At 44.5% G+C, this 144,179-nt stretch overlaps 1 protein-coding gene across 4 annotated transcripts; it reads left to right on the forward strand.

The window, feature by feature from the left end:
* Positions 1–21,975: 21,975 nt before the first annotated feature.
* LOC121552195 (leucine-rich repeat transmembrane protein FLRT2) lies at positions 21,976–63,276 on the forward strand. Of its 4 annotated transcripts, none has more exons than XM_041864922.2 (2): positions 21,976–22,342; positions 57,055–63,276. In XM_041864922.2, exon 2 carries the CDS (start codon positions 57,554–57,556, stop codon positions 59,573–59,575), a length of 2,022 nt encoding a protein of 673 aa, XP_041720856.1. In that variant the 5' UTR covers positions 21,976–22,342; positions 57,055–57,553; the 3' UTR covers positions 59,576–63,276. The 4 variants fall into 4 exon arrangements, with proteins under 4 accessions (XP_041720856.1, XP_041720855.1, XP_041720854.1 ...); XM_041864921.2 differs by lacking the exon at positions 21,976–22,342 and adding an exon at positions 54,434–54,512; XM_041864920.2 differs by lacking the exon at positions 21,976–22,342 and adding an exon at positions 54,531–55,018.
* The last annotated feature ends 80,903 nt before the right edge of the window (positions 63,277–144,179 follow it).

A 144,179-nucleotide genomic window follows, 5' to 3' on the forward strand; every position in this document is an offset into this window, starting at 1 on the left:
GGAAAAGTCCAGAAAAATGTGTAATGGCTTTAGAAGCTTCTGATAGGCTAATTGACGTCAATTGGAGGTGTACCTATGGATGTATTTCAAGGCCTACCTTCAAACTCAGTGCCTCTTTGCTTGACATCATGGGAAAATCAAAAGAAATGAGCCAAGACCTCAGAAAATAAATTGTAGACCTCCACAAGTCTGGTTCATCCTTGGGAGCAATTTCCAAATGCCTGAAGGTATCAAGTTCATCTGTACAAACAATAGTACGCAAGTATAAACACCATGGGACCACGCAGCCATCATACCACTCAGGAAGGAGACGCGTTCTGTCCTATATATCGACATAACCTGAAAGGCCGCTCAGCAAGGAAGAAGCCACTGCTCCAAAACCGCCATTAGAAAGCCAGACTATGGTTTGCAATGGCACATGGGGACAAAGATTGTACTTTTTGGAGAAATGTCCTCTGGTCTGATGAAACAAAAATAGAACTGTTTGTCCATAATGACCATCGTTATCTTTAGAGGAAAAAGGGGGTGCTTGCAAGCCGAAGAACACCATCCCAACCGTGAAGCACGGGGGTGGCAGCATCATGCTGTGGGGGTTCTTTGCTGCAGGAGGGACTGGTGCATTTCACAAAATAGATGGCATCATGAGGAAGGAAAATTATGTGGATATATTGAAGCAACATCTCAAGACATCAGTTAAAGCTTGGTCGCAAATGGTTCTTCCAAATGGACAATGACCCCAAGCATACTTCCAAAGTTGTGGCAAAATGGCTTAAGGACAACAAAGTCAAGGTATTGGAGTGGCCATCACAAAGCCCTGACCTCAATCCTATAGAAAATGTGGGGGTAGAACTGAAAAAGCGTGTGCGAGCAAGTAGGCCTACAAACCTGACTCAGTTACACAAGCTCTGTCAGGAGAAATCGGACAAAATACACCCAACTTATTGTAGGAAGCTTGTGGAAGGCAACCTGAAATGTTTGACCCAAGTTAAACAATTTGAAGCCAATGCTACCAAATACTAACTGAATGTATGTAAACTTCTGACCCACTGGGAATGTGATGAAAAAAATAAAAGCTGAAATAAATCATTCTCTCTACTATTATTCTGACATTTCAAATTTTTAAAATAATGTGGTGATCCTAACTGACCTAAGACAGGGAATTTTTACTAGGATTACAAGTCAGGAATTTTGGAAAAACTGAGATTAAATGTATTTGTCTAAGGTGTTTGTAAACTTCCGACTTCAACTGTATATATATACATATATATATATATATATATATATATATATATATATATATATATATATATATATATATATGTGAGGGAAAAAAGTATTTGATCCCCTGCTGATTTTGTACGTTTGCCCACTGACAAAGACATGATCAGTCTATAATTTTAATGGTAGGTTTATTTGAACAGTGAGAGACAGAATAAAAACAAAAAAATCCAGAAAAACGCATGTAAAAAATGTTATAAATTGATTTGCATTTTAATGATGGAAATAAGTATTTGACCCCTCTGCAAAACATGACTTAGTACTTGGTGGCAAAACCCTTGTTGGCAATCACAGAAGTCAGACGTTTCTTGTAGTTGGCCACCAGGTTTGCACACATCTCAGGAGGGATTTTGTCCCACTCCTCTTTGCAGATCTTCTCCAAGTCATTAAGGTTTCGAGGCTGACGTTTGGCATCTCGAACCTTCAGCTCCCTCCACAGTTTTTCTATGGGATTAAGGTCTGGAGACTGGCTAAGCCACTCCAGGACCTTAATGTGCTTCTTCTTGAGCCACTCCTTTGTTGCCTTGGCCGTGTGTTTTGGGTCATTGTCATGCTGGAACACCCATTCATGACCCATTTTCAATGCCCTGGCTGAGGGAAGGAGGTTCTCACCCAAGATTTGACGGTACATGGCCCCGTCCATCGTCCCTTTGATGCGGTGAAGTTGTCCTGTCCCCTTAGCAGAAAAACACCCCCAAAGCATAATGTTTCCACCTCCATGTTTGATGGTGGGGATGGTGTTCTTGGGGTCATAGGCAGCATTCCTCCTCCTCCAAACACGGCGAGTTGAGTTGATGCTAAAGACCTCGATTTTGGTCTCATCTGACCACAACACTTTCACCCAGTTCTCCTCTGAATCGTTCAGATGTTCATTGGCAAACTTCAGATGGCCCTGTATATGTGCTTTCTTGAGCAGGGGGACCTTGGGGGCGCCGCAGGATTTCAGTCCTTTACGGCGTAGTGTGTTACCAATTGTTTTCTTGGTGACTATGGTCCAAACTGCCTTGAGATCATTGACAAGATCCTCCCGTGTAGTTCTGGGCTGATTCCTCACCGTTCTCATGATCATTGCAACTCCACGAGGTGAGATCTTGCATGGAGCCCCAGGCCAAGGGAGATTGACAGTTCTTTTGTATTTCTTCCATTTGTGAATAATCGCACCAACTGTTGTCACCTTCTCACCAAGCTACTTGGCGATGGTCTTGTAGCCCATTCCAGCCTTGTGTAGGTCTACAATCTTGTCCCTGACATCCTTGGAGAGCTCTTTGGTATTGGCCATGGTGGAGAGTTTGGGATCTGATTGATTGATTGCTTCTGTGGACAGGTGTATTTTATACAGGTAACAAACTGATTAGGAGCACTCCCTTTAAGAGTGTGCTCCTAATCTCAGATCGTTACCTATATAAAAGACAACTGGGAGCCAGAAATCTTTATGATTGAGAGGTGGTCAAATACTTATTTCCCTCATTAAAATGCAAATCAATTTATAAAATGTTTGACATGCGTTTTTCTGGATTTTGTTGTTGTTATTCTGTCTCTCACTGTTCAAATAAACCTACCATTAAAATGATAGACTGATCATTTATTTGTCAGTGGGCAAACTTACAAAATCAGCAGGGGATCAAATACTTTTTTCCCTCACTGTATATATATATATATATATATACAGTTCCTTTGGAAAGTATTCAGACCCCTTTACTTTTTCCTCACTTTGTGATGTTACAGCCTTATTCTAAAATGTATTAAATAACAACATTTCTTCAGCAAAACACACACTACCCCATAATGACAAAGCAAAAACAGGTTTTTAGAAATGTTTAAAAATGTATAACAAATAAAATAATTAAATAACTTTTTTACAGAAGTATTTGCTATGGGACTCGAAATTGAGCTCAGGTTCATCCTGTTTCCATTGATCATCCTTGAGATGTTTCTACAACTTGATTGGAGTAAACCTGTGGTAAATCCAATTGATTGGACATGATTTGGAAAGGCACACACCTGTCTATATAGGGTCCCACAGTTGACAGCGCATGTCAGAGCAAACACCAAGCCATGAGGTCGAAGGAATTGTCCGTAGAGCTCCGAGACAGGGTTGTGTTAAGGCACAGATCTGGGGAAGAGTACCAAAATATTTCTGCAGCATTGAAGGTCCCCAAGAACACAGTGGCTTCCATCATTCTTAAATGGAAGAAGTTTGGAACCACCAAGACTCTTCCTAGAACTGGCCGCCCGGCCAAGCTGAGCAATCGGGGGAGAAGGGTCTTGGTCAGGGAGGTGACCAAGAACCTGATGGTCATTCTGAGAGAGCTCTAGAGTTCCTCTGTGGAGATGGGAGAACCCTCCAGAAGGACAACCATCTCTGCAGCACTCCACCAATCAGGCATTTATGGTAGAGTGGCCAGACGGAAGCCACTCCTCAGTAAAAGGCACATGACAGTCCGCTTGGAGTTTGCCAAAGGGCACCTAAAGACTCTCAGACCATGAGAAACAAGATTCTCTAGTATGATGAAACCAAGATTGAACTCTTTGGCCTCAATGCCAAAAGTCACGTCTAGAGGAAACATGGCACCATCCTTACGGTGAAGCATGGTGGTGGCAGCATCATGCTGTGGGGATTTTTTTCAGCGGCAGGGACTGGGAGACTAGTCAGGATCGAGTCAAAGATGAACAGAGCAAAGTACAGAGAGATCCTTGATGAAAGCCTGCTCCATAGCGCTCAGGACCTCAGACTGGAGCGAAGGTTCATCTTCCAATGGGACAACGACCCTAAGCACACAGCCAAGACAGTGCAGGAGTGGCTTCGGGACAAGTCTCTGAATGTCCTTGACTGGCCCAGCCAGAGCCCGGACTTGAACTCGATCCAACATCTCTGGAGAGAGCTGAAAATAACAGTGCAACAACGCTCCCCATCCTACCTGACAGGGCTTGAGAAGATTTGCAGAGAAGAATGGGAGAAACTCCCCAAATACAGGTGTGGCAAACTTGTATCGTCATATCCAAGAAGATTCGAGAATGTAATCTCTGCCAAAGGTGCTTCAACGAAGTACTGAGTAAAGGGTCTGAATAGTTATGTAAATGTGATATAATTTTTTTTATTTTTAATAAATCAGCAGAAATGTCTAAAAACCTGTTTTTGCTTCGTCATTATGGGGTATTTTGTGAAAATTGATTGGGGGTGAAAAAACTATTTAATCAATTTTAGAATAAGGCTGTAACATAACAAAATGTATAAAAAGTCAAGGGTTCTGAATACTTTCCGAAGGCACAGTATATACAGTACTTTATTTTTTACTATTTTCTACATTGTAGAATAATAGTGAAGACATTTACAATTATGAAATAACACATATGGAATCATGTAGTAACCAAAAAAGTGTTAAACAAATCAAAATATATTTTCAAATAGCCACCCTTTGCCTTGATGACAGCTTTGCACACTAATTAAAATAATTGGCAACATCAAATACACTATTTTAGGCCCTGTTAGAGGGATAATTCCGTCACTCTCTCTGTTCATCTCCAGGCCGACGGCCCTCTCTTCAAGAACAGTGTGTGCTAACTAGCTGTACTCTTCAATTATGTATCACTGCGGAGGAAGAAGCCATGTGATAGAAACTGTTGTTTTAGCAAAAGGACTCACAGAGGGTATGTTACTCAACAGTATACAAAGAGAGGTTCATACTATAGCTCGCATTTACCTCTTCATCCAGTGAGGGATTAGTCTCTCTCTCTCTCTCTCTCTCTCTCTCTCTCTCTCTCTCTCTCTCTCTCTCTCTCTCTCTCTCGCTCACTCTCGCTCACTCTCTCGCTCACTCTCTGTCTCTCTGCATGCAATTTGTTCTCAGTGTGGCGGATCAGAGCTTTTTAAATTGTTTATCCAAGTGCAAAAGCACAAATATTTTATATAATTTGAGCAGATACATGATAAGCCAATGAAGCATGACTCATATTACAGTGTGCAAAAATGAAACCCAAGATAAAAGCCTGGAGAAAGCAAACCCAAGCTTGACAAAACCAAAATAAGCAGCTTTTGGAACCCTAATGTACCCCTTCGATAAACAAAATGATCGATCATTACCTAGGACTCATTTTACATTTCTTTAACCCCCAAACTAATTTCCTGTTGATCTCGCTGAAGATGCACATTGTTTAGGGCAATGTTTTGAATTCATATTTAATCAGATGGTTATAGAACAAAATGTCTTACTACTGTAGTCATTGGTGATACACAAAAATTGAGATATTATGTTCATATGAATGTGACTCACTGTGTGTGTGTGTGTGCGTGTGTGTGTGTGTGTGTGTGTGTGTGTGTGTGTGTGTGTGAGAATGTGCAGACAGGAAAACCTGTTCTAATGCTCCCCAGACTAGTGGTGCTATGACTGAGGCAGGCAGGGGAGAGGGAGTATAGACTTGTCATACCTGAAATAGAACTGATATATTTGTCTCCTTCCTTAAATCCCAAACCAACATCCAGACGAAGTATAATATAAACTGAAATACATGTTCAAATCAAAAGTTACCCCCCCCCTCTCAGTCTGCTCTCAGTCTGCTCTCTAGATATAAATCATACAGGAAAAGAACATACGGGTAGAAAGATTTCGCATACTGCTGACAACATGCACACCTGAGCGATATACTTAATCTACTCACCTGAAAATCAATCAAAGTGTATCAAATAATCCCAAACGCAACTTGAACTCTCAACATTTTTCCCTCGTTGGACGCTCGCCAATCTCTGCGAACACAAATTCATGTTATAGTCGTAAATCCTAATAAATGGACATCTTTAATTTGCACAGTACTTCCACAGACATTCATATCTAAGAAACCATAACCTTTGGGATGCAAAACAGCCTATCTGTCAAAGTAAATCCAGATGTAATTACAGTAGAGATGTGTTCAAAGAGATGTCTTTGTTGTACTTCAAAAGTTTACGCAATCAGAATGACATGTCTGACTGTAAGTCGCTTTGGATAAAAGCGTCTGCTAAATGGCATTTATTATTATTATTATTATTATTTTGTTCAAGAGGTGAACTCGCCTCAGGCCGTTTTTCCCAACAGCGAAACAACGAAACACAGTCAGCATGCCGCAGTATGAAACATGATACAATAGCCACTAAAGTTATCATGAAAACACACATACAGTATGTAGGATCTTAATTTGATCACCCTGTTTTCCTGCAATGCAGAACATTCTAATCTTGTAGTGTATTTGTGGTTTAAAAAGGCTTCTGAAGCTTGTAATTTCCACAAAAATGTATATTACATTACAAAAGGAGCGCAAGGGAATCTCCATGGTTCTAAACACCATGAAGAATAGTGAGTGATCTTTTTGGACACATTGATAATTGGGTTCAATCCTCTAACACTGTGTAACCAGAGTCCCTTTATAGCTTCTTGTCCTTCATGTCCTTGGCTTTGAGAACAATGGACAAATGACATTAAATGACTTCACAGAATAGCCAACCTGACACCATTGATTGGCTTATTATATGGCAACACCCTCTAACATGGGGTTGATGAGACCAAAACAGATCCCTGTTGCCATAGGGCAGGCCATGTGTGTAAACTGTAATGGAAGACCTGGGTTCAAATACTGTTTGAAATGATTTCAAATGCTTAGCTGTGCTTGATTGAGCTTGCCTGTTTCAATGGCACCAATACAAACGCTTCCATCTGGCACTCCAGGCAGGCAAAAGCAAACACTCAAATGATTTGAAAGATTTCAAATAGTATTTACACCCAGGTCTGGTAGTATGCAGCCATGGTCCCCCAGCTGCCCATGCAGTCATCCTTGCCCTGCCTTTCCTCCAGCCGCCATCACAGCAGCTGAGGGTCCATTTTAAGAGTGATGCATTCAACAGCTGGTGCTGCCGAGCCCTGGTGGAGGTGGATGAGGAGAAGAGGGGGAGGAGAAGGGGAACTGTCTTTGGAAACACAGGACATGGCACATGTCTGACTGTAGGCAAGCAGCCAAATTGGAAAACAATGTTGAGGAAGGAACATGTACACTCTCTCTCTCTCTCTCTCTCTCTCTCTCTCTCTCTCTCTCTCTCTCTCTCTCTCTCTCTCTCTCTCTCTCTCTCTCTCTCTCTCTCTCTCTCTCTCTCTCTCTCTCTCTCTCTCTCTCTCTCTCTCTCTCTCTCTCTCTCTCTCTCTCTTTTCACATACAGTACATGAATACATGCCTGCCATCATTCACCCTTCGTATAGTATAGGATCCGGGAGGCCCTGAGAATAGTTGCATGCAATAGCCATGTGCTGCATGTTTTGGAAGACTGAGAAAGAAGTTGGCCGGCGTTCACAGCGTACTGTTGTTGCTGGCCAGGTGTGGACATGCTGAGACAATGCACCACTTGTGGTTTTGATACATGAACTGCTCTAAAAACAAGGAATATGAAATACCTGTGGTTTTTTTCATTTCTGGTCTGGGCCCGGTTTAACAATGCAGTTGTAATGCTTACTTACAAGCCCTTAACCAACAATGCAGTTTTAAGAAAATGTTACGTAAAAAATAGATAAGTAAAAAATAAAAATAGAAAATAATTAAAGAGCAGCAGTAAAATAAATGCAAATAGTCCGGGTAGCCATGATTAGCTGTTCAGGAGTCTTATGGCTTGGGGTTAGAAGCTGTTAAGAAGCCTTTTGGACCTAGACTTGGCGCTCCGGTACCGCTTGCCGTGCGGTAGAAGAGAGAACAGTCTATGACTAGGGTGGCTGGAGTCTTTGACAATTTTTAGGGCCTTCCTCTGACACCGCCTGGTATAGAGGTCCTGGATGGCAGGAAGCTTGGCCCCAGTGATGTACTGGGCCGTAAGCACTACCCTCTGTATTGCCTTGCGGTCGGAGGCCGAGCAGTTGCCATACCATGCGGTGATGCAACCAGTCAGGATGCTCTCGATGGTGCAGCTGTATAACTTTTTGAGGATCTGAGGACCCATGCCAAATCTTTTCAATTTGAAGCTCTCAACCTACAGAGAGCGTGATCACATAGTCATCCGGAACAGCTGATGCTCTCATGCATGCTTCAGTGTTGCTTGCCTCGAAGCGAGCATATAATTTATTTAGCTTGTCTGGTAGGCTTGTGTCACTGGGCAGCTCGCGTCTGTGCTTCCCTTTGAAGTCTGTAATAGTTTGCAAGCCCTGCCACATCCGACGAGCATCGGAGCCGGTGTAGTACGATTCCATTTTAGTCCTGTATTGACTGTTTGCCTGTTTGATGGTTCGTCGGAGGCAATAGCGGGATTTCTTATAATCGCGCTCCTTGAAAGCGGCAGCTCGACCCTTTAGCTCAGTGTGGATGTTGCCTGTAATCTATGGCTTCTGGTTGGGGTATGTACGTACTGTCACTGTGGGGACGACGTCATCGATGCACTTATTGATGAAGCCAGTGACTGATTTAATGCAGTCATCTCGATTTGAAGCATGTTTTTATTCTTGGCTTATTTGTAACAATTGTAAAGACATTGGCAACTTTGTATTTGTAGTCAACTTCGTTTTAAATTATTGGCGGTAACAGAGAGACAGATAAACATCTTGATTCTATGTTTAGCGGATATCTTCTGTGTATAAAGTCACACGCAAGGGCAAAAAACCATCTAACAACGCACTTAGCTGTTCTGCGAGTGGTCTGAGGCAGTCTGGAAATAACGAGCGTTTTCAAGTGCAACTTTACTAATGATGGTTTTGGGAAACAGCTCAGAGATTTAACGATGTTCCTACGAAGTTTCTAACAATGAGCTTAGCCTTAAGATGCTTTTGGAAAACTGGGCCCAGCTGTGTTTACATAGGATTAGCCACGGTGGTGTCAAGTAGCTGAAAAATCTGCCTGTTTCTGTCTGTTTCTAGTGTTTATGGACACAGAACAAAGGAAATGGGAGAGAGAGAGAGAGAGAGAGAGAGAGAGAGAGAGAGAGAGAGAGAGAGAGAGAGAGAGAGAGAGAGAGAGAGAGAGAGAGAGAGAGAGAGAGAGAGAGAGAGAATTAGAGCGAGCATACTTAAGTTCATACATGACACCAGATGGAGAGAGAGAGATTTTGTATTTCTGGATGACCTTAAAACGATGTCAAACCTCTCACTTCAGATCAGCAGCTGTATACAAGGTGCCCAACATCAACAAGTGAGGTAGTAGATACTGTGTAAGTTATAAAGTGGGTGCATGCATCATGAAGGTGTGGCTCCAGAAAATATTTGTCAAATGGAAGTAAATCACTCAGAGTGCCTCTGAACAAGGACAGGAACCGTGGGGACAACCCCTGTATCACAGACAGAGAGAGACAGAGAGGAGAGAGAGAGAGACAGAGACAGAGAGAGAGAGAGAGAGAGAGAGAGAGAGAGAGAGAGAGAGAGAGAGAGAGAGAGAGAGAGAGAGAGAGAGAGAGAGAGAGAGAGAGAGAGAGAGAGAGAGATTCATATTTCAATGTTTTCCTTCCCTCTCTCTCACTTTCTCTCTCTCTGGTCTGCAGACTACAGCCATCTCAAAACCGTATGTATTAAATCTAACGCAGCCACTCGAATATCATTTCCGATTTCCCATAGTAATAGTGTGTAGAGTAGCCCTCAGATTAAATTGCAAATACATGTTTATTTAACTGGTTACTGTCAGGGCAGGGATGTAGTACTGTTCATATCACACATATCTCTTGTGTGTGTTTGTGTGTTTCTATTGTAAGCGTGCTCCGTGCATGTGTGTGTGGGTGTCTCCATGCATGTGTTTGTCTTGTAAGCATGTGTGTGTCTGTGGCCTGGGATTCCTATGTTCCAAAACCAGTGGATGAGCCCTCCAAGACCAGACTTAATCACTCCACTGTATTGCTTTAAAGGGGTAATCTGCGGTTGCTACATCAATTCTTTGACTTATAAATTAATGATATGCACCCATTGATTCTTGAAGAACATAACTTATAAATGCCAAAATATAAGCTTGTTTTACTCAAATTTTTGTAAACAAAGTCAATGTAACCAAACACTATATAGCCTCAAAACATGGTTACAACTATAATTTTACAGTGCCATGAAAAAGTATTTCAGATTTTCAAATTTTTTTCATATCTTTTATATTGAATGTTTAACAAAACCAAATATTAGATCAAGGGAAACTGAGTGATCAAATAACACAACAATTACATACTTATTTAATTTATTTCATAAATAAAGTTATGCAACACCCAAGCCCCTGTGTGAAAAAGTAATTACCCCCTTACACTCAATAACTGGTTGTGCCATCTTTAGCTGCAATGACTCCTACCAAACACTTCCTGTAGTTGTTGATCAGTCTCTCACGTCGCTGTGGAGGAATTTTTGCCCACTCTTCCATGCAGAACTGCTTTAACTCAGCGACATTTGTGGGTTTTCAAGCATGAACTGTTCGTTTCAAGTCCTGCCACAACATCTGAATTGGGATTAGGTCTGGACTTTGACTAGGCCATTCCAAAATGTCAAATTTGTTGCTTTTTAGCCATTTTCATGTAGACTTGATTGTGTGTTTTGGATCATTGTCTTGCTGCATGACCCAGCTGAGCTTCAGCTTGAGCTCAGACAGATGGCCTGACATTCTCCTGTAGAATTCTGTGATACAGAGCAGAATTCATGGTTTCTTCTATTAAGGCAAGTCGTCCAGGTCCTAAGGCAGCAAAGCATCCCCAAACCATCACACTATCACCACCATGCTTGGCTGTTGGTATAAGGTTCTTACTGTGTTTGGTTTGAACCAGGCATAATGGGACCCATGTCATCCAAAAAGTTATACTTTTGAATCATCTGTCCATAGAACATTCTTCCAAGAGTCTCGATGATCATCCAGGTGCTTCCAGGTGCTTTTTGGCAAACTTGAGTCCCATTATGTCTGGCGAAAAAAAAACACTGCATTCCACAGTAAGAACATTTCTCCCCCAGCTTTTTGCCAAAACAGGGATGGGGAGTAACCTTTGTTATTGTTTAAACTGCTGATTGCCGCTTTAAAGGGGCTTATTCACTCATATGCTCCATATATTAGACTCCCTGCTGATTGGAAGAAAAGGGTAAAAGATTGAGCTCAGGGAACGAGAGCCAAGTCAGCGCTTACTCACTCACTCAAGAAATCATGGAACTCATTTAATCAATGTGTAAGATCAAATTCTGGAATGAGCTCGACTGCAACTGCTTTAAGTTATTTTCTGCTGTATCCCAAAACAAGAAACGAATATGCTCCACTTTAATAATACCTTGCATTGATTACCCATATGTTTCTCCAGTAAGTTAATTTTTTCAAATGGAGATGGATTTTTCTTCTTTTATATGTCTGGTTTATTGTGTGTTTCTATGGGGGGTAAAAGAGCAGCGCTGTCACATCCCTTTTGTGAGACAGGCACGCATGCACACACACACACATGAACACACATGAATACATACACACTCCCACCCCGCCACAGACACGCGTGCGCACACACACACACACACACACACACAGATACACAACCTCCCGCTGCCCCGGGTGCATCTATGAATATTTTAGTGAGTCAAATGGATATCATATCTGACTGAGTGGACCTGGCACAGGCAGCAACACCACAGGTGGGGCATAAGCAATAACCTGTACACACTGGCCAGGCCATGCTGCAGGGTTCAAAGAGTTTATTTTTTATTTGGAATACTTTGAGCATTTGCCTGAGCTTGGGCTGGAGTGATAGATGGGCAGGGTTTGGAATTTTTCAGACAATTCCATTGGTTCCATTGCGCCAGACAAGCTCAATCAAGTACTTAAATACTATTTGAACCCAGGTCTGCTGTCCATGTTAACATAACACAATGGCTATGTATCAGATGATTCTCTAGCCTCGCTCACACGGAGGAACACATCTAGAACAGGAACAGCCCTAAACCCTTTACAGTATAGGCAGTTTCACACAAACCATGCATGAAAGATTGTACTTTTTTCACTGTCATTTTTATGAAAGAGAATGCACAAAGAGGGAATGTGATACTTTATTGTATAATAGCTCCTTAATTCTAGGCAAGGATTAAAGGGGGAACACTACACTTTGTAAACTGTAGACCAGACCTTAAACTCGAGGTCGTACAAAAGCACAGCATCAATTATTTGGATATGAGAGGCACGTTATCCTTGGATGAGGACGCTGAATCTGTTTGAGGTTCTTAACTACAGTGACAAAACAGAGTGAGTAACGCAGCACTATTCATACTTCTATGACATCCTCATCTCCCTTCGCATGAAAATAACATCTTATCTTAGAGAATTCACAATGTTTCATCACACTGGCACGCACACACACAAACACACAAAGACACTGCAGAGAGAAAACTAATATGAGTGACATTCCAGACGCATACAGTATATGCCTTGCGTTTCCACTGAATTTCCGGGGAGCATGTACTGTCTGTCTGCCGTTAGTGTAATAACCCATAAAAACCTCTCACCACTGCTGGTAAAGACATTTCTAAAGTAAATACGGCTCTGGGTGACACCGCAATGTGTGTGTAGTAGGACCGTTGTCACCATGGCACCGCCTGTCATCGTACTGTAGTCATCCACAGTGTCGCCATGGCACCGCAGTTTATTCTAATCTCTTCTGCAGCTTCGACACAGCTCCAAAACGGTGTGGCGCGGCGAACGATGAGTCAGTGTGCTACTGTTGGCCTGATGTAGACCCCATGTGGAGGAAATGTATGGACCCAGTTTTAGATTGCTACTTTATGTGTTTGTATACTGTATGTGTCCATAGCCACGGGAAGTAGGGGTGCTGCAGCCCTAAAAAATCTAGAAAAATCTAGAAAATAAAACGATAAAATTTACCCCCGCAAAATATCCACAAAAGTAGTGCACTGGGCCTTTACAACTCCTGTATTAGCGACCGATATAGCCGTCTGCAGCACGGGAAAAACATTTTCTCTCACAAAAGTAGTGCACTGTGTCTTTACTACTCCTGTATTCAGGGCTGGTCCTGGCAATTCTGATAAAAAAATAATGCCACCCCGAAAAACTAGAATAGTTCCAGTAAGCAAAATTATGTTGAAAAGACGTCTAAAATATGTATTTCCCAGACATTAAAGTTGGTTTCTAATTAGGTTCTGACTGCTGGTCCGGACAGAACCAAAAAAAGACTTCCAAAAGACTGGCGTCAGTCTGTGCGTGCTTACTGGGGTGTAGCCTACCGTCGGCCGGTAATGGAATTTTATGAATGTCCATCCATATTAGGCCCACCGTTTGTAAAACAGGCTGTTGCTTTGGCTTTATTAGTCCTGATTCCTGTGACTAATCAATTTGGCTATTTAAGCTCTGAATATCAGCTACCCAACTTTATCAGGAGTTATTGAGAACCTATTTGCAATGTGTTTACACAGCGGAAAATGCAGAAGTATTTTCTTTTTCGCTATGATCACCTCGTCAAAAATCTACGGATACGATACTAACTTGAAACCACTGATCATGACAATTTAGCCCATGGGGTTAAACTCTTGGACAGCAGTTGTGAGTAGCCTGATTATCCATTCCATATTGTCAATTTTACATTGGCCTGTCCTGTTTTTAGGATATGTTGTTTGTTAACATGCCAGCACATTTTGTATTTGATTGGGCGCCATTTATGTTAGGCCTTTTGATCAGAGAAACCTGCATGATATAAAAAGTGTCTGACTGTCTCATTACATTGTCATACATTTTATCTCCAGCCTGTAGGGTACAGAAAAGCATACAGTGGGGAAAAAAAGTATTTAGTCAGCCACCAATTGTGCAAGTTCTCCCACTTAAAAAGATGAGAGAGGCCTGTAATTTTCATCATAGGTACACGTCAACTATGACAGACAAATTGAGAAAAAAATATCCAGAAAATCACATTGTAGGATTTTTAATGAATTTATTTGCAAATTATGGTGGAAAATAAGTATTTGGTCACCTACAAACAAGCAACATTTCTGGCTCTCACAGACCTGTAACTCCTTCTTTAAGAAGCACCTCTGTCCTCCACTCGTTACCTGTATTAATGGCACCTGTTTGTACTTGTTATCAGTATAAAAGACACCTGTCCACAACCTCAAATAGTCACTCTCCAAACTCCACTATGGCCAAGACCAAAGAGCTGTCAAAGGACACCAGAAACAAAATTGTAGACCTGCACCAGGCTGGGAAGACTGAATCTGCAATAGGTAAGCAGCTTGGTTTGAAGAAATCAACTGTGGGAGCAATTATTAGGAAATGGAAGACATACAAGACCACTGATAATCTCCCTCGATCTGGGGCTCCACGCAAGATCTCACCCCGTGGGGTCAAAATGATCACAAGAACGGTGAGCAAAAATCCCAGAACCACACGGGGGGACCTAGTGAATGACCTGCAGAGAGCTGGGACCAAAGTAACAAAGCCTACCATCAGTAACACACTACGCCGCCAGGGACTCAAATCCTGCAGTGCTAGACGTGTCCCCCTGCTTAAGCCAGTACATGTCCAGGCCCGTCTGAAGCTTGCTAGAGTGCATTTGGATGATCCAGAAGAGGATTGGGAGTATGGCATATGGTCAGATGAAACCAAAATAGAACTTTTTGGTAAAAACTCAACTCGTTGTGTTTGGAGGACAAAGAATGCTGAGTTGCATCCAAAGAACACCATACCTACTGTGAAGCATGGGGGTGGAAACATCATGCTTTGGGGCTGTTTTTCTGCAAAGGGACCAGGACGACTGATCCGTGTAAAGGAAAGAATGAATGGGGCCATGTATCGTGAGATTTTGAGTGAAAACCTCCTTCCATCAGCAAGGGCATTGAAGATGAAACGTGGCTGGGTCTTTCAGCATGACAATGATCCCAAACACACCGCCCGGGCAACGAAGGAGTGGCTTCGTAAGAAGCATTTCAAGGTCCTGGAGTGGCCTAGCCAGTCTCCAGATCTCAACCCCATAGAAAATCTTTGGAGGGGAGTTGAAAGTCCGTGTTGCCCAGCGACAGCCCCAAAACATCACTGCTCTAGAGGAGATCTGCATGGAGGAATGGGCCAAAATACCAGCAACAGTGTGTGAAAACCTTGTGAAGACTTACAGAAAACGTTTGACCTGTGTCATTGCCAACAAAGGGTATATAACAAAGTATTGAGAAACTTTTGTTATTGACCAAATACTTATTTTCCACCATAATTTGCAAATAAATTCATTAAAAATCCTACAATGTGATTTTCTGGATATTTCTTTCTCATTTTGTCTGTCATAGTTGACGTGTACCTATGATGAAAATTACAGGCCTCTCTCATCTTTTTAAGTCGGAGAACTTGCACAATTGGTGGCTGACTAAATACTTTTTTCCCCCACTGTACATACTCTTTCTACCACATACTATATCTGCTACATGATTTATGTTAGTAAATTTTTTTGACAGAACGTTGGTGTAGTGTGGCAGCGATGCGTCTCTCCAACAGCATATTGGAGAGGCGCTCTGGGAATGGACAAGCGAAATATTTTGCGCCCCTGCCTTTGAAAAAGTGGGCACTGCTTATCAAAGGGCGGCATCAGCGCTCACCTAAAAAGCCCATATGCCACTGGTTGAGAGAAATTGTCATTCTTTTTGGGCAGAATTATGTGAGGTTTTATGTGTTGTTGGAGGTGCGTCTTGGTCAGTTTAGCTCAGAAAATGCCGCCATCATCAATTTGACGCCATAGGTGGCCAACTAATCCTGCCTAATGAGCGGGCCGGCCTTGCCTGTATTAGCGGACCAATATAGACCTCTGCAGCGCGGGAAACATTTTGTTCTTCACAAAAGTAGTTCACTGGGCCTTTATTACTCCTGTATTAGGGGACCCCCCCACATTCCCAGCACCCCCACCTCCAAACATCTTCCTGCGGTTATGTGTGTGTGTGCGTGTGTGTGTGTGTGTGTGTGTTTGTGTGTGTGTGTGTGTGTTTGCGTGTGTGTGTGTGTGTGTGTGTGTGTTTGCATGCGTGTGTGTGTATTTGGACTAAGGTGGAGGGTAGTGTTAAATTGATGAGGGATAGGGTTAGGCATGGGGGTTGCGTGCTGACTGGAGAATCAGGAGTGTTTTCTTTTTCAGTAGCGTGCCACGAACAAGTTTATGTTGTATCCATGCCATATGCTTCGTCCAGGAAACAGCCTTTATTAATACCGTTAAGAGCACGTCAAATAGTGACTTATGGGCCAATGGGAGCGAATGTGAAGGTACATTGTCCAGGCAGATCGCTCAAGAATGGCTTCGAAATTCGACGTCTATCCATGCTGAGCCACTGGGGGCAACAGTGAGCGCTATTACCATCAAGTAGGCTTGGGCTTTGCTAGGGCTTTGTGGATGGGGGTGGCGGATGAGCCAGAAGGTTGTGTGTTTGATCCCAGTGGGAGACACTCTTTTTATTTTTATTTTTACCCTATCCCAAACCTTCACGCTTACCTTAAGCATTCGGAATGAGTGCCTAAACATCATGTTTTAAACCTATCCAAAACCTTAACCCTTAACCTTCTAAATTTGACATTTGGAGCAACTTAGAAATTTGACATTTGGAGTAACGTGGATGAACGTCTAATTCTGCTGTGAGACTGTGAGAGGTTGTTGACATTGTTGGTGACGTTTAACAAATAAAAAGAACAAGACGGAAAGAAAAACATTCTCAGGGGGCCCCGTTGGCTTTCGTACGAAGACAATGTGCCTCCATGGCCTGTCAGGAGAGGAGCGAGATGGCGGTGGGCCACTTTGGGGTTTGTATGAAGACCAAATGCCTCCTCAGCATGTCAGGAGAGGATTGAGATGGCGGCCATGTTAGCGGCCATATGTCCAGGTGTTGTCTTTTAATTGGCATTTCCGCAAGCTATAAAGAATTTCAGTTGCTCTCGCTTGTAAAGTGCTTTCATGCTGTCTCCAAAATGATGTAATTAGCCAGGCGTCCTGGGCAGGGTAGCAGCGGCCTCGACCCTGCTTGCGTTGGTAGAGAGGTGCACACACAAGCATCCACATGCGTGCACACACACACACTCTCTTCACTTAAAGGTGGTGGGCCAGTGTCGGGGGTTTCCAGGAATATGTTTTAATTTAAGACTCAAAACACCATAAAGAGAGGTAGTAGTTTTCACAATAAACGTACACTTTAATTTCGTTTTGAGCCCTTCCACTGCAGTTTCAGCTGGTGGCTTGTGTTTGTAATGTATAAGAGAGCTGGGGGAGGGCAGTGTATAAAACAAACGTTTGATAATATTAGGTTATGGAATTTCCTTTAATGTGTGCAGTGGGGTTTGTTTCTAGTTGTTGGACAGAGATAGGGAATGTGTTTGTTTACCCAACATCAAACCTTTGCTGCTTCCTATAAACCAAGACAAAATGCTTTTGTGTTCATCCCAGTTTAAACCCTTGGAAAAAATTATAATTTAAACACCTTTAATGTAAGCAATGTCTTTAACAAGAATCAGGCCCACAACATGTTTACGACTTCTGCCATGTCTAATCTTAGTTAGTTTGAAAGCTCCCTCTCTCTCACCCTTCTAATCGAGATTCAGGAAGGAGAATGGTCTCCAATTACTTATATGCTAAAGACCTGAGTGTAAATATACAGGGATGTTATTATTTGGGGGGGGGGGAGAGAGAACATTTAAAACTTATTTTCCTGTTCATGTAGTGTGGACGCCTAGGGGACATGATCAGAGCCAAGTGTTAGTAAGCTGGGCATGTCGGGACGTGTAACACTGACCTAACTCATTTGGCTGAGACAGATCAGGTGATTCACCAGAGGATTAAAGTCAACCTCAAGTGCAAGTTCAACCTGTCAGGCTGTGACAAGGAATTAACATAGAATATAAACTACACTAGATTATCACATAGGTACTGTAGGTACACAAATGGGAGCCATTAGAAACTGACTCAAAACTAAGTTGACACTCAAACTAAGGTTTTTAGCATAGGACATAAACTATATTTGATAAACATACAGTTAACATATGGCAGCAATTAAACAAACATAGATTGAAAAGTAAGACAAAACTGTAAGTGAAAGAGAAGGATTTTATAACTTTTTAATATTTTTCATACCTGGCACTGTTTTTAAATATTAGACCTCCCCTGTGCCTGTCAGAATTCCAGCAGCAGCAGCATTGCCAAATAACACAAAAACAAGCTGTTCGCTATCACTGTGTTCCCATAGGATCGGACCCACCAGGGTGTGCCCATCCCACACCAACTTACACTCATCTGCACAAACATACACACACACACACACACACACCGCACGGCACACACACACACACTTCCATCCTGTAATGAGGAGGGAGTTTACAGTCCCAAAAGGTCTCAGAAAGGAGGCTATCAGTGCGAGCGATTAGCCAGTCCCGCTCTTGAATCAGCCACAAAGGGAAAAGGGATCAAGATTCCTGAGATGTGGGATGTGGGGCCTGCAGTGTTCATTCACACACTTCCTCTCCCTAATACAGACCACACGTTCCCAGAGGCCCTGAAGCAGCGCTGATCTGGCAGTTCGAAGCTACAACAGCAACAGCAGGTAAGGAGAGTAAACAATTGCCCTGAAAAAGAAACTGCTCCAACTCCGTATTACCAGCCCAGTGAGTTATGTTTGTGTTGGAACTGGTATGGGATGATGAGTTAGTTAATTTCTGTTTTTTCAGACACCAGTTTGTGTCTTTCCTAATTGGCACGTTTTTGTATGGAGTTAGCCTGAGGAAAAAATAACTGTAACACCAACAATCTCACACCTCTGATCTCTCTCCTCAGGTGGAACAGAGGAACATAACAGAAATATAGAAATCATCCAGTCAGATAGGAGAGGCCCCAGTTCCAACAAAGCAGGCGCCTGTCATTTCCCCCCTCGAGCATTAGACTGTAAAACACACACATCGGCTGCTGTCTCTGTTCAAACCAACTAAAAACATTTTTACAGAGCAAAACATCCAGCCTGTGCAGTTACTGAGCGAGGGATAAATCGGCAGTGGGTTGTCGCCCGTGAAGGGAGTGCTAAATGCACTTGCTAAATGCTCTCTGTCCTCATGTTCATAGCCTCCAGCTCTCAATCCACCTGGGCGCTCCTCTAGCCCTGCAGCATGTCTGACCCCTAACCCCTATAAGGAACTGTCATTATTTATAATGAGGGATACTGGGAGAAAAACAGATCTCTCTGAAATGAAAATGGTTGGCCCTCCCTTCAGTAAAATATATTTTTACCCAACCCTCCATGAACGCTTAAAAAAAAAGTGAGCCTCCCCTATACCCAAAATAATAATTAAAACATAAAGTGGATAGCCGATAACATGCCTACCGTTTATCCTCACTCTTAGGACAGACCAGAGCCTTCGGTATGCAGTTTTAGAAACTGTTTTTCTTCCTGTCAGCATTACATGGCAACGTAGCAATTTTGATAGCGCACTGGGCTGCGGGCCAGAAGGTTGTGGGTTTCCAGACCGCTGCGGACAAGAGTAGGGGTGGAAAGATCTCCTTTATAATAAAAGCAAGCATGAATCTATTATCGTATTTGAGGGTCCGAGAAAAAAATATATACAGCTCTGGAAAAAATTAAGAAATCACTGCAAATGTTTCTTAAATCAGCATCTCTACATGTATTACAGCCATTCCATTCCAGTGTCTGTTGAATTCCAACACAGGCACACCTCATTCTACTGAATTAGATTCTGATTAAGTGATCACCTGAACCAAATCTTATTTAACGAGGAAAAGTATAAAAACCATTGCTGTGGTCATCACTGTCCTCTTGCAATAGGACCAGCTGGATGGCAAAAACAGTGCTAATAGTACCTCAAAAGTAATATTAATTTAAAAAAATAACTATTGACCATGCCAAAAGAGTTGAAAAGGAAAGTTTTGAGTGAGGAAAATAAGGGTTCAATTCTGGCTTTACTGGCAGAGGGATACAGTGAGCGTCAGGTTGCTTCCATCCTTAGAATTACAAAGATGGCGGTTCATAAGAACAAGGTCAAGCAGCAGACATTGGGGACAACAAAGCTACAGACCGGCAGAGGGCGAAAATGACTCTCTACTGACCGGGATGACTGCCAACTCATTTGAATGTCACTCAACAAACGTAGGATGACATCAAGTGACCTACAAAAAGAATGGCAAACGGCATCTGGGGTGAAGTGCACGGCAAGGACGGTTCAAAACAGGCTCTTAGGGGCAGGGCTGAAGTCGTGCAAAGCTAGAAAAAAGCCATTCATCAATGAGAAGCAAAGAAGAGCCAGGCTGAGGTTTGCAAAAGACCATAAGGATTGGACCGTAGAGGACTGGAGTAAGGTCATCTTCTCTGATGAGTCCAATTTTCAGCTTTGCCCAACACCTGGTCATCTAATTGTTAGACGGAGACCTGGAGAGGCCTACAAGCCACAGTGTCTCGCACCCACTGTGAAATTTGGTGGAGGATCGGTGATGATCTGGGGGTGCTTCAGCAAGGCTGGAATCGAGCAGATTTATCTTTGTGATGGACGCATGAATCAAGCCACGTACAAGGTTGTCCTAGATGAAAACTTGCTTCCTTTTGCTCTGACATTGTTCCCCAACTCTGAGGATTGGTTTTTCCAGCAGGACAATGTGCCATGCCACACAGCCAGGTCAATCAAGGTGTGGATGGAGGACCACCAGATCAAGACCCTGTCATGGCCAGCCCTATCTCCAGACCTGAACCCCAATGAAAACTTCTGGAATGTGATCAAGAGAAAGATGGATGGTCACAAGCCATCAAACAAAGCCAAGCTGCTTGAATTTCTGCGCCAGGAGTGGCATAAAGTCACCCAACATCAATGTGAAAGACTGGTGGAGAGCATGCCAAGACGCATGAAAGCTGTGATTGAAAATGAAGGTTATTCCAGCAAATATTGATTTCTGAACTCTTCCTAAGTTAAAACATTAGTATTGTGTTGTTTAAAAATGAACATTAACTTATTTTCTTTGCATTATTCGAGGTCTGACAACACTGCATCTTTTTTGTTATTTTGACCAGTTGTCATTTTCTGCAAAGAAATGCTGTAAATGACAATTTTTTATTTGGAATTTGGAAGAAATGTTGTCAGTAGTTTATAAAATAAAACAAAAAAGTTATTTTTACCCAAACACATACCTATAAATAGTAAAACCAGAGAAACGGTTAATTTTGCAGTGGTCTCTTAATTTTTTCCACAGCTGTATATCATGCAATTCTACCTAATTTTACATGAGCAGGTTGACGTTTATTGGGATGAGTCTTGTCCTGGAGGCAGAACTGAGCGATTTCCGCTTGTTGGGCCAGCTGTATGGCTATAGGCTTTGTATCAATTGATTGAGACCATGGTGCTTCTGATATTGCGCATCTAGCAGAGAATCAGGGATGAGGGGCAGAATTGGACAACATTGAAATTTCATCGATTACAAATTACATGACCGTCTCCTGGACTAGATTTAAAAAAATACTAAACCCTTCCCCTGACTGAAATTGGTTTAACATGGCGCTCCCCCATTTTTCTCCGGGTCCCAGTTCAGGAAATGTCGAACTCTTGTTCTCAGCAATTCTCCTGGAACTCCCCTCCATCATTCCCCGATAACTCCCCCAGGTGCCCTCTGGTGTCCTCTGACCTCTCCATCGCCTCTGCCTCTCTGTGAGCCTGCTCTCACATTCCTCCAAGATACCCCAGCCCTGAAACACGAGACCACGGTGAGCTCATCGCCACTCTCAGGAGTTAGAGGAGTTAAACAACATAAGAAAAAAAGACACCCATTGTTGGACGGGCTGGAACTGGTTGTGTGTGTGTTTGTGTGTGTTGGTGTGTGAAGGTTCAGGCTGCTCAGGGGTTAAGTTACATACACTCCTCACACAAGAGGAGGAAGCGAAATGACTGCCGGCGTCCTGCTCTCTCTCTCTCTCTCGCTCTCTCAGCTCTTTCTCGCCACTCTGACTGGTGCCTGTAGTTTCCTGCCGACACACGTCTGCCGCTTGCTACCCGCTGCCCGACAGACGCTGCGCTCTTTAAAGATAACGAGCCCCTCACTACCCTGCCGTCCGGGAGCTGTCCTGGGATGCGTGTGTAACTCCGGGAGGTCGCCGCTCTCTCTCTGACCCTGCTCTGACCACCAGCTGCCTCAAGAACGGTAAGAGCCCCTCTTCTAATGAGTGTCTGACAACATGTAAGAGAAAGTAACAGCAGAGAGAGAGTGAGAGAGAGCGTGAGAGAGAGAGACTAACAACACCCCAAAGCCCTTAAAGCAAAGCTCCTAACTCAGATTCCCTGGATCTGTGATTCTGAGATAGCTAGGAGAGCAGCGAAGACACACTTAATCGGTGCAATCATAATTAAACCAATCAGTGCGTCTGCATAAAGAGGTAGAGTTTGAGCGAAGGTAGAACGTACTCCGTAGTGGGAGCCACTGGATCTGAATGCAAGGAAGCTATTTCTAAAGTTTAAATGGTGCTGTTAGATAGTCTATGCATTATTAAGGCATTGGCCATTGTCCATTTTTTCCCCCCCAGTTCACTGACTGTTGTGCACTTTGAGCTATGTATTTTTGGCCAATGACACTTGTTTGACTTGTTTGTGAAGTGCTTGCAATGATAATTCCCCTGTGAAAACGTTTCAGAAGGATTGTGATGCATTCAGACAGAGCAAAGCTACGGTTAATGAGAGTGACTTATTGTATTTTTATAGCCTGATAAAGTTGGGTATTATTCAGGGTAGCTGATAGACAGGCTCTTATGAGTAGGCTGGACATCTTGAAGGTAAGGGTACATCTTAAAAGCTGGTACACACTTTTGATATCTTGTTTAAATAATTTGTAATCACTTTCCCAAAGATTTTATGAAATATTTGGGAGGCGTAGCAATAATTTACTTCTACTTATCAGTGATAGGTGTTATTAATTTAATGGGCTTTTATCTGTTGCATTTAACATGGTCTGACTGCTGTATTCTCTTACGTTAAAATCGAAATGATCAAGAAAAACATTTAGACGCATTAGCCCAACCGTGGAAGAACTCTGGTTGTGAATTCATTAAAGATCAGCTGCTTTTCAAAAAATGATCAAAATGTGTTGTGCTTTGATTTTAGACACCTTCTTTTCACACCACATTTGCACTGGGGTTCTCTACAGTACTTTGTTTTATCTCTATGTCAGTTTTAATTTCAGTGAAAAAGCAGGAACTCATAGGGACCTTGCCAAAACTACAGTTTGATTATTGAAAAAATCATTATTAAAAAAAGTATAATTATGATAGATGTTTTAAATATTGCCAATTATATTTTCCCTACCTTCAGTTAACACATTTCTCATAAACCAGAACACTATTCATATACTATTTAATCATGATGTAACTATGACATTAGAACAACATATTGCTACTTGCTACATGATATGAGCGACAGGTTTGGTAACAGGTTTGATATCACTACAAAGAACAGTTACAGGTCTCCAGTTAGGATATCTCATACCAACCCTCGCTTTAGGTGCCTCGGTAGTGCACGACCTAAATCCCCATTAGTGTCTTGAGTCAGATGACCGTCGGGAAACTCGGTCATGAATCAGGCATTGTCTAGAGCAGCAACTTGGCCTGAGGGCCCAGCCCAGATATGCAGGGAGGGAGAGAGAGAGCAAGGCCAGGGAGAGCAGAGCATACATGGCAAACTGAGAGCCAGGCATAAAGGAAGAGCCATTCCTGAGTTATAACATACTGCCTTCAACCCTCACCCTCTTCTGGGCATCAGAAAAAGATGGAGAGAGAAATGGCCTCCCACAGATGAAAGAAAAATATAACCAAATACCAGCGGGTAATGTCATTAGTGCTAAAGGAATGGATAATGTGTAATTGACCTAAAATGTATATATGTGGAAAAATATACTGTACTGGAATTTGTGAGCTAACTTTTAATTGGAACTTGATGACAGATCAATGTAAATAAAATAAAAGTGTTCTGTGTCTGAATGATTGAAAAGTAGGATGCTAAAATAGTGCATCATCATAGTACAATATATTAAATAATTTGATTATTTACATTTTCACCATCAGCCATATTTCTTTAGTTCCCACTGGGCACAGATGTCAATTCAACATCTAGTTTTGATTTACATTTGATTAAGTTGTCAACTAATGTGAATTCAATGTGAAATCAACAAAAAATATCACCATGTGATTGGATTTAGGTTCGAAGTTGGGTGAAAAAAATACAAAACTCCCCTATGTTGATGACTTTCTTCAAATCCAGTCGGTTTTCCACATTGATTCAAAATCATTACATTGCATTTGTTGGTTGAAATGACAGGGAAACGACATTGATTCCACCAGTTTTTGCCCACTGGGTTATTTCGGAATTGAGCCCAATCCCACATTCAAAAATATGAATTTTGTTTATTTAGATGTCAATTATTTTTTAAATTAATAGGAATTATAAAACTTTTTTAATGTACTATAAAAAATAAAGATGAAGCTAGAAAAACACAAAAACAATATTTTATCTGATTATTCTAACCCACTTTCAGATGAATCACTGACATTTTTTTTGCCTGCTAGTGATAACTGCGCTGCGTGTGTCCTCTCTTGGCTAGAGCATGGATATCCAGAGAGCAAAGTAGTTTGTGACTGACTGAATTCTGAGAGTCATTTTATGGGCTGTGAGCAGCAAGGCTGGACAGGCCATTGTTGTTTGTTTTGGAACGTTCAGAAGGCAGCCAAGAGAGCACTCCGGAGCTCCGAGCTGCCAGAAGCCAAGGCTTCCCGCACAGTCTCTCTCTCTCTCTCGTTCTCTTTCTTTCACTCTTCTCTCTCTCTCTCTCTCTCTCTCTCTCTCTCTCTCTCTCTCTCTCTCTCTCTCTCTCTCTCTCTCTCTCTCTCTCTCTCTCTCTCTCTCACAGTCTCTCTATTTTCTCCTCTGTCCAGCCACCGTCACAGTGGACTCATTTAACAGGCATCACGTCTCTGACCACTGACCACCGACTCCCCCTTCATGCCTTAGTGCCTCTTCCACTCTCTATCAGACACTAAACCATCAGTCAGTACTCATGTTGCTGTTGCAACATCTATTCCATTCCATATCATTCATCACGGATATAGTCTGAATTCATTGCGGTTTAGTCAACAAATATATTAGCACACATCCAAGATAAACTTTGTGGACTTTGTGCAAGCCTATACGTTTGGTTGTTCGCTTGCCCGAGGCTTGTAATGGAAAGGCCTGGACATGCTCATCCAAGCTTTGCTACCTGCCCTCCTCTGGTTTCAGTCTATCGGCTGCGTTCAGATTGCAATAGCAGGCTCAGTTCACGACCTGGCCGTGACAGTGCTGCCTGGCAGGCAGATCGCTTATCCCCATGGCCCGTGATGTGGGGGTGGAATGTGTGTGTGTGTGTATGTATTGCTTTTGCGGTAGCCCAACAGAGGGCTGTAGGCCTGGGCAGATGTGTGATCACCTCCTTTTCTCAGCCAGAGGGAGAAAGTACTGACCCCTCTCCCTGCTCGTCTTCCAGCAGCCAGTAATACCAGACAAGCCACTCACATTTTCACATGACCCACAGACCTGGCCTGGAGCAAGGCAAGGCTAAGCTATCATATCCTACCACACACCTCCTTTTTGACTGGCATGAAAAATTGACAGTCCTCCAGCTAAACATCTGAGAGAAAGCTTTTGACTCACCACCTTATCTCAGGCTTAAAAATCAGGTCCACAAAACGTGTTGACTGGCTGGCCTCATTCATATTCTGTCACTGTGAAAAACAGAGCTGTTCAAACTTAATGAGTTAGATGTGTTTTTGCTCCGAGAACGGAGAGAAAGGGCATGTGTTTGAATAATCCACATCAAACGAGGCGCTATGTCAGGGGAGGGTTACGCATATATTTTCCTAGTTATTCCCATCCAACACTAGTAAGCAGGGCAGGAGCAGCGATGAGAGGAAGAGGTATTGTTTTGTTCAAGCAGTAGGAGAGGTAGCCAGGACCAGGATGTTGTTTTCCTGCATAGGGCTGCTAGGGTATATGGAGGATATTAGGCTCTGTTATTTTTCTCTCTCAGCCTGACACTGCAGCCCTAGTGAAACATGACTCAGGATGAATGGGTCTTTTAGACCAGTGTCTGTCTTCCCACACATTGTACTGGGATTTTTAATACGTCTGTCACCTCATAAAGAGCAAGAGTGAACACATTCCGAAACGCACACCCACGCGCACATTCACACATGCGCGCACACACACACACACGCAGAGCTATCAGATACCACACGTTGACCCAGCTCTGCATCTCTCCCAATACTTTATCCTTTTTTGGTGGTTCCTATTCCCATAATGTTATCCCTGATAGAAGAGAAGAAGAATAAAAAACGTCATTCTGTCTGAATACAGATAAACAAGAAATTGACTGACTGTAGTTATCTATATTCCTAAAGTAGGCTACCATCCCGAATTGGCTAGTTGGACTCAATGAAACAAAATGCGGCCACTAGTGGGCCCGCAACCTTTTTTTAGGAACTGAGTCGGCGTCTAACTGAGAGTTAGAAAAGTGGAATACACAAGGTGCAATTTAGAAAATGTGTGGTGCATCAGCAGTTTTCCATTTGTTATGTCAGTCACTCAGTTAGCCAATGTCAGCAGTGCTCTGCCTATACGCAGAGGAGGTCCAGATGCAGAGGAGGCCCCCAATACGCAGATGGGGCCTATACGCAGAAGGGGCCTATACACAGAAGGGGCCCCCGAGGTGATCTCCCAATCCAAATCGCTCTTAGGGCCCCACACGGGCTAGAGGCGGCACTGGTTTAGACCCAGAAGAGCCCAAGTTACCCTTAGGGTCCATATTCAGAGCCCTCTTGTTTTGATTCTGTCTGAATCACTGCAGGTTGGACCTTCTTATTAGATTCCGTCTACGTTTCCACTTGCGGTGCAGACAAGCCTCTGACAGCCTTTATCCAGTTACGTCTGGGCCCAACAGCGCTGGGGCTCACTTTTATTCTCCCATTATGAGGCAGAGGGCTCCTAATGCATATCGCTAATGCCACCTGGAGTTAGAGCAAACAGGGCTGACTGCCACACAGCAGGGCTCCAACGCCACAGCAACTCAAACAAACTGCAGCCAACCAATCAGAAGGAGTGTCTCAGCCTTGGGCTGACCAGGGTCATTTTAGCCAGTGAGGGTTATAGAGACATATTTAATGGGCTTACTTGACTCCCATCTCTCTTGGAGGGTACTGCAGATCAGGGCTGTCATTTGCTGGAATGTTCTTGTTGCTGGGAGGGTTTTTTACTGTACCGTGTGATGAAGCAGTTAGACTACATGTCATGTCAAGGTTTATCTGTCCCTGTGTGTGTGTGTGTGTGTGTGTGTGTGTGTGTGTGTGTGTGTGTGTGTGTGTGTGTGTGTGTGTGTGTGTGTGTGTGTGTGTGTGTATGTCTGTGTGTGTATTCAGTCAAACAGCCCAGAGACCTGTAGTTCTGAAAGCTGTATCGTGTCCGTTTATTTAGCTCGTCCGAGGTGGGATCGGATGGCCTTCCCAGAATCCCCCAGTGACCCCGGTGTTTCTCTTTGAGGGTGCCTCGCCATCCCCACATGATATGGGATTCAATTTCAAACCCCTCAGCATATTGCCCATCAATTGCTTTCTACTGCAATCTATTATGGCAAATTAAAAGATTCCATGAGTCCGTTTGTGTTGGCACTAAAACAACGGCGGTCAGTTACATCTCCTTTACACTCAGCGTAGCTAGAAGAGTCACCCTTTAGTTTCTGCTGAGCTCTAGCTGTTGCAACATCAAGCCCCTAAAAAAAGCTGTCTGTTGCCACTTTTTCATAACAATATCAAAGAAGAGAAGATGGCTGTGGGCCCATTGGTTGACCCGGTCCCGTGGGGCATATAGGCTTACCGGCTCAGAATATGCACCGAGCAGCATCAAAGCCCAGAGTGCTAAGGCTGATAGCTTATGGTGACATTGCACTGTGGGACTGAGGCAGTCTCGGCCACCATTACATGTATCCCCTGGATCAGCCAGTTATAATCAATTTTCCACCCAAGATGTCTCCCTGCCTCCCACATGTTGTTGAAGCATATGGCCCATTGAAGCGAGAGGAAAGACAGACACACAGACAGACACTAGTCTACAGGAAAAGTGCACTAAACTAAAAAAAACGATACATAAAGGCAACAAATTGAAGCAGTTCTTACTAAGAGCATTTCTAGCAAAACCAGTGAATTCCCACTGGATTAAAACTTAAAGCTCTCATCTTATTGTGTAAAGCCACATCATTATCTACTAAACTCTTCCCTCATCTCCACACAACCACATAGACTATTTTCAGAACATAGTACTGTATCAATTCAAGATTTCTTATCGGTCAACATGACATTCCTGGGCATATCTGTTTTGTCCCGCGCTATTTCAAATGCACTCATGAGTGGAATTTGTTTTGCTTCAGTTGACTATCACAAGGTAAATGTCAAGGAAAGAATGCCTTTAAAACACTCTCATCCTGGGCATGGTACATCATTGAAAAGAAATGCATCTTTGAGTGTGTGTGCATCTCTGTAATATGGCTTGTGTTTGTGGCACGCCAACGTCTGTGTGTGTGTGTGTGCATGCTGATGTGCCTACGTGTGCACGTGTGTGTGTGTGCAGGCATGCCAGTGTGCGGGTGTGTCTTGAATGACATCTATATGTAAAAGCCCATTACCCACACAGGGGAATATGTCTGTATATGGAGACAATAGGGGTCAAATGTTCTCCTTTTACACAGAGAAAATGCTTACTTAGGGAGAGGAGATGAAGTGTTGGCCTTGAGAAGCTAGTCACCCAGTGTCTTCTGTCTATCTAAGCTACTATCCCAAACCTGTCACTGGAACCAGATTAGAAACTGATGAACCTCCACTGAAAAATTATGAAGCTTGAAACTCCCATTGAATAAACGTATGAGCCAAGCTTCATCATAAGGTATTTTTAAGTGATATTCTTCAAGAATCAATGGGTATATATCATTCGTTTAAATGATCAAAAACGCTGTAAATATTACAGAATGTGCCTTTGACCTGCCCCCTTTGTCTTTTTTTTTCTATAGAAACAACAGTATCTCTAGAATTGTAAAAGTATTTGCATGGTAGGAAAGTTTTACTTTAGATATACAGTAGCTGCCTGTACGTTCATTTGCTTGATTAATAAACAAAAAAAGGATTTAAGTAATCTAGACAGCCAGACTACACAGAGAGACTTCAGAATCCAAATTAGACTGAAACTCCACATAGTATATAAAACAAATATAGTTGAAATGTCCCTTATAACTAAGGAAATATAGCAGGAAAATAAAGCATATACACAAAACTATCTAGCCCCTAACTAAGGACAAAAGTGTTATTTTTTTAATTTTTGAACTAGGAACAAGAAACAACATTTTTCTCACATTACTTTCTCAAGAAAATGATTATGAAGTTTTGAGGTTATTCAGCACCACAGGACAAACATACCACTAATTACTCCATCAATTAAAACCATTAACATTTCTAAGACCATTAGCATTTTTGACACTACACATTTAAGTGCTCATTACTCATGCATTACGTTAGCATGAACAAATGTAGACTGGAGTATACATGGTAGTGTGTTTTTCTTCTCTGATGCATCCACCATCAACACCACCACTGTTTTCTCTGCAGATGTTCATGGCTAAAAAAAGCTATATCAACAACCTGACCATTCTCCTGCTGTCACAACGGAAATCTAAGCTTGAGGGTTTTGGCCGAGTACGCCACGTATTTTTCAGTTACAAACTCGCATTAACTCTCTCCATCTGCTAACACTCGTAGAGTACAGCAAGCAGCTCGGTTTTCCTTCCAGTCTTCAGTATACTACTATAGCCTGGTGGAGGGTAGGGAGAGTTATGTGGCTGTTAATGGGTTGTGCTGAGTTAGAGCTCCAGAGCTAGGGGCCTTGGGCAGAGAGGCCTTGGGCCCTGTTCCGTTGGAAGGCTATCAGAGTGCACAGCCATTAGAAATCCCTCATTTTCACTTCACTGTGTAAAAGCCGGAGTGGCCTCCGTCTCAATAAGCCCAGCAGAAAGGATCACCTCCATTGGAGGAAATTGGCTGCGGGTAAAGAGGGAGAGTTTGAGGGTGAAGTTATTTCATCAAATCCCCTAATAACCACAGAAAGGAGCCCTGTTGAAATGTATATTTTCATTCATCAGGTCCTATGCTATGGCACTATTCTACAGGCCTACTGTGTATTTTTGCCTGAAGCCATACTTTATTATGAAAATATATGAAAATTACTGTAAATGGCTGAATGACAGCTGTATCAAACTAAATGTAATTGTTGTGTTGTTTCAAAAGCTGATTGTCTAATTACAGGGAAATTATCTGAAACAACACTTTTACTAATCCAATGGCTTTTTAGTTTTTTTACAACTTCTTTATCTGGTAAGAAAGACATAATGCAACGGAGTTGTCATAACTGCGATAATACTATTATCAGATGAAACCAGAGAAAACAGATGGAAACACTGTTGATTGATCTCAGTTAAAATGAATTCCCTTTCACCTGATACAGTATAACGCCTCCTTCGCTTTGGCCAGTCATCAATGAGTCATTATTAAAATAAATCAAATTAAATTAACCAATCCAGTAGATGCTTTTATTGTCTTCCCGAGGGCGTTTTTCGCAAAAGAATGTGTTCTCAATCAACATGCCTTGAGACACTGATCAGCTCGAGACACAGAAGGTCAGTTGTGTGCTTTAACCCCTAATAGACCAAATAACTATTTGTGAAAGGGAACCTTATCCTAGATATATCAACTTCTAGATGTAGGATGACTGTATTATGTTAGCTTCAACAGAGCCAATACTGTAGGCTCTCATTGTTGAGTTAAACTGAACAAGTGAGGCAGTTGGCCTTTGTTCTACTTGGGGGGGAGAGAGGAGAGAGGGGAGGGAGGGAGGTGACAGGTGAGGGAGGGAGGGAGGGAGGGGGGTAGATGTTTGGCTACACAGAGCAGGAAAAACCGCTGCTGCGTTGACAAGAGTTAAAGGGTATAATTGCTGTCTGGGAAAGGGAAGTGTGAGAGAGGGAGAGCAAGAAGTTACCTGACACTCTGTGTGTGTGTGTGTGTGTGTGTGTGTGTGTGTGTGTGTGTGTGTGTGTGTGTGTGTGTGTGTGTGTGTGTGTGTGTGTGTGTGTGTGTGTGTGTGTGTGTGTGTGTGTGTGTGTGTGTGTCTGTGTGTGTCTGTGTGTGTATGTGTGTGTGTGTGTCTGTGTGTGTGTGTGTGTGTGTGTGTGTGTGTGTGTGTGTGTGCCTGACACTAGTCTGTTTGTAATTAAATCCTGTCAGAGGACTGTTCATTTTGACGGTGGGCCGGGTAGGTCGGAGCGCGTTGAGAGATTAGCAGGCTCAACTGGGCACGCTCAGTGGCGGTACTGTTTGCTCTACCTCACCCTGACTTGTACCCAGTGTGGAAGCCAAGAAAAACTCCGACAAGAGAAGTGACAGGTCTCTCCTCCTCCCTATCACCATCGTGATCACTCTCGCTCTCTCTTTCCTCTCTGTCTCTCTCTCCGCCTCGCTCTTCTTGGCATAGTTCAGCTTGTCTATCTATGAGGGGCTCGGATTCCTCTCGGTAGGAATAATAACAATGACTTTATGCTTGTGTTACTGAAGTGCCGTGATGAACACTTGGGCGGTGAAAGCACTCCTTTCTCTGATACCTGCAGGCAGTGGTGGGTGTGTGTGTCTGTGTGTCGGTTTGTGTGTGCATGCATGTGTGTGTGTGTGTGTGTGTCTCTGCACTCGTCAGTGTGTGTGTGTGTGTGTGTGTATGCGTGCATGTGAATGAGTGATTACCTGTGTGCACGCATGTGTGTATGCGTGCCTGCGTTTGCGAGCTAATGACCCATACACAAACTGACACAATTCAGTTGGCTGTATGTCCTTTTCACGTAATCTCGTTCCGCTACTCGTTCCCGGATGAGCATAGGGTTTCGTAACGCAAGATGGAAGAGAGCCTGTCTCTCATCAGAGATAGCATTTACTTGTCATTCAAGACAGGAGAAACATTGTTTCAGGTGATAATAAAACATGTTTAATTTAGGTACTTTTTCCTCAACTTCTTTATCTTAGTTTCTAGCAAGTCAAGCTAGCTTACACACAGCAGCTAACGATAGCTAGCTAACTAAAAGCTAGGCTAGGTTGAAGATAGTGTAGATACACCTCATAAACAAATGTCATTACCATCACAACAAACTTTTTAGTATTAAAACTGGAGGCTACATTCATATGATATAATTGGCTTAACATCCAATGTTGTATTACTCGTAAAATAGTACTCATCTAGCGTACCTCATTCTGTGGTTTGGTAACTTCCTGTTCTATTGATGGACTCTGGCCGGACTGAAGAGTTCAAAGTACGCGCCATCCGCTTTGCAATGAAGCCTCGGAAGCAAGGGGGCGCTGCGATGCCACTCCGTTGCGGATTGTCCCCATGGAAATGAATGACATCCGGCTCAAAGCAACGGACTGCAAATTTGGGATGTGAATGGGCCGTTACGTTCTTGCATGCGTGTGTGTGTGTGTGCATGTACAGACAGCATAAAGGGCTCCATTTATAGTTGAACTGGACCAAAGCCAGCGTTCGAGTCCTGAGGCGAGTTTTCTAACACAACCCCTGTGCAACACGACAGTTACCGTTCCCCCACATAGTCCAGACATGCACAGATAGGGAGAGAGGAATGCACATGTGATAACACTCTCCTTCTAAAAGATACATTTAAGAGGACATTGAGCAATGTTTGATCCTACATCTCTTTGGCAAACAGTCTCCTCCACAGAATATCTCTAAAACACTTCCATGTGCACTTCTAGAGCATTCTCCTTTCTGACTACCAATCCCAGACATTCCAAGACTTTTCACCTCAAAGACACTGGACACCCAGGAGAAAATGGATACTCATGAGAAATACCTGCTCACTCTAGTTGCCATAACAGTTTTAAATAACACAGGGAATTTTTTACATGCCTCACACGTATTGACTATTGTTTTGATTTTCTCAGGGAAACGGAGCCAAGGTTGTTTCATTACAGTCATAATCTCACTCTGAAGAGATATCTGTGTGTTAAGGGGACTTCCGATGCTTTAACGACAGTTGTTGGGCAGGACACACCTCAATGTCAAATAAAAGTGTCAGAACTAAGATTGTGAAGAGAACAAAGGGGTTCACTGTTTGTGTGAATGCCACTTTACCGTTTCGCGGACGCAAACCTGCCAACATGCGGTTTAAATGAGTTTGTTTCACTCTTTTTTTCCAGTTTGTTTTACTCATGCCTGCTAATAATGTGAATGTGGTACAGCAAAACTGTGGCATACACAATGAAATTACACGCACTGCTTTCACAGCACAGCGATCACGCTAAAGCCACCCTGAACCACCACATTAATCACAACAACGGCCTCAACAAGTAGCTCGGCATGACAAATGTGTGTGGGCAGTGTGTGCACACGCACAGCAGGGAGGACATGGCGCTTAGTGTATGTATTACACACATCAAGATTATGTTTAATCAGACCCAGGCTTGCTTGTTGTATGTGGAGAAACATTGCACAGAACACATGGGCTGAATGGCACATCAATCCAACAAAATCTGATTCTGTTCTCGTGTTCTAAGAACATGTTATTTTTTCTTCTGATAGATGACAACATGTGTACACAGTACTAGAAGTCAATACACCATGCAGAACAAGGATGCTAGAGAAGGGGTTAGCCTGCTGCAACTAAATATAACACAACAAAGTCTCCGCTCCTTTTGATTTACAACAGCATGAATTTCTTAGCATCGTATTCCTAGATATAGGATTCAATAGGGAAATCAATTCAAGGCAAAAACTAGAAACATAATTTAGAAAGTAAAAATGCCTTGACAAATATTTAAAATGTACATGTGCAATATGCAGAAATCGCTCCGCCATTTCCTGGTTGCTAAAATTCTAATAGTTCGCCTAATTTCAGTTTGTGACAAAACAAGCAGACAGTGTGTAGAGAATCATTGTACAATCTAAATTGCAGTGAAATATATTTCCATAATCAAAAAAATAGTATTTTCAGGTGTTTGAAGCTGGTGTACAAAACAAAAAGTAAAAGACACAAAACGAAACTTAAGAACGGGAAGCATAGAAATAGCGCTCATAGAACACATCTACCACTTAGATTTGCTTTCAATGAGAATTACAGATATATAACTCAAAGTTCTATGTGAATTTGGTCTGGTTGCCCAAAAAGTTACATATTGCAGCTTAAAGCTAGTCTATTGTTTGGAAGTTTTTAGTTCTCAAAGAAAATATGTGACAAAGCTAAAGAATTCAGTCTCGCTTCAGACATACGGAAAATCTAACTAATGGAACTGTCCCCATGGGCAAAACCACATAATATTCATATCAAACCCAATACATCTACCACATGAATTTCTAACCATGCAATCAGGGCCTTTGGCAAGCAATGAATAGTGTTGATCAGCCAGATGATAAAGAGAACCAACAGTGCACTGGAACTTTGTATTAAAGCAATTTTATTATTAGTTATAAGACCGTTGATATCAGACCTTAGTTATATGAATATTATCCTATTGCAAATCTCTGCAATCTAATCTAGGAGCAACAAATCAAACCCATGACTGGAATTAAAAAGAGAGAGAGTTTAAACTTCCAAAGAGTTGACTGTCCGTATCATTGACAAGACTACATTGAGTATCTGAAAGGAAAATCACTACATTGTTACAGCATAGTTGCTTTGTGTTTACCTTAACCCTACACAACTGTATCAACATACTAATAGTATTATTGTTGCAGCCAGTGCATTGCAAAGTTCCTTGTGTTGCTTAGTCTTCAATCATCTATTTCAGTTCATTGAAGTCCATTAGACCATTAGCTCTATTAACCCTTAATGATGACCAGTCATCCAGCCGTCTTCCACTTCCTCAGTAAAGTGTTATTTTGGGCAGTGGCCCTAATAAATAACTAATGAAACTAAAACTATGATCACTCAATTTATCTTAATGCAATGGGACAGGTGCGCCACTGATTTTTACTTACCTGGAACAATGTAATTCATCTGGAGTTTCGCATTATGAATGGAGAGAGAGAGAGTGGACCTGAGGATCCGAGGAATAAAAAATGAAAAATTCTGAAATGTAAAGTGGGACTCCATACAGTTTTTCATTTCTGTTATTTTTTTGAATGGCCTGAGAGTCACAGCTGACTGACTCCCGGAAGAATAGAGCGAGGTGATTCTGGCCCTCTCCCTGCAAATCTGAGAGGAGAGATATTAGCCATATGTGATGAATTTACAGCGCTATGCTTCAATTCATCTGCGCAGGGTGGCAGGCGCCAGGTTTGGGCCCTGTGCCACCTGCGAGAGAGGGATGAGAGAAAGGGAGAAGGGGAGAAGGGGGGTAGAGAGAAAGGGAGTGAGAGATGAGAAAGGGGAGATGAGAGAAAGGGAGAAGGGGAGAAGGGGGGTAGAGAGAAAGAGAGTTATCTTCTGGGGCACCGCAGCCCTGTGCAGGATGAGGGATGAAAGGTGATCCTTTTAATTGATAGATCTTACATAATCACTCACACAAACCCCATTCCCTCCTTCTCTCCCTACTCCTCTTCGGTTCCTCTCCATCTCTCAGTCTATCTCTTACTCACTCTCTCTCCCACTCTGCCCTCTTCCTCTCCCTCTTTCCCTCTGGAAAGTGTACACTAATACAAAAATATAATAACAGAAGGTCACACTTTATTTGGATAGTCCAGATTTCCATCTGTAGATGATCTACAGATGGTCATACTATCAACAAACTATCTGTTGATAAGCAGCTGCTTGCTAAGATTACAGTTAGGGTTATGTTTTTAGAATAAGGTTTAGGGTAAGGGTTAAGGTTAGGGTTAAGGCTAGGGAAGGGTTAATTTTAGGGTTAGGATACGGGTTAAGGTTAGGGTTAGAGCTAGGGTTAGTAGATAGTTAGTTGAAATGTTACTGATTGTCTGTAGATAGTCTGTAGAGCATCTACAGATAGACTATCCCCAAAAAGTGTTACCTCACATAAACCTGAAAGAGGGCAGCACATGTTCTAAAGGCACTGTGTGATTCACCAGCCTAGTCCCAACAGCAAACTGGGTAGTGTAGTGGTTCTAATCTTCTGATGTTAGAGATCCATAGGAGACCGCCTGAGGATGTTTGCGGGACTATTTTCAAATGGGATGACTCACTGTGGCAGTAAGTGAAAGCTAAGGGGTACAAAATGGTAAATGCGAAAACCACAGTGACCAGATGGAAGTACAGATTGTTATGTGAGGGCTATTGCCTTAGCAAAAGCTATATTGGGTAAACATTTTCTCTGTAATCTTTTTCAGTAGGGAGTTGGGAGAAGACGGTAAAGGTCTCGTGAACAAAGGATCAGACATTACATATCATTAACTCATATAGGAAAGACCAGCTATTAAATAAGTACTAGGGAGGTAAACGTGTAGAATAAATAACAATCCTAATTTCACAAATACTGTGGATTAAGTTTGTGTTGTATCAAAATCCTACGTTATGAGATTTTTAAAAGTATTCTCATCAAAAGAAAATATGTAATCTGCAATTAACCTTTCACTGCAGTGGGCTAAATCAGGGTCACACAGAGTGTTTCTTGGTAGTCTTAAACAAATCTACTTTGAAACCAAAGTATACACCTCACACACAACATTACGGGTTAAAAAAAAAGAAGACACCTGTACCATGTCAGATACAGAGTTATAATGTATTCAATTTTCAGTTTGCATCCCAATATTACACTTTATATGCATCATAGAAGACTGAAATATAACAAAAGCGTTTGACATACAAACACTGGACTTATTATTTATGAAATTATGAAAAATCTTAATAATATTCCACCCATGAGGGCATTAGGTCATTTGACTACAGGAGAGGGCTACCCAAAGTCCTGTCTTGTTGGAGGGAAGATGTAGATTGAGAAGAACAAGGCAGAGCTAACAAAGCCCCAAAAAGTAGCCCCATACTGTATCCTGGGAAATGTACTTTATCTTCTCAATCAGTCTTAGAACAGTTACAACCCTACACAAGCGAATTAGCACATGAAGTGTCCCCTGTAGCTCAGTTGGTAGAGCATGGCACTTGCAACGCTAGGGTTGTGGGTTTGTTTCCCACAGGGGGCCAGTATGAAAATGTATGCACTCACTAACTGTAAGTCTGCTAAATGACTAAAATGTAAAAAAATTAAAAACAGGGTCACTAATCCACTGTTATTGGGTCATGCTGTGTGGAAAACCCAAGACACAGAAGAATATAACTATAATTAGGATGCGCATGCATGCACACACACACACACACACTCCATGCTACAGACATCCTCTGGGGATACTCTGGGGAGATAAGCAAGCAATGAATTTGGCCACACAAATTAAATCACTAGTTTAATTGATGTCGCAGGGTCTTTCTCCACCCTCCCCTTATTAGGAGTCAATGCAATAATTAATCAACTCATCAGGAGAATGCAAGCACATTGAAATGTAAATATGGAAAACAGACCTGGGTTCAAATACATGTGTATTTAAATATTTGTCATTGAAATACTTACATTCTGTGTATTTGAGTATTTTCAAACGATGTGGAACCGAATCAATACTTTTTATTTGAAGTATTTGAAAGCATTTCCAAATGATTTCTTATAAATAGCCTAATATTTGAAGCTATTTTCAAATAGTTGTTTCCAAATACATGGGAGTATTTAAATATTTGAATATTTGTATATACTTTTAAATACTTTCCAAGTGTAGTTTCAAATATATTACAATATTCAAGTAGTTGTATTTTTTAAAATTTATATCCAAATACTTACTTTGAAATGTATGTGAAGTGAAAGTAATTTAAATTATTGAAATAGTATTTGAACACAGGTCTGATGGAGAACTTTATTAATATAGAGGTAAACTCTGGGTTGGGAATTAGTGCATTAATCTTTGGACAGGGAAGGTAATCCAAAAATAAACACTATTTGTCAAAGAGCCATCATATTTTCTGACTATAGCCTATCTTATTTGACCATGCCAGGGCGACTGGCTTTTTGGGTCCAGCGTTTCTTTATTGTCAGGTCACAAAGCAGGGAGATTGTTCAAGATTGACGTCGAAATTGGACGTCTATCCATGCCCTTCCAGAGGACATCTGGAAAGGCCTTCAAAACCGGCCACTAGGGGCAACAGTGAGTGCTATTCCCATCAAGTAGGCTTGGGTTTTGCTAGGGCGCTGTGGACAGGGATGGTGGATAGTTGTAATCCCATGACTCAGGATCAGGACCCTAATCCCATGACTCAGGATCAGAATGTTGCGTGTTCGATCCCAGTCGTGGACACTGTTTTTTTGTGTGTTTTTTTTACCCTATCCCAAACATTAGCCCTTACCTTAACCATTCAGAACGAGCGCCTAAACTTAACCCTTTACTTAAAAAGTTGACGTTTGGAGAAATGAAACGATACAAAGCAGCAGAAGTCAACCCAGGGTGTCAAAAACACTTTGAGATTTGACATTTGGAGAACGTGGCTGAATATCTAATTCTGAGACTGTGAGAGCTTGTTGCACAAAGACTGGAAAAACTCCTGGCCCTGAGAGCTGAGCCATACGATGTCAGCAGATCTTTCAGGCTGTAGTAGCCAGCCATGTGTCCATCATGCAGACATACTGAGTGAGGTGAGGTCTGGACAACAGCAGGCAGGCAGATCTGATCTGGTGACAGGGAGAGACTCAGAGAGAGAGAGCTATAGCCTGGGAGGTAGGCGCTAGCTCACATCCACATCCAGGCTATGAACAGCCAGACTAAGACTTCCTCTCCGCTCAGCTCAGGATGGAAAATTCACACCAGATGTGACTTCAAACAGAAAGAAAGCCGAAGGGATTGGAGGTGGGATAAGGCCCATCCTTCGCGTGACCCAAAGACCTGTTCCTGGCATCGCTCTTTCTCTCTCTTCATCTCTCTCTTCATCTTTCTTTCTATATCACTCTCTCTGTCTATCTGTCTTTTCTCTATCTCTAGAGACTATCTCTTTCTCTCCCTACGGCTCTGTTTAACTCTCTCTCTCTCTCACCCTCTCTCTTTTTGTCTGTCTGTCCGTCTATCTGTCTGTCTGTCTGTCTGTCTGTCTGTCTGTCTGTCTGTCTGTCTACCCCCTCTCTCCCTCCCTCTCTGCCCTCTCTCTTCCCTTTCTCTGTAGTAGGCTACTACAGGGACCAGCTTGTTATCAGCCAGTCTGTTTTTACAGTGTGACATTATCACAGGGAAGACTTCAGTGAGGGTCTATAGCTACCATTTATATTCCCCCATAATTCACATCATGTCCATGTGAGAGCTGAGCTCCTGATGAATTGCCTACCAGGCTGATTGAGCACTGGCTCCTCCTTCCTCCGCCCAACAGTTTGACAAGCAGGTTTATTATTTTAAAAGGAACTGTAAGCTTTACAAGTTTCTCTTTATTTCATTTAATGGAGCGCCTATATAACACCTGCAGTACATAGACGGAAACACAGTCAGCCATTGATATGGTGGTGACGCAGTAGCATGCACAAATGTTGTTGGTTTGACTTTTACAGTTGATTTTTGAAAATGGGGCTTTTCTTTGTTGGGAGTTGTGCCGTAAAAAAATTATAATGGTAGATTTATAATTGACATGCAAAAAAATGATTAAGGAAAAATGTAATTGATGTATGTATTGATCAACTGTAAGCTTAGACGCGTCAGTGCTGAGATTATACAGTGTGGTCAACATGACCCACAACTCAGTTAGGCTCTATTATATTACATTCTATCACTGAGAGATGGACGATGGTATTGAAGACATTTCCAGATAAAAGTTTGTAAAAATAAAGGAGGAGACCTGAGGGGGATTAACTTTTGTCACAGAGTTTGTTTTTCTGCCTATTATGGTAAATGTCATCCATGTGCTGCATTGTTTGTCTTAAGTCTGGCGCAGTGGTCTAAGGCACTGCATCGCAGTGCTAGCTGTGCCACTAGAGATCCTGGTTCGAATCCAGGCTCTGCTGTAGCCGGCCGCAACCGGGAGACCAATGGGGCGGCGCACAATTGGCCCAGCGTCGTCCAGGGTAGGGGAGGGAATGGCAGGCAGGGAGGTAGCTCAGTTGATAGAGCATGGCGTTTGCAACGCCAGGGTTGTGGGTTCGTTTCCCACGGGGGACCAGTATGAAAATAATAATGTATGCACTAACTGTAAGTCGCTCTGGATAAGAGCGTCAGCTAAATGACGTAAATGTAAATGTAAGTCTTCTGCATTTCAAATGGAACAGAAACCTTCAGTCGAATATCAGGAAGTTTGGGGTTAGGTTCTGTAGACATGCAACTTGATATTAGTACCAGTGTAAGGGTCATGGTCGGGTACACAGAGTGACGGGAAATGAATGTATCAAAGTTAAACAGAAGTGAAACATAATATCAGCAGGTTCAGCTAATCACTGATGATTAGCCTATAAAGAACAATAAAATGATGTGTGTGTGGGTTCACTGGACCTCCTCCATCTGTCTTCAGTAACAAAAAGCTGCCAAGAGGAATGGAAATACTTTAGGTTTAGGAGTTCTTCAGAATAGACATGTTTTACTTGTTTTCCCCCTGTGAAGGATACTTGTCTTGCATTGGAAATTGAAATTACGATCTGTCAAGAATTCAACTTTGAAAGTAATAATGATTGGACCACCACACTGCTATCAAACCCACACAAACTAATCAGGCCTATTTATATAATGAATATGAATTTGGAGGGCAGAAATTCTTAAATATTAAAGCATTAGACCTCTCACTAAAGGCTTCAGTCACACAAAAGCTATACTTAAATCCAAACTGGTTCTCTAGCAGATTAGCAAGAATGTCTCACCCCGTGTTCAAGAATGGCCTTTTTTCCTTTATTCAGATTACAACCTCTCACTTTCAGTTATTTGAAAATGAAATAATCTCCAAAATATCTCTATTTTTAGAAAGTTGGCTACAATTTCAGTTTATTCCACCAGAAAAGACAGAGCAAACATTACAATAAATATTATGGTTAAAGTCTAATATACTAATTGATAAAAAAAAATTGTATAATCTTTGTAAATTATATCATAAATAGGACTGGAGTTATGTTGCACATGCAGCTAACAAAAATATATTGAAATGTCTGTATCCAAAATTACAACATTGCTGCAAAAATGGAAGGGCAAGTGTAAGGGGGAAAAAGTCTGTCGGCTCTGTATCAAAGACCAAAATTGGTTAAAGAAAATTGTGATAAATAAAAAGGTTTGCCAGTTTAATTTAAGGACCAAAAATGAGTTTTAAAAACCCTTGAATGAGTAGGTGTTTCCAAACTTTTGAATGGTACTGTATATACAGTTGAAGTCAGAAGTTTACATACACCTTAGCCAAATACATTTAAACTCAGTTTTTCACAATTCCTGACATTTAATCCTAGTAAAAAGTCCCTGTCCTAGATGAGTTAGGATCACCACTTTATTTTAAGAATGTGAAATGTCAGAATAATAGTAGAGAGAATTATTTATTTCAGCTTTTATTTATTTCATCACATTCACAGTGGGTCAGAAGTTTACTTGTTCTCCCCACTGTATATATGGGGGATTGGAAATGATGCAGACAATTAAATTGATAGAAGCTACAATCTACTTGCAATATTAAAGCTGATCCACCCCCTAAAAAAGAAAAATACACACAGATGGGGCTAGTAGCTCAATAGTAGCTAAAAGTAAACAGGTATAAACCCTGTTCTACACAAACATAGAATTGTTAAATCAAATGTATATCCAACAACTGTAAAACCTTTGTCATTTCTTGACTTTAGAGAAACATTTTATAACTGTATAATGCCAAACTCCATCCATTGAAATTGTGCTGCAAAACATGAAAAACATGCTGCCAAGTAAAAATGTTATATTTCCCCCTGCATTCTTCATGTCCAATATATAATTCATGTTGTGTACAGCTGCGTGATTTATGGATAAATAACATTTTGTGGACAGGACATGACAAGGCAGTCAATCTTTGGGATGTTGCCGACAAAATTAAACATGAAAGGCAGAATGAAACTCACAAAATTCTCTCATGGAGAGTCGATAATACAGAAAACCAATGGAATCGCCATCTGCTGGCTTCGAGTTGACTTTTCTTCCCTGACAGTCAACATATCATCTATATTTTCTAATAGCTCGGAGGTAGATTCAACTCACCTTGGAACATAGTAACTGTGTTATGGGTTTCAAAGGGTTAAATTAATCAATCATTGGCACCAACTCTGTGATCAAAGACAATTGCCCAGCTGTTGAGCTGTCAGGTGACATGTCTACTACGTTTCATAGATGCGGTAAAGAGGTCAATGGAACTCTCCCAAACAATGGAAATGCCATGGATACGCATTGGGGAAAGATGCCTTGGGGGAAAGATCCCGAATCTCCTCATTGCCCCTCAGCAACATTACCCTACATTTAGGCAATTGTTTATATGTGTATTTCACACTATGTTGAGGTACAAATCGGAGTATAATGCTTGTGTGGATGTCAACCCCAATACATGTTCATGTCATCATCACCAATCAACTGCATTGCAGTTAAAAACGACTTTGACTACCACCACCAATTTCTGTATGCTAGCTATGCTACCAGCTTATACGAACAGAAGTTAGCATTTAGCAGCTACTTCCTCTAAACCTGAAAAGGAGCAACTTCTAAATGTTATGCAGCGAAAACAGCCAAATATGTCAAAATCGGAAATTAGTAACCACATTGTGGGCCTGTTACAATACATCAATCATGACGGATTTGACGAGTATCTACTTTGTTATATCAGATTTGTCGAATGTGCCCCAATCCAGTATCCTTCTTCCATTGACCTCTTTACCGCATCTATAGCCTCATCGTGAAGCAGTCTTCCCTAAAACCGAAATAAGCTCTTAGAGGGGTTGGAACCCGGTGACGCCATGCAACCCGTCAAACCAATCAAATGCCTTGCTTGGGCAGAGCTCCAAAGGTGCTCACCGGATTAGTGCTGTAGGAGCAACATTGAGGACTAAAAATGTCAACAAGCACTGGTGACAAAACATTGCAGCACGCTGGTTATCATGGCATTTCTCTGCTATTTCGAGATGAGCTAAACCTGCAGCAAGAGGGGAGAAATTGTCTACAATACTGGTCATATCAATATTTTTAATGTTTACATTTCTGAAGTGATATTTGGCTGTAAAGGCTAGCATGTGTGTTTTTTCGCATTGTTTGTAACTTATTTTGTACATAATGTTGCTGATACCGTCTCTTATGACCCAAAAGAGCTTCTGGACATCAGAACAGCGATTACTCACCTTGAACTGGACGTAGAATTTTTCTTTAATGAGTCGGACGAGAGGGATTTTCTCCAGACACCCGTCATTCGCAGTAGAAAGAAAAGGAGATATTGCGGAAGGAGATCGGGGTGCTTGGTAAGGAGCCGGTGACGAGTGGCTAATCTACCTTTGCCATCGATACTATTGGCCAATTTACAATCGCTTGATAATAAAGTGGACAAACTACAGGCACGAATATCCTACCGAGTCGTGGCTGAACGAAGACATGAATAACATACAGCTGGCGGGTAATACACTGTATCGGCAGGATAGAACGGCAGCCTCTGGTAAGACAAGGGATGGCGGTCTATGTATATTTGTAAACAACAGCTGGTGCACGATATCTAAGGAAGTCTCAAGGTTTTGCTCGCCTGAGTTAGAGTATCTCATGATAAGCTGTAGGCCCCACTATCTACCAAGAGAGTTTTAATATATTTTCTTCGTAGCTGTCTATTTACCACCACAAACCGATGCTGGCACTAAGACCGTACTCAATGAACTGTATACGGCCATAAGCAAACAGGAAAACACTCATCCAGAGGCGGCGCTCCTAGTGGCCGGGGACTTTAATGCAGGGAAACTTAAATCTGTTTTACCTCATTTCTACCAGCATGTTAAATGTGCAACCAGAGGGAAAAAAACTCTAGACCACCTTTACTCCACACAAAGAGACGCGTACAAAGCTCTCCCTCGCCCTCCATTTGGCAAATCTGACCATAATTCTATCCTCATGATTCCTGCTTACAAGCAAAAACTAAAGCAGGAAGCACCAGTGTCTCGGTCAATAAAAAAGTGGTCAGATGAAGCAGATGCTAAGATACAGGACTTTTTTGCTAGCACAGACTGGAATATGTTCCGGGATTCTTCCGATGGCATTAAGGAGTACACCACATCAGTCACTGGCTTCATCAATAAGTGCATCGATGATGTCGTCCCAACAGTAACTGTACGTACATACCCCAACCAGAAGCCATGGATTACAGGCAACATCCGCACTGAGCTAAAGGGCAGAGCTGCCGCTTTCAAGGAGCGGGACTCTAACCCGGAAGCTTATAAGAAATCCCGCTATGCCCTCCGACGAACCATCAAACAGGCAAAGCGTCAATACAGGACGAAGATCGAACCGTACTACACCATCTCCGACGCTCGTCGGATGTGGCAGGGCTTGCAAACTATTACAGACTACAAAGGGAAGCACAGCCCCGAGCTGCCCAGTGACACGAGCCTACCAGACGAGCTAAATTACTTCTATGCTTGCTTCAAGGCAAGTAACACTGAAACATGCATGAGAGCATCAGCTGTTCCAGACGACTGTGTGATCACGCTCTCCATAGCCGATGTGAGTAAGACCTTTAAACAGGTCAACATTCACAAGGCCGCAGGGCCAGACGGATTACCAGGACGTGTACTCCGAGTATGCGCTGACCAACTGGCAAGTGTCTTCACTGACGTTTTCAACCTCTCCCTGTATTATCAACATGTTTCAAGCAGACCACCATAGTCCCTGTGCACAAGAACACTAAGATAACATGCCTAAATGACTACCAAACAGTAGCACTCTCATCTGTAGCTATGAAGTGCTTTGAAAGGCTGGTCATGGCTCACATCAACACCATTATCCTAGAAACCCTAGACCCACTCCAATTTGCATACCACCCCAACAGATCCACAGATGATGCAATCTCTATTGTGCTCCACACTGCCCTTTCACACCTGGACAAAAGGAACACCTATGTGAGAATGCTATTCATTGACTACAGCTCAGCGTTCAACACCATAGTGCCCTCAAAGCTCATCACTAAGCTAAGGACCCTGGACTAAACACCTCCCTCTGCAACTGGATCCTGGACTTCTCGGCCTCTGACCGCAAGGCACTAAACAGGGTAGTGTGTACGGCCAAGTACATCACTGGGGCCAAGCTTCCTGCCATCCAGGGCCTCTATACCTGGCGGTGTCAGCGGAAGGCCCTAAAAATGGTCAAAGACTCCAGCCACCCTAGTCATAGATGGTGCGGTCTCATCACTTTAATAACTCTACCTACATGTACAGTGAGGGAAAAAAAGTATTTGATCCCCTGCTGATTTTGTACATTTGCCCACTGACAAAGAAATGATCAGTCTATAATTTTAATGGTAGGTTTATTTGAACAGTGAGAGACAGAATAACAACAACAAAATCCAGAAAAACGCATGTCAAAAATATTATAAATTGATTTGCATTTTAATGAGGGAAATAAGTATTTGACCCCCTCTCAATCAGAAAGTTTTCTGGCTCCCAGGTGTCTTTTATACAGGTAACTAGCTGAGATTAGGAGCACACTCTTAAAGGGTGTGCTCCTAATCTCAGTTTGTTACCTGTGTAAAAGACACCTGTCCACAGACGCAATCAATCAATCAGATTCCAAACTCTCCGCCATGGCCAAGACCAAAGAGCTCTCCAAGGATGTCAGGGACAAGATTGTAGACCTATGCAAGGCTGGAATGGGCTACAAGACCATTGTCAAGCAGCTTGGTGAGAAGGTGACAACAGTTGGTGCGATTATTCATAAATGGAAGAAACACAAAAGAACTGTCAATCTCCCTCGGCCATGCAAGATCTCACCTTGTGGAGTTGCAATGATCATGAGAACGGTGAGGAATCAGCCCAGAACTACACGGGAGGATTTTGTCAATGATCTCAAGGCAGCTGGGACCATAAACCAAGAAAACAATTGGTAACACACTACGCCGTGAAGGACTGAAATCCTGCAGCGCCCGCAAGGTCCCCCTGCTCAAGAAAGCACATATACAGGCCCGTCTGAAGTTTGCCAATGAACATCTGAATGATTCAGAGGAGAACTGGATGAAAGTGTTGTGGTCAGATGAGACCAAAATCGAGCTCTTTGGCATCAACTCAACTCGCCGTGTTTGGAGGAGGAGGAATGCTGCCTATGACCCCAAGAACACCATCCCCACCGTCAAACATGGAGGTTTATGCTTTGGGGGTGTTTTTCTGCTAAGGGGACGGGACAACTTCACCGCATCAAAGGGACGATGGACAGGGCCATGTACCGTCAAATCTTGGGTGAGAACCTCCTTCCCTCAGCCAGGGCATTGAAAATGAGTCGTGGATGGGTATTCCAGAATGACAATGACCCAAAACACACGGCCAAGGCAACAAAAGAGTGGCTCAAGAAGAAGCACATTAAGGTCCTGGAGTGGCCTAGCCAGTCTCCAGACCTTAATCCCATAGAAAATCTGTGGAGGGAGCTGAAGGTTCGAGTTTCCAAACGTCAGCCTCGAAACCTTAATGACTTGGAGAAGATCTGCAAAGAGGAGTGGGAGAAAATCCCTCCTGAGATGTGTGCAAACCTGGTGGCCAACTACAAGAAACGTCTGACCTCTGTTTTTGCCAACAAGGGTTTTGCCACCAAGTACTATGTCATGTTTTGCAGAGGGGTCAATTACTTATTTCCCTCATTAAAATGCAAATCAATTTATAACATTGTTGACATGCGTTTTTTCTGGATTTTGTTGTTGTTATTCTGTCTCTCACTGTTCAACTGTTCAAATAAACCTACCATCAAAATTATAGACTAATCATGTCTTTGTCAGTGGGCAAACGTACAAAATCAGCAGGGGATCAAATACTTTTTTCCCTCACTGTACATATTACCTCAATTACCTCGACTAACCGGTGCCCCCGCACATTGACTCGGTACTGGTACTCCCTGTATATAGCCTCGCTATTGTTATTTTTGCAGCTGCTCTTTAATTATTTGTTACTTTTATTTCGTATTATTTTATATTGTATTTTTTGTGTGATTGCTTTTGGTATTTCTTAAAACTGCATTGTTGATTAAGGGCTTGTAAGTAAGCATTTCACTGTAAGTTCTACACCTGTTGTATTCGGCGCATCTGACAAATACAATTTGATTTGATTTGATTAGAGAAGTAGCTAGCCACAAAGAGGTTTTGAGAAAAGTCTGCTAACCTTGTACGCTACCTAGGTATAACTAGCTAGCTACTAGCTAGTTCAATTTCTCTCACGATTCTAAAGCCAACAAAATGTTAATAAAAACAGCTTGTTATTGACCTAAAAGGTTAGTTGTGTTAGCCCAGTCGCTAGCTTATCCAAGGTCAGTGACACATAGTTCAACCATGTACTGCCTATTTATAGGAACAACTGCAACCTTTTTGCAAGCGACATTGCAAAAATTATTGAAATAAAATAAAATTAACCTCATTTTCATCTCCTTATTTTCAGACTTTACCTAAATTACAAGGTTGGATTTACACTAAACAGTTGTATATGTCAGCACTTAAAAGGCATGTACAAAATCTGTACATGGTTTGCCTTATATACATTGTCTCCTGGTATCATTTTACATTGTGAACATATAGCTCAACATGTAAATGTGTGAGTTTCGCTATTCTCTGCCTCAGATGACAGGTGCCCATAGGCCAGTAATGCCATCATACTGTAGGCCTATGGCTGCCTTGGCGTTGCATGCCCTATCATAAGCTGCTAAATGGATTCACGTAGCTGATATACTGAGAGAGGGTTACAATCAAATAAAAACAGATTGGACATCTTACAGCTAGACAAAAAGGAAATGTTAATTTGAGAATACATCACAGAAACAGACACATTAGCAACAGAACACCTTCCCCTTTTATTGCAGGATTGTAATATGTGATTAATCAACATTGACACTAGTTCATTTTGACTAATAGCTAAAGAATTAAAACAAGTTTAAACACTTCATATTCAAAGAATCAACACTTCAAAATGTAAATATTAGATATCTTAGTCTAAACAACAATAGATAATTGAGTAGTAACAAGTAAACTATTATTACTAAAGCATCATTTCAGGTGAACAAAAAAATCTCCATACCAGCGGTGGCCAACCTTGGTCCACTGATCCGTGATCTAGTGGGTGAGCAGACTTCTATTCCAGCCGAGCAACAGCACACCTGATTATCAACACATTAGGTTTGATAAGTTGAATCAGGCGTGTTATTGCTGGGCTGAAATAGAACCCTGCACACCCAGCAGGGTTGGCTTGCTCCAATTGTAACAGGTTTATACATTTTGTGTGATGTTTAACCTTATTTTTGTATACAATGTTTGCTAACATAGCTAGACCTACACATATAACCCATGGTATATAGGATCCAACTGTAAGGCAGCCGACCATAAGGCGTTACAGAGGGTAGTGCGTACGGCCCAATACATCACTGGGGCCAAGCTTCCTGCCATCCAGGACCTATATACTAGGTGGTGTCAGAGGAACGCCCCAAAAATTGTCAAAGTTCCATTTACCCAAGTCATAGACTGTTCTCTCTGCTACCGCACGGCAAGCAGTAACGGAGCACCAAGTATAGGTCCAAAAGGCTCCTTAACAGCTTCTACCCCCAAGCCATAAGACTGCTGAACAATGAATCAAATGGCCACCCGGACTATTTACATTGTTTTTACACTGCTGCTACTTGCTGTTTATTATCTATGCATGGTCACTTTACCCCTACCTACATGTACAAATTACCTCGACTAACCTGTACGCCCGCACATTGACTCTGTATTGTTATTTTATTTTGTTACTTTGTATTTTATTTTTTACTTTAGTTTATTTAGTAAAGATTTTCTTAACTCCATTTCTTGAACTGCATTTTTGGTTAAGGGCTTGTTAGTAAGCATTTCACTGTTAGGTCTACACCTGTTGTATTCGGAGCATGTTGTGATGTCACGAGAGGCTACACAGCTTTCAGCGGGATTGCTCAAGTAGTGCAAGGAGACCAGGTTCAACCAAAACAAGGATTTTATTAAAGGTCTTGGGAAACTAACGAAAGTATAACACAATACTGTTCTCTTGTGGCTCTTTAAGGGTTAACAGTTCAGGGATGTCTCTTCCACATCCAAAATCATAATTCTCACTCGCTCAGATAACTTTTCCCCAGCCTTACTGTAGTCCACGTTGCAGCTAGTGGCCAACCCAGCAAAACGTCCTTCCAAATGTCCCACACGTATTTCCACCGGTGCATATATCCAAAGGTGAGTATTTCCCAAAGGTAAGTATCTCCAAATCCTTATATTCCTCATGGAAGTGGACGTGCAGCACTCTTGTCCTCCAGAGAGCCCAGCTTGGAGACCGTGTCTCTTCCCTTCAACAAACCTTCAGCTCATCACCTCCTGATTGGTTTCAGCTGCGTGGGAAGATTGGCCATAGAGGGTTGGAGTTCCCGACCATACCAGCAGATGGAGCCATAGCTGTCTGGGTTTGCAGCCATCTCAGGGGGATGTAACGTCCCTCCAGGACACAGCCTCTCGTGACATCACACATCCCCCTCCCTCGGGACCGACGTCCTCGTCGGGGTAAAGGCAGCGAAGAAGGCATCACGCCGGGAGAGGGCGTCCGCATTGCCGTGGTGCTTGCCAGACTGCTCTCTCTTCAACTCCTCCAACTCTAGGACCAGGGACTCCGCCTCCTGTTGTCTCTCCTTGAGTTTCTTACTGAACGCATCAGCCTTGGTTTTAGCAGAGTTTAGCTTCTGTTGAGCAGCTTTCAGTTCCTTCTCTCTCTCTGCCTCCGCATTCTTCATCTTGTTCTCCAACACCTTGTACTTCTCCTCTGCCTTCTTCTGGACCTCCTTACTACTGCGCAGGGTCTCCTCACACTCCTCGATGGTCCTGCGCAGCCTCTCCAGCTCCTCCTGTTGCTTAGGGAAGGAGCTCTGTTGGAGTTTAGCCTGGAGGATATCTAACTCTTCTGTCTTCATGTCTAACTGTTGCTTTAACAAACGATACCTCTCAGCGGTCCCCCTTCAGACCAGACAGTTCTTTGTCCAGATTCTGTAGCTCCGTCTCTGTGTCGGTCTGGGCACCTGCCATCCCTATCCGAGCCCGGGCGGGAGTGAGTAACTCGGAGGATTGCACCGGAGCCTTCCCAGGATGAGTCTTGCCTCTCCGTTTCCGAGGTACTCGGGTTATCCTCTCCTGAGACTCTCTCCAGAGTGGGTAAAAGGCTGGGCAGTCTCGTCCAATTAGGACAGGGACGGGGAGGGAATCAACCACCCCCGCCGTCGTGTGTATGGTTCCCCGTGTGCTGGTCATTGTAAGTTCAGTAATGGGGTATTCTCTGGTGTCCCCATGGACACAGGAAACTGGGAGGACTTTCCCCGGGGTCAGACACGTTGGGCCCACCAAATCCGTACGCACCAGGGTGGCCCGGCTACCAGAATCCAGTAAGGCCTCCACATCATGGTGATTCACAGTTACCGGGCAGGTGGGGGGTCGATCTGGGCCGCCATCTACGGCTCCCAAGAGCGAGGCAACACGGTGTGTGGGTGCTGAGCTGGAGGACTCCGCAGTGGGCATAGGTTCATCGGCTGGTTTCCCACACTGCCAGGAGATATGTCCCATCTCCCCACACCGGTAACACTGTCGAGTTTCCCCCTCCTGGTGTACTCTTCTTGGACCCGCCTGGTTTCTGGCTCCCCCTGGAGCCGGGATAAGTCCTGACGTGGCTGGGTTCGAGACCTTGGGGTCCTTTGGACGGGTTCTTCCCATTTGTGGTGGGGCCGCACTCCTGGGGTCTTTTCGGGAAGCATTCAGCATCTCCGCTGTGGCCTGGTACTTTTCCACAGCTTCCACGGTCAGATCAGCCGTGGTCAAGGCCTGTTGACTGATGAACCGTTTTGCCTCATAAGGCAGGGCGCGTAGGTAACGATCCACCACAACGGCCTCCACCACCGCCGCTGCTGTATTCCTCTGCGGATCCAGCCATTTCCTTGCGATTCGGACAAGTTCATGCATCTGCGCCCGAGGAGGTTGGTCTGGTTGGAAGGTCCAACTGTGAAAGCGCTGGGCCATACCAAACCTTGTGAGTCCATATCTGCTGAGGATCTCAGACTTCAGGGCATCATAGTCAGTAACCTGGTCAGGGCCCAGGTCCCGGACAGCATTCAGCGCTTCCCCGGTTAGGAAGGGGGCTAACAGACCAACCCACTGTTGCTTGGGCCAGGCTTCCCTAGTGGCCGTGGCCTCAAATGCATGCAGGTATGCCTCAATGTCATCGGTAGCTCCCATCTTAGATATAAAGTCACTTGCCTTTATTGGGCGGGTATTTTGGACCACCCTCTGTCTCTGCAACTGCAATTCCTCTGCCTTCAGAAGGTTGGCTTTCTTTTGCTCCTCCAAGAGAGCCACGTTTGCTTGCATCTGGGCTTGCTGGCCAGCAACAAGGGCTTTCAATATGTCCTCCATTTCAGTCGGCGGGGAGCCTACGGCCAACTTGGAAAACTGGGTGATCAAACCTTCGGTATCCTCCTCTGACATGCACTATTAACGCTTGAGCGTGCCCGTATTCTCCACCATCTGTGATGTCACGAGAGGCTACACAGCTTTCAGCGGGATTGCTCAAGTAGTGCAAGGAGACCAGGTTCAACCAAAACAAGGATTTTATTAAAGGTCTTGGGAAACTAACGAAAGTATAACACAATACTGTTCTCTTGTGGCTCTTTAAGGGTTAACAGTTCAGGGATGTCTCTTCCACATCCAAAATCATAATTCTCACTCGCTCAGATAACTTTTCCCCAGCCTTACTGTAGTCCACGTTGCAGCTAGTGGCCAACCCAGCAAAACGTCCTTCCAAATGTCCCACACGTATTTCCACCGGTGCATATATCCAAAGGTGAGTATTTCCCAAAGGTAAGTATCTCCAAATCCTTATATTCCTCATGGAAGTGGACGTGCAGCACTCTTGTCCTCCAGAGAGCCCAGCTTGGAGACCGTGTCTCTTCCCTTCAACAAACCTTCAGCTCATCACCTCCTGATTGGTTTCAGCTGCGTGGGAAGATTGGCCATAGAGGGTTGGAGTTCCCGACCATACCAGCAGATGGAGCCATAGCTGTCTGGGTTTGCAGCCATCTCAGGGGGATGTAACGTCCCTCCAGGACACAGCCTCTCGTGACATCACAATGTGAAAAATGAAATTTGATTTGATTTAATTTGATTTACCTATATTAGTCTCTTGGGACATTCATTGGGAGCTCTCTCTTAATTTGCAAACAGGCTTTCACAGCTTTCCATGTCTGAGTACAGAAAACACCACAAAGAAACAGGCTTCATTACACTCAAATTAGACAGCACTGAATATTATCTTGCTATTATCTCTCTGTCCTCAAAGTTTTCCCCTCTAGGGACTGGAACTGGATAATTTGTTCATAATGTCCTCCCACAAAATTACTTGCCCAATCCAGTAGCCTACACTCTCCGTTTACTGACAGCTGGAGATGCAATTTCACCCACTGCCATGGCCGTTATCTACAAATGCATTTGGAGATTTTGTTTTTAATTTACAATCATTACATGAAGATAGCTAGCTAATATAAAGTTAGCTAACTGATTATATTTAATTCACTTAGCTAAACAGGTGTAAAGTCAGCTAGCTAGTTAGATAACTAGCAGCTCAGTTGAGTTAGCCTACAAAGTGGCCTACTGTAGCCAGCTAGCTAGTTAGCTAGTGAGCTAATAATTCATCGTTTTTTTACATTTTAAAAATGCATTTCCTGACTTGAATAGGTTTTCCCACTTCCTCTGTTTTTGGGTCCTTACAAAAATGAAATAATGGGCAGCCAGTAGCCATGTGGATGAATGGAGACAAGGCAAAACGTTTTTTGTCACCAGAGCTGTTTAGAACGCGTTGTGATGTTTGACTTTACCAGCGTAATTCACTTTTAATTTCAATAAATATAAATCGCAAACTGTCGGCCACACTTGATAACTTTAAAACGAGCAGTTGAAACCAACTCTCTACAAAATGGGACTCACATAACACACAGCACCCCTTCTATGGGCATGTGGGGAGAGGGTTCTTGAAATTTAACATCCAATCAAAATCTTGCTGCTGGGTGCCAGCGGACCATTTTTGCAATACAAATTCTCCAGACCTCTAAGGGAGGTGTGACACCTACTGATTTTGGAGGTATGGCAACGCAAGACCACTGCATATATATGAAAGCATGTAGAACAATGTGACAGATACCTCACAAGATGTATAAATCTGAAGTATCCATTTAGAACGTCTGCTGACCACCAAATATGGTGATGAGAAGAAGTCCAGTGGCGGGAAGAGGGAGAAGATAGAGCTAGATGAAATTTGGCCAACATTCTGCTTATTTTCTGATCAATGAAACGTTCAATCTGAAAATAGATTTATGTTCCCAAAACTATAATCTGTTACCAACAGAGTGCACTACATTTTGTAGACTTTACCCTTTCTAAAAGTTTACATAAATGGCATTGTTTAGGAGTGCCAGTGCGAATTTAGTTATTGCACATGTGCACTTCCAACATGACACCAACTTCACAGAGTGAACGAGCCAATAGGACACACTTTGCGTGCGTGCAAAGAAATAGTGTAATGCTGAATCAGTATTGAGAGTGAGGATGAATAGTCAGAGGAAATTACTGTGGTTGTCAGTACATGTGTCTGAAAGTCTCAAATCACTGCAAGGAAGGAGAGGTGAAGATAAATGTAGACAGAATTAAGCATAGAGCTCTGCCGTCCTGGAAACTGAATAGAAATGTGAAGTAGCATGGAAATGTAGGCTACTTATCCAGATCAGTCTAGTCGTTGCGTTTTGGACCATTGCTAATAAACCTTTGTGTTTAGGGAAAATATATAGTGAAAAATGCATAGACTGAATATAAAGTACTCTAGAAAAACAAGAACGTTGAAATTCCCTGATAACACAGGAAGTATGAGGGCAGCAGTGTTGGGAGGAGCAGTACGTGGTTCCTAGCCATCTCTCTCCGAGCTGCTCCGGGAGACGCATTCTTTATTCAGGGTAGGGTCGGGTAGGAGGGACCTGAGCGACGATGAGAGAGCGAGAGACGAGAGAGCGAGAGAGAGAGCGAGACGGAGGTGAGCAGTGCACTGCACACACATCACTATCAACGGAATTCATTTTAGTAAACATCTCTCTGCGATTCCGAGCATAGAAGGCAAGTTTATCATCCCCAAAACAACCCGGACTCTGGGGGGATACATTGGCAAGCGCGTGTTCACTGTTTCGGGGCCGGGGGACTGGGAGAAGTCGGTGCTGCCTCTGGTGCCTATAGTCCCGCTCTCCCGCTCTAATGCATTGTCCAAGGTTTTGAGGTGGGCTGAGTTGAGCGTAGTCATAGATTGAGCTGCATGCCCCGGAATAGCAGAAAAGTGCGGACAGAGCAGAAGATTCCCGACTCAGGCAGCATGCTGTCCGGTAAGACCCACGGGTGGCAGGGCGCTCGGAAACGATTCGCACAAACAATACCGAATGGCGCTGGATCATTGCGCACGGTCATATTCTAGGATTGCATGAAGGATAAAGAAAACAGTTGAACATGTTAAAGGGGCATACAATGAATATGGATAAAGCCTCATCTAAGGTAGGCTACAGTAGCCCAAATGTTTTATAGCAGCATAAAGGCTATAAAAACAACTATACTACAACTTCTTTAAATAGTTTATATAGAGTTCTAGTTTTGTAGGCTATATGAGTAGATTGAACTAGATTTGATTTATTATGGATATATTAACACTGAAGCATTGACATTGTTAAGAGCTATGGTGCTAATTTTATTCCCAGCAAAGCTGCTGCCTAATATATTATATTATCTCGACAACCCTCTGCCATCTCTAAAGGAAATATGGTCAACTTGTAAATTCTCATTTCGTTTTTTGTCATTTATTTATCAGTTGTAAAATGTATTAATCCATTAATTAGATGTCAAAGATCAATGCTTAGCTACAAAGCCCACAGTTTTAGATTTTTGTTTTTTTGTTCAGAGAAAAGCAAAGCCTCCGTTTGCATTTGCAATCTCAATGCTCAGCATGGCTCTCAATCCCCCTTTGTAATAATTCATTCAATTGAACACCACTCACTGGGCTGCCTTTGAAGTAGCCTACACCAGATCTGCTTCTTATCGCCTTTTAAATACCCTATCCTTTTAAAACTTTTAATTGCGTTTCTGTCGTTTAATCCAATCCTAATCGGCTTGAACCTGGCCGCGATATCACTTAGTTCATCAGCTGAAAAACGTTATTCTATCTGTTCACACAAACACCTTCCCAAAGTCCATTCGTAGTTGGTTCAAAGGAATTTCATTGAAATTAAGTGGAAACAACGTTGATTCAACCAGTGTGTGCCCAGTGGGTTGGCAGTTGGCTCACAACTTGCCCTGCAGAGTTGCTTGGTCTGAGTGCATATTGCTCTCTGTCCATGTCATTTTGGACTTGGATACATGCAAGGCCAACTTTATTGTGTGCATATAAGACATTATTTCAGCCTTGCTTAGATGTATCTTTACTCCACAATTCAATCCAATGTCCACAGCCTTTATTTCTGCAGCTATAATCATTTTAGATGCTTTTGCTGTGGCAGCAAATTTATTGCAGCTTGTGGTTCCTCCTTATTTCCCCTGAAGCTTATTTGATTAAATTTAGCCCTTTTCAATTTAGAAAAGTAGATCACAGATGTATTTCATATTGTTTTGCTTCATCTTTATAAGGAGCAGTGGTGCCACATCTCATCACTCATCAGGCTACAGAGCAACCTAAAAATGCAGATAACCTTAATCTCCCCCTATGCCCATTCCTCCTATACTATATGACCTATCAAACCTAATTATTCATTAAATGTATGGGCCTCTTGAGCATTGACACGGGCGGTGCTCCTGTTAAGTTCAAAGCACTGTGCCCACTCTAAACCTCTAAACCATGTTGAGAAATAGTCCAGTATCGATCATTTATCGCAGGTGGAGGAGCTAAATTATTTTCCAATCCCATTTCATTTGACAGGCTGTGTTTGTCACTCTGGGGTTGGTATTAAATCCCCTATACCCCCCCCCCCAACACACACACACACCCTTTTCATTTAATTTTGCGGTGCCTTATTGTTGCTTTTTCTCCTTTTATGTCTCCGTTATGTCTAATTTAAGTTTCAGACTGTTCAAAATAATTGCACTGAGGCATTGACTTGTTGTTGTAGAAAGCTCAGAATGTACATGCTGTCCTTGCAGCTACTATATTCTCTCCTCTTTGACTGAGAGGAAGGAATGAAAGCCCCCTTTATGTCTGCTAAACCGGATGTGCTAGAGCTCTCCTGCATTTTTATCAGATGGTTTGAAATGTTGAAAGAAATAGCCTGTGCATAAATTTCAAAGGTGTGAGAGGGTCAGTGTGTGTGGATCTGTGTGTCTGTTAAGTACGTGTGTGTGTGTGAGAGAGAGAGAGAGAGAGTGTGTGTGTGTGTCTACAATCAATGTGTGTAGGGGTCTGAATATGTATGTGAAACAGAGTCCTTTTTTCAGCCTGTGCACGTGAGTTATAGACAGCTCTTTTTTCTCACGGAGAGAAACAGACCACCCCTACCCTGCACCCCCTCCCCCCACTTATCTCACTTTTCTTTTGTCTTGTGGAACAGGTCTCTGGATCTAAATGTCACACCACCTGGACGCTGCCCCGGGCGGGGACCAGCAGTGTGTGACGGTGACGGGCGGGTGGCGAGGAGAGGAGAGAAGGAGGCCCCGGACACGGTAGTTCTCAGCTGCGACTTGGCATTAAATTGGCCCAGGCTAGGCCCTGTGCTGTGAAGAGCTGAGACTGTGGAGACCTGCCATGATCTGATATATCAGCATGGATGGAGTCAGAGTCAGCTTCAGTCAGAGGACCTGCTCTTTCTAATGAGACACTCTTTCCTCTTAAAGCTGAGGACTAACCAATTACAGGGGGATTAAGCCTAACCCTACAGCTTCCTGTTCTACCACCCCGTGAAGAAGTGAACTGAGCATTATCAAACTATTTTAGAGGACTTTCGTTTTTGTCGACTCTTTTGGAGGATTTACTTCAACGCCTTCAATCCTTCTCCCTTTTTTATTCATTTTCTTTTGTGTTGCTTTTTGAGGCCGTTCTGTTTTTCCACTATGGAGTTTCAGGCCAGGCTGTGGAATAAAAATTGGGGTTCATTTCTGCGTTTCTGGTTGACGGTCCTCCTGAGCCTCAATGTGCACTTCAGCCGTCCCGTCGCCTCGTGCCCGGAGGAGTGTCGCTGCGACAAAACATTTGTATACTGCAACGAGCGGAGCCTGACGTCAGTACCTCTGGGGGTGACAGAGGGCTACAAGATCCTCTACCTCCACAACAACCAGATCAACAACGCCGGGTTCCCATGGGAACTACACAACGTGGCCTCCGTGGAGACGGTGTATCTCTACGGCAACCAGCTGGATGAGTTCCCTCTCAACCTGCCCAAGAACATCCGGGTGCTCCATCTGCAGGAGAACAATATCCAGACCATCTCCAGGGCTGCCTTGGCCCAGCTTCCCCGCCTAGAGGAGCTCCACCTGGATGATAATTCCATCTCTACGGTGGGGGTGGAGGAAGGGGCGTTCCGGGAGGCCGTCAGCCTCAAGCTGCTCTTCCTCACCAAGAACCACCTGAGCAGTGTCCCCATTGGTCTTCCCGAGGACCTCAAGGAGCTGCGATTGGACGAGAACCGCATCGCCGTCATCGCTGAGGAAGCGTTCCAGAACGTGACGCGGCTCCAACGCCTACTGCTGGATGGGAACTTGTTGACAGACGAGGGCGTGGCCCCGGGGACGTTCCAGGAGCTGTCCACCCTCCGGGAGCTGGCGCTGGCTCGTAACTCTCTGACATTCCCCCCACCCCTCCTGCCGACCCAGTCCCTGGTCAAGCTCAGCCTGCAGGATAATCAGTTGGACCAGATCCCAATGATGGCCTTCTCTGACTTTCAGAGGCTTGAGAGACTGGATATCTCCAACAACCAGTTGCAGACGCTGACACAGGGGGTCTTTGACGGCCTCGTCAGCCTCAGACAGCTCACTGTTCGGAACAACCCGTGGCGCTGCGACTGCACTGTCAAATGGGTGGTGGTGTGGCTCAAGTCGCTGCCAGGCTCCATCAACGTGCGCGGGTTCATGTGCCAGAGCCCCGAGAGTGTGCGTGGCATGGCAATCAGAGAACTCACCCTGGATGCTATCCAGTGCCCAGCTGGGACGGACCTCCAGCCCGACCTCTGGCCTACCCTGCGCTCTACGCCCCTGCACACCCAACTCCCCACCACCACCTCCACCACCCTCATTACCACCTACATGACCACCTCCATCCCCACCTCCACATCCTCCTCCTACCTCACATCGCCCTCCCCTCCCCATCCCCCTGCCCTGCCTCCACATCCCGCTGGACCCCTGCCCCCTTATGAGGATCCCCTACGGCTATCCTTCCACGTGGTCAACGCCTCCTGCATCGAGGTGAGCTGGGCTTCCTACTTCACCGTTACGGCCTACAAGGTGACCTGGGTCAAGATGGGCAAGAGCCTGATGAGCGACGTCAGCCGCGAGAGGACGCTGAGTGGGGACAGGCGGAAGCTAAGCTTGACCAACTTGGAGCCCAAGTCAGTGTACCGGATCTGTGTGTACGTGCTGGACACCCTCAACTCCTACCGCCCAGGCGAGGATACAATATGTTCAGAGGCCAGGACCAAGTCGGCCTCATCCAGCTCCAATAACAACAAGGCCACAGGGTCAGAGCAAGCCCAACAGGACACACACTCCACCCTCCTTTTGGCCGGGGTGATCGGTGGGGCCGTCCTGGTCGTCCTGGTAATGCTGCTGAGCCTGTTTTGTTGGCACATGCACAAGAAGAGCCGCTCAGAGTCGTCCAAGTGGAAATACAACCGGGGCAGGAGAAAAGACGATTACTGCGAGGCAGGGACCAAAAAGGATAACTCTATACTGGAAATGACTGAGACCAGCTTTCAGATAGTCTCGTTGAACAATGAGCAACTTTTGAAAGGGGATTTCAGGATTCAGCCCATCTACACACCCAACGGAGGCATCGGCTTCAGAGACTGCCACCTCAGTGACAATAGCTTAGCCTACTGCAAGAGCAGCAACGTTCCCAGCACCGAGTTCTGCCACACGTGATGCTTCTCACAGGATATTCCCACACCGGTTGTCTGATAGAAAAAACAACAAAGTAATTAAATATACTGTACCATATATATTTCCAAGTTCTGTCTACCATGTAATTTATACTGTGGAAAATAATGTGGAATTCTATCTGCAATCTTTTTTATTCTTAGTAAAAAGGAATACAAATGGTTTTTCTAATCAGCGGGTTTCAAATACAGTAAGTGTTTTTCCTCAAGTATTGTCTGTACATAAGAATTTGTACAATCACGGCACGATGGGTTGGTTCTGACAAATGGTGTCCTCTCTGTAGGGTTTTTTGGTTGTTGGGCGCTATGAGGGCTGGGATTCTTTGCTAACCACAGAAGAAAAAATATGGCCTTTGTGCAGAGCCACCCCCTCACAGAAACACCAGTTAAGATAACACAGTGGTCTGGAAAATACTAACACTGCTGATTAGACTGCAGTGGAAAATAAGCACTGGTGGTATTTTTTTAAAGAATCAAAGTGCACTTCCTAATGCAACAAAGAGTGTAAGCAGCCATTCAAATGAGCTTTTTGTGGAAATCCCATCAGAGGAATGGGCACACTTTTCAACACCCCCTTTTGCCCTCACAAGACTAAGTGAACACGTTTGAATGTAGTAGGGATGGGAAGGAGACTACCTTCACAGGACTAAGTGAACACTTTTCAATGTGGTAGAGAAGGGAGGGAGAATGCCATCACTGTTGGATATAGATTTGCCACCATTGACAGAGGAGGTCGTTCCAGCTGTGGCCACTAGGGGGGCATGTTCTCTCAGTCAGTATAGAGTAGCGAGAGAGGTAGCAGAAGTCTAAGATGTCCCTCACCTCCAGCATCCATGAGTCCATTGCCTCAGCTGCATTACATTACTCATTCTCAAATGGCATTGTTTAGAGTATTAGTGCTTGCGGAGCTACTTATGGAATCATTTCGAATGAACAGTGCTCAGCTCTGTTGTTCAGCGGCTAAATGAAATGGATATTATCATGGGGGAGGTCCATGAGGTTGTGTTGTGTGTCTTGTCTTTGCCGGGTCTACCGTGATGATGAATGTGTAGAAGATACACTCACAGTTATACACTCATCTGCCTTTCTTTTGTCCTTTATTGTTAAGTACTCAAATGAAAATCTGTTAACTGCTTTACAATGTGTTGATAGAAGGGCTTTCCTACAGTAGCATGTGATGTATTTGATTGTTTACATGGGATTGACTATTCTATTGATTCATTGATTGATTGGTTCAAACTACACATTCATCATCAATTCAAAACAATGTTAGCTAAATCTGGAGTCTGGAAAACAATGGTTGTTAGCTGCCCCCATACATGAACCTGTCCTTATCTGATCAGTGCATGGACTCAATTACAAATATTTCGGATGCTGCACAGGGTTAGAGAGAGAGAGAGAGAGAGAGAGAGAGAGAGGCTAGCTGGCTCCCAGTTAGGAATGCCTGGTGCCACTGAGAAGTCTTTGTTATGCACTTCTTACTCAGACTTTATTTGCTTTGACAATATTTTATCTTGAGGGCTGAATTCAAAGGATCCACCCCCCTCTGCCCCGTTCATAATCCTCATCCAAAAAAGGGAGAAAATATGCAGACGTTATTTTCACTTGGCAGTTCGGATCACAAGCTGGAAGAGGGAGGAGAGTGAGAGAGGAAGAAAGAGAGAGGTAGGAGAGAGAGAGAGAGAGAGAGAGAGAGAGAGAGAGAGAGAGAGAGAGAGAGAGAGAGAGAGAGAGCGAGAGAGAGGGGAAGGTCAAATGACAAGAGTTAACCATTCACAGGGCACCAAGTCACTGGCTTATATACACCATAAAACCACTACATTGCATTGGTTTGGCTGGAATTTAAAAATATCAACAGTAAACACCATTTTAAGGGTGGAACTCTCGTTTTGTGCTGAGTTGTTAATGGCTAAATTCTCTGTTGTATTGTCTCTCTTTGAAGAATTACCATGCCAGTGCATATCTGCCGTTAATAATAACTCCTTCAGTAGTTCCAGAAATAGTAAGTAGGGAGCTTATGACGCAATAGACACTATAACGCCATTATTCACATTGATGCTTAAGCTTTCATGCGTGCTTTCATAGGGTTTTGAGTCAAATGTCCATTTATAATGCAGAATTATTATTTTTCGTTAAGAAATGATAGTTGCTCTTCTGTAGTTATCAAAGGGTCTCCACTTTGTCTACCAACTTACACATATCAGCGTATCACCCTGTATTAAAGCCCCACCAGCGTAAGGTCAGTTTGATACACATTGCAAGTTACGTCGAATAAACCCCACTGGCGTAAGCTAACCTAAGGTCAGTTTGATACACATTGCAAGTTACGTCCAATAAACCACACCGGCGTAAGCTAACCTAAGGTCAGTTTGACACTGCTACATGGCAAGTTATGTAAAACATCCCACCGACATTTACTGACCTAAGGTCACACTGCTACATGGCCTTAGTGCTTTAAAAGCTTATGTATCCACTGAACACTTCATCCTACCGGTCTTCTGTCTGACAATAATCCCATACAGCAATGTATCTTTATTTTCATGAGTGATTAGGATTTAAATGTAATGTTAGTCTTTCAGGCCAACCTGTTGCAACACATTTCCCTAAATTAAAGAATGTTCCGAGGAGTGATAGAGGTCCATTTATTGCCTTACCTTTATGCAGTACTGTACGGGCTAACTGCACTTAGTTAGTTTAAGGACTTTTCAGAGAAGAAGCAATGTTTAAACTGTGAGAGAGACAATGACAGTAATTGAATAGTTACTGTATGGAAAGCACATATTTTCATATTGGTGAAAAAACTAAGAATGACAGACAGCAATAGACGCAACACATAACTAATGATAGACTGTTCATTTGTAACGATGCCTTGAATGGTGCTGGGTAATGATACAAAGTGACTGAGAAGCCTTGTTGGTTATTTCCGGCAGGACATTACTCTTAATTCCCTCCCTCGTGAAGAAAGTACACAGATGCAATGGCGTGACCAATGGAATTAGACCGAACACATTAGAGAAAGAGAAAGAAACCTATGTGTATTACTGTTTCAGGCTTTGATAGTAATTTCCTTAAAGCTCATTGATTCTCATTGGAATAATTATGTTAAATCACTGAGAGGTCAATTCAAACAAAGCACCCAAGTGGATAAAATTAAATACATTTTAAGTCGTCTTTGTTCAGTTTGACGGCAAATCCCTCATGTGAAATATACCTTATAGACCAACATAAAAGTCTTCAGCAAACTAGAAGTATTCAGCAAAATATTAATGGGTGTTTGAAGTAATTACATTGTCTGTGTTTTGGTTAATAAACACTTTCCCATAGAGCTGCTGGGTTGAATTAATGGAAATAATGTGAACAACGACAGGCTATTTGTTCATGTATGATTTGACTGAAGAAAGTATGCTGAAAATTAACAATGCATGTCATTTGGTTTCTTTTTGGGGTTCTCGGCTATTATGGCTTTTCATTTAGACATTGAGTTGTTTTGACTTTAACAACATAAACCAATATGCTACTTAGGAACCAAAGTTACATTTCTTTTCTCATTATAAAATATTGTTGTTGTCCCATGTATGTGCCTTGAGGTTAACTTACGATGTAAAGTCCTTGAAACCTTTAAATGTTTTTGCACAAAATGTAAATATAGAAGTTAAGCTTTTTGCAAATAAAAGAGCCATTACGTGATATGTGATTTGATATCATTCATCGTCATTTCAGTCAGAAGATTATAGGCTCACTGAAACATGTAATCTACACTCCCCTCCATATTTATTTGGACAGTGAAGCAATTTTTTTCTGGCTCTATACTCCAGCATTTTGGATTTGAGATTAAATGTTTCAATACGACAGTATTACCTTTTGTTTGAAGGTATTTTCATAAATATCTGTTTAACCTTTTAGAAATGAAAGCACTTTATGTATTTGGACAAATTCACTTATGGTGTATTAAAGTAGTCAACAGTTTAGTGCCATATTCTAGTACGAAATGGCTACATCACGTTAGTGACTACAAACTTGTTGGGTCGCAAAGATCATACCTCCCCAGAAATGCTAACATCCCATGTTATTGGTAATGGTGAGAGGTTAGCATGTTTTGTTCTAACCTCTGTAACTTTCTCACTCATCATTATTCCTGATTCATTCATGATTTTCCTTAATCATGGCATTATCAGGACTAATTTAGTGTTCAGAAAAATCATATTTACAGTACTCCAGTCATAATTCACCAATCAGTTCCTATTGAGCAAAACATTATCCGAAACAACCAAAACAAGATGTAAATGCGTCCAACAACTTTGTAGAGTCACAAGCGTGATGTAGTAATTGTGTGCTATGAATATGGGACCAAATACTAAACTTTTTACTACTTTAATACACTATAAGTGAATTTGTACAAATACTTATGACTTCTTCAAATGGGGTGTCTAGATACATAATGTGCATTCATTTCTAAACAGATATTTATGAAAATACCCTCAAATAAAAGGTGAAATTATGTACTGTCGCCTCATATGAAACATTTGATTTCAAATCCAAAATGCTGGAGTATAGAGTAAAACATTTACAAATCTTCACTGTCCAAATAAATATGGAGAAGAGTGTACTTTATATAGATGTCAATAGATGTACTGGAGAGGTACTTTTCCTTCACTTGCTCCACTTACAATATTACTGACCTTGTTTTCCTGCATGGGGCTGTGTGTGTGTGTGTGTGTGTGTGTGTGTGGACAGTCAAATTACATAATGGAGTACTGTTCTGGGTCAAACACTGGGCTTTTATGCATATCTACAGAGTTATCTACTTATTCTTATTTGACCTTTCCATCCACTTATTCTTACAGTGTGTTACCAATAGTTATCCACTTATTTGTACCTGGTTATCCATCATTAGTAACTCAACACATCACAGGACAACTATACTGCTTAGCTTTCAATTGAATACAGTACTGTTCTACTGTTTAACACGAGCGCATCCCTATTTAAATGATATATTCCCATCCAAAATGTAACATATTTTTCTAAACAGAAATCTAACATTCCTACTCCTTCCCACTTCCCCACACTGACTTTACAAACCCTACCCCACTAACAACACATTAGCCTCATCATAATACACTCTGACAATTAACCCACACTGTGTTTAACCACAGCATGCCAAACGTTATTGCTAATGACTCGGATATCCGTAATGTCACTGAACTAGCAGATAATGTGCTGGCAATGTACACCACGTTCGATAGGGCAAGATCTCATGAAATATAAATCCGGCATTCTGAATCATTAAGGGAACATATGCATTCTCATATTCCTCCCTCAGAAAAATAACACTTTGTTCTGGTCTGTATTACTCCTCATGATTGGTGCCAACATGGTCTCATTAGAATAATGTAAAAAATGATGACATTTAACCATTGTAGTTAGAGTGTCTGTCACCTCAGATGACATATTAGTTATTTTACATTAACGGTAACTCTGGCTGCTCAGAGTTAATCAGTATACATCTATATCTCCCAAGCCCTTAAAATTACTCGTAACAGCAAACTGGAGACAGTTGAACCAGTCAATGGACTCTCATTAAATGTAACATTGATGTCCATTACGCATAGTCAACTGGGATTCCACTTGAGCAGTTTGCCTGCCAAAAGCACTAGTTCTGACTCAATTCGCCTGATTCCATCCTCTTCAATAGGCTTTAATTACAGCTTGCATGGAGGTGAGGCCTTGCCCTCTGTTCCCATTCTGTAAGGTTAATTTGAGTCACAATGGGTCACTGGATTTCTGCCCGTCTGCCTCCACTGAAGAGGGTCATCATCATTAAGTACAGGGAGAGAGCAAATCCACTGAATATCATTGGTTTGGCCTACCGCTCTGGGTGAAATAAAATGAACACACAAATGAGTGGGACATTTTAAAAGTAGGCTACCATTTAATGAGTAAAATGTTTTGGCTCAATGGTTGAAGGGAACATGGAATTGGAAGGAGATTTGGGCAGTTTTTGCAAAAGTTTTACTTTATTTTGTACTAGTTTTCCTAAATATAGGCACTAGTTTTCCTAAAGGCTTGCTTTGCACAAAATAAGATGCTGGTAGATGTCCCCACAAACTTTACCTACATGGCCAAAACATTGGATTCCATTGAAATCCCAAGGATACCTACAGTCGTGGTCAAAAGTTTTGAGAATGACACAAATACTAATTTTCACAAAGTCCGCTGCCTCAGTTTTGATGATGGCAATTTGCATATACTCCAGAATGTCATGAAGAGTGATCAGATTAATTGCAATTAATTGCAAAGTCCCTCTTTGCCATGAAAATGAACTTAATCCCAAAAAAACATTTCCACTGCATTTCAGCCCTGCCACAAAAGGACCAGCTGCCATCATGTCAGTGATTCTCCCGTTAACACAGGTGAGAGTGTTGACGAGGACAAGGCTGGAGATCGCTCTGTCATGCTGATTGAGTTAGAATAACAGAATGGAAGCTTCAAAAGGAGGGTGGTGCTTGAAATCATTGTTCTTCCTCTGTTAACCATGGTTACCTGCAAGGAAACACGTGCCGTCATCATTGCTTTGCACAAGAAGGGCTTCACAGGCAAGGATATTGCTGCTAGTAAGATTGCACCTAAATCAACCATTTATCAGATCATCAAGAACTTCAAGGAGAGAGGTTCAATTGTTGTGAAGAAGGCGTCAGGGCACCCAAGAAAGTCCAGCAAGCGCTAGGACCGTCTCCTAAAGTTGATTCAGCTGCAGGATTGGGGCACCTCCAGTGCAGAGCTTGCTCAGGAATGGCAGCAGGAAGGTGTGAGTGCATCTGCACGCACAGTGAGGCGAAGACTTTTGGAGGATGGCCTGGTGTCAAGAAGGGCAGCGAGGAAGCCACTTCTCTCCAGGAAAAACATCAGGGACAGACTGATATTTTGCAAAAGGTACAGGGATTGGACTGCTCTCTAATGAATCCTCTTTCCGACTGTTTGGTGCATCCAGAAAAAAGCTTGTCCGAAGACAAGGTGAGCGAAACCATCAGTCCTGTGTCATGCCAACAGTAAAGCATCCTGAGACCATTCATGTATGGGATTGCTTCTCAGCCAAGGGAGTGGGCTCACTCACAATTTTTCCTAAGAACACAGCCATGAATAAAGAATGGTACTAACACATCCTTCGAGAGCAACTTCTCCCAACCATCCAAGAACAGTTTGGTGACAAACAATGCCTTTTCCAGCATGATTGTCACGCCCTGGCTCTGGGACTCTGTTATGTTGAGCCAGGGTGTGTTGTTTCATGTGTTTGTGTTCTAGGTTCTGTATCTAGCTCATGTGTTTCTGTGTTGGCTGGGGTGGTTCTCAATCAGAGGCAACGAGTGTCAGCTGTTGCTTGTTGTCTCTGATTGGGGACCATACTTAGGCAGCCTGTTTTCCACAGTGTTTTGTGGGATCTTGTTCCGTGTATGGTTTGTGTCTGTTACCTAGGACTTCACGTATCGTTTTGTTTCGTGTGTTAAAAATAATAAAAGTATGTTCACTCATCACGCTGCGCATTGGTCCACTTAATCCAACGATCGTGACAGAAGATCCCACCATAACTGGACCAAGCAGCGTGTCCAGGAGCCAACGCCAGAGGTGAATCTAATGGATATCCACCTCGACTGGGTCAAGCAGCGTGTCCAGGAGCCAACACCAGAGGTAACTCTAGCGGATATCCACCTCGACTGGGTCAAGCAGCGTGTCCAGGAGTCAACGCCAGAGGTAACTCTAGCGGATATCCACCTCGACTGGGTCAAGCCGCGTGAGGAGGAGAGAGGTTGGACTTGGGAGCAGAGGATGGAGAGTCTGGCGAGAGCCATGGAGGCCATATCCACGGGGGGAGAGACAAACCCGCCAAAAAATTAGGGGGGGGCTCAAACCGTGGACGACGGGGCTGCTGGAGGCAGATAAGGGGCGAGTTAGTGGACGAGGAGAGAAGGCCACCGGGTTACGGGAGCCATTGGCGAGTAGAGGGAAGGAGAATGTAGAGGCACGGCGAGAGGTACTGAGGTGTGTTGCCAGTCCGGTCCGGCCCGTTCCTGATCCCCGGGTAAGGCCAGTGGTGTGTGTTCCCAGTGCGGTCCGGCCTGTTCCTGTCCCTCGCACCAAGCCTATGGTTCGCGTCGCCAGCCTGGCCCGGCCTGTTCCTACTCCCCGCACCAAGCCAATGGTGCGCGTCGCCAGACCGGCCCGGCCTGTTCCTGCTCCCCGCACCAAGCCAATGGTGCGCATCGTCAGCCCGGTCCGGCCCGTTCCTGCTCCCTGCACCAAGCCAATGGTGCGCATCGCCAGCCCGGCCCGGCCTGTTCCTGCTCCCCGCACCAAGCCAATGGTGCACGTCGCCAGCCCGACCCGGCCTGTTCCTGCTCCCTGCACCAAGCCTGTGGTGCACATCGTCAGCCCGGTCCGGCCCGTTCCTGCTCCCCGCACCAAGCCAGGGGTGCGCGTCGTCAGCCTGGTCCGGCCCGTTCCTGCTCCCCGCACCAAGCCTGTGGTGCGCTTCGTCAGCCCGGTTCGGCCCGTCCCTGCTCCCCGCACCAACCCTGTGGTGCGCGTCGTCAGCCCGGTCCGGCTCGTTCCTGCTCCCCGCACCAAGCCTGTGGTGCGCGTCGTCAGTCCGGTCCGGCTCGTTCCTGCTCCCCGCACCAAGCCTGTGGTGCGCGTCGTCAGTCCGGTCCGGCTCGTTCCTGCTCCCCGCACCAAGCCTGTGGTGCGCGTCGTCAGTCCGGCACAGCCCGTGCCGGGGTCACCGGTGCCTGGTCAGGTACCGGTCAGCTGCTCCACATCGGAACCTAAGCATTCCGCTCCACCGATGTCCAGTCCAGCTCCAGCCAGCGGGGCCAGACCGGACCAGGGGCGCTACGGAGGGTGGTGGTCAAGCCCGGAGCCGGAACCGCCTCCGAGGAGGAATGCCCACCCGGCCCTACCCTGTTCGGTTTATGTTTGGCGCGGTCGCAGTCCGCGCCTTTGGGGGGGGGGTACTGTCACGCTCTGGCTCTGGAACTCTGTTATGTTGAGCCAGGGTGTGTTGTTTCATTGTGTTTGTGTTCTAGGTTCTGTATCTAGCTCATGTGTTTCTGTGTTGGCCGGGGTGGTTCTCAATCAGAGGCAACGAGTGTCAGCTCTTGCTTGTTGTCTCTGATTGGGAACCATACTTAGGCAGCCTGTTTTCCACAGTGTTTTGTGGGATCTTGTTCCGTGTATGGTTTGTGTCTGTTACCTAGGACTTCACGTATCGTTTTGTTTCGTGTGGTAAAAATAATAAAAGTATGTTCACTCATCACGCTGCGCATTGGTCCACTTCCTCCAACGATCGTGACAATGATGGAGCACCTTTCCATAAGGCAAAAGTGATAACTAAGTGGCTCAGGCAACAAAACATCAACATTTTGGGTCCATGGCCAGGAAACTCCCCAGACCTTAATCCCATTGAGAACTTGTGGTCAATCCTCAAGAGGCGGGTGGACAAACAAAAACCCACAAATTCTGACAAACTCCAAGCATTGATTATGCAGGAATGGGCTGCCATCAGTCAGGATGTGGCCCAGAAGTGAATTGACAGCATGTCAGGGTGGATTGCAGAGGTCTTGAAAAAGAAGGGTCAACACTGCAAATATTGACTCTTTGCATAAACTTAATGTAATTGTCAATAAAAGCCTTTGACACATATGGAATGCTTGTAATTATACTTCAGTATACCATAGTAACATCTGACAAAAATATCTCATAACACTGAAGCAGCGAACTTTGTTGAGACCAATACTTTTGTCATTCTCAAAACTTTTGACCACGACTGTATTTCTGAAGTACAATAAATGTTTAAGAACAAATGTACCTATCTTTATACTACCTAATGCTTTGAGATGCGAGGAAATATCCACCCAACTACAAATTACCTATCTAGAGATTACGGGTACAAGTATACAAGTGTTTACTGTTCCTTCTAAGGTTTCTGGAACTGGATTGAAAATATGAGCAATGTAACCCAATGGAGATTACCGACTAATATACCCTATTTACCAAAAAGGAACAATAGTGTGAAAACATGACAGGTTTACAGCCGCCGAAGAGACTTGCTTTCACAACCCAGTAAGAATCTCTTCCCTACTTTTCCAAACACACCCGTCCACAAAATACATTCTGTTTTGCCTCTCAGAACTTCTACAAGCAGAAGCGTCCCAGCTACTCCCGGACCTAATTGGCAACAAAATGTTTTTCTGAATAAAATAACCGTCTAAAATCTGCTCCAGCAGTAGTTCCCCAGAGACCCAGCTATGGCAGTGCTGAGGCTGTCAACATCTCATGGATGTCTCTCCAGTCCCTATACTCCCAATAACAACCACAGGCTCCACATTCCCCATCTCATGAATGACCGTCTTTACCCCACTAAAACCAACACTTTTACTATAATGTTTTTGGTTGAGGTACAAAATTTAGAATTGTCCCAATAGAATTTAAAAGTGGATTAGAAGAGATCATTAAAAAGCACTGGCCTAAATTCATGTTATGCTTGTCTTGAACTAGATCAAACCTCACTATTCTGTATGTCTGAAAGTCCCTGAGTTATGTATATTTCCGGTGCTGCTAAAATAGGTCTCAAGTATGTTAATTACCTCTGTGCTAAATAATTGAATAACACAGTTGGTAAACAATTAGCATATTCCATTCATTCAATTGATTAATCTATAACCCGTTTAGCATCAGTTTGCATTCTGACATCAGAATAGTATCAATGTCATCTACACATTTCTTCTTAATGCAAAATGTATCTTTCCATCTCAGGTGCTGGATTACAAGAATGTAATTGTTATTTGGCAATTACCTGCTAGAGCTTATTATGATCAGTTAATAAGCACTCTGTACTTGGACAGATCACAAGGACATGTATTATTTAACTATATGGAACAGAATAATGATTAAAATGCATTGATATAATAGAATGGAATAAGGGAATAAATAGAATCCAATAATAGAATAAGAGGATGATTGGAGAGTTTTGTGTAAATGTTCCGTTTTACTGTCGTACAGTACGTATCCTTGGTTGAGGGAGAGAAAAAAACATTCATGTCAACTGCCTCTTGAGTTTTCAGTAGTATACACTACTGAAATGCAACAGCAGAAGATGCTCATTTCGGGAAAGGTTAATGCATGCACCACCAAAATGAAGCACAATGGAAATCAGGGAATTCAAAATGCCCAAATTGCCTCTGCAACAAACACATTTACATTTCAGGCTGCAATTTGTTGCTTGTAATGAAAAAGTCATGGACTGCTAAATGTGAACCAAACATTTAAATAAATAATTAAAACACCACCTGCCAGGATAAACTTAGATCAAATTCCCTGACAGAGTACTAGATTAAACTTTTAACTGTCCTTTTCTCCTGGACAGCATGGAGCATGGTAGGAACTCCATATGCGCTGGGCTGCAGGGTCAAGGGGGGGTCACAATTCCAGGTGGGACAGAGCAGCTGTGACCTTGAGTGCGACGCTCTGTCTGGGAAAACCCGTAATGTAGGAAGACGTTGATGATTAGTAAGAAGCGAAACGCCTCTCATCGCTTTCAAATCAAATCAAATGTAATTTGTCACATACATGTGTTTAGCAGATGTTATTGTGGGTGTAGCAAAATGCTTGTAAAAAGTTTCTATACTATACTGTACTTTTCAGCATTATTACAGAGAAAGAACAAACTTCTAGAAACACCATGGAAATGAATTGGCGTTACAGTACCTTCAGTCAGCCCTCAAAATGTGCAGCTCCTGTCGGACGTTTTCTGCAACAGACTAAATTAATCCCTCATGGCTTTGAAACTGTCCATCTCCCCCTTGTAAAACTACCTTTTCTCTCATTTGATTTTTCACAAGAAAACATTACTTAGAGATGTTCAAACTACAGACCAACAACCAGTCAAAAACAATCTCGATCTAAATTGGAGCCCCTGACGATTGCACTGTACTGAGAAGACTAGGAAATACGATGTAGCTACCATGTATTGATGTATCTATCCCTTAAAAGAATATGAAGGACATTTGCATTAAAGGAGATGAATGTTGCATTAGAGCAGTGCGGAATGGCTTTGAATTAAACATACACGTTTAACAAGCTGTTAACATCTCTCTCTCTCTCTCTCTCTCTCTCTCTCTCTCTCTCTCTCTCTCTCTCTCTCTCTCTCTCTCTCTCTCTCTCTCTGTATGTCTCTCTCTCTATATATACACTACCATTCAAAAGTTTGGGGTCACTTAGAAAGTCCTTGTTTTCAAAAGAAAAGCAATTTTTTTTGTCCATTAAAATAACATAAAATTGATCAGAAATACAGTGTAGACATTGTTAATGTTGGAAATGGCTATTGTAGCTGGAAATGGCTGATTTTTTATTGGAATATCTACATAGGCGTACAGAGGCCCATTATCAGTAACCATCAGTCCTGCGTTCCAATGGCACGTTATGTTTGCTAATCCAAGTTTATAATTTTAAAAGGCTAATTGATCATTAGAAAACCCTTTTACAATTATGTTAGCACTGCTGAAAACTGTTGTCCTGATTAAAGAAGCAATAAAACTGGCCTTCTTAAAACTAGTTGAGTATCTGGAGCATCAGCAATTGTGGGTTTGATTACAGGCTCAAAATGGCCAGAAACAAATAACTTTCTTCTGAAACTCGTCAGTCTATTCTTGTTCTGAGAAATGTAGGCTATTCCATGCGAGAAATTGCCAAGAAATTGAAGATCTCGTACAACACTGTGTACTACTCCCTTCACAGAACAGCGCAAACTGTCTCTAATCAGAATAGAAAGAGGAGTGGGAGGCCCCGGTGCACAACTGAGCAAGAGGACAATTACATTAGAGTGTCTAGTTTGAGAAACAGACGCCTCACAGGTCTTCAACTGGCAGCTTCATTAAATAGCACCCGCAAAACACCAGTCTCAATGTCAACAGTGAAGAGGCGACTCCGGGATGCAGACCTTTTAGGCAGAGTTACAAAGAAAAAGCCATATCTCAGACAGCCCATCTTTTCTTTTTATTGGCCAGTCTGAGATATGGCTTTTTCTTTGCAACTCTGCCTAAAAGGTCTGCATCCCGGACTGATGGTTGCTAAAAATCAGCCGTTTCCAGCTACAATAGCCATTTACAACATTAGCAATGTCTACACTGTATTTCTGATCAATTTGATGTTATTTTAATGGACAGAAAAATTGCTTTTCTTTCGAAAACAAGGACATTTCTAAGTGACAAACTTTTGAACGGTAGCGTATATGTCTCTCGCTCTCTCTCTCTGTATTTCTCTCTCTCTATTTCTCTCTCACTGTTAGCTCTAGAAGTAGCTGAGACAAAAACCAGCCTAGTGTGAACACTATCCCACGAGAAAACTACAAGAACTCGGGGTGGAAAGGTGGCATTAGATCACAGCGAAAAAGAGTCCACTCCTCCTCATACAAAACCCAGACTCTTGTCTCACAGCTGGGGAAAACCCATGGTCTCATGGCTGCTTAAGTGTAACGACATGCACACTCGTTGGTAGACTTCTGGTCCAGAGTGCACATTGCATGTTAATGAGTTGGAACATGGACAGCGGAGCAAGATGCTCAAACTGCCAATTAAGCATACGCTGCATACACTACTCGTGTTTCAGATAGGACCATCTGATAGCGATTCAGCTTGGCGCACGGATCTTACTCCCTCCATGAGACGTGGAGACGCTCCAATGGTGAGTCATTAACCACAGACATCCCTTGAAACCACTTAAGAAAAAAAGAGGCCTACTGATTGGATGCCACTCACTCAAAACCGCTCTCTCTCTCGTTTCTCTCTTTTGCTCTCTCTGTTCTTTCACTCTCTCTCTTCTCTCTCTCATTCATCCAGCCCCCTTCCCTCTCTGTACTGTTAGCACTTTTACACAGTGCTTATCTTAGATTTAGTGACAAAAAAATGTATATTTCTCCCATCACTGTTTGCTTTAAGTCTGTAACCCATATTTGAAGAGTTTCATATGATTGTGATAGAATTGATTCAGAATAAATGTTAATTAAATGTTAATGTTAGTTTTGGCTTGTGTCAAACATCAGGTTTAAAAAATGCCCTGAGGTCTTGGCAAATCAAGAGACTGTATATGGCTAACTAAAATATACATGGGTCATATGTTCCACTGTGCTTCTACAGTATACCTACTTTCTCAACAGTGGTATGACTACCTCTCAGACCGAGGTTGTTTACCTTGACCATAAGGCCAGTGAACCAACATTCATACCCTATAGAGGCTCTGTGTCATACAAGCTCCGACTAGGACCTCATATCACTCCCTGCGTTGTTAAAAGTTGATTTTCTCCCCGATATGCACACAGTAAAATTGATAGTGACAACTCAATTTTCCACATTCCAGGCCCCCGCACGGAGCGGCGTCCCCTCAGTCCAAACCGCACACATCTGCAGATAACCAACCGGCCGCCTTGCCTTGTACGGAGAGAGAGGAGAAAGTTGGTGCCAAAAGCAGTTTGTTCGGCATCCCTTTAACCTTGGCATGATGACCTGTGAGGCAGTTTAATTTAATCAGTCTCCCCCTCGCTCGGCTAGGAGAATGAGAGAGGCAGAGTGAGAGAGGCAGAGAGTTCTAGGCCGGGAGTGTGCGGCAGTACAGCAGTAGGCTACAGCACACCTCGCTGTCTCTGTAACAGAGACAAGGTTAGCAATTGAACAGATTTCCAGGGACCCTCCGACTCCTCCTCCGCCTCTTATCCACACAATGGGCTGACAGACAGAGGAATTAGCCCCACGTCAGGCATCTCCATCAAACAGGCCCATCGTTAATTATGTCATCAATCACGGCCTGCATGACATGTTGGAGACTTTGGGCATCGTGCCACATCTCCAGCTCCTTGGAGAAATAAAGGCCATAGATAGCCTATACACTCTTAGAAAAAAACGTTCCAAAAGGCTTCTGAGGCGTTCCCCATAGGAGAACCCTTATTAGTTCCACGTAAAACACTTTTTGGTTCCAGGTAGAACTCTTTTATGTTCCATGTAGAAGCCTTTGTGGAAAGGGTTATACATGGAACCCAAAAGAGTTCTACCTGGAACCAAAGGGGTTCTACTTTGAACGAAAAGGGATTCTTCAGAGGTTTCTCCTATGGGGACAGCCGAATAACCTTTTTTGGTTCTAGATAGCACCTTTCTTTCTAAGAGTGTGCACCACTGAGGATTGAGAGGAGAGTGACTGGAAATGGAGTGGGGAATGTACTGTATAGTGGGTCTATTGTATGTGGATGTTCATGCATTGATATGATGTGTAATGTGGAAATACTGTATGTTTGCTGAATAATAAGGAAATAAATGATTTACAAATAGAAACCATATAACTGATGCTGGAAACTTGCCATTTAATTAATGTCAAAATAACGGTTTCAATGATATCTTGTAGATTGATAGTGTTTTGATATTTTCTTCTTTCAATACACCAAATCAAAACCCACATTATATTAGCTTGATCACATATTTGGAAAACAAAATGAATCCAATACCTGCGTAAATTAAATAGCGTTCGATTACATAGCCTATCGGCCCACATTCTCATAGCTCTTAAACTGTTCAGGCATGAAATGGCTGCTCGCCGTGTGTCGATGGCTTTGCCTCTGTCTCAATGTGCAGCGCACAGCAGATACCGCAGCCATATAGACAAACCTAGCTGATAAATTGGTGGGCAGAACTGAACACAAACTGATCCATTAGATTAGTATTGAATGTGTTTTCTCTCAGCAGCGCACCACTCAGTGTGTGTGTGTGTTCATTGACTGTTCATTCAGTCACTGATACCTCCCCCACAGTAAATAATATGGAGCCAATATGGAGATAAATATGAAGCCAATATGGGGTCTCACCCAGATGTTAATTCCTACCAGCTTGATCGATTCAACAAGGCTCTTTCATGCTGCTCTAACATCTTCAAAAACAATGGACTCTTTTCAGTTGAATCTGGGCAATACCTTAGCTGTAGTATTGGCTATATGCCTAAAACAAAATAGTATTGATGCTAGGGTGTCAGGATGACTATTGATTTGGTGAAGTCTCACTCAATGCTCATATTGAATAAACGGGACATTCAAGGATAGGACTGTGTGGTATTCTGGGGAAAAGGAGCAACCAGGCGCGCGCGAGCTCCTTACAGTACATATCAACAGGCTAAACCAACCCGGGGTCGGGGTGGGGGGTGATGAACTTGACCACATCACGATGACTTGAAAATATTTTTTGGGGAAATTATACCTAAAAGGGCACTTTGGAGACTGGAAGGACAAAGGGACATGTGCTCTGCATAGGTAGAGCCCTATCTGTGCACGTGCCTGATTGACAGCAGTTGTCCAACTATTCAGCCATTAGACAATATTCACATTTTATGTAATCTTAGCATTGATCTCAGGGGCGCAACTTTCACTGGGGACGGGGGATACAAAAACAAGCACCGGTGTGCTTTAGGACCATGCGGACGCCTCAGAGCGGTCGTGTAGGCTGTTTGGAGATTTCAGCTGTCTGGATTTAGGATGATGCAGACACCACAGAGCAGACGGACAGGCTGTGTGAAAGGCAAAGCTTCTGGAAGGCTGGCTGGACCAGCACGGGAGAGTTGAACAGTGGCAGCTGCTGTCAGTGTGTTGACTCTTTCTCCAAGTTGTTAAAGCAAGCAGAGCAGAAACTGGCTACTCTTTAGTTGACTGATCATCATCAGTGATGTAGCTGGCAAGGTAACTGCTGTTTACTTAACAGAAAATTACTAAACTAGTGTTTATTCCCAGTGCTGAGCTATTAGCTAGTGTAACTGACATGTAACGTTAGCTAATGTTTCATCACCCTCTCGACTGAGGTGAATAAATTAGCTAGCTAGTAGCTAACTTATCACAGCCAGTTCAGCTCTAGCCTCTAGTTATCTGTCAGAAAGCGATATGAGGTGGCTATTATTACTATCTAACAGCTGTTGTTTGTATGGAAATGTTTTGTCGTTGATTTTGTCCCGTTTCAACAGAAGTAAATGAGCTTGGCTAGCTTTCGCCAGTTGATGTACCGTTAGAGAGAGAGCTGGCCAAAAGTTCGCTAACATTAACTATTCTTTTTGTCTCAATCACACCATGAATCATGCCATGAAACCAGCGACCAAACGATTGAATACAGATATTTAGACGTTTTTTCACTGCAATGTGCATTTATATTAGTCAGTATAGCAATGTAACGTTTTTGATCTGTCAGTTTCCCTAGCTAGTTCCCTACTTTTCACACAAACACAGTAATATACAGCTCTACAGGCTTCACTGTCATGGTGCACAGTCAGTACACAACACTATGCTCATCATGTCTTAGCAGGATCAGATGGTGACAGTTGTCCCAGCAGCGTCAGATAGCCAGGGAAGACCAGTCTACGGAGCTCGTGACTTTTGCAGTATATTAACAATATCAGTGGTCCTCTGTAGCTCAGCTGGTAGAGCATGACGCTTGTAACGCCAGGGTAGTGGGTTCAATCCCCGGGACCACCCATACACAAAAATGTATGCACGCGTGACTGTAAGTCGCTTTGGATAAAAGCGTCTGCTAAATTGCATATTATTATATTATTATTATTATTATTATTATTATTATTATTATTATTATTATTATTATTATTATTATTATTATTATATTGTCGTGAATGATACAAAGTTCCATCTTGAGTTGATGGGTAGACCTACAGTAGCTACAGGGCAGCAGCTTACGCTTAAAGCTACAGTCTGGGATCTGGGAGTAATGACATTTCAATTATTGGACCATTGATAATATTATTGGATAACATATAATAGACCCACTCCAATTTGCATACCGCCCCAACAGATCCACAGATGATGCAATCTCTATCGCACTCCACACTGCCCTTTCCCACCTGGACAAGAGGAACACCTACGTGAGAATGCTATTCATTGACTACAGCTCAGCATTCAACACCATAGTGCCCTCTAAGCTCATCACTAAGCTAAGGATCCTGGGACTAAACACCTCCCTCTGCAACTGGATCCTGGACTTCCTGACGGGCCGCCCCCAGGTGGTAAGGGTAGGTAACAACACATCTGCCACACTGATCCTCAACACGGGGGCCCCTCAGGGGTGCGTGCTCAGTCCCCTCCTGTACTCTCTGTTCACCCATGACTGCATGGCCAGGCACGACTCCAACACCATCATTAAGTTTGCCGACGACACAACAGTGGTAGGCCTGATCACCGACAACGATGAGACAGCCTATAGGGAGGAGGTCAGAGATCTGGCCGTGTGGTGCCAGGACAACAACCTCTCCCTCAATGTGACCAAGACAAAGGAGATGATTGTGGACTACAGGAAAAAAAAGAGGACTGAGCACGCCCCATTCTCATCGACGGGGCTGTAGTGGAACAGGTTGAGAGCTTCAAGTTCCTTGGTGTCCACATCACCAACGAACTATCATGGTCCAAACACACCAAGACAGTCGTGAAGAGGGCACGACAAAGCCTATTCCCCTCAGGAGACTAAAAAGATTTGGCATGGGTCCTCAGATCCTCAAAAAATTCTACAGCTGCACCATCGAGAGCATCCTGACTGGTTGCATCACCGTCTGGTATGGCAACTGCTTGGCCTCTGACCGCAAGGCACTACAGAGGGTAGTGCGTACGGCCCAGTACATCACTGGGGCAAAGCTCCCTGCCATCCAGGACCTCTATACCAGGCGGTGTCAGAGGAAGGCCCTCAAAATTGTCAAAGACTCCAGCCACCCTAGTCATAGACTGTTCTCTCTGCTACCGCACGGCAAGCGGTACCGGAGTGCCAAGTCTAGGTCCAAAAGACTTCTCAACAGCTTCTACCCCCAAGCCATAAGACTCCTGAACAGCTAATCATGGCTACCCGGACTATTTGCACTGCCCCCACCCCATCCTTTTACGCTGCTGCTACTCTGTTAAGTATTTATGCATAGTCACTTTAACTCTACCCACATGTACATATTACCTCAACTACCTCAACTAGCCGGTGCCCCCGCACATTGACTCTGCAACGGTACCCCCCTGTATATATAGCCTCCCTACTGTCACTTTATTTTACTGTATATATAGCCTCCCTACTGTCACTTTATTTTACTTCTGCTCTTTTTTTCTCAACACTTTTTTGTTGTTGTTGTTTTATTCTTACTTTTTTTGTTTAAAATAAATGCACTGTTGGTTAAGGGCTGTAAGTAAGCATTTCACTGCAATGTCTGCACCTGTTGTATTCGGCGCATGTGACCAATAAAATTTTATTTGATTTGATTTAATGTATAAATATACACCAAGGTAAGTATTTGTCATGCCTCATCTTAGGAGGATCAGATGGTGACAGGGCTCAAGGCAAATATAGTATATATTTCAGGATGTTATAATAAGAATTAATGTAAACATTACAGTTTTGAAAACATAGCTTGTCCCCAAAAAAATTGGGCTCTTGGTACAACTTACCCTGGATAAGTTGAGCCACGGGACAGGGTAAGTTAAAGAGGTTCTCCTGTACTTTTGTATACTTTTTGCCAGTAGTTCTGAAAGTAGCACTCACGAGGCAAAAGTGGTCCCCGAAAATTGCGTACTATGTTACATATTTGCAGATTTGTGCACCACATCATTGCTCTCTCTCTACGCTGTGTCCACTGAGCCGTTGGGCCCAGCCTGCAACCTCATTGGATAACGCTGGGCAGGCCTCTTGCTAGCTGTCACTCAAATGCGAGGGGCTGAAGCTCATTGGCTAGAACTCAAATTGCTAGGGGGCTGGCCCATGTGGGAGAAAATGATGCAGCACAGCTTCTAGAAAACAGTTGCTTTCAAACTAGGTATTTCATGGCTAATTGAGGTAAGACTATTGAGGTAAGAGTAATTCTACTCATAGATTATGCATGAATGTACACATTGACACATCCTGTCCAAAGCGGGAGGTTTAAAACATACTTTCTTAGTTGCCACAGTACCGGAGCATGTCTTTAAGTCGCCTACAAATTTCTGTACTGAATGAAATATTACCACTACCTTTTTAAAACCATGTCTATCTTTATTTCCCAAACACAATTCAAAACAATCACAATCACTTTTTTGTCTTTTAATGATTTTAAGCATATTTTAACAGAGGCTTAACACCTAGCAAACTTTTTTAAACACATTTAACATTAACGTTGTTACCTCATATCCCAGCGATAATGCCTTACGTTTGCTCAACTTGTCATTGGCTCAACTTACCCCATGGCCATTGGCTCAACTTACCCCATGGCCAAACATTTTGACTATATTAGCCCACACAGCAGCAAGGATGCACTTTCATGCTAGGTTTAGGACCTCATATTAAAGCTTATAGACACTCCAAATGATTGTATAGAACAATCTTTAAATTATCTAGTTTGGTTTAGATACAAGCATCATGAAACCTCTAATAAAATAAATGAATTTGACTTGGTGAAAATCAGTTTTTTGACCCACTTTTTCCATGTGTTTTTTTCCTTCACAGAGTCCATGAAATGATGACCTCTTCCAATATTTGGTCAAATTATTCATTTTGTGTATGATTTTCTAGAAAGAAGGGTGGCTCAACTTACCCATTTGGCTCAATTTACCACCTTTCTCAACTTACCCCTCTCTCCCTAGTGGTTAAACAACAAAAACTGCTTTCCGACCCCCCACCCCTAAAGTCATAGTATTATGGCAGGTCACCTTTTCAAGTCATTCAGGCAATCAGTCAGTCAGTAATTGCTGCAGATGTGCTCAATAGCGCTTGAGCATATGTTACTCCCCAAAGCATGGCGCAACACACAGGGGTGTGTCACAATGTACTTTGTCAACCTCCTCCGCTTCCTTCTTCTGGACAGTGCCCCCGTGTGTGGCTGCCTTGAGAAGCAGTTTGAGAGACTTCGGAGGGAAAATGCAGTGCAGGGGATTGTCTGCAGCAGGACAGCCCCCAGTGAATGGACACAGCGGGGTGTGGTGCTCATCCAGCAGCACTCTCATGAGGTTCTCTCAGTACTTTTGGGAGAGGGAGTAGGGAGGATGAGGGAGTGGAGAGGATGATGAGGGAGTAGGGAGGTGGGTGAGATATGTCAATATAATTGCTTAATGGAAGTGTATGTGATTTGTATGTGGACTTTATGTCCAATTACAAAAAAACTTGTTCAGTAATCATCTCACTTGAAAGCTGGCGGTGAACTATGTGGCCATTGAGGACAGCAGTGTCGATCAGATGGAAAAATATTTTCTTATACCACTTGGTGGTTTTCTGAGCGCATGCCACAAAGCTGTTTATTATGTCTGCCTTATCCACTGCACACATTTTGAGATTATAGTCAAGCACACAGTCTGGTTTGATCTTTCTCTCTCCCGTCAGGTGGTCCACCTTCCCTGTGGCTCTCTCTTCTCCTGTAGCTCCAAGGCATAGCGATTGGTCTCCTCCACTATGTCTCCCACCAGCTCCTCTGTCAGAAACAGCTTGAAGCACTCTGCCTCAGAGAGAGATGGCAAGAGGCTTTGTACTCCAGACATGGACTCATTAAAGCCAACTCCCTCCCATCCCGGAGGACCTGAGCCCTAGGACCATGCTTCAAGACTACCTGGCCTGATGATTCCTTGCTATCACCAGTCCACCTGGTCATGCTGCTGCTCCAGTTTCCACTCTTCTGCCTACAGCTATGGAACCCTGACTTGTTCACCGGACGTGCTACCTTGTCCCAGACCTGCTGTTTTCAACTCTCTCTGTCTACCGCACCTGCTATTTCAACCTCTAAATGCTATGAAAAGCCAAGTGACATTTACTCCTGATGTACTGACCTGTTGCAACCTCTACAACCACTGTGGTTATTATTTGACCCTGCTGGTCATCTATGAACGTTTGAACATCTTGGAGAAAAATCTGGTCTTAATGGCCATGTACTGTTATAATCTCCACCCGGCACAGCCAGAAGGGGACTGGCCATCCCTCAGAGCCTGGTTCCTCTCTAGGTTTCTTCCTAGGTTTCTGCCTTTCTATGGAGTTTTTCCTAGCCACTGTGCTTCTACATCTGCATTGCCTGCTGTTTGGGGTTTTAGGCTGGGTTTCTGTATAGCACTTTGTGACATCACTGATGTAAAAAGGGCTTTATAAATCAAATTTGATTGATTGATTGATTGATTGACCAGGAGGGGTGAAATGGCTGGCGGCCTTCCAGTGACCGCAGACCTCCTGCACTTCACCCACTGTTGGTCTGCCTCCATTACCACTAGCATCTTCAGTGGGACCTGGGACTTCGTTGTTGGGCAAGGGTTCCTCAGATTTTCAATGGCCACAAGGTTGCAGCTCCTCACTGTCACTGTCAGAATCTGATTCCCCACTTTCATACTCAGATCCATTGTCAGAATTTACAAACATCTCTAGAATTTCCGCATTTGTGAGTTGTATCCTTTTGAAAGACATTGCTAATGCTACAGTTTAGCCCACTACACACATAAACAATAACACTGAATGTCTCTGAGTGAGTGTCAGGGGTGATGTTATTGGCTGCCGGTGTGGTACTGAAGATTTGTTGCAACAGATGGTTTGTTTACATAGCAGGTTAGGATAATTAACGTGGCAGGTTAGGATAATTAACTTGGCAGGTTAGGTTAATTTTTGTTGACATCATTCAATGCATTCTGGGTGTCACATAAACATCCGTCAGACCAAAGATGTTATAACAAAACGAGGTGAAGGAATGATTCACTCGTCTTTCGAGTAAGCTTCCGGAAGTGAATGATGGGAAGTGAATGATGGTAGATGACACATCTCCTTCAACATGCATACTGCAAACAGACCCAACTCATCTTGTCACCTCGTCTTATCTTTGGTTGACGTGGAAAAACAAACATAGCAGCGCACACAAACTCTACCCACCATCGGATTACTTTCGACTTTTAGAAAGTGTTTTACTCAATTATTTCGATCACTGGTGAGCTCACCCATGATGTGATAAATTGTAAATAGTAATTGCTATTAGCTAATTAATATTATGGCTTCTGTCAGCCTAGAGTTAGCTAAATTTGACTGCTTGTGTTAGCTCACTCGTTCTCAGTTAGCGTTAGGACTAACGTAGCCTGCATTTTCCAACTTGGATGAGAATTGTGTTATGCTGTTGATACTTCTGTGAATGTCTGAACATTTGCATCCAAAAATAAACTGCACACATTGAGGACATTAATTTGTAAAGATTGTGTTTGTGCAAAATGTTTCTCTGAAAACAAGTGTGGACAGCTCAAACAATTGACTGTTGGGTCAATCTTAACTAGACGTTCTAATGAAGTGTTCTAATCACACCAGTTTGAGCGTACGCTGCAGGGACCACTGTAGAATGATTACAACTGTGTGCTTGTATGCGTCAAAGGGTTAAGTAACCTTCTGTACAAGTAACATATCATACTAATTTGAGTATCCCAGATTTCCTTTTACTATGTTACATCTATTACCTCCCCCTCTGCCTCTTTCCGCGTCAGCCAGTCTAATGGTTTTGGACCAGTGATCTGGCTGACGGCTGTACATGAGTTAGTTCCATACATGTGCTGCTAACCTAAGAATTCAATTCAAATGTATCAAGTAGCGAAGTTTCAAGAATTCCAATGTTCTACACTACATGACCAAAAGTATGTGGACTGCTAATCGAACATCTCATTCCAAAATCATGGGCACTAATATAGAGTTGGTCCCCCCTTTGCTGCTATAACAGCCTCCACTTTTCTGGGAAGGTTATTCACTAGATGTTGGAACATTGCTGCGGGGACTTGCTTCCATTCAGCCACATGAGCATTCGTGAGGTTGGGCACTGATGTTGGGGAATTAGGCCTGGCTCACAGTCAGCATTCCAATTAATCCCAAAGGTGTTCGATGGGGTTGAGGTCTCTGTGCAGGCCAGTCAAGGTCTTCCACACCGATCTCGACAAAACATTTCCGTATGGACCTCGCTTTGTGCACGGACGCATTGTCATGCTGAAACAGGAAAGGGCCTATCCCAAACTATTGCCACAAAGTTGGAAGCACAGAATCATCATGCTATAGCGTTAAGATTTCCCTTCACTGGAACTAAGGGGCCTAGCCCGAACCATGAAAAAACGTTACAGTTGGCACTATGCATTGGGGCAGGTCGCGTTCTCCTGGCATCCGCCAAACCCAGATTGTGAAGCCTGATTCATCCAGATTCCAATGGCGGCGAGCTTTACACCACTCTAGCCGACGCTTGGAATTGCGCATGGTGATCTTAGGCTTGTGTGAGACTGCTTGGCCATGGAAACCCATTTCATGAAGCTCCCATTGAACAGTTCTTGTGCTGACGTTGCTTCCAGAGGCAATTTGGAACTCGGTAGTGAGTGTTGCAGCCGAGGAAAGACGATGTATACGCACTAGGCGCTTCAGCACTTGGCAGTCCCGTTCTGTGAGCTTGTGTCACGCCCTGACCTATAGAACTCTAGTTTGTTGAGTCAGGGTGTGGAAATCTATGTTAGATATTCTATGTTTACATTCTAGTTTTCTATTTCTATGTCTGACCAGGTATGATTCCCAATCAGAGGCAGCTGTCGCTCATTTTCTCTGATTGGGGATCATACTTAGGTAGCCCATTGCCTACTGTGTATTGTGGGATCTTGTTCCTGTTAGGCTGGTATGTGCATAGCCCTTTGGACTTCACGTTACGTTGTTTCTTGTTTTGTTGAATGTTTATTTAGTTAATAAACATGTACGCTTTTCACGCTGCACCTTGGTCCGACCCGTCTCTCAACGTTCGTGATAGAAGATCCCACCACAAAAGGACCAAGCAGCGTGCCGAGGTGGAGCGAATAGCTTTGTCACAGGTGGGCCAATGGTGGTCATGGGAGGAGATATTCGCTGGGAAAGGATCAACGACAACGCCAACGGGACCAACCGCTGAGGAAGCCCGAGAAGCAACCCCAATAATTGTTTTGGGGGGGGCTAGAGGGGTGGTCGGGGATCAAGAGAGAAGAGCCCAGACCACTGCACCCGGTGGGGTTCCAGTTGGAGTCCCTACGACCATGGGAACAGGAATGGGAACAGTTTTACACTGAGGAGTCGGAGGATGACGACGACGATGAGTTTCTGTTTCCTAACTCGTGGGGGCTCCCGGAGGAGTCCTCACTGGAGGAGGATTGGGCGCGGAGAGAGAAGGACTGGAACAGTCGTACATCTCCAACGCCAGTTCCCAGCCCTGTACGCCCCGTGCCTGCTCCTCGCACCAAGCCAGTGGCGCGTGTTCCCAGTCCGGCACGGCCCGTGCCTGCTCCTCGCACCAACCCAGTGGTGCGTGTTCCCAGTCTGGCACGGCTCGTGCCTGCTCCTCGCACCAAGCCTGTGGTGCGTGTTCCCAGTCCGGCACGGCCCGTTCCAGGACAGAAACACGCACCTAAAATGGAGTCAGCAGGTACAGTCGGTCCGTCCGGATCTTTGGAGGAACGTATCCAACGGCAAGCAAGCAGGATCCAGGCTCTTGGCAGCACAATGGAGCGCGTGGTGAGTACATTGGAGCGATGGGAGAGAGGTGGCGTTTCTACACCTCCTCCAACCACACAACTCACCCGACCTCCAGCGACGGTCCCCTGCAGGGAGCATTTTAGCGTGTCGGTGCCCAGTCTGGGGCCGGCAACCAGCCCAACTACAGGGTTGGAAACCACCTCTGCATCAGTGCCCAGAGTGGGCACGACATACAGCCCCGTTTTGGAGCAGGAGCTCCTAAACGTGTCGGTGCCCAGTCTGGGGCTGGCAACCAGTCCTACTACAGGGCTGGAATTTTCCTCTGCATCGGTGCCCAGGCTGGGCACAGCGTTTAGTCCTGCTTCACAGATGGGGATGATACGGGTCCGGAAGTTTGCTCCACTCCAGAGCCAGGGCAGTCCAATCCACCGGTGCCTAGTCCAGCTCCGGTCAGCGGTTCCACTCTGGAGCAAGAGCATTCCGCTCCACCGGGGTCCAGTCCAGCTCCGGTCAGCTGCTCCACTCCGGAGCCAGAGCAGTCCACCCCACCGGGGTCCAGTCCAGCTCCGGTCAGCTGTTCCACTCCGGAGCCAGAGCTGTCCGCTCCACCGGTGCCCAGTCCAGCTCCAGTCAGCGGCTCCACTCCGGAGCCAGAGCAGTCCGCTCCACTGTTGCACAGTCCAGCTCCGGTCAGCGGCTCCACTCCAGAGCCAGAGCATTCCACTCCACCGGGGTCCATTCCAGCTACGGTCAGCTGCTTCACTCCGGAGCCAGAGCAGTCCGCCCCACCGGGGTCCAGTCCAGCTCCGGTCAGCTGCTCCACTCTGGAGCCAGAGCAGTCCGCTCCACCGGTGCCCAATCCAGCTCCGATCAGCGGCTCCACTCCGGAGCCAGAGTAGTCCGCTCCACCGTTGCCAAGTCCAGCTCCGGTCAGCGGCTCCACTCCAGAGCCAGAGCATTCCGCTCCACTGGGGTCCAGTCCAGCTCCGGTCAGCTGCTCCACTCCGGAGTCAGAGCAGTCCACTCCACCGGTGCCCAGTCCAGCTCCGGTCAGCGGCTCCATTCCGGAGTCAGAGTATTCCGCTCCACCGGGATCCAGTCCAGCTTCGGTCAGCGGCTCCACTCCGGAGCCAGAGCAATCTGCTCCACCGGTGCCTGATCCAGCTCCAGTCAGCGGCTCCACTCCGGAGCCAGAGTAGTCCGCTCCACCGGGATCCAGTTCAGCTCCGGACAGCGGCTCTACTCCGGGTCCAGATGTCAGCCCCTCTCCAGGGTCGGGGCCTCCCACACCAGGGTCCAGACAGGGCTTGGTGCATCGCGGGAGGATGGCCGATCCAAGCCCAGACGTCAGCCCCTCTACAGGTTCGGGGTCTCCCACACCAGGGTCCAGACAGGGCTTGGTGCATCATGGGAGGAAGGAGAGGGGAAGCATCGCGCCGAGGTCCAGACCAGACCAGGGGCGCAACAGGGAGGCAGAGAGGGAGAGGTCGTCACGCCCGGAGCCGCCACCGAAGCGGGAAGCCCACCCGGACCCTCCCCTGTCATGTCAGGTTTGTGCGGCCGGAGTCCGCACCTTTGGGAAGGGGTACTGTCACGCCCTGACCTATAGAACTCTAGTTTGTTGAGTCAGGGTTTGGAAATCTATGTTAGATATTCTATGTTTACGTTCTAGTTTTCTATTTCTATGTCTGACCGGGTATGATTCCCAATCAGAGGAAGCTGTCGCTCATTGTCTCTGATTGGGGATCATACTTAGGTAGACCATTGCCTACTGTGTATTGTGGGATCTTGTTCCTGTTAGGCTGGTATGTGTGTAGCCCTTTGGACTTCACGTTACGTTGTTTCGTTGAATGTTTATTTAGTTAATAAACATGTACGCTTTTCACGCTGCACCTTGGTCCGACCCGTCTCTCAACCTTCGTGACAGCTTGTGTGGCCTACCACTTCGCAGGTTGTTGCTCCTAGAGGTTTCCACTTCCCAATAACAGCACTTACAGTTGACCTGGGCAGCTCTAGCAAGGTTGCAATTTTACAAACTGACTTGTTGGAAAGGTGGCATCTTATCACTGTGCCACATTGAAAGTCACTGAGCAATTCCGTAAGACATTCTGCTGCCAATGTTTGTCTATGGAGATTACATGGCTGTGTGCTAGATTTTATAGACCGGTCAGCAACGGGTGTGGCTGAAATAGCTGAATCCACTAATTTGAAAGGGTTTCCACATACTTTTGTATACAGTCGTGGTCAAACGTTTTGAGAATGACACAAGTATTGGTCTTCACAAAGTTTGCTGCTTCAGTGTTATGAGATATTTTTGTCAGATGGTACTATGGTATACTGAAGTATAATTACAAGCATTCCATAAGTGTCAAAGGCTTTTATTGACAATTACATTAAGTTTATGCTAAGAGTCAATATTTGCAGTGTTGACCCTTCTTTTTCAAGACCTCTGCAATCCGCCCTGACATGCTGTCAATTAACTTCTGGGCCACATCCTGAATGATGGCAGCCTATTCTTGCATAATCAATGCTGGGAGTTTGTCAGAATTTGTGGGTTTTTGTTTGTCCACCCGCCTCTTGAGGATTGACCACAAGTTCTCAATGGGATTAAGGTCTGGGGAGTTTCCTGGCCATGGACCCAAAATGTCGATGTTTTGTTCCTCGAGCCACTTAGTTATCACTTTTGCCTTATGGCAAGGTGCTCCATCATGCTGGAAAAGGCATTGTTTGTCACCAAACTGTTCTTGGATGGTTGGGAGAAGTTGCTCTCGGAGGATGTGTTAGTACCATTCTTTATTCATGGCTGTGTTCTTAGGCAAAATTGTGAGTGAGCCCACTCCCTTGGCTGAGAAGCAACCCCACACATGAATGGTCTTAGGATGCTTTACTGTTGGCATGACACAGGACTGATGGTAGCACTCACCTTGTCTTCTACGGACAAGCTTTTTTCCGGATGCCCCAAACAATCGGAAAGGGGATTCATCAGTCCTCCAGTCCTCAGCAGTCCTCAGCAGTCCAATCCCTGTACCTTTTGCAGAATATCAGTCTGTCCCTGATGTTTTCCCTGGAGAGAAGTGGCTTCCTCGCTGCCCTTCTTGACACTAGGCCATCCTCCAAAAGTTTTCGACTCACTCTGCGTGCAGATGCACTCACACCTGCCTGCTGCCATTCCTGAGCAAGCTCTGCACTGTTGTTGCCCCGATCCCACAGCTGAATCAACTTTAGGAGACGGTCCTGGCGCTTGCTGGACTTTCTTGGGCGCCCTGAAGCCTTCTTCACAACAATTGAACCTCTCTCCTTGAAGTTCTTGATGATCCGAAAAATGGTTGATTTAGGTGCAATCTTACTAGCAGCAATATCCTTGCCTGTGAAGCCCTTTTTGTGCAAAGCAATGATGACGGCACGTGTTTCCTTGCAGGTAACCATGGTTAACAGAGGAAGAACAATGATTTCAAGCACCACCCGCCTTTTAAAGCTCCAGTCTGTTATTCTTACTCAATCAGCATGACAGAGTGATCTCCAGCCTTGTCCTTGTCACCACTCTCACCTTTGTTAACAAGAGAATCACTGACATGATGTCAGCTGGTCCTTTTGTGGCAGGGCTGATATGCAGTGGAAATGTTTTTGGGGGATTAAGTTCATTTTCATGGCAAAGAGGGACTTTGCAATTAATTGCAATTCATCTGATCACTCTTCATAAAATTCTGGAGTATATGCAAATTGCCATCATAAAAACTGAGGCAGCAGACTTTGTGAAAATTAATATTTGTGTCATTCTCAAAACTTTTGACCACGACTGTATACAGTGCATTCGGAAAGTATTCAGACCCCTTGACTTTTTCTACATTTTGCTACGTTACATCCTTATTGTAAAATTGATTAAATGGCTTTTTGTCCTCATCAATTTACACACAATAACCTATAATGACAAAGCAACATTTTAAAATCTTAAAATAAAAAAAATGGAAATATAACATTTACATTAGTATTCAGACCCTTTACTCAGTACTTTGTTGAAACACCTTTAGCAACGATTACAGCCTCGAGTCTTCTTGGGTATGACGCTACAAGCTTGGCACACCTGTATTTGGGGAGTTTCTCCCATTCTGCTCTGCAGATCCTCTTAAACTCTGTCAGGTTGGATGGGGAGCGTCGCTGCACAGCTATTTCAGGTCTCTCCAGAGATGTTCGGTCAAGTCCAGGCTCTGGCTGGGCCACTCAAGGACATTCAGAGACTTGTGCCGAAGCCAATCCTGCGTTGTCTTGGCCGTGTTCATAGGGTCGTTGTCCTGTTGGAAGGTGAACCTTCGCCCCAGTCTGAGGTCCTGTGCACTGTAGAGCAGGTTTTCATCAAGGATCTCTCTGTACTTTGCTCCATTCATCTTTCCCTCGATCCTGACTAGTCTCCCAGTCCCTGCTGATGAAAAACATCCCCACAGCACGATGCTGCCACCACCATGCTCCACCGTAGGGATGGTGCCAGGTTTCCTCCAGACGTGAGGCTTGGCATTCAGGCCAAAGAGCTCAATTTGGGTTTCATCAGACCAGAGAATCTTGTTTCTCATTGTCTGAGAGTCCTTTAGGTACCTTTTGGCAAACTCCAAGGGGGCTGTCCTGTGCCTTTTACTGAGGAATGGCTTCTGTCTGGCCACTCGATCATAAAGGCCTGATTGGTGGAGTGCTGCAGAGATGGTTGTCCTTCTGGAAGGTTCTCCCATCTCCACAGAGAAACTCTGGAGCTCTGTCAGAGTGACCATCGGGTTCTTGGTCACCTCCCTGACCAAGGCCCTTCTCCCCTGATTGCTCAGTTTGGCCGGTGGTTCCAAACTTCTTCCATTTAAGAATGATGGAGGCCACTGTGTTCTTGGGGACCTTCAATGCTGCAGAAATGTTTTGGTACCCTTCCCTAGATCTGTTTCTCGACGCAATCCTGTCTCGGCTCTCTACGGACAATTCCTTCGACCTCATTGCTTGGTGTTTGATCTGACATTTACTGTCAACTGTGGGACCTTATATAGACAGGTGTGTACCTTTCCAAATCATGTCCAATCAATTGAATTTACCACGGGTGGACTCCAGTCAAGTTGCAGAAACATCTCAAGGATGATCAATGGAAACAGGATGCACCTGAGCTCAGTTTCGAGTCTGATAGCAAAGGGTCTGAATACTTGTGTAAATAAATATTTATAAAAACCTGTTTTCGCTTTATTATTATGGGGTATTATGTGTAGATTGCTGAGACAAAATACATATTTAATACATTTTAGAATAAACCTATAACGTAACAAAATGTGGAAAAGGGGAAGGGGTGTGAATACATTCCCAATGTATGTGTTCACTCATGTGAAAGCCTTTTGGTGGCAAAATAACAATGCTTGTTACTACGAATTGATGAAGTCATCATCAAAGTTCTTAACCGGTCAAGAGTTTATCTAGGACTCTTCCCTAATGTCCCTGTTATGACCCTGTCTGTGATTTCTGTCTGCACCTCCACTCACATTGGTTAAACCTCATACTACCGACTGGGGTCATTTTGACACGAGAGGCATGTGTTTTTATCATACCCCGAAGGTTGTTAATTCAATTAATCCAATTTGCATGACTTTGTCAATCAACTTGTTATTTATAAATCTAAATCATTGTTTAGTGTTTTCTGTATCAATTGACAGATCCCCATGTACTTGTGTGGGAGACTCCCCAAACATATGGAAGAATGTACTCTGGTCATATGAGACAGAAATGGAGGTTTTTGCCCATCAAGGAAAACACTATGTCTGGCGCAAACACAACACCTCTCATTACCCAAGAACACCATACCCACAGTGAAGCATGGTGGTGGTGGCAGCATCATGCTGTGGGGATGTTTTTCATCAGCAGGGACTGGGAAACTGTTCAGAATTGAAGGAGTGATGGATGGCGCTAAATACAGTGAAATTCTTGAGGGAAACCTGTTTCAGTCTTCCAGAGATTTGAGACTGGGACGGAGGTTCACCTTCCAGCAGGACAATGACCCTAAGCATACTGCTAAATCAATACTCAAGTAGTTTAAGGGGAAACATTTGAATGTCTTGGAATGGTCTAGTCAAAGCCCAGACCTCAATCCAGTTGAGAATATGTTGTCACGAGCTGATGTGGATGTGGTGTTGGAGTCAGGCGCAGGACACAGAAGCTTAGTCAAACCGACTTTACTTGTCAAAACACCACAATACAAAATAACGGGCCTCAAAACAACGGAGGCGAGCGATTACGCATACAGTGCGTCAATACTCTAAATACAAGTGATTACGCATACAGTGCGTCAATACACTAAATACATGAGAGCAATAACAAACCACCAACGGACAGGCGGACAACAACACACAACTGCAAACAAAACCAAAGGAAACTTATAGGTGACATAATCAATACATAAGATGAAACAGGTGCACCAACAAGACAAAACCAAACAAACATAGAGAACATCAAGTGGTAGTAGCTAGTACTCCGGGGACGACGAACGCCGAAGCCTGCCCGAACAAGGAGGAGGAGCAGACTCGGCGGAATTCGTGACATATGTGGTATGACTTAAAGATTGCTGTACACCAGCAGAACCCATCCAACTTGAAGGAGCTGGAGCAGTTTTGCCTTGAAGAATGGACAAAAATTCCAGTGGCTAGAAGTGCCAAGCTTATAGAGACATACCGTACAGTACCCCCCCCCCCTTGACGCGCGGCTCCAGCCGTGCGCTGACCCCGGCCTCGGGGACGGCCAGGAGGACGTGGAGCAGGGCGCGTAGGATGACTACGGTGGAACTCAGTCAGGAGGGATGGATCTAAAACTTCCCTCCTAGGCACCCAGCACAGTTCCTCCGGACCGTACCCCTCCCACTCCATGAGATATTGTAGACCCCCCATCCGACGTCTCGAATCCACGATGGACCGGACTGAGTACGCTGGAGCCCCCTCGATGTCCAGTGGGGGCGGGGGAGTCTCTCTTATCTCACTGTCCTGGAGTGGACCAGCTACCACCGGCCTGAGGAGAGACACATGGAATGAGGGGTTAATGTGATAATCATTAGGCAGTTGTAACTTGTAGCATACCTCGTTCAGTCTCCTCAGGACTTTAAATGGTCTCACAAACCGCCGACCCAGCTTCCGGCAGGGCAGGCGAAGGGGCAGGTTTCGGTCGAGAGCCAGACTCGATCTCCAGGTGCGTATACTGGACCCTCACTGCGGTGGAGATCGGCGCTCGCCTTCTGCCGACGGATGGCCCGCTGCAGATGGACGTGTGCAGCGTTCCACGTCTCCTCCGAGCGCCGAAACCACTCATCCACCGCAGGAGCCTCGATCTGGCTCTGATGCCATGGTGCCAGAACCGGCTGATACCCTAACAAACACTGGAACGGGGTCAGGTTAGTAGAGGAGTGGTGAAGAGAGTTCTGAGCCATCTCTGCCCAGGGGATATACCCCGACCACTCCTCCTGCCGGCCCTGGCAATATGATCTCAGAAACCTACCCACATCCTGGTTCACTCTCTCCACCTGCCCATTACTCTCAGGGTGGAACCCCGAGGTAAGGCTAACCGAGACCCCCAAACGTTCCATGAACGCCCTCCAGACTCTAGAGGTGAATTGGGGACCCCGATCAGACACCATATCCTCGGGAACCCCGTAGTGCCGGAAGACGTGGGTAAACAAAGCCTCAGCAGTCTGTAGGGCAGTAGGGAGACCCGACATTGGGATGAGACGACAGGCCTTAGAGAACCGATCCACAACGACCAGAATAGTGGTATTCCCCTGAGAGGGGGGAAGGTCCGTTACAAAGTCCACCGAGAGGTGAGACCACGGCCGTTGTGGAATGGGCAGGGGTTGTAACTTCCCCCTGGGCAGGTGTCTAGGCGCCTTACACTGTGCGCACACCGAGCAGGAGGAGACATAAACCCTCACGTCCCTAGCCAATGTTGGCCACCAGTACTTAACACTAAGGCAGTGCACTGTCCGGCCAATACCTGGATGTCCAGAGGAGGGTGACGTATGAGCCCAATAAATTAGACGATCGCGGACCTCGAGCGGCACGTACGTCCGACCCACTGGACACTCTGGGAGAGTAGGGTCGGTGCGTAACGCCCGCTCAATTTCCGCATCGACCTCCCATACCACCGGTGCCACCAGACAAGACTCCGGCAGTATGAGGGTGGGCTCAATGGACCTCTCCTCTGTGTCATACCGCCTGGACAGGGCGTCTGCCTTACCGTTCTGGGACCCTGGGATGTAGGTTATCTTAAACACAAACCGGGTCAGAAACATGTTCCACCTAGCCTGACGAGGGTTCAATCTCCTAGCTGCCCGGATGTACTCCAGGTTACGGTGATCAGTCAGAATGAGAAAAGGGTGTTGAGCCCCCTCAAGCCAATGCCTCCACACCTTTAGAGCTTGAACCACGGCTAGCAGCTCCCTGTCCCCTACGTCATAATTCCGTTCCGCCAGGTTGAGCTTCTTAGAATAAAAAGCGCAGGGACGGAGCTTAGGAGGCGTGCCTGAGCGTTGCGACAGCACTGCCCCAATACCGGCCTCTGACGCGTCCACCTCTACCTGGAACGGTAAAGCGGGGTCCGGATGCGCCAGCACCGGAGCCGAAGTGAACAGGTCCTTCAGTTTACCAAACGCCCTGTCCGCCTCAGCCGACCACTGCAAACGCACCGGACCCCCCTTCAACAGGGAAGTGATGGGAGCTGCTACCTGTCCAAAACCCCGGATAAACCTCCGGTAGTAATTAGCAAAACCCAAAAACCGCTGCACCTCTTTAACGGTGGTTGGAGTCTGCCAATTACGCACGGCTGACACACGGTCAACCTCCATCTTCACCCCTGACGCGGACAACCGATGACCCAAGAAGGAGATGGACTCCTGGAAAAACAGACATTTCTCTGCCTTGACATACAAGTCATTCTCCAACAGCCTACCCAACACTCGGCGCACCAGGGCTACATGCTCGGCTCGTGTAGAAGAGTACACTAGGATGTCGTCAATGTACACTACCACACCCTGCCCATGCAGGTCCCGGAAGATCTCGTCCACAAAGGATTGGAAGACCGAAGGGGCATTCATTAACCCGTATGGCATGACGAGATACTCATAATGACCCGAGGTGGTACTAAATGCTGTCTTCCATTCATCTAACTCCCTAATGCGCACCAAGTTGTAGGCGTTCCTGAGATCCAGTTTTGTGAAGATACGCGCTCCGTGCAATGATTCAGTCATACTCGCAATCAGAGGAAGAGAGTAACTGTATTTAACAGTGCTCTGATTGAGACTACGGTAATCAATGCACGGGCGCAACCCTCCATCCTTCTTCTTCACAAAAAAGAAACTCGAGGACGCAGAATCTCCCTGTCTATGAGGTGGCAATCGCGTCGCCCTCGTCTTGCTGAACACGAGTGCCAAATCCTCATACTCAGGGAGAATGTGCATTGCGGGCACTTGGTTCGGACTCTCCACCGTGGTCGCCCCAACGGAAACACCTAAACATCGCCCAACACACTGGTCAGACCATTCCTTGAGAGCCCTCTGTTGCCACGAAATGGTAGGGTCATGGGTGATTAACCAAGGAAGCCCCAGCACCACGGGATACGCAGGAGAGTCAATCAGGTACAACTGAATGATCTCCTCATGACCCCCCTGCGTCTTCATCTTTAGTGGCGCTGTGACCTCCCTAATCAACCCAGATCCCAACGGTCGGCTATCTAGGGCATGGACAGGGAAGGGTGCATCAACGGGCAGGAGGGGAATCCCTAACTTAGTGCAAAATTTCCAATCAATAAAATTCCCAGCTGCGCCTGAATCGACTAGCGCCTTATGCTGGGAATGAGATGCAACCTGAGGAAATACCACAGGTATACACAAGTGAACAACAGAGAGCTCTGGGTGAGTGGGGCGCCTACTCACCTGAAATGACTCCCCAGTGCGCGACCTGTTGCCCCGATTCCCTGGAGACCCTCCCCAGCACCTAGCCGCAGTGTGTCCTCCATGGCCACAGTTGGTGCAGGGGACGGCCCCCCCGGGTTCTCTCTCCTTCTCTCTCTAGCGCCAGCACCCCCGAGCTCCATAGGGCTCAGCTCGGAGGTGCTGGGGGATGGAATGGACGGCCCCAACTCGGTACGTCCGCGGGTGGCCAGCAGGGTATCCAGACGGATGGACATGTCCACCAGCTGGTCGAAGGACAGATTGGTGTCCCTGCAGGCCAGCTCTTGACGAACGTCCTCACGCAGGCTACACCGATAGTGGTCGATGAGGGCCCTCTCATTCCACCCCGCATCCGCCGCTAGAGTCCGGAAATCCAGGGCGAACTCCTGTGCGCTCCTCTTCCCCTGTCGGAGGTGGAACAGATGCTCCCCCGCCGCTTTACCCTCAGGAGGGTGATCGAAAACAGCCCTGAAGCGGCGGGAGAACTCCGCGTAGCTGATGGTGGCGGCGTCTATTCCCCTCCATTCGGCATTGGCCCACTCCAAAGCCTTGCCGGAGAGACAGGAGATGAGGGCGGAAACACTCTCGTATCCCGAGGGCGCCGGGTGTATGGTGGCCAGGTAGAGTTCCACCTGCAGAAGGAACCCCTGACACCCGGCTGCGGTGCCATCATACGCCCTCGGGTGCGAGAGCCGAATCCCACTGGATTCCGGAGCTGGTATGGTGGGGCTGACCGATGGTGGTGGTAATGTAGGAGGAGGTGTGGGCACGCCTCCCCTCTCCCATCGGCGCAGGGTGTTCATCACCTCCTGCATGGCGGAGCCGAGTTGCTGGATCCTGGCGTCCTGACAGCTGACCCGATCCTCCAACGACTCGGTCGCCGCCGCTGCTCCTGCTGACTCCATAGTATGGTGTGTTGTTCTGTCACGAGCTGATGTGGATGTGGTGTTGGAATCAGGCGCAGGACACAGAAGCTTAGTCAAACCGACTTTACTTGTCAAAACACCACAATACAAAATAACGGGCCTCAATACAACGGAGGCGAGCGATTACGCATACAGTGCGTCAATACACTAAATACAAGCGATTACGCATACAGTGCGTCAATACACTAAATACATGAGAGCAATAACAAACCACCAACAGACAGGCGGACAACAACACACAACTGCAAACAAAACCAAAGGAAACTTATAGGTGACATAATCAATATATAAGACGAAACAGGTGCACCAACAAGACAAAACCAAACAAACATAGAGAACATCAAGCGGCAGTAGCTAGTACTCCGGTGACGACGAACGCCGAAGCCTGCCCGAACAAGGAGGAGGAGCAGTCTCGGCGGAATTCGTGACATACAGTGGGGAGAACAAGTATTTGATACACTGCCGATTTTGCAGGTTTTCCTACTTACAAAGCATGAAGAGGTCTGTAATTTTTATCATAGGTATACTTCAACTGTGAGAGACGGAATCTAAAACAAAAATCCAGAAAATCACATTGTATGATTTTTAAGTAATTAATTTGCATTTTATTGCATGACATAAGTTTTTGATACATCAGAAAAGCATAACTTAATATTTGGTACAGAAACCTTTGTTTGCAATTACAGAGATCATACGTTTCCTGTAGGTCTTGACCAGGTTTGCACACACTGCAGCAGGGATTTTGGCCCACTCCTCCATACAGACCTTCTCCTGATCCTTCAGGTTTGGGGGCTGTCGCTGGGCAATACGGACTTTCAGCTCCCTCCAAAGGTTTTCTATTGGGTTCAGGTCTGGAGACGGGCTAGGCCACTCCAGGACCTTGAGATGCTTCTTACGGAGCCAACCTTAGTTGCCCTGGCTGTGTCTTTCGGGTCATTGTCATGCTGGAAGACCCAGCCATGACCCATCTTCAATGCTCTTACTGAGGGAAGGAGGATGTTGGCCAAGATCTCGCGATACATGGCCCCATCCACCCTCCCCTAAATATGTTGCAGTCGTCCTGTCCCCTTTGCAGAAAAGCATCCCCAAAGAATGATGTTTCCACCTCCATGCTTCACGGTTGGGATGGTGTTCTTGGGGTTGTACTCATCCTTCTTCTTCCTCCAAACACGGCGAGTGGAGTTTTGACCAAAAAGCTATATTTTTGTCTCATCAGACCACATTACCTTCTCCCATTCCTCTTCTGGATCATCCAGATGGTCATTGGAAAACTTCAGACGGCCTGGACATGCGCTGGCTTGAGCAGATGGACCTTGCGTACGCTGGAGGATTTTAATCCATGACGGCGTAGTGTGTTACTAATGGTTTTCTTTGAGACTGTGGTCCCAGCTCTCTTCAGGTCATTGACCAGGTCCTGCCGTGTAGTTCTGGGCTGATCCCTCACCTTCCTCATGATCATTGATGCCCCATGAGGTGAGATCTTGCATGGAGCCCCAGACCGAGGGTGATTGACCGTCCTCTTGAACTTCTTAAATTTTCTAATAATTGCGCCAACAGTTGTTGCCTTCTCACCAAGCTGCTTGCCTATTGTCCTGTAGCCCATCCCAGCCTTGTGCAGGTCTACAATTTTATCCCTGATGTCCTTAAACAGCTCTCTGGTCTTGGCCATTGTGGAGAGGTTGGAGTCTGTTTGATTGAGTGTGTGGACAGGTGTCTTTTATACAGGTAACAAGTTCAAACAGGTGCAGTTAATACAGGTAATGAGTGGAGAACAGGAGGGCTTCTTAAAGAAAAACTAACAGGTCTGTGAGAGCCGGAATTCTTACTGGTTGGTAGGTGATCAAATACTTATGTCATGCAATAAAATGCAAATTAATTACTTAAAAATCATACAATGTGATTTTCTGGATTTTTGTTTTAGATTCCGTCTCTCACAGTTGAAGTGTACCTATGATCAAAATTACAGACCTCTACATGCTTTGTAAGTAGGAAAACCGGCAAAATCGGCAATGTATCAAATACTTGTTCTCCCCACTGTATGTGGTATGACTTAAAGATTGCTGTACACCAGCAGAACCCATCCAACTTGAAGGAGCTGGAGCAGTTTTGCCTTGAAGAATGGACAAAAATCCCAGTGGCTAGAAGTGCCAAGCTTATAGAGACATACCCCAAGAGACTTGCAGCTGTAATTGCTGCAAAAAGTGGTTCTACAAAGTATTGACTTTGGGGGGGTGAATACTAATGCACGCTCAAGTTTTCTGTTTTTTTGTCTTATTTCTTGTTTGTTTCACAATAAAAAATATGTTGCATCTTCAAAGCGGTAGGCATGTTGTGTAAATCAAATGATACAACCCCCCCCCCAAAATCCATTTTAATTCCAGGTTGTAAGGCAACAAAATAGGAAAAATGCCAAGGGGGTTGAATATTTTCGCAAGCCACTGTCTAACATCTTTGGTCTGACAGAAGTTTACATGACACCAAAAATGCATTTTATAATGTTAACAAACATGTCGCCACAAATAGCTGGCAAATAGCTTAGTATTAGCTCATCATAATCAGTACAACCTTTAAAAAATATTTTACACGTGTCCATTACAATCTATGCAAGAATCGTAATGCATGATTTGTCACCAGTACTTGAAAACATGTGAATAAAACTGTAAATACATCATGCTCCGTACATACAGTTGAAGACCGTAGCCAAATACATTTAAACTCATTTTTCACAATTCCTGACATTTAATCCAAATAAAAATTCCCTGTCTTAGGTCTGTTAGGATCACCACTTTATTTTAAGTATGTGAAATGTCAGATAGTAGAGATAATGTTTTATTACAGCTTTTATTTCTTACATCATATTACCAGTGGGTCAGAAGTTTACATACACTCAATTAGTATTTGCTAGCATTGCCTTTAAATTGTTTAACTTGGGTCAAACATTTTGGGGAGCCTTCCGCAAGCTTCCCACAATAAGTTGGGTGGATTTTGGCCCATTCCTCCTGACAGAGCTGGTGTAACTGAGTCAGGTTTGTAGGCCTCCTTGCTCGCACACACTTTTTCAGCTCTGGCCACAAATGTTCTATAGGATTGAGGTCAGGGCTTTGTGATGGCCACTCCAACACCTTGACTTTGTTGTCCTTAAGCCATTTTGCCAACAACTTTGGAAGTATGCTTGGGGTCATTGTCCATTTGGAAGACCCATTTGCGACCAAGCTTTAACTTCCTGACTGATGTCTTGAGATGTTGCTTCAATATATCCACATAATTTCCTTCCGCATGATGCCATCTATTTTGTGAAGTGCACCAGTCCCTCCTGCAGCAAAGCACCCCCACAGCATGATGCTGCCACCCCCGTGCTTCACGGTTGGGATGGTATTCTTCGGCTTGCAAGCACCCCCTTTTTCCTCCAAACATAACGATTGTCATTATGGCCAAACAGTTATATTTTTGTTTCATCAGACCAGAGGACATTTCTCCAAAAAGTACGATCTTTGTCCCCATGTGCAGTTGCAAACCGTAGTCTGGCTTTTTTTTGGGGCTGCTTTGGAGCAGTGGCTTCTTCCTTGCTGAGCGGCCTTTCAGGTTATGTCGATATAGGACTCGTTTTACTGTGGATATAGATACTTTTGTACCTGTTTCCTCCAGAATCTTCACAAGGTCCTTTGCTGTTGTTCTGTGATTGATTTGCACTTTTCGCACCAAAGTACGTTCATCTGTAGGAGACAGAACGCGTCTCCTTCCTCAGCGGTATGACGGCTGCGTGGTCCCATGGTTCATTAGAGTTACCAGCCTCAGAAATTGCAGCCCAAATAAATGAGTTCAAGTAACAGACACATCTCAACATCAACTGTTCAGAAGGGACTGTGTGAATCAGGCCTTCACAGTCAAATACTTGCATACTATTATTTATCCAGATGAACGTGGTACCTTCAGGCGTTTGGAAATTCAATAAACAGGTGTGCCTTCTTAAAAGTTAATTTGTGGAATTTCTTTCCTTCTTAATGTGTTTTAGCCAATCAGTTGTGTTGTTACAAAGTAGGGGGGTATACAGAAGATGTTCTTTTACCAAATAGGGCTAAGTCCATATTAATGCAAGAACAGCTCAAATAAGCAAAGAGAAATGACAGTCCATCATTACTTTAAGACCTGAAGGTCAGTCAATACGAAAAATGTCAAGAACTTTGAAAGTTTCTTCAAGTGCAGTTGCAAAAACCATCAAGTGCTATGATGAAACTGGCTCTCATGAGGACAGGAATGGAAGACCCAGAGTTACCTCTTCTGCAGCGGATAAGTTCATTAGAGTTACCAGCCTCAGAAATTGCAGCCCAAATAAATGAGTTCAAGTAACAGACACATCTCAACATCAACTGTTCAGAAGGGACTGTGTGAATCAGGCCTTCACAGTCAAATTGCTGCAAAGAAACCACTACTAAAGGACACGAATAAGAAGAAGAGACCTGCTTGGGCCAAGAAACACGAGCAATGGACATTAGACCGGTGGAAATGTATCCTTTGGTCTGGAGTCCACATTGGAGAGTTTTGGTTCCAACCGCCGTGTCTTTGTGAGACGCGGTTTGGGGAATCGGATTATATCCGCATGTGTAGTTCCCACCGTAAAGAATGGAGGAGGAGGTGTTATGGTGTGGGGGTGCTTTGCTGGTGACACTGTCTGTGATTTATTTAGAATTCAAGGCACACTTAATCAGCATGGCTACCACAGCATTCTGCAGTGATACGCCATCCCATCTGGTTTGGGCTTAGTGGGACTATCATTTGTTTTTCAACAGGACAATGACCCAACACACCTCCAGGCTGTGTAAGGTCTATTTTACCAGGAAGGAGAGTGATGGAGTGCTGCATCAGATGACCTGGCCTCCCCCAGCCTCAACCCAATTGAGATGGTTTGGGATGAGTCGGACAGCAGAGTGAAGGAAAAGCAGCCAACAAGTGCTCAGCATATGTGGGAACTCCTTCAAGACTGTCCAAACTTTTGACTGGTACTGTAAATACATACATGCATACATACATACATATATACGGTGTGCTACAGTAGAAATGACAGCACGATATACAGAAAATAAGGCACTTACTCATTATATTATTATTATTTGTAAGGAAAACCGCAATGAAGGCAATGTGAGAGCCAGCCAGAAAATGTGCCAGGGGGAAGAAGTTTGTGCAAGACTGCACAAACGTCTGCAAACTTAATCTACGGAAGCACTGGGGAAGTGCTCAGGCTCTCATTGAAGAGAGAAGTTTGTCCGGCTCAGTAAAGCCTGTCCACAACAGTGAAATGGGCTACTTCTATGTGAATTAATGAGGGGGCGGAACACACCTCAATTCAAACTGTTAGAAAATAAAACTTGTTAGAAAATAATTTGAAACTGAGAAGTTGAAACATAGCCTATAGATAATTATCAGGCAGCGTGTTTTGGATTGAGGGCAGCGTGGGTTAACTGTCCTGTTGCATAACAATCACATTTTGGAACAGTAAGTTCATTCTGACATCACTCGCATAAACAAACTCAGACGTGAAAAGGTCAAGTAACCGTCTTATGTACTATACCAAACATAACATATCATAATAATTTGAGTGTCCCCGATTTACATTTACTATGCCATGTCTAGTCTATGAGACCAGATTGGAATACTTGGTAGAGCTGTAGTACAGAAACCACCTACCCTCTAAATGTACACATAGTGCTATATTTGTGTGTATTCTCTGAAAAATGTTATAAAAAAACAAGAATTCCTAAAATATCCTCCAATATTCTATACAGTGCCTTCAGAAAGTATACATACCCCTTGACATTTTGTTGTGTTACAGCCTGAATTCAAAATGGATTACATGAAATAAATCTCACCCATCTGCACACAATACCCCATAACGACAAAGTGAAAACATCTTTTTAGAAAGTTTTGCAAATGTATTGAAAATGAAATACAGAAATATCTAATGTACATAAGTATTCACACCCCTGAGTCAATACTATGTAGAAGCATCTTTGGCAGCAATTACAGCTGTGAGTCTTTCTGTGTAAGTCTCTAAGAGCTTTCTACACCTGGATTGTGCAACATTTCCCCATTATTCTTTTCAAAATTATTCAAGCTCTGTCTAATTGGTTGTTGATCATTGTTAGACAACCATTTTCAGGTCTTGCCACAGATTTTTATCTAGATTTAAGTCAAAACTGTAACTCGGCCACTGAGGAACATTCACTGTTTTCTTGGTAAGCAACTCCAGTGTAGATTTGCCTGGTGTTTTAGGTTAATGTCCTGCTGAAAGGTGAATTCATCTCCCAATGTCTGGTGGAAAGCAGACTGAACAAGGTTTTCCTTTAGGATTTTGCCTGTGATTAGCTCCATCCCGTTTCTTTTGCATCCTGAAAAACGATTACAAGCATACCCATACCATGATGCAGCCACCACTATGCTTGAAAATATGCAGAGTGGTACTCAGTAATGTGTTGTATTGGATTTGCCCCAAACATAACACTTTGTATTCTGGACAAAAAGTGAATTGCTTTGCCACATTTTTTACAGTATTACTTTAGTGCCTGGTTGCAAACAGGATGCATGTTTTGGAATATGTGTATTCTGTACAGGCTTCCTTCTTTTCACTCTGCCAATTAGGTTAGTATTGTGGAGTAACTACAATGTTATTGATCCATACTCAGTTTTTTTCTATCACAGCCGTTAAACTCAGTAACTGTTTTAAAGTCACCATTGGCATCATGGTGAAATCCCTGAGCGGTCTCCTTCCCCTCCGGCAACTGAGTTAGGAAGGATGTCTGTATCTTTGTTGTGACTGGATGGTGTATAAATGTACCCAAAGTGTAATTAATAACTTCACCATGCTCAAATAGATATTCAATGTCTGATTTTGTTTATTTGTTATACATCTAACAATAGGTGCCCTTCTTTGCGAGGAATTGGAAAACCTCCCTGGTCTTTGTGGTTGAATATTTGTTTGAAATTCACTGCAATCCTAATGCTGGCTGTGGTGTAAGTAAATAAAGAAAACTAATCCATATTTTTGGTCATTGTCTCTCAAGATCAATGGATTAATCTCTTTTTGTCAATACAATTACGTGTATTTCAAATTTTGGTGTACCACCCCTGTACATGTCGTTTTTAAAACATAAATATAAACAACTTTGTATTTTCTTCCAAATTCTAAAAACGAAATGGTACTACAATTAAATTATGGTAAATCAGCTTTTTAGTACATATGTGGATTGTACTTTGGAAAAAAGCTGCACATTATTTAAGGGACATTTTTTATTTTATTTTTAAAGAATATACAAATGAACTGTAATTTATTTTTGAGACTCAATATCCGGGAATGCGCAAATTCTCGCATTATCTCATGGGAATTTGGGACTTCAGTCATTTTTCTTATGCTGAAACTGGATTTTATACATATATGCCCCCCAAAAAATATATTCGCAATGTCACTAAGCAAAAAAGTAAAATCTAAAACATCAATATTCACTACAATGTCAAAACTTGATTTTGTCATGAGTTCAGTACCATTTGCTTGATTTTGCAGACCCATGACTATGGTGTATTGACATTAGCTATCTAACTAACATTAGCATGCTAGCGCCACTAGTCAGCATAGGCTGCTACATGATAATCAGCTCACGTTAGCTAGCTAGCTAGCCAGCGTTAGCTACCTAGCTAGCCAGCGTTAGCTACCTTGCTAGCCAGCCTAGCAAGCTCTGATGCAACCCTGCTGGCTAACGGCTAGCTAGATGACCAGTGGTGACAGTGAGGTCCCTACAGTATGAGATACAATACTTTAATAAGTGCAATTGTGCAGAAATAGCTAAGAAAATACTGGTTGATGAGGTAGCTAAATTAGCTAGCAAGATAGCTAATACTACAAGTGTGCATGCACAAATGTATAACAACACATTGTATCGAAGTTAAGAAGGCATGCAGCAGAACAGACTGCCCCATCTACTGTAACTAGCTAGTAGAGGGAGACAAAAATGCTGTTACACAGATGCATAGCTCATGCAATTATCTTTTGTTGTAGTCAATGACAATACATGTTGCAAAGCAAATACCTGCATAGAATATCTCTCATTTCATTGCATGCTAGTGCAAAAAATCTCTAGTTGTGTTTGTTTTTGCCTAAGAAAGTGGACCCAACATCAAGCTTGTGAAGGGGATGCACATTTATGATAGTTAGTGACTGAGGATGAAAAACTCGGATTAGATACATAGCTAGTTAAATGCCAAAAAAGATGGTATCACAGTGTCACTAAACAAAAAAGAAACAACCAAAATAGCAATAGCCACTACAATTTTTTTTGGGCATGAGAAAATGACTTCAGTCCCAATTTCCTGGAGATACTCAGAGAATTTCCCACTCACGGATACGAAGCCTCAGAAATAAAAAATGTGGTCATGGATTAGGAGCCACTGCCAATTTTGTCTTTCAGATAACATTATTTACATGTCTAATGATGTTTTGATAAGAATTAAGTTGATATTTTGCTATGATTGTTGCTTTTTCCAATAGTTTCCTCTTGGGTTCAGAATTACCCCAGTTGGTAATCCATGTATGTAATATATGTTGGTAGTATGAGGGTTAACAACATGCTGCTGCTGTCCAGTGTCCACTGACCCACCTTCAGATTCAAAGGCAGGAATGTCAAAGGCAGGAATGCCAAGGAGACGATACAGCCTAATGATGTTTGATTGGGTGGAAGGGGTAAAGTGGCGCCGGATGGCCGCGGGACATCGCCTGGTCTCAACCCCCCTCAGCCCCTCTCAGGACACGACAAAGACCTGTGAGGAGAGAAGCAAGAAGAGGGCGAACACTGGCTGGTTACAAAAGTGGACGGATACTCTGAGGCTCAAACATGAGCATTCATTTGGTCATTCTGATTCCATTTGGTGCCTAGTGAGTCTAGTGCCAGATATACTTTTAATCTTGTAGCTTTAATGAAAGAACTACCTCAGTGTTGTGCCTCCTGCTTCAGAGTGAATATGGGCATTTCCTGTTTAATTCATTTGGCTTGAATTCCATGAGTTCTAATTTTAACCTTTTTATATAAAGGTCCACATTACATAAGCCATCACAAAAGTTTAACAAAGGTGTGGATATTATAATTAGTAAAAGCACAACAAATGGAAAAAGACCAGAATGACACATTCATTGTTAATAGCAACACTTATTCTGATTTATCAATGCAATATTTCACAGTCGTTATTGATAACATGAAATCTTATAAATAAAATGGGTAATTTAGAAGCAAAGGTCTTTAATTCTTGCACCTAGTAATCATTTTCATAATTTAACAGTGCCATGTACTGTCTGGAATTGTGCGGGACAGCTGGTAGCAGTATTGTAACTAAATATTAAGTAGACTTGTATAATTATAAAAATCAGAGTGCAATGTACTGCCAGTGAAAAGTGATTGTCTGTCAGGAAACCTTGACCATGGACGTTCAGTATGTTTTTAACAGCTGTATCATATTTACATGACGTACAAAAAACTGGAATACATCAACATATCATTCAAGGGTTTTTCACACAGTGTCATAGATGAGCTGAAGATAAGATGAGGAGAATTGACAAGTGCGATTCTAAATTTATGCACAATACATTGGAGAAAACGCCGGAACCTACTACCAAACCCCTCTCTCTCAAACACAATCAATCAGGATAGAGATATTATGTTATGATTTTAGTGCTTTCTCCTCCTTTTTCTTGCAGTCCATATTGCACTATAGATCTGAACGACCTGACACTTGGACAAGCCCATTCCGGGCCACTGATATTGCACCATAGATCCCTGCAACATGACAGAAACACCAATAGGCTGTTGAACAAAGAGGTATTAGAGGAAAGATAAACCTGGGTGGAAGAGACATGAATCTGATTCCAGGCCTGGTTTAACATGGAGCCCAACAAAGGGTCACAATTATTTTCCAATTGTTTCGTTCTGAACAGAACCATTCTTTTTTTTGTTCAGTTCCATTGTTCCAGACAGCAAAATACATTTCTAAACCAGTTCGAACCCCAAAAAAGAAACATTTTATATCTGTGACGAGTACTGAGGATACGAAGAGGCAGGACGAAGACGCAGGAATCAACAAGGTAAAGGTTTACTTAACAATGAGAAAGAGAATAACAAAGAGCGAGTAAACGACATGACGCTAACAATTAGACACAACAATGACTGAACAGTCCAGGGCTATATAGTGGTGGTGATGAGATGATGAGGTGCAGGTGCGCTGGAGGTGATTAGGGTGCGTTGGGTTTCCATTCCTGTGTTGCAGAGGTGGTGCGCTAAGACCGGTGGCTCAGTAGACCGGCGAATCAGAGCCCCGGAGGGGAGCAACAGGAGGAGACACGACAATATCGTTCCTTTTTGTTGTTTTTTAAACCTCTGATTTTTATTTTTTTTTACATTTAGCTCGACATTAAATTACTTCACCAATGGATAGAGTAGCTTGCTATGGAGCGGGCAAGGTATGTACATGCATTGGACAGACTAGTGTAGTGTAGGGTGCGACATGTTGTGAGTGAAGAGAGCGCTGGGCATGAAGCGCTGGGCATCTTGTTGTTTTGACATGCATTATCTGTATTTGGCCCACATAATTAAACCTATTGAGGAGCTGCTTCTATGAAGGAACGTTGAATGTCTTTAAACTTCAGAGAGTTGGCTTAACTAACGTTGGACCAGAGTTAGCCCTTGATCATGACTCTCAGTTCCATTACATTACACATAATGCCGCCTAGAGTTTTCGAGAGCTAGACCAGAGCTAGCAAACAAACTAGCTAGCTAACAAGCTTGTGTGTGCAGAGCGGCACCAGAATTAAAATAAAAACGTCTTATCTTTTGCGGTTAATAATTCCAATGTGAAACGTGAAAACTATAGCATCCTTAATTAACTAGCATTGAAAAAGTGAAACCTGAATCACACCTGTAACATCAGTAGCTACAGTAGACTATGCATCCTTCAGAGGGAGGGGGTGGTAGCCTACCCACACACACGGCAGGCCGACACTGGAATACGTTTCTGAGTGGTAGTGAGGGCTTTGCATAGGCACACAGGCTGAAAGAAAATGCCCAGAACGTAAAATAACTTTATTAACGTTCCCATGCTTTTAAAAGAATGGTTCTGCTCAGTTTGAGTTCTGTTCCTCTAAAAATGTTGTTCTTCGGTTTTCAGTTCTGTTCCTTTAACTGGTTCCAACCCCTGGTCAGCGCCACACTTAATCAATAAGACACCTGTTAGGAACACCTCTCTCACTGTCTGATAAACTTACAACCAGAAATGGTATAGGTGGTGATTAGCATTTTAGGGCACTTCAGCAGTGCCACCTATCAAAATGAGAGTCGGATCCTAACTTTGTTATGTGCACACTTGGAGCCTTGCGTAACTCATTTGTTGATGTGAAAAACTAATGTAAGGTTTCAGGTTAAAACATAAGTGGTAAAGGTGAAAAAAGGGTGTAGATGTTTCTTCTTAAAATCAAAATGAAGTCTACAGATGTAGGATCTTCATTTGAGCCAATATCCTACAGCAGGACAATAATCCTGCAGCAACAGGAAATGTGAATTAGTATGTGGATTATAATTAATGGACATTTTTGTAGGGGTTGATACATTTTTCTTAAGTGAAAATCAAGTCTGAAATTTCAAAATGGATATTACAAACTTCAGAAGCCTTTTTAAACCTCAAATACACTACACGTTTCAAATGTCCTGTAGTACAGGAAAGTTATCCTGCAAAAGGGTGATCAAATTAAGAGCCTACATCTGTATAACGATTGGTATTTCTAATAGATTCATCCCATAATATATATATTATATGGTCTTTCTCAAGGTGTTTTCTTTTTTTAAAGAACCGGACACTTTCTGTGGGACTCCCATCCCATCATTGACAGCGACAGGTTTGTTGCCCTTTAGACTGATTGTGTTTCCTGCAGTATAAGGTTAAATGGGCATTTCCCTTCCCAGGGTGTGTATTGTGAGCTATTGAGTCCTTGACATTTACAATAGCGGAGGAGGCTGACATAATCTCACAACTGTGTAGAAATGGGATACACGAGCTACAGGTGAATGTGCGAGCTTGATCTTCATCTTTCCTACCCCTCTTGTTGCTGTGACAGAATAGCCATGGTAATTGTATCAACCTTCTATCAATCGTGTTATCACGCAACTACTCACAGACGTTCTCAACCATAGAGTTACAGACTGTCATCTCAACTTGGTGAAAGTGTAAGGCCCTAATCACAGGATTTCAACCCCTCTCTCTTTTTTGCTGCTGTGACATATAATATCCACTGTAACTGTATTAAAGGCCCAGTTCAGTCAAAAACGTGATTTTCCTGTGTTTTATATACACTGCTCAAAAAAATTAAGGGAACACTTAAACAACACAATGTAACTCCAAGTCAATCACACTTCTGTGAAATCAAACTGTCCACTTAGGAAGCAGCACTGATTAACATACATTTCACATGCTGTTGTGCAAATGGAATAGACAACAGGTGGAAATTATAGACAATTAGCAAGACACCCCCAATAAAGGACTGGTTCTGCAGGTGGTGACCACAGACCACTTCTCAGTTCCTATGCTTCCTGGCTGATGTTTTGGTCACTTTTGAATGCTGGCGGTGCTTTCACTCTAGTGGTAGCATGAGACGGAGTCTACAACCCACACAAGTGGCTCAGGTAGTGCAGCTCATCCAGGATGGCACATCAATGCAAGCTGTGGCAAGAAGGTTTGCTGTGTCTGTCAGCGTAGTGTCCAGAGCAAGGAGGCGCTACCAGGAGACAGGCCAGTACATCAGGAGACGTGGAGGAGGCCGTAGGAGGGCAACAACCCAGTAGCAGGACCACTACCTCCGCCTTTGTGCAAGGAGGAGCAGGAGGAGCACTGCCAGAGCCCTGCAAAATGACCTCCAGCAGGCCACAAATGTGCATGTGTCTGCTCAAACAGTCAGAAACAGACTCCATGAGGGTGGTATGAGGGCCCGACGTCCACAGGTGGGGGTTGTGCTTACAGCCCAACACCGTGCAGGACGTTTGGCATTTGCCAGAGAACACCAAGATTGGCAAATTCGCCACTGGCGCCCTGTGCTCTTCACAGATGAAAGCAGGTTCGCACTGAGCACATGTGACAGACGTGACAGAGTCTGGAGAGGCCGTGGAGAACGTTCTGCTGACTGCAACATCCTCCAGCATGACCGGTTTGACGGTGGGTCAGTCATGGTGTGGGGTGGCATTTCTTTGGGGGGCCGCACAGCCCTCCATGTGCTCGCCAGAGGTAGCCTGACTGCCATTAGGTACCGAGATGAGATCCTCAGACCCCTTGTGAGACCATATGCTGGTGCGGTTGCCCCCTGGGTTCCTCCTAATGCAAGACAATGCTAGACCTCATGTGGCTGGAGTGTGTCAGCAGTTCCTGCAAGAGGAAGGCAATGATGCTATGGACTGGCCCGCCCGTTCCCCAGTCCTGAATCCAATTGAGCACATCTGGGACATCATGTCTCGCTCCATCCACCAACGCCACGTTGCACCACAGACTGTCCAGGAGTTGGCGGATGCTTTAGTCCAGGTCTGGGAGGAGATCCCTCAGGAGACCATCCGCCACCTCATCAGGAGCATGCCCAGGCGTTGTAGGGAGGTCAAACAGCCACGTGGAGGCTACACACACTACTGAGCCTCATTTTGACTTGTTTTAAGGACATTACATCAAAGTTGGATCAGCCTGTAGTGTGGTTTTCCACTTTAATTTTGAGTGTGACTCCAAATCCAGACCTCCATGGGTTGATACATTTGATTTCCATTGATAATTTTTGTGTGATTTTGTTGTCAGCACATTCAACTATGCAAAGAAAAAAGTATTTAATAAGATTATTTCATTCATTCAGATCTAGGATGTGTTATTTTAGTGTTCCCTTTATTTTTTTGAGCAGTGTATATTTCCACACTATGAGGTTGGAATAATGCTGCGAAATTGTCGAGGTAATTGAGGTAATATGTACATGTGGGTAGATTTAAAGTGACTATGCATGAATAATAAACAGAGTAGCAGCAGCGTAAAAGAGGGGGATGGGGTGGGGTGGGGTGGAGGGGCAGTGCAAATAGTCCGGGTAGCCATGATTAGCTGTTCAGGAGTCTTATGGCTTGGGGGTAGAAGGTGTTAAGAAGCCTTTTGGACCTAGACTTGGCGCTCCGGTACCACTCTATGACTAGGGTGGCTGGAGTCTTTGACAATTTTTAGGGCCTTCCTCTGACACCGCCTGGTATAGAAGTCCTGGATAGCAGGAAGCTTGGCCCCAGTGATGTACTGGGCCGTACGCACTACCCTTTGTAGTGCCTTGCGGTCGGAGGCCGAGCAGTTGCCATACCAGGCGGTGATGCATCCAGTCAGGATGCTCTCGATGGTGCAGCTGTATAACTTTTTGAGGATCTGAGGACCCATGCCCTCTTCACGACTGTCTTGGTGTGTTTGGACCATGATAGTTTGTTGGTGATGTGGACACCAAGGAACTTGAAGCTGTCAACCTGTTCCACTACAGCCCCGTCGACGAGAATGGGGGCGTGCACAGTCCTCTTTTTTTTCCTGTAGTCCACAATCATCTCCTTTTTCTTGATCACGTTGAGAGAGAGGTTGTTATCCTGGAACCACACGGTCAGATCTCTGATCGTTGTCGGTGATCAGGCCTACCACTGTTGTGTCGTCGGCAAACTTAATAACGGTGTTGGTGTCGTGACTGGCCATGCAGTCATGGGTGAACAGGGAGTACAGGAGGGGACTGAGCACACACCCCTGAGGTGCCCCCGTGTTGAGGATCAGTGTGGCAGATGTGTTGTTACCTACACTTACCACCTGGGGGCGGCCCGTCAGGAAGTCCAGGATCCAGTTGCAGAGGGAGGTGTTTAGTCCCAGGGTCCTTAGCTTAGTGATGAGCTTTGATGGCACTATGGTGTTGAACGCTGAGCTGTAGTCAATAAATAGCATTCTCACGTAGGATTCAATCATAGTCCTGTGTTGACGCTTTGCCTGTTTCATGGTACGTCTAAGGGCATAGCGGGATTTCTTATAAGCGTCCGGATTAGTATCCCACTCCTTGAAAGTGGCAGCTCTAGCCTTTAGCTCGGTATGGATGTTGCCTGTAATCCATGGCTTCTGGTTGGGATATGTACGTACGGTCACTGTGGGGCCGACGTCGTCGACATCCTTATTGATCAAGCTGGTGACTGAGGTGGTATACTCCTCAATGCCATTGGATGAATCCCGGAACATATTCCAGTCTGTGCTAGCAAAACAGTCCTGTAGCGTAGCATCCACATCATCCTACCACTTCCGTATTGAGCGAGTCACTGGTAGTTCCTGATTTAGTTTTTGCTTGTAAGCAGGAATCAGGAGGATATAATTATGGTCAGATTTGCCAAATGGAGGGCAAGCTTTGTACGCGTCTCTGTATGTGGAGTAAAGGATGTCTAGAGTTTTTTACCAGCATGTCACATGGTTGCACATGTGACATGCTGGTAGAAATGAGGTAAAACAGATTTAAGTGTGCCTGCATTAAACTGCCTGTCCACTAGGAGTGCCGCTTCTGGATGAGCTTTTTCTTATATGCTTATGGCCTTATACAGCTCGCTGAGTGTGGTCTTAGTGCCAGCGTCGGTTTGTGGTGGTAAATAGACGGCTATGAAAAATATAGATGAAAACTCTCTTGGTAGATAGTGTGGTCTACAGCTTATCATGAGGTACTCTACCTCAGGTGAGCATTACCTCAAGACTACCTTAATATTAGACATCGCTCATCAGCTGTTGTTGACAAATAGACACACACCCACTCCCCTCGTCTTACCGGACGTAGCTGTTTTGTCCTGCCGATGCATGGAAAACACAGCCAACTATATATTATCCGTGTCGTCATTCAGCCACGACTCTGTGAAACATAAGATATTACAGTTTTTAATGTCCCATTAGTAGGATAGTCTCGAACGGAGCTCATCCAGTTTATTCTCCAGTGATTGCATGTTAGCCAATAGAAAGGATGGAAGAGGCGGTTTACCCACTCGCCAACAAATTCTCACAAGGCACCCTGATCTGCACCCCCTGTATTTCCTTATTTTCTTCATGAGAATGACAGGGATTTGGGCCTTGTCTGGGAACAACATTATATTATTTGCGGCAGACTAATTAAAGAAAAGATCTTCGTCTAGTTCGAGGTGAGTAATCACTGTTCTGATATCCAGAAGCTCTTTTCGAACATAAAAGACGGTAGCATCAACATTATGTACAAAATAAGTTACAAACAACATGAAAAAACACACAAAATAGCACAATTGGTTAGGAGCCCGTAAAACGGCAGCCATCCCCTCCAGCGCCATTCTTAAACGTAGGCCTACTCTGTTGTTGCCCTGCAAAACTGGAGGAAATTAAACTAAGAGCAAGTCCATGTAATGCTTTGTAGGTTAGCCCTAGCTTTGAAATCAGCCCTAGCCTTAACAGGAAGCCACTAGCAGAGACTAGCACTGGAGTAATATGATCAAATGTTTTGGTTCTAATCAAGATTCTAGCAGACGTATTTAGCACTAACTGAAGTTTATTTAGTGCTTTATCCGGGTAGCCGGAGAGTAGAGCATTGGAGTAGTTTAATCTAGAAATGACAAAAGCATGGATTAGCTTTTCTACATAATTTTTGGACAAAACGTTTCTGATTTTTGCAATGTTACGAAGATGGCAAAAAGCTGCCCTTGACATATTGTTGATATGTTAGTCAAACGAGAGATCAGGTTCCAGAGTAACGCTGAGGTCCTTCACATTTTATTTGAGACGACTATATGACCATCAATATTAATTGTTTGATCAAACAGCAGATCTCTCTGTTTCTTGGGACTTGGAACTAGCATCTCTGTTTTGTCCGAGTTTAAGAGTAAAACGTTTGCCACCATCCACTTCCTTATGTCTGAAACACAGGCTTCCAGGGTTGTCCATTTTGGGGCTTCACCATGTTTCAAACAGTGCGGAATAATGCCTGGCTGGAGGGGAGGTGGGCCACATAAGGTAATGTAACCCAATATTGCAAGCTCTAAGATTGCATAAATGTGTGTCTGCTGTACATACAGAAACAAACAGCATTAGGATATCTTAAAGCATTTAGAAAAAATACACCTTAAAACACACAGATACAATATGCGGAAAAATCAACTATGATTAATGTTAACTTTTGGTAGCTGTTCAATAGACAACTTTCCAAATTTGCTCTCATTCAATGCTGCATGGTCCTGCCTGACCAAAATACATAGAGTAACATGTGTTTTTTGATGTTGTGGCTATAGACGGGTTGGTCGTGTGTGCAACTATGGGACAAAACAGACTGGGTTGGCTTAGATTGTTGACAACATGTAAACTATATTTCGTCTCCAATGTTTATTGAAAACATGAATATATTTGCGAAATTAGTCTCTCAAATTCATTGTTACAGTTGTTGGTTAGCTTGTAAGCACATTTTAGCCATACACTGCAAAACGTGCAACCTAACTATCTTATATGGAATGATACTTCACTTAAATGTTGTGTTTCTGTCACGGTTCAGACAGACGACAAGAGGACCACAATTGCGTCACACCGGAAAGTTTATTAAAACTTAAGGGAAAAGGGAAGTAGGGAGTGAGTGAAGGCTCCAGGGGTTATCCCGTCCAATGTGCTGGGTCTGTGCCCCCCCCCCAGTGGCAGCGGTGCGTCCGATGACGCCGGTGGTTGGTGGTCCAGAAGTCCTGGGGGGGGAGGAAACACAGACACAACGGGCGGATGAAACAAGGCAGAAGTACAGTTCAAGGGAAATCCAAATACGTTGTAGCAAGGCAGAAGGCTGGTCAGAGTTACCGGGGTCGAAGAGTAGTCAGGAGTCGTAATGGCAGAAAGCAGGTCTGGTTTTCCTGGGGCAGAAGAGTATCCAAGAATCAGGCAGGTCCGGGGTCACAAAACAAGGGTGAGCCAGAAGCGCGAGCACACAGGTTCGGGTGTGAGCTTTGCAGACGATCTGACAAAGGAGAGCTGAGAGACGGGACTTTAAATACTGGGAGAGGTTAGTGGGTAATGCAGCGCAGCTGGCAGAGTAATTAGAGCCGAGCAGAGCAGGGACAGGTGGAGCTCGTTAGGCTGAGTAGAGAGAGAGAGATGAGCAGAGTGGAAGATAGTGGAAACACATTAAGGTGGTAACCCGGTGGAGTGAGAGGGCTCATGACAGAACCCCCCAAGGGGACGGCCCCAGAAGTCCCAAGAGCAACACCACGCCGGGCGGGAGGAGGGGAGCCGGAGGAGGGCTAGAACTCCTCCGAACGGTCCGAGCGAACGCCCTCATCCTCGGAGGAAGCCGGAGGGCCGTGGTCGGGGAGATGGGACAGGTCCCGAGACAGGATCAGGCACAGGACAGGAAGCCGAGCGGGCAGGACGGTTAGGGATCCCTCTGGGGCGGCTCCCTACGGATTGCAGGTTGATCAGGATGCCGTTGGTGGAAGGCGGTGATGAGAGTCCTATCCACAATCCGACTAGCTGGCACCCAGGTCCTTTCCTCAGGTCCATAGCCCTCCCAGTCAATGAGGTACTGGAGACCCCTACCCCTCCGTCTGGACCGAAGCAGGCGGCGGACGGTGTAAACCAGACCACCATCGACGAGCCGTGGAGGAGGAGGACAAGGCGCAGCAGGGACCAGCGGACTCTCATTAATGGGCTTAATCTTAGACACATGGAAAGTGGGGTGCACCCTCATGGAATTAGGCAGTTGGAGCCGGACAGCAGTTGGGCTAATCACTCTTATGATAGGGAATGGGCCAATGAACCGAGGTGCCAACTTCTGCGACTCCACCCTGAGTGGCAGGTTCCTTGACGACAACCACACCCTTTGACCAACATGGTAGGTGGGAGCAGGGATTCTCCGACGGTTGGCCCCGGTAGTGTAGCTGGCAACGGATCTGAGAAGTGTGGCTCGGGCCTGTGACCAGGTGCGGCGACATCGACGGGCAAACGCAAGTGCAGATGGGCAAGTAACCTCCCCTTCCTGACTGGCAAATAGAGGAGGCTGGTATCCATAAACACATTGGAAAGGGGACATACCGATGGCAGAGCAGGTCAGAGAATTGTGTGCGTACTCCACCCATGTCAATTGCTGCGACCAGGAGTGGGGGTTGCGTGAAGTCATGCATCGCAGTGCCTTCTCGAGCTCCTGATTTGCCCGCTCTGACTGCCCATTGGATTGGGGATGGAATCCGGAAGTCAGACTGACTGTGGCTCCCAGCAGGTGACAGAACTCCTTCCAAAAAGCGGAGGAGAATTGTGGACCACGGTCAGAAACTACATCCTTTGGCAGTCCGTGGATCCGGAAGACGTGTTCCAGGACCACCTGGGCGGTCTCCTTGGCGGTTGGGAGCTTGGGGAGGGGAATGAAGTGTGCCATCTTGCTGAATCGGTCAACTATGGTGAGAATGACGGTCTTGCCCCTTGAAGGGGGCAGCCCCGTGACAAAGTCAAGGGCGATGTGAGACCAGGGACGTCTGGGCACAGGCAGGGGCTGCAGCAATCCGGCTGGGGGCTGGCAGGACGACTTGTGTTGGTTGCAGATGGGGCAGGCTTGGACGAATTCCCGTACATCCTTTCTCAGAGCGGGCCACCAGAACCTCTGGGCGAGCAGGTTGTAAGTGCGGGTGGAGCCAGGGTGACAAGCTAGGCGGGAGTCATGACCCCACTGAACGACCTGGGACCTTAGGTTTTCGGGGACAAAAAGGCGGTCAGCTGGGCAAGTGCTGGGACCGGGCTGGTTACGGAGAGCTTCCAGCACCTGTTCCTCAACAGCCCAGGTCAGAGCTGCTACGATGCAGGGACTTGGCAGAATCGACACAGGATCCTTGGAGGGGTTGTCATCCTTCTGGAATTGACGGGAGAGGGCGTCTGGCTTGGTGTTGCGTGATCCAGGCCGGTATGACAGAGTGAAATTAAACCTGGTGAAGAACAGGGCCCAGCGGGACTGCCTGGAGTTCAACCGTTTGGCCGTGCGGATGTACTCCAAGTTCTTATGATCGGTCCAAACGAGAAATGGAGTGGTGGACCCCTCCAGCCAGTGACGCCACTCCTCCAAGGCAAGCTTCACAGCCAGCAGCTCTCGGTTCCCTATGTCGTAATTGCACTCAGAGGGGGACAACCGACGTGAGAAAAAGGCACAGGGATGGAGCTTCCTATCCTCCGCAGCCCACTGAGAAATCACAGCACCAACTCCCACATCCGAGGCGTCCACCTCCACAATGAATTGCCGGTCCACGTCAGGCATCTGGAGGATGGGAGCGGAGGTGAACCTTACCTTGAGGGTACTGAAGGCCTTGTCGGCTGCTGGGGTCCAGGTGAAGGGTTGCTTGGTGCTGGTTAGAGCAGTGAGAGGGGCAGCAACGGTACTGTAGTTCCGGATAAACTTTCTATAGAAGTTAGCAAACCCCAGAAACTGTTGCAGCTTCTTTCTGTTCTCCGGAACTGGCCATGACGTGACTGCTGATACTTTGGCAGGATCCATTTGGATACTTCCCTCTGCCACTATGTACCCCAGGAAGGCCACTGTCTTGACGTGAAACTCACACTTCTCTGCCTTGGCGTAGAGGGAATTCTCCAGAAGACGATGAAGGACTTGCTGGACATGGCGGGTGTGTTCAGACAGGTTTCTGGAGTAGATTAAGATGTCATCCAGGTAAACGAAGACAAACTTGTTTAACATGTCCCGCAGTACATCATTCACTAGAGCCTGGAACACAGCAGGAGCATTGGTGAGGCCAAAAGGCATAACCAGATACTCGTAGTGGCCTGTTGGTGTATTGAATGCGGTCTTCCATTCATCTCCCTCCCGGATCCGCACTAGGTGGTAAGCGTTTCTGAGATCCAACTTGGTAAAAACAGTGGCTCCCTGGAGCAACTCAAAAGCAGAGGTGAGCAGAGGGAGAGGGTAACGGTTTTTCACTGTGATGTCGTTGAGTCCCCTGTAGTCGATGCAGGGGCGAAGAGATCCGTCCCTCTTCCCCACAAAGAAGAAGCCAGCACCAGCCGGAGATGAAGATGAACGGATCAATCCTGTGGACAGAGAGTCATTGATGTAGTCCTCCATGGACCTTCTTTCAGGAGCAGACAACGAATAAAGACGGCCCCTTGGAGGGGCTGTTCCAGGGAGGAGGTCGATGGCACAGTCGTGCACGGTCGGTGAGGGGGCAGAGATGTGGCTCTTGCTTTGTTAAACACTTCTCTGAGACCATGGTAGCATTCTGGGACATGGGAGAGGTCAGGGGCGGAGTTAGTAGGTACTGGCCGAGGGGGTAGTGCGGCAGCAAGCAGGCAGGTTCGGTGGCAGTCCTCTCCCCACTCCCCTGATCACCCCGGTCACCCAGTCGAGCTGAGGTTGTGCCGGCGGAGCCATGGGTAACCCAGGATGAGGGGTTGGCCTGGAGAGGGGAGCAGGTGAAACTGGATAGTTTCTTGATGGTTTCCGGACAGACCCATCAAGACCGGGGCCGTGACATGAGTGACCGATCCGAGTAAGTGTCCGTCCAGTGCCCGGGCAGGAATAGGAGGTGTCAAACGGAGGTTCTCCAGTCCCAGTTGGCGTGCCAGCTTGATGTCCATTATGTTGGCTTCGGGCGCCAGAATCCACCAGAGCAGCCAGGGTGTGAGTAGAGTCAGAGAGGCGGAGGTGAACTTGCAGCAAGGGTTTGCGGTCGGAGGACTGGATGGTCATTGAGCTCAACCGGACTCCCCTATGCCCGGTGAGCTTCGGCTTTTAAAGGGCAGGTTACCACACGATGTCCATCACCTCCACAATAGAGGCAGAGGTTTGAGGTGAAGCGGCGCTGGCGCTCTGCAGGAGTGAGAGAGGCTCGCCCAATCTCCATAGGCTCAGACTGATCAAGCTGACTTGGGTGAGTGGCAGTAGCTGACAGGAGCCCAGTCGGATCTCTCCGAATGCCGGTAGTTGGTGGACCTTGGCGCCCCCTCTCACGGCCGACGGGTCTGTATCCTTCTGTCGATCCGGACAGTCAGTGCGATGGCTTCATCAAGAGTGGAAGGCAGTTCATGGAGACCAACTCGTCCTTGATATAGTCAGCCAAGCTATGGAAGAACGCGTCCACCAACGATGGTGTGTTCCAAGAACTTCGTCTTGCCAGGGTTCGGAAGTCGATGGAATGGTCTGCGACTGTACGTCTGCCTTGTCGAATACTGAACAGTTCACGAGACGCCTCTGCGGTTGGTGAATCCAGGTCAAACACCTTCAGCATCTCCTCAGCAAACAGGTCGAAGGTTGCACATGCGGGGGTTTGACGTTCGAACTCTGCTGTTCCCCAGAGTCGAGCTCGGCCCGTCAGGTGAGTGATGGCATACCCGACCCTAGCCCCCTCCGTGGCGAAGGTCCTTGGCTGCAAGGAGAACTGAAGTCGGCAGCTAGTCAGGAATGGCCGGACCTGGGTAGAATCGCCGTTGAACCGCTCGGTGTTTCCAATCTTGGGTTCCGGGGCAGCGGCTGAAATGACCGGGGCAGGTGACTCGGAGGCAGGGCTGGTGGGCAGACTGGCTGGGGTAAGGTTGGTGAGGAGTTGGATGATCCTGGCGAGTTGTTGTTGCTGCTGCTGGGACTGCTGCTGGTGCTGCTGGAACTGCTGATGCTGTTGGTGGCCGACCTGAAGCAGAGAGGTGATGTCGCCGCTCATGCGGCCTAGCTCTCTCTCAGTGTGTTCCAGGCGTAGCATGGCGGTGGGTTGCTTAGGTTCTTCGGTTTCCATGTCGGGGGAAGTGTGCGCTGAGTCCATGATGGTCAGATCGTACTGTCACGGTTCAGACAGACGACAAGAGGACCACAATTGCGTCACACCGGAAAGTTTATTAAAACTTAAGGGAAAAGGGAAGTAGGGAGTGAGTGAAGGCTCCAGGGGTTATCCCGTCCAATGTGCTGGGTCTGTGCCCCCCCCCAGTGGCAGCGGTGCGTCCGATGACGCCGGTGGTTGGTGGTCCAGAAGTCCTGGGGGGGGAGGAAACACAGACACAACGGGGCGGATGAAACAAGGCAGAAGTACAGTTCAAGGGAAATCCAAATACGTTGTAGCAAGGCAGAAGGCTGGTCAGAGTTACCGGGGTCGAAGAGTAGTCAGGAGTCGTAATGGCAGAAAGCAGGTCTGGTTTTCCTGGGGCAGAAGAGTATCCAAGAATCAGGCAGGTCCGGGGTCACAAAACAAGGGTGAGCCAGAAGCGCGAGCACACAGGTTCCGGGGTGTGAGCTTTGCAGACGATCTGACAAAGGAGAGCTGAGAGACGGGACTTTAAATACTGGGAGAGGTTAGTGGGTAATGCAGCGCAGCTGGCAGAGTAATTAGAGCCGAGCAGAGCAGGGACAGGTGGAGCTCGTTAGGCTGAGTAGAGAGAGAGAGATGAGCAGAGTGGAAGATAGTGGAAACACATTAAGGTGGTAACCCGGTGGAGTGAGAGGGCTCATGACAGTTTCTTTCTTTTTCGTAAACAAGCTAAATTATCTAACATCATTGGCAGATCATTTTGCTTATTTTAACCTACAAAAGGCTTAATAATTAATCATATATCTTATTTCGAGATAGGGAGTGGCTCCTAATCCGTGACCAGATCTTCATTTCTGAGGCTCCATATCCGTGAGTACGCAAATTCTTGCAGGAGTATCTTGCCAAAACCGGATTAGATACATAAATGCCAAAAATATAATATATACAGTGCATTCGGAAAGTATTCAGACCCCTTGACTTTTTCCACATTTTGTTATGTTACAGCCTTATTCTAAAATTGATTGAATTATTTTTTCCTCATCAATCTACACACCATACCCCATAATGACATTTACATTTACATTTTAGTAATTTAGCAGACGCTCTTATCCAGGGCGACTTACAGTTAGTGAGTGCATACATATATTTTTTTCATACTGGTCCCCCGTGGGAATCGAACCCACAACCCTGCCATTGCAAGCGCCATGCTCTACCAACTGAGCTACACGGGACTAAGCCAAGACAGGTTTTTAGACATTTTTGCACATTTATTAAAAATAAAAACTGAAATATCACATTTACATAAGTTTTCAGACCATTTACTCAGTACTTTGTTGAAGCTGTCACAGTTCCCTCAGACAGAACCCAGAAGCAGACCAGGACAAGGAGAGTTGAACGAAGGTGAGGGTTTATTACAGATTCAAAAGGTGCAGAATAATCCAGGGAACAGAGCGGGCGGCGTGGATGAGTTGTTGAGGGTGCAGTTGTTGGTCCAATGATGGCTCGGCAGCCGCCGACCATCAGGCAGAGGTAGGGTGAAGGTTCCGGACGAGTGACTGTAGATGGAACAAAAACGGAGGTAAGTAAACAATAGACCAACAAGGTACAAAACAACAAAACTAACGCTAGACGCTCTAGGACTGATACACTGATAAACCTACTGTTCATGGCTAACGATCCGGCAGGAACTGGATGTTCGGCCAGAGCCTAAGAAGGGTGATGATCAGGACCAGGTGTGCAGATTGCTGATGGGATGCAGGTGCGGAAAACAAGAGAGCTCCCCGGAGCGTTCCCGAACCCTCGGGAAACTGGAGATCACGAACAGGAAAAACTAGTCACCAGACAGGACCCGACTCAGACTGCCGGGATCGTTACAGTACCCCCCCTCCGACGAACGCCACCGGGCGGACTACCCGGAGCGCCAGGATGGAGGCGGTAGAAATCACTGATGAGGTCAGCATCTAGGACCTGTCGCCGCGGAATCCAACTCCTCTCTTCAGGGCCATACCCCTCCCAGTCCACGAGATACTGGAAACCCCGGCCCCGCCGTCTGGAATCCATGATGCGACGCACCGTGTAGGCAGGACCACCTCCGATCATCCGAGGAGGAGGAGGAGGAGGCGGAGGAGGCAACAGAGGACTGAGGAAGACAGGCTTGAGGCAGGAGACATGAAAGGTGGGATGGACTCTGAGCGTCCTCGGTAGTTTGAGTCGAACTGCCACTGGATTGATCACCTTCTCCACCACAAACGGACCAATGAACTTCGGTAACAACTTCCTAGACTCAGTCCGTAAAGGAAGATCCCGTGTGGCCAACCAGACCCTATCTCCGATGGTGTAGGTGGGAGCGGGGATCCGGCGACGATTCGCCTGGAGCTGATACCGGTCCGAAACTCTAAGGAGTGCCTTTCTGGCCCGATGCCAGGTCCGGTGGCAACGACTGAATATGGGCCTGAACAGAAGGCACTGAGAGCTCCTTCTCCTGAGAAGGGAACAAGGGAGGTTGGTAGCCATACAGGCACTGGAAGGGAGACATACCAGTGGCAGATGTAGGGGAGAGTATTGTGGGCATACTCAACCCAAGGCAACTGAGAGACCCAGGAGGTGGGGTTGGAAGAGGCCAGGCAGCGTAGCGTGGACTCCATCTTCTGGTTGGCTCTCTCCGCCTGACCATTAGATTGGGGGTGAAAACCAGATGTGAGACTGACTGTAGCTCCAATGGCCAAACAGAAGGACTTCCAGACAGCAGAGGTAAACTGAGGGCCACGGTCGGAAACGATATCACTGGGCAACCCGTGGACCCTGAAAACCTCCCTAACCAGGATCTCGGACGTCTCCGAGGCAGAGGGAAGCTTGGCAATTGGCACAAAGTGGGCGAACTTGCTGAATCTGTCCACGATAGTCAGAACGACCGTGTTCCCCTCAGAAGCGGGCAACCCAGTGACAAAGTCCAGGGCCAGATGCGACCATGGTCGCCGGGGAATAGGAAGGGGGTGAAGTAGTCCAGAGCTGGGCCGATTGGTACTCTTATTCTGCGCACACACTGGACAGGCAGCAACATAACCCCGAGTATCCTCGGCCATGGCAGGCCACCAAAAAGCGTCTGCGAAGAAACGCCATCGTCCGAGCCACGCCAGGGTGACAAGCCATCTTGCTGGCGTGGGACCATTTGAGGACCGCAGGGACGAACCGACTCCGGCACAAACAACCGACCGGGTGGACCGTTACCGGGACCGGGCTGCGTCCGAAGAGCCGCCATCACCTCCTCCTCAATCTTCCACCTAACAGCTCCCACGACGCAGTTCCGGGGGAGAATTGTCTCGGTCTTGGACCCACTCTCCTCCGTCTTGGAGAACATCCGGGACAAGGCGTCCGCCTTGCCGTTCTTAGATCCAGGTCGGAACGTCAGGACAAACCTGAATCGTCCGAAAAACAACGCCCACCTGGCCTGACGGGAGTTGAGACGTTTAGCCGATTGCACGTAAGCAAGATTCTTGTGGTCAGTCCAGACAATAAACGGTTGCTCCGCCCCCTCCAACCAGTGGCGCCACTCCTCCAAGGCAAGTTTCACCGCGAGAAGCTCCCGGTTACCCACATCGTAATTCCTCTCCGCAGGCGAAAGGCGACGAGAGTAGTAGGCGCAGGGATGGAGTTTACTGTCCGTGGAGCATCGCTGCGACAGGATGGCGCCAACTCCCACATCAGACGCGTCCACTTCAACGACGAACTGACGGGCCGTGTCCGGTTGAGAGAGAATCGGTGCGTTGGTGAATCGCCTCTTCAAACCCGCTCGATCCGCCTCCGGATTCCACTTGAAGGTCCTGATACTGGAAGTCAAGGCAGTTAATGGAGCGGCCACACGGCTGTAATCCCGGATGAATCTGCGGTAGAAATTCGCAAACCCCAAAAAATCTCTGGAGCTGCAATCTCGTACCGGGCTGGGCCCATTCCAGAACCGCTCTAACCTTCTCCTGGTCCATCCTAATCTCTCCCCTGGAGATGATGTACCCGAGAAAGGATGTCGTGTGGGCGTGAAACTCGCACTTCTCGGCCTTCACGAACAGGCGATTCTCCAACAATCGCTGCAGAACCTGCCGGACATGCTGGACGTGGTCGGAAGGTTCCTTCGAGAAGATCAGAATGTCATCCAGGTAAACAAACACAAAGAGACCGATCATATCTCTCAGGACGTCGTTCACCATACTCTGGAATACCGCTGGAGCATTGGTCAGTCCAAACGGCATCACCTGATACTCGAAGTGACCCATCGGTGTATTGAAACCCGTCAACCACTCGTCCCCTTCTCTGATCCGGACCAGGTGATACGCATTGCGTAGGTCTAGCTTGGTGAACACCGTAGCACCCTGTAAGGAGTCGAAGGCAGAACTCATCAAGGGCAGGGGATACTTGTTCTTGACCGTGATGTCATTCAACCCCCGATAATCAATACACGGTCGAAGAGAGCCATCCTTCTTACCCACAAAGAAGAATCCTGCCCCCAGGGGTGATGACGAGGGACGAACGAGACCAGCAGCTAGGGACTCCTTGATGTAGGTCTCCAACGCCTCACGTTCAGGTCGGGAGATACTGTATAACCTTCCCTTGGGGTAGACAGCTCCAGGGACCAGGTTGATGGCACAATCATATGGTCGGTGGGGAGGGAGTGACAGAGCCTTCTGCTTACTGAAAACTTCCCCCCAAATCGTGATATGTCTCGGGAACCAGGGACAAATCTGGGGGTTTAGCCTCAATCACCTGACTGGGAACCGAATGGGGGCAGGCAGTCTTGAGACAGTTAGCATGACAATCAAGGCTCCAACTCGTTACCTTGCCCGTCACCCAATCGAACGTGGGATTGTGTTCCTTCAGCCAGGGGTATCCAAGGACCAGAGGAACATGGGAAGACGGCAGAATGAAGAATGAAATCATCTCAGAATGATTCCCCGACAACCGCATCTTCACCGGTTCAGTCCTCATCGTGATACGTGCCAGACTACTGCCGTTCAGAGTGGTCGCTTCAATGGCTTCCGGCAATTGCTCCTTGGAAAGCCCCAGCTGTTCCACCAACTCGGCATCAAGAAAGCTTCCATCGGCACCTGAATCGATAAAAGCGTTAAGCGCTAAGCTCTGATTCCTGTTCACAAGGGTAGCCGGGAAACGGGGTCTGACAGAGGTACTGAGAGGTTGAAACTGGCTCGCTAAAAGTCCTCCCAACTTTAGCGAGCCGGGCAGTTTGACGACCGCCGGGAACAAGTGGAGATGTAATGTCCCGAGCTACCACAGTAGAGGCAGCAGTTGGTCTTACGTCTATGTTGACGCTCCTCCTTGGTTAACCCGTGCCGCCCCCACTTGCATGGGTTCAGAATCGGGAGAGCGGACCTCTCCACTAATCCATTGTGGTGGAGAATGATCGACGTGTTCTGGTCCACCACCCGACCCGACTGGGAACTGAGAAGCTGATCGATTGGACGGACCCCATTGCTTCTCCCTCCTTCGCTCTCGGACTCGATTATCCACCCGAATAGACAAGGCTACCAAGCTGTCCAGGTCACTAGGCTCCGGATAGGAGATCAACTCATCCTTGAGCTGCTCCGACAGACCCTGGTAAAAGGCCGCTTGCAGAGACTCCTCGTTCCACCCACTCTCCACCGCCAACGTCTTGAACTCGATCACGAAGTCGGCCACGCTGCGAGTTCCTTGGTGAAGCGAAAACAGGCGCCTAGCTGCGTCCCTCCCTCGGACGGAATGGTCGAAGAGCTTCCTCATCTCGGCCGTGAACCCCTGGTATGAAGCCATGCAGGGATCCTGTCGTTCCCAAACGGCTGAAGCCCACTCCAGCGCTCGACCACGCAGCAACTCAATCACAAAGGCTATCCTAGCCTTGTCTGTGGCATAAGAGTAGGGCTGTAGATCGAACACTAATCCACACTGCATAAGGAAGGAACGGCATCTTCCCAGCTCCCCCTCATATTTATCCGGCGTCGGAACCTTGGGCTCACGGAGGGACACAACTTCAGAAGCGGCAGGCGAGATGGGTGAAACCGGTAGTGGGTCCTCCACCGGACACTGGCGTTGGTTCTGGACCTCCGTCAGACCGGTAGAAAGGTTCCGAACTGACAACGCGATCTCCTGTAGTACCGTGCTATGATGGCCCAACATCTTCTCCTGCTGGGTAATGGCATGGCGAACAGAGTCCAGGTCCGCTGGGTTCATTACTGGCCGGATCGTTCTGTCACAGTTCCCTCAGACAGAACCCAGAAGCAGACCAGGACAAGGAGAGTTGAACGAAGGTGAGGGTTTATTACAGATTCAAAAGGTGCAGAATAATCCAGGGAACAGAGCGGGCGGCGTGGATGAGTTGTTGAGGGTGCAGTTGTTGGTCCAATGATGGCTCGGCAGCCGCCGACCATCAGGCAGAGGTAGGGTGAAGGTTCCGGACGAGTGACTGTAGATGGAACAAAAACGGAGGTAAGTAAACAATAGACCAACAAGGTACAAAACAACAAAACTAACGCTAGACGCTCTAGGACTGATACACTGATAAACCTACTGTTCATGGCTAACGATCCGGCAGGAACTGGATGTTCGGCCAGAGCCTAAGAAGGGTGATGATCAGGACCAGGTGTGCAGATTGCTGATGGGATGCAGGTGCGGAAAACAAGAGAGCTCCCCGGAGCGTTCCCGAACCCTCGGGAAACTGGAGATCACGAACAGGAAAAACTAGTCACCAGACAGGACCCGACTCAGACTGCCGGGATCGTTACAGAAGCACCTTTGGCAGCGACTACAGCCTTGAGTCTTCTTGGGTATGACACTACAAGCTTGACACACCTCTATTTGGAGAGTTTCTCCCATTCTTCTCTGCAGATTCTCTCAAACTCTGTCAGGTTGGATGGGGAGCGTCAATACACAGCTATTTTCAGGTGTCTCCAGAGACGTTCGATCAAGTTCAAGTCCGGGCTCTGGCTGGGCCACTCAAGGACATGCAGAGACTTGTCCCGAAGCCACTTTTTAATCAACAATCTCTCGGTACTTTCATCCGTTCATCTTTCCCTTGATCCTGACTAGTCTCCCAGTCCCTGCCGCTGAAACACATCCCCACAGCATGATGCTGCCACCACCATGCTTCACCGTAGGGATGGTGCCAGGTTTCCTCCAGACGTGACGCTTGGCATTCAGGCCAAAGAGTTCAATCTTGGTTTCATCAGACCAGAGAATCTTCTTTCTCATGGTCTGAGAGTCCTTTAGGTGCCTTTTGGCAAACTCCAAGCAGGCTGTCATGCTCCTTTTACTGAGGAGTGGCTTCTGTCTGGCCACTCTACCATAAAGGCATGATTGGTGGAGTGCTGCAGAGATGGTTGTCCTTCTGGAAGGTTCTCCCATCTCCACAGAGGAAGTCTGTAGCTCTGTCAGAGTGACCATCGTGTTCTTGGTCACCTCCCTGACCAAGGCCCTTCTCCCCCGATTGCTCAGTTTGGCCAGGTGGCCAGCTCTAGGAAGAGTCTTGGTGGTTCCAATCTTCTTCCATTTAAGAATGATGGAGGCCACTGTGTTCTTGGGGACCTTCAATGCTGCAGAAATCTTTTGGTACCCTTCACCAGATCTGTGCCTCGACACAATCCTGTCTCGGAGCTCTACGCACAATTTCTTCGACCTCATGGCTTGGTCTTTGCTCTGACATGCACTGTCAACTGTGGGACCTTATATAGAAAGGTGTGTGCCTTTCCAAATCATGGCTGTGATGTAACAAAATGTGGAAAAAGTGAAGGAGTCTGAATACTTTCCCAATGCACTGTACAATGTCACTAAGCAACAATCTAACAACCAAAACATCAATAGACACTACAATGTCAAAACATGATTTTGTCATGAGTACCATTTGCTTGATTTTGTGGACCCACGACTATGGTGAATCAACATTAGCTAGCTAGCTAACTTTAGCTTGCAACCTAGCTAGCCAGCCTAGCACGCTCTAGTCCAATGGAAACCGATGCAACCCTGCTGGCTAGCAGCTAGCTAGATGACCAGTGGTGACACTCAAGTTCCTATGAGATTCAAGGCTTTAATACGTGCCTTCGTGCAGAAATAGCTAAGAAAATACTGGTTGATGAACTAGCTAAATTAGCTAACAAGATAGCTATGAGTTACCAGTTTGCATGCACAAATGCATGAAAACACATTGTATCGAAGTCAAGAAGGCATGCAGAACTGACTGCCTCTCTGGGGCTGGACTGCCCCATCTAGCTAGCTGGTAGAGGGTTACAAAAACCCTGGTACACAGATGCATATTTGTTCTTTAAATGACATTACATGTTGCAAAGTAAATACCTGCGTAAAATATACATCATAGCATTGCATGCTAGTGCATAAAATCTCCAGTTGTGTTTTTTTTAAATTGGAAAGCGGACTTAACCAAGATCAGGGTTGTGAAGGGGGCATACACATTTATGATAGCTAGTGACTGAGGATGAACCGGTGATGACTAAAGGTCCTCAAATACCCATATTTAGATCAAACGCACTAGACTTTTCATCAGTACATTGTGAATGACAAGCTCATTAAAACTATTTTGGGGTATCTTTAATTGTCTTTCTTTTTTATACACAGCATGTAGGGGCTACGCACTTCAGATAATTTGTCTTCATGAATGGTTTCATGTGAGCTTGGTTGCATCCCCCACCTTAAAGTGTAGGAAGGCATTTGATATCACAAAGTATGCTGTATTTCCATTTCTCCTGGATTGCCATTTCTCATTTAGTAAACCCCACTTCACCCCAGAAATGCAAAGAGAAAATACAGAGAAAATACATAGATGTATGTGTCTAACAGATCCATAAGTGTTCTCCAAAATGTCCCAGATATGTTAATATACAAATCATATGCAGTAGTGACGTTTTATACCAGTGCAGCAAGCTAGTGGACTCTATCAAGTACTGTTAAAATCAATTTGATCAGTGGGTATAGGATGACAACTAGTGGTTGTATAGTTGATGTCTCTTTAACCGTCAAAATGTGCATCAGATTTTATTTCGCCCTTGCTGTTCACTGTTTGTTGTGATCTTATAGGTCCCTGAAAACTGTCTCCTCTCCTTTCCTGTTCAAGAACTACGAGCCAAATGTCAGAGACATTGTGGACTAATATGCAATGTATTGAGAGATATTTTGTCTTATGCATTGTTCATGCAATAGCAAGATTTATAGCTAATGGAGATGATGACACGTCTAGCTAACGTTAGTAGCTAGCTATCTAGCTACTTTACAGTTTACAACATGCTCACTCATAGCTATGTGAATGTATGTGTATTGTTATTAACTACAGCTAATAAAATATCATTGCGTTGCATGAGAGCTGCATATGTGTATGTGTCTGCGTTTTTCCGTCCCATAGGACAGTCTGTCCTGGTTGTAATGTTGACACAACACCAGAGACGGTCTACCGGCGTCTTTGACAAGACTGTCAAAGCTAGCTTGCATCCATTTTGATAACTGGTTTACCTTGCTAGCTAACTTAGCTAGCTCATCAAACATATTTTTTGTTGCAATTTCTCCACAATGGCACTTATTAGAGCCTTGAAGCTCATTACATGGGGACTTCACTGTCTCCACTGGTCATATTGCTAGCCATGTTTGCCAGCAGGGTTGCATCGGTTTCCATTGGACTAGAGCTTGCTCGGCTGACTAGCTAGGTAGCTAACGCTGGCTAACTAGCTTGCACAGATTTTCTAGCTAGCTAACACTACCATCACTTGCATGCTAACATTAGCTAGCTAATGACGATACACCATAGTCGTGGTGTATAGCCACAAAATCAAGCAAATGGTACTGAGCTCATGACAAAATCAAGTTTTGACATTGTAGTGGCTGTTTTTTGTTTAGTGACATTGTGAATACCATCTTGGCATTTATGTATCTAATCCGGTTTCGGCATGAGGAAATGACTCAAGTCCCAAATTCCAGCGAGATACTGAGAGAATTTGCAGTGTATTAGTATAGAAATGACATCAGTCAAAACACCTCAAAACAAGAGATGGTATCAAGAATAAGAACAAACTAGCTGAAACGAGCCACCTAATGATTCCCCACATGGTAGCTTCTTGTCATTGTTGCTAGCTATCTCACCATCCAGAATCACAACAACACACAGACTTCTGCCCCATTGAATCGCACGCATCGGTTCCTAGGTTTAGAGGCAGAGGCTTGAAATTTAGAGTGGTAGAAAGTGGCTTTAGCAGCGAAAACAGAGGAAGAGAATGTAGAGAGGAGGGAGTGAAAAGATGACAGGTCCGCAGGGAGTCTAGTTTTTCTCCATTTCCGCTCGGCTGCCCGGAGCCTCTTCACATACACAAACAAACAGCATTAAGATATCGTCATGCATCCTGGAAATATAGACCTGTTATCAAACAGATACAATAGGCATAAATATCAACTACAGTGAGGGAAAAAAGTATTTGATCCCCTGCTGATTTTGTACGTTTGCCCACTGACAAAGAAATTATCAGTCTATCATTTTAATGGTAGGTTTATTTGAACCGTGAGAGACAGAATAACAACAACAAAATCCAGAAAAACGCATGTCAAAAATGTTATAAATTGATTTGCATTTTAATGAGGGAAATAAGTATTTGATCCCCTCTCAATCTGAAAGATTTCTGGCTCCCAGGTGTCTTTTATACAGGTAACGAGCTGTGATTAGGAGCACACTCTTAAAGGGAGTGCTCCTAATCTCAGTTTGTTACCTGTATAAAAGACACCTGTCCATAGAAGCAATCAATCAATCAGATTCCAAACTCTCCACCATGGCCAAGACCGAAGAGCTCTCCAAGGATGTCAGGGACAAGATTGTAGACCTACACAAGGCTGGAATGGGCTACAAGACCATCGCCAAGCAACTTGGTGAGAAGGTGACAACAGTTGGTGTGATTAATGGAAGAAACACAAAATAACTGTCAATCTCCCTCGGCCTGGGGCTCCATGCAAGATCTCACCTCGTGGAGTTGCAATGATCATGAGAACGTTGAGGAATCAGCCCAGAACTACACGGGAGGATCTTGTCAATGATCTCAAGGCAGCTGGGACCATAGTCACCAAGAAAACAATTGGTAACACACTACGCTGTGCAGGACTGAAATCCTGCAGCGCCCGCAAGGTCCCCCTGCTCAAGAAAGCACATATACAGGCCCGTCTGAAGGTTGCCAATGAACATCTGAATGATTCAGAGGAGTACTGGGTGAAAGTGTTGTGGTCAGATGAGACCAAAATCGAGCTCTTTGGCATCAACTCAACTCGCCGTGTTTGGAGGAGGAGGAACGCTGCCTATGACCCCAAGAACACCATCCCCACCGTCAAACATGGAGGTGGAAACATTATGCTTTGGGGGTGTTTTTCTGCTAAGGGTACAGGACAACTTCACCGCATCAAAGGGACGATGGACGGGGCCATGTACCGTCAAATCTTGGGTGAGAACCTCCTTCCCTCAGCCAGGGCATTGAAAATGGGTCGTGGATGGGTATTCCAGCATGACAATGACCCAAAACACACGGCCAAGGCAACAAAGAAGTGGCTCAAGAAGAAGCACATTAAGGTCCTGGAGTGTTCTCTGTGGAGGGAGCTGAAGGTTTGAGTTGACAAACGTCAGCCTCGAAACCTTAATGACTTGGAGAAGATCTGCAAAGAGGAGTGGGACAAAATCCCTCCTGAGATGTGTGCAAACCTGGTGGCCAACTACAACAAACGTCTGACCTCTGTGATTGCCAACAAGGGTTTTGCCACCAAGTACTAAATCATGTTTTGCAGAGGGGTCAAATACTTATTTCCCTCATTACAATGTAAATCAATTTATAAAATGTTTGACATGCGTTTTTCTGGATTTTGTTGTTTTTATTCTGTCTCTCACTGTTCAAATAAACCTACCATTAAAATTATAGACTGAACATGTCTTTGTCAGTGGGAAAACGTACAAAATCAGCAGGGGATCAAATACTTTTTTCCCTCACTGTATGAATATATATGATGAATGTAAACTTCACTTTTTGATAGCTGTTCAATAGACAACTTTCCAAGTCAAATTTGCTAGCATCCAAAATCCAATATGGCTGCCATAATAACATTTGATGAAGGTTAAATCACCTGTAAATATGAATTTTGTAAATGAGAGGCATTTTCAGAGTAGTGTACAACACACTATAAAGACTGTAAGTGTAAATCTATTTTTTCTGAATCTAATATAACCAACATGATTACATGCAAACACCACATATAAGTAGCCATTGTTTTGTATTGTGTTATTCTTAAAAGGGTTTCATAAGGCTCTTGGTATATCTATGACTATGAGTGGCACTGCCTTGCCTCTGTTGTGTTTGAATAGCCTACTAGTTTATCTATGTGTGTTTATGTTTGAATCTCATTCACACTTTCAGCATATCATCAATAGGCAATTCCACAAAATAAATTAACAAGCCTTTCACGACACAAGCACACAGTAGCATAACCAAGTTACAGGAAAGCAACCATAATAATACTGTCAGCTACTCTAGTAGTGTATATGTACAGCCGTCTTTTCCCCACTAAAACTAAGTAAGGTTGATTCAAAGTTTTTGAGGTGACCAGGACATCAGAGTGCCCTAACAAGGGGAGGAGACAAAGTAGCCAGTGGTGGTTGTAGTTCTGGGGCCTGACCAGCTTGCACAGCTAACTGGACATTATGGGCAAGCTGCAGTAACAAAGGCAGTATCCTTCCTGTATGACTGGTGGGGTATTGGGACTGTGGCCTGTGGCCTGTGGGGTGATCAGTTTCAATTTCTATAGTTCGGTATAGGCAGTCAGCAGATGCAGCTTGCATGGCAAATCAATCAATCAAATGTATTTATAAAGCTCTTTTTACATCAATAGATGTCACAAAGTGATATACAGAAACCCAGCATAAAACCCCAAACAGCAAGCAATGCAGTTGTTGGAGCACGGTGGCTAGGAAATAATCCCTAGAAAGGCAGGAACCCAAGAGGAAACCTAGAGAGGAACCAGGCTCTGAGTGGTGGCCAGTCCTCTGATTGCTGTGCCGGGTGGAGATTATAAAAGTACATGGCCATTAAGGTCAGATTGTTCTTCAAGATATTCAAATGTTCATAGATGACCAGCAGGGTCAAATAATAATCACAGTGGTTGTAAAGGCTGCAACAGGCCAGCACCTCAGGAGTAAATGTCAGTTGGCTTTTTATAGCCAAGCATTCAGAGGTCCATTGAGACCCATTGACTAACTGGAATGTTATCCCAGCCTGAATGATGCTGGGGATACTCCAGTAGTGGATTGGTTGCTTGTCTGGTTGTGAAGGAAAGTCTGTGAAAGGGCTGTCACAAACAGACTTGCCTTTAGCTCATTCCAACGCCTAATTGGTCTGTGAGTTTTTTATGTTGGATGTGGCAAAAAGTCCTGCAGGTCATTGTAAGGGATGACCAAGCAGGCATCGAGAGACAACTGAGTAGGGTGCAAATATTAGGGATTTTATTTTCACAAACTTTAAGTTTTTTACAAAGTAAAGGAAATCAAAAACCATAGTGCATAAAAATAGTACTTAAAGGTCTGTAAATTAATGCAACTAAAACTGTTCTAACGCATCAAACATAGATAAATGTATAACTGAGGTCTACAAAACAGAATGGAGGTGGTACCACCCTACACGCCCCTCAATTTCAGGATAAATGGACGTGCCAATCAGCAGCAAGCACACCTGGCCACCATGCTGCAAAAAAGGCACCAGAAAAGAGCTGAAAAAACTCAAATGGTAAAACATAGAAATAATTGTTAGATTAAGATGATGTTACAATTGTAAATCTGAGTGTACACTCAACTTAGAATGAATATACAGTATGCAACAATTCAATAAAGGTGTGTCTTTGATATTTGAAATGAAAGCCATGTGTTGAGTTATTATTTGATTGGACACAAAATGTTTGGTGCAAATGAATGTTAAGCTGCAAGGATGGGGATATTTAGCTGTGTACATGTGGCCGTCACAGTCACATCCTACATATTTCTTTATATTCCTTTGGAAGTCGAGTAGGATGATAATTTGGTGATATTAACTGTGGTGGTTGGCATTGATTACATACTGGGGCACCCAAGCAGGAGATGTGGAGAGTGACAGAACCTGTGAGGTTGACCTCAGGTTACGTAGAGGTTAGTTAGGTCATATACTATGAGCAAAACCTACAGTATGCTTCCCAGTCTAAACAGTTCAGGCATATATTATGATGAAATGTTGTGATGTTTTTGTTAGTTTTGGTCTTCGGCAGGGGGGTTTCGTCTGATCGTGCAAAATGTTTCTTGAGGCAAGTCGAAGTTCGGTAGATAGAGTCTACGCCACTTCGTCGGTGATTGGTCAACAGTACTACTCCTAGAAAGAGTGGGAACATGAAGTGTTTGTTGTAATTGGCGAGGAAGTCCTAACAGGATAAGAGTGCACCGAAACATCACAAATGCAGTGAGCCAGCGGAAGGTCATGTTGGATTCAGGCAGACGTATTGGACTAGCAATTAATCAAAGCTTACTTCTAAATGATGAGGTGACTTAAGAGCCCAATCCTGGAGGTGCAAGTTATACCACAGTGGGGGCAAGTTATAGAGCAAAGGAGAGGGTGTGAGAGTCCAAGGTTGGATTATTTCCTTTCGTTGAAGCCTCAAAGTTGATCATTGATCCTCAGAGGCTTGTGACTTCGAATTCTTGGTGTTGCCATGCCAAGCAGTCTGCTGCCTTTTTATATATCCAGACAAAGGTGTTTGAGTGTATATGGTGGGCATATTGGATTCCTAACATAGTTGAAGTACACAAAAATTGTTGAGTACAGGCCATACAGTACAAGTACACAAATCTGAAACATTTAAAATGTGCACATATACAGGTGATTAAACCACTATTTATTGGTATTGTGGCAGCCATATTGGATTTTGGACACCTTATTGGATGTGGAGTCAAATCTATAGGGACCCTCTAACGTAATTGCAAGAGTAGGTGCTTAACATGTAAAATCCTCAGAGGAACCTTTGAGAAAAAGTGACAGTTTCAGTGTCTGAGCCCACTTACCTTAGAGCAAATTAAAATAGCCACAACATCAAAACACATGTAACTGTATGCATTTTTGTCGGGCAGGAACATACCGCACAGAATGAGAGCTACCATAAATATTTATAGTTTATATTTCCATCTATTGTATCTGTGTTTACAGGTCTATATTCCCAAAATGCTTTAAGATATCCTAATGCTGTTTATGTCTGTACGACAGACAACTGACTTCTTGTATTCCACATTTTAGCATTATCAGAGCTTGCAATTTTGGGATACATGAGCTTATGTGGCCCACCCGCTCCAGCCAGGCATTATTCTGCACTTTTTGAGTTTAGGGGGTGTTTTTCTTAGAGCAGATTACAATAGCCACAACATCAAAACACATGTCTTACTGTATGAACTTTTGTCAGGCAGGACCATACAGCACTGAATGACTGCAAATTTGACTTGGAAAGTTCCCATTGAACAGCTACCAAAAAGTGAAGTTAACGTTCATTAAAAATATTCATAGTTGATATTTCTGCCTATTGTATCTGTGTTTACAGGTCTATATTCCCAAAATACTTTAAGATATCCTAATGCTGTTTATGTACGTAGGACAGACAACTGACAATTTGTATTCCAAACGTTTAACTTTGTATTCCAATCAGAGCTCGCAATATGTTGTTAAATGAGCTTATGTGGCCCACCCCCTCCAGCCAGGCTTTATTCTGCACTGTTTGAGTTAAAGGGGTGTGTCACAATATCTATAAATCTAACTACTTTTGCAGTAAAATATTTTTATACAACCATCCATTTCATATATGAGAGACCTTAAAGATATGGAAAAACAAGGTTGTACTTTGTTATACCTCGGGTAGGGGTATCTCAAAAACTAAAGCCCTTTTTGAGGATTGGCCACTAGCCTATTCAGGGACCGTCTCCGTGACAAGCCTTCTGGTGTTTCAACTAGAATGATGGGGATAAAAATATGTTTGTGTAATCTTTGCAATTGGATTAAGTTTCAGTCTTCCTGTTACAAGCTGCCGGGTGACAGTGGTATTGTGTATCATGGCTCAAAGGCTTCTTAATGAAAATGCCGCCGCCTCCCTGATAAAAGATGCCATCTCCAATCTGCCTCTGGATTTCTCTTCTGTTATTTAATCCTAGCATCTTAGTTTTTTCCCCCATTTTGTGTTAGAATGCTTATCCAGTTGATTGAATATCAACCAAAATGCACAGGCACGTTTACACAGTGAGATAGAAAGTTGATCTCTAAAATCAACCAGAGTTTTTGATAGATTTAAGGCCTTTTCTCACCAAATGCGTTGCATTTTTATCATCTGAATTCCTGAGAAATATGGATTCAGATTTTGACGCAAAAAACATTAATACCAAGTACATTTCAGTTTATATTAAGTTGCTTGCTCCTGGGTAGGTACATGATAATTACAAGTATATCCTATGCAACTACATTGGTCTTACATTACACTTGATTTGGTATAGCCTTTGAGCCAGGTCATAATATAGAAATAAACTAATTGAAAATGACATTCCAATGATACAACTGGGGGGGGGACAAAAATGCTATTTCAGAATGTGGGGGACATGTCCCCGTCCCCCGTCCCCAGTGAAAGTTGCGCCCCCGCTAAAATGTGCAGTTTTGTCACACAACACAATGCCCTAGATGTCTGCAGGAATGTCCACCAGAGCTGTTGCCAGATAATTTAATGTTAATTTCTCTACTATAAGCTGCCTCCAACGTCATTTTAGAGAACTTGGCAGTGCGTCCAACTGGCATCACAACCGCAGACCATGTGCAACCACACCAGCCCAGGACCTCCACATCCAGTTACTGCCAATATCCAGCAACTTCGCACAGCCATTGAAGAGGAGTGGGACAACATTCCACAGGCCACAATCAACTGCCTGATCAACTCTGTGCGAATGAGATGTGTCATGCTGCATGAGGCAAATGGTGGTCACACCAGATACTGACTGGTTTTCTGATCCACGCCCCTACTTTTGTTTATAAGGCATCTTTGACCAACAGATGCATATCTGTATTCCCAGTCATGTGAAATCCATTATTAGGGCCTAATGAATTAATTTCAATTGACTGATTTCCTTATATGAACTGTAACTCAGTAAATAAAATCTTTGAAATTGCTGCATGTTGCATTTATATTTTTGTTCAGTGTATGTTGTTACACAGTTATTACTGTGTTCGTTGAGTTATTGAGACAGCTTAGCGATAGTAGGCTATGATTAAGATAAAATTGAAACCTTTAGAAAAATAGAAACAAAAAATCTGTCCGTAGCCTAATGATCAGTCGTTAATACATTTTTGTGAAGCAATGGGTGTGTATGTGCAAACTACATTTTAATTCGAGTGAGTGTTTATCTAAGGTAACCACTTCTTGATAAGGGTAAACTCTGGTGGATAGTTTTGTTGATTCCAATACTTTCCACAGTTGTGTCAAGTGGGCTGAATGTCCTTTGGGTGGCGGACCATTCTTGATACTCACGAGAAACTGTTGAGAGTGAAAAACCCAGCAGCGTTGTAGTTCTTGACACAAATCGGTGCGCCTGGCACCTACTACCATACCCAGTTCAAAGGCACTTAAATCTTTTGTCTCTCCCATTCACCCTCTGAGCGACACACATACACAATCCATGTCTCAATTGTATCAAGGGTTACAAATCCTTCTTTAACCTGTCTTCTCCCCTTCATCTACACTGATTGAAGTGGATTTAACAAGTGACATCAGTAAAGGATCATAGCTTTCACCTGGATTCACCTGGTCAGGTCATGGAAAGAGCAGGTGTTCATAATGGTTTGTACACTCAGTGTACTTTGCAGATGCTATATATCAACTGCTTTTTAACATGACCTAACTTCATGATTCACAAAGCACATACAGCATAATTATTTAATGAAGTGTTGGATAACACACAGTACTCCATCTGCAGACTGCTCCTCTCCCCCTACACATGATGTGTTTACATTACATCTTTAGTATCACGGACAGTGACTGGGTGCCTGGCATCAGGCCACAGCAAAGAAAGGAAACGTTTAATTGTCCCCCACAATGACGTACTGTATGTGAGTATGTACGTCACAAGTGATATCTCAGACACCACTGGCCCGATTTTGATGAAACTTGTGTGAATTATATCTTACCATCAAGCTCTGGCATTTACAAAATTACACTGATTTGCCCAAGGGGGGCACAATAGTAATCAACTGAAATTCCAAACTTTGAACAAGCATATCTCCAGTCCCGTTTTGTACATTTTGTACATATATGCAGCCCTTCATGAGAAACAACTTTCCAATTAGGACCTATAAGCTCCACACATCACACTTTCTGCAAATTATACTTTTTGTCCCCCTCCAAACTTTGAACAAGCATATCTCCTGCCCCGTTTTCATGATTTTGATTAAACTTGGGTGAATGACGCGTCTTGCCATCGAACATCCGGCATTTACAAAACTACAAGGGGGCGCTATAGTAACAGCAAGGGAAAATACACTTGATCGTTTTTTCTCTCTCTCATTAATCCACGTAACATTTCATTATTATCGTTCTATAATTTTTCTATTTTTCTCTCTGTTTGTTGGGAAGGGCCCGTAAGTTAGCATTTCACCGTTAGTCCACACCTGTTGTTTACGAAGCATGTGACAAATAACATTTGGGTTTGAACACAAGTTTGAATAATTGCACTGCATCATTCGTGGGGATGACATGTTTATTGTTGCCTTGTTTATTACTCTAGTAGAACTCTGAACTCTGAAGACACGGCGGAATTCATTTAAAAATGCGACGGTTTGGCAATTATAAGCATGCACATTTTAATTCACTTGTCCTGTCCCCCTCACCGTTAATGCGGCCTTCAATTAATTGTTGAAGGATAACATTTCTAAGATGACAGTAATTACTTCATACTCAGTAGGAAATGTAGCTCTCCCATTAATTTAGACTGCCGTGGCACAAATGCCGCAAATTCATCCTCATGTCCTTTCAAGGAACACTTGAGATTTATCATTATGAATATCTGGCTGCATGACTGTGACTAAGCATACATATGATTTTTTGATAATAATAATTATGCTGACAAACAGTGGAGACCATCAGGGGCCGTTGAAAACATATTGGCAAACACAAGTATCACATATGGTATTTACTACTATGCGCCCTCAATATTATTCAATATTTAGTGGGAATGTGTATGAGGAGCAATTAGAGGTGCTGTTTTTGACTGTGTTGTTATTAAAAACAATCACACACAGCAAGAGAAGCCTCTCTGTTCCAGCTTAATTGGTTTCATTTAGTACAAGAATACAGAGCAAATGGGCAGGAGGGAAGGATTCTATAGGAGCAAATGAGAAAACAGGAGGTATGTGTGTGTACATTCACAAAGCAATCTAGATCTAATCAGGGTTTTCGAAAGCTAACCAGCTTCAGTTAGCTTCACATTCTAGCTCAGGCTTCATCCGTACTATGACGGTGGATATTGCTCATCCACCTGCTGCTAACTCTAGCAGGCTTGTAACAGCGTGTGCATGTTGCACATGGCTAGTCGATACTAGCCAAACTCTTCATTGAGACAATGCTGAAACATCAACCCATGGGCCGAAATCAAAATGAAAGAAAAGTTAGCCTGCTGAATTTGCAAGATATGGTATGAAATAGGCCGTCTTTATTTAATTAATTATCATTAATGCCATCTTTGGTGTGCTTATGAATGCACAAGCACCTTTCTTTGCACTCCTATCAATATTTTTAAACTATTAAGTCATACAAAAGTGTTAAATTGCGTGAAGTTTAAAATGTATTCTGTCATTACTAAATGTGGAATGTGATACACTGAGTGTACAACACATTAGGAACACCTTCCTAATATTGAGTTGTACACCCTTTTGCCCTCAGAACAGCCTCAATTCGTCGGGGCATGAACTCTACAAGGCGTCGAAAGCGTTCCACCTGGTCAGTCTATGTCATGGAAAGAGCAGGTGTTCCTAATGTTTTGTGCTCAGTGTATATTTTAACATTACAATTTTTTACTCAAAAAAAACATTTGATTAATAAAATATTTAATCAGTCATCTTCCTCAAATGAAAGGGATGATGATGCAATCTTTGCAAGAGGGAGGGAATCTGTTTACGTTGGTCCTCAACTCGCAGCTCAGTAATTTGATTCAGGGTAAGTGGAGATAGCCGTGAGTTAGCCTGCCCTGGAGCAGGTTAGTTCTGAAGGATTCGTTGCAAAAGAAATGTACCTGGCTAAAAAGTTAGCTACTTTTGTATGACCGGTTATCCCGAGTTCAACTCCTCAAACCTGCTTTGAAGGATACCCCTCTGAAATCCCTATTTTTAGCAAACAATGCTAGAATCTCCAAACAATGGGCCTCCAGCCTAATTCAAGATAGCGCCTGTGGGTTAGACACGCCTCCAACCACACCCATAACTACAGCCTTAAAGGCCTACTGCCTAATAAGCAATTATCATAATGCAGTGTTAACAGGCCAAGTGAACACATTTACACATTCTTTTCATGGTTTCGTAATTTCAATCATTTCAGGGGCAAAGTTTCATTTTGTTTTCACTTAATGCTCTCATGGTAACGCATGTTACACAGGGGCAGGCATCTCAATCAACCACTCTCTTTATAATCTGTGTGAGTAGATGTCCACCTTTAGACCTGATTCAAATATCTTGACATACTTGACTTATAATTCAAATGATTAAAAATGCCCTTGTTGTTGTAAATCAACGGGTTGACATGTGATGTAATTGACTGTGTGATGTCATAAATGGTGTATGCGTATCTGATGCCTGGAGGGGCTCCGCTCTATCCTGCCAAACAGACAGCTCCCTCTCTTCTCTCTTTCTCCGTGTCTCACACACTCTCTCACCTCTCTCTCTCTCCCTTCTCTCTTTGTAGCAGTTAGAACTGAATTACTGTGTTTCCCCACTGACCTCCAATCTCCAGCCCCAGTCATACATCTTTCATATCCCACACACAGACCTTTCACATTACAATCTGCCCCAAGCCCCCAATTAATTGCTGTACTGGACCCTTTCACATTCCATTGTGTTCATATATATTTCAGGTTAAATTACATAAATATATACGGTATGTAGTGAGATTTCAACATCAATGCATGTTTCATCATCGATTCCACATGGAGTTACTGTATGTTGAGATAAACTATGTGTAATGAACTACATTCATAATGCATTACAGTGCATCACAGGTGGTTCATAGATCATAAGAAGTGTTATGCAAATAGACATATTAGATAAGATCAGACATTTTCAGTGTGAATATTTAAAGAATATAAATGTTGCAATCAGACCCTTATGAATAAGATATGAAGCCATTGCCAACTGACAATTAAAGTGATTTACAGTTTATAGGAAGAATACCAAAGCGTTTGCTACATGTGCCAATCAAATCCATCATCATCATCATCATCATCATCATCATCATCATCGTTCACAACACAATCACAATAAGCAACAAAAAAAAAGTACAGTCAGTTTGGCTCTTTTGCCAAAACAGTTGAACATTTCCAGACAATTTCACCACTTTCAACCAATTGAAGTCTGAAAGGCGAGACAAAAGAAATCCCATAGAAGAGAGATGTCTTGTAGAAAGAGAATGGTTGGTGAACATCACCGGTTTTCATTGTGCCTGTGAGGGCTGTAGATGTGACAGTTTGACAAGGCTGAAACCACAGGGGATGTGCCCTCCAACACCGAACAGGAAATGAAATATGGATTGTCTCCATCTATTTGTGATTGACACGTGTGTGTGTGTATCTGTGTCAGCGGTAGGACTAATAGATAGCAGATGTGCATATGTATATTTACTGTATGAACTGCAGTAGTGTATGAGTGTATTTAAATACATTCCAATATTCAACTATTTGTATTTTCTAAGAATAAATATATTCGAAATGTCTTTGAAAGTAACTTAAATATCCTAAATAGTATTTAAACCAAAGTCTGGTACAGTGCATTCGGAAAGTATTCAGACCCCTTCCGTATTCCACATTTTGTTAAGTTACAGCCTTATTCTAAAATAGATTAAATAAAACATTTTCCTCAATCTACACACAATACCCCATAATGACGAAGCGAAAACAGGTTATACATTTTTGCAAATTAAAAACAGAAATACCTTATTTACGTAATTGTTCAGACCCTTTGCTATGAGACTCGAAATTGAGCTCAGGTGCATCCTGTTTTCATAGATCATCCTTGAGATGTTTCTATAACTTGATTGGAGTCCACCTGTGGTAAATTCAATTGATTGGACATGATTTGGAAAGGCACAAACCTGTCTATATAAGGTCCCACAGTTGACAGTGCATGTCAGAGCAAAAATCAAGCCATGAGGTCGAAGGAATTGTCCGTAGAGCTCCAAGATAGGATTGTGTCGAGGCACTGATCTGGGGAAGGGTACCAAAAAATTTCTGCAGCATTGAAGGTCACCAAGAACACAGCGGCCTCCATCATTCTTTAATGGAAGAAGATTGGAACCACCAAGACTCCTCCTAGATCTGGCCGCCCGGACAAACTGGTGACCAAGAACCAAATGGGCATTCTGACAGAGCTCCAGAGTTCTTCTGTGGAGATGGGAGAACTTTCCAGAAGGACAACCATCTCTGCAGCACTCCACCAATCAGAACTTTATGGTAGAGTGGCCAGACGGAAGCCACTCCTCAGAAAAAGGCACATGACAGCCCGCTTGAAGTTTGCCAAAAGGCACCTACAGGACTTTCAGACCATGAGAAACAAGATTTTGTGGTCTGATTAAACAAAGATTCAAATCTTTCAAATCTTTGGCCTGTATGCCATGCATCACATCTGGAGGAAACCTATCACCATCCCTACGGTTAAGCATGGTGGTGGCAGCATCATGCTGTGAGGATGTTTTTCAGTGACAATGACAGGGAGACTAGTCAGGATCGAGGTAAAGAAGAACGGAGCAAAGTACAGAGAGATCGTTGATGAAAACCTGCTCCAGAGCGCTCAGGACCTCAGACTGGGGTGAAGGTATTTTTTACAATTTTCTACATTGTAGAATAATAGTGAAGACATCAAACCTTTGAAATCATTTTTTAACCAAAAAAGTGTTAAACAAATCAAAATATATTTTATATTTGAGATTCTTCAAATAGCTACCCTCAGCTTCACCTGGAATGCTTTTCGAACAATCTTGAAGGAGTTCCCACATATGCTGAAGCTTTTCCTTCACTCTGCGGTCCGACTCATCCCAAACCATCTCAATTTGGTTGAGGTGGGGGGATTGTGGAGGCCAGGTCATCTGATGCAGCACTCCATCACTCACCTTCTTGGTGAAATAGCCCTTACACAGCCTGGAAGTGTGTTGGGTCATTGTCCTGTTGAAAAACAAATTATAGTCCCACTAAGCCCAAACCAGATGGGATGGCGTATCGCTGCAGAATGCTGTGGTAGCCATGCTGGTTAAGTGTGCCTTGAATTCTAAATAAATCATAGACAGTGTCACCTGCAAAGCACCACCACACCATCACACCTCCTACTCCATGCTTTACGGTGGGAAATACACATGCGGAGATCATCCGTTCACCCACACTGCGTCTCGCAAAGACACAGCGGTTGGAACCAAAACTCTCCAATTTGGACTCCAGACCAAAGGACACATTTCCACGGGTTTAATGTCCATTGCTCATGTTTCTTGGCCCAAGCAAGTCTCTTCTTCTTATTGGTGTCCTTTAGTAGTAGTTTCTTTGCAGCAATTCGACCATGAAGGCCTGATTCACATAGTCTCCTCTTAAAGGTTGATGTTGAGATGTGTCTGTTACTTGAACTCTGTGAAGCATTTATTTGGCTGCAATTTCTGAGGCTGGTAACTCTAATGAACGTATCCTCTGCAGCAGAGGTAACTCTGGGTCTTCCATTCCTGTGGTAGTCCTCATGAGAGGCAGTTTCTTCATAGCTTTTCATGGTTTTTGCGACTGCACTTGAAGAAACGATCAAAGTTCCGAATTGACAGACCTTCATGTCTTAAAGTAATGATGGACTGTCGTTTCTCTTTGCTTATTTGAGCTGTTCTTGCCATAATATGGACTTGGTCTTTTATAAATAGGGCTATCTTCTCTATACCCACCCCCCACCCCCCACCTTGTCACAACACAACTGATTGGCTGAAATGCATTAAGAAGGAAATAAATTCCACAAACTAAATTTTAAGAAGGCACACCTGTTAATTGAAATGCCAGGTGACTACCTTATGAAGCTGGTTGAGAGAATGCCAAGAGTGTGCAAAGCTGTCATCAAGGCAAAGGGTGGCTATTTGAAGAATCTCAAATCTCAAATATAATTTGATTTGTTTAACACTTTTTTGGTTACTACATGATTCCATATGTGTTATTTCATAGTTTTGATGTCTTCACTATTATTCTACAATGTAGAAAATTATAAAAAAGAAAGAAAGACCTTTGCAAAAATGTATAAAAACCTGTTTTTGCTTCATCAATATGGGGATTGCGTGTAGATTAATGAGGGAAGAAAAACAATTTAATCAATTTTAGAATAATGCTGTAACGTAATAAAATGTGGAAAAAGTAATGTGGTCTGAATACTTTCCGAATGCACTGTATTTACATGTGAAGAATATATTAGTGTGCATGGACATAGGCTACTGTATATCTAATGCTGTGTGAGTATTCATGTGCTGTATGTACAGTGAGGGAAAAAAGTATTTGATCCCCTGCTGATTTTGTACGTTTGCGCACTGTCAAAGAAATGATCAGTCTACCATTTTAATGGTAGGTTTATTTGAACAGTGAGAGACAGAATAACAACAAAAAAATACAGAAAAACGCATGTCAAAAATGTTATAAATTGATTTGCATTTTAATGAGGGAAATAAGTATTTGACCCCCTCTCAATCAGAAAGATTTCTGGTTCCCAGGTGTCTTTTATACAGGTAACGAGCTGAGATTAGGAGCACACTCTTAAAGGGAGTGCTCCTAATCTCAGCTTGATACCTGTATAATAGACACCTGTCCACAGAAGCAATCAATCAATCAATCAGATTCCAAACTCTCCACCATGGCCAAGACCAAAGAGCTCTCCAAGGATGTCAGGGACAAGATTGTAGACCTACACAAGGCTGAAATGGGCTACAAGACCATCGCCAAGCAGCTTGGTGAGAAGGTGACAACAGTTGGTGCGAATATTCGCAAATGGAAGAAACACAAAAGAACTGTCAATCTCCCTCGGCCTGGGGCTCCATGCAAGATCTCACCTCGTGGAGTTGCAATGATCATGAGAACGGTGAGGATTCAGCCCAGAACTACACGGGTGGATCTTGTCAATGATCTCAAGGCAGCTGG

Source organism: Coregonus clupeaformis, chromosome 36 (assembly GCF_020615455.1).
Source record: "Coregonus clupeaformis isolate EN_2021a chromosome 36, ASM2061545v1, whole genome shotgun sequence".
Taxonomy (NCBI): Eukaryota; Metazoa; Chordata; class Actinopteri; order Salmoniformes; family Salmonidae; genus Coregonus; species Coregonus clupeaformis.

Coding starts and splice junctions, on each gene's coding strand:
- LOC121552195 (XM_041864922.2), top strand. CDS start 57,554: ATGGAGTTTCAGGCCAGGCTGTGGAATAAAAATTGGGGTTCATTTCTG.